This window comes from Pinus tabuliformis, chromosome 1_2 (assembly GCF_031772625.1).
Source record: "Pinus tabuliformis cultivar Carrire ecotype Pingquan chromosome 1_2, CPIR1, whole genome shotgun sequence".
Classification (NCBI taxonomy): Eukaryota; Viridiplantae; Streptophyta; class Pinopsida; order Pinales; family Pinaceae; genus Pinus; species Pinus tabuliformis.
Window position 1 is genome coordinate 308,138,861 of NC_142298.1, and position 144,179 is coordinate 308,283,039.

The 144,179-nt window shown below is 38.9% G+C and overlaps 2 protein-coding genes across 2 annotated transcripts; both read right to left on the reverse strand.

Annotated features, from left to right (window-relative positions):
- Nucleotides 1-18,402: 18,402 nt before the first annotated feature.
- Nucleotides 18,403-99,042, reverse strand: LOC149205575 (mitotic-spindle organizing protein 1). The gene is made up of 2 exons (XM_089393499.1): nucleotides 98,710-99,042; nucleotides 18,403-18,826 (listed from the first exon to the last, which is right to left on the reverse strand). The coding sequence occupies exon 1, from the start codon at nucleotides 98,918-98,920 to the stop codon at nucleotides 98,711-98,713; it is 210 nt and encodes a 69-aa protein (XP_089249625.1). The 5' UTR covers nucleotides 98,921-99,042; the 3' UTR covers nucleotides 18,403-18,826; nucleotide 98,710.
- Nucleotides 99,043-136,882: 37,840 nt separating this feature from the next.
- Nucleotides 136,883-139,171, reverse strand: LOC149205576 (heat shock cognate 70 kDa protein-like). The gene has a single exon (XM_089395122.1). The coding sequence runs from the start codon at nucleotides 138,972-138,974 to the stop codon at nucleotides 137,040-137,042; it is 1,935 nt and encodes a 644-aa protein (XP_089251248.1). The 5' UTR covers nucleotides 138,975-139,171; the 3' UTR covers nucleotides 136,883-137,039.
- Between the last annotated feature and the right edge of the window lie 5,008 nt (nucleotides 139,172-144,179).

The window sequence follows — 144,179 nt, forward strand, 5'->3', positions numbered from 1 at the left end:
AAGTTGGGACAATTAATTCATAAGTTACAAGGTCACCAAATTCACAAGATTGCGAGAAGATCTATTGTTAAGATCGCGAGTTTTAGACGTGTTGAACACCTAATCTTTCGGATTATGAATCCTATGTAAATAGTAAAATAAGAAAAGTTGGAAGGCGAAGAAACATTGGGAGATGAAACCCAATAGTCTCCCTCTCCTTATATATAGCCATATTCTATCTTAATGAAATGATAATAATTCATTTGTAGAGTTACTCCTAGTTTGACATGATATCAGAGCCAGCACCATTTTTAACATTTTATGCTCTGTAACACCTGCGTTCTTTGTCATTATTCTTTGTGATTCTCTATCTCAAACTATACGTTGTATCATCTCTTCACAATCGATTTCCTTGGGTCCTCCTTGCTCGCTCTCCCTCTAAATGTTGGACAGACCATACCAAAATTCCAAAGTCACACACAGTTGTGTTGGCACTTTGCATATGAATATTGTGACTTAACGTTAGTGGAAACATTGTGTTATGAACGCTAGTGGAAACAAATCGTGATTGTGCACAGGAAGCCGAATTCTAGGATGGATTTGGCCTGCGTACAATGCAGTGTTGTGCGTTGAATTCCATATACAGTGGTGCATTTGACTGTGTTGAATAGTTTTGAAAGTCGTGTTGAAATGACCAAGCAATGGTGTGGTGAGCGTGAATGGTCTCCTGGTCGATAATTGTTCGTTTTCTTTGTTGGAATACCGTTGTGGAAGGTTGTGGTATGTTGCATCGACTTGAAGACCTTTATGAGTTGGTTACACCTCTTGCATTGATTAAAGCCAGATTGTTGTATGCGTTAACAACCCGGAATATTTTGCCAGATTGTTGTATGCGTTAACAACCCGGAATATTTTTCTAAATATGTTGAATGTTTATAGTGGATGCGATGTTGCATATGCGTTGAAAATTCTATGAAGACCGTGGGCATGGTCATTGTTTATTATATGTTGTTTGTATACGTTGAACTCCATAAGGTCGTATGAAGTCCTTGTTTTCGGTGGTTATATGTAATGGTGTAAAGTTTTGAGTCGACGTCTTTTTTGAATGGTGAAAGAATATTGGTTGGCTGTGTTTTAATGGAAGACCATATATAAAATAAAGTTTGAACATTATATATATAAGTTTTAAAAACAAAAAAGAGGTTGTGGTATATTTTATATGAGGAGCATATATATATATTTTTTAAGGCAGAAAGCATGAATTGTTGGTATGCCATATGAATTATATATGTGATGGAGGTATATCAATGAAATTTTGAACTACTGAATTTTATTATAAAATTATCAATTTTTTGTTACAGTGATTGTAATTATTTTGAGGCCACAATAGACTATATGATGCATTCACTAATATCCATTGTAAGAGTAGTTCTCATTAGTAAAGAGAACTACCATGAGTGGTTCCGGAAAATAAAACACACCCTCATTTTCAATGAGTTGTAAAGGAGAAAGAGATAATGTGCTTGAAAAACCCACTTCAGATAAGGAACTTGCCATTTGGGAAAGCAAGAACAGCAAGGCCTATGCCTTGATTGCAGCATCAGTAAATGAAGAGGTGAGTCGTCATATTTCCTCATTTTCAAAAGTTTTTGAAGCTTTAAGGAAGTTAAAGGAACTTGAGGTTGTACAATTGATGATTAAGTTGTTCAGTCTTGAGTTGAAAAATGATGACCCTCTTGCCTTAGGATCATAAGTAAGATCAATTATGCATGACATAAAATGCACTCATGTTGAAATAGATATTCCTTTCATAGCTTATGTCAAGGCACTATATCCCACTTATTCAAATTATTTTGAATCATTGCAAGCAAGTGGAAAACTTAAGGAAATTACCTTTGACTCCCTTAAGAACAAGTTTGTTGAAAGAGAGAAGGCTTTTGGGAAGAAGACAACTCAATCTTCTGAAGAAGTTGTGTTCCTTGTACAGAAAGAGAATAATCATGCACAAAATTCTTCTAGAGAAAGAGGTGGTCGAACAGGAAGAGGAAGGAAGAATTTTAGAGGCAGGGGGGCAGACATTTCCAAGGAGAAAGGTCTGATATTCATTGCATACGATGCAATAGAGATGGACAATATGCTTCCACATGTAAGTTGCCTTGGGACAAAATTGAGTAGGAAAGAAATGAAGCAAAGGATAAAAGACCTAGTAAAGGGAAAGGAAAAGCACTTGGCTCCGCTCATTATGTTGTGGCACATTGCAACATTGGAGTCACTAAAGACTTATTCAATGTTTCACTTGCTTCATGGAAAGATGCTTGGTTGGTTGATTCAGGGGCAACTTGCCAGATGACTTTCAAAAAAGATTTCTTCGAAGAATTCGCTAACAATGTTGATGGAGCAGTATACTTTGCAGAGAAGTCAAAATTCTAGCCATCACGGCTTGGCACCATCAGGATCAAACTGTCGTCTTCCAAACTTTCTTCTACATGATGTTCTATACCTCCCGGGGTTGAGGAGAAACTTGTTGTCTTTGGTCCACATCTGTCAGCATAGGCAGTCCATTCACATATTTAATGGAAAAGTTAAGGCCAGAAAAGCATCAAATCACTCACTTGTCATGAGTGGGATATAAGAAGAAATATTTTTGAAGCTACAAGGGACCTTTGCTCGTGCATAGAACTTTTCAACAGTGCTCACTATGATGAAGGTGCATTTCCATCCAGTCTTTTATGGCATGCTAGATTTGGACACTTGAACTATGACAGCCTCCATTTGTTGAAGAAAAATGGTGTTACTGGTTTGCCTACAATTCCTAGGAAACTTAAGCAATGTGATGCTTATATCTTAGGAAAACACAACAAACAGTCTTTTCATGATTCTCATTTCAGAGCACATAGAAAACTTGAACTCATTCATTCTGATTTATGTGGCCCAATGCATGTTCCTTTTGCAAATGGTAATAAATATATCATGACATTTATTGATGACTACACCAGCATGTGTTGGGTTTATTTATTGAAGAACAAATATGATGCTTTTGAAACATTCAAGAACTCTCATGCATGGATTGAAAATGATGCACAATCTCATATTGGATATATTCACACTGATAATGGAAAAGAATATACATCAAATGAATTTGAAAACTATCTTCGCTAGCAAAGGATCAAACATCAAACAACCATGCCCTATAATCCCCAACAGAACAAAGTGGATGAAAGAATGAACAAGACAATCTTAAATATAGACGTTCCATGATGTTTTTCAAGAATGATAAACTGATGTTTTGGGTTGATGTAGTTCTATGTGTTGTGTATATAAAGAATAGGTGTCTATCTCATGCTATCAAAAACTAGACTCCTTATGAAATGTAGTATGGCCACATTCCTTCGGTGATGAATCTTAGGGTTTTTGGTTCCACATGTTATGCCTTGATACCAAAGGAATAGAAAAACAACTCGGTGCAAGGAGTTGCAAATGTATCTTCTTGGGGTATTCAAATACCTCCAAAACATATAGTTTTTACGATGAAGTGAATAAAAAGTTTGTAATATCTAGAGATGTGATATTTCTTGAATCTTCCAAGACTGACAATGTCGTTAAGCAGCAGCTTGATCGCCTGGATAAATTCAGACATGAAAAGTCTTTTGAAGAGTTTGATATTGAGATTCCACATATTTAAGGTGGGATTCCTATACTGGATCAATCTGTGGAATCTTCTTTTGAAGCACTCTCTCCCCTACATCAAGCTCCATCCACTGATGACACTTTGAGTGATGTGATTGACAGAATTGGAAGACTAAATCTTGATTCAACCCTATCTCAATCAACTGATTAGTTTGGGCCATCTCAGAAAGGTCCTTTGGAATCGCTAACAAAAACACTTGAAAGTGTTCATCCCGATGAGGTTAGAAAGATAGGAACAAGAAGCTCAACCAGACAAAATGGAAGTGATGTAGACGATTCTGATTCACCTATTGATATGGATGTTTCGTATGTTTGTGAACTGAATTTGTCTATAGATTTCGAACCAACTTCCTTCAAAGAAGTCGCTTCTCATGATGAATGGCAAGAAACGATGTAAAAAGAATATTAAGGTTTGGTAAAGAATGGCACCTGGAAGCTGGTTGATCCTCCATTAGGAACAAAAGCAATAAGTTGCAAGTGGGTCTTCAAGGACAAGTATAAAGCAGATGACTCACTTGACAAGCATAAAGCAAGGCTTGTGGCAAAAGGTTTTGCACAAAAAGAAGGGATCGATTATGAGGGAACTTTTACCCCCACAGCAAAATGGGCTACCATCTGGACACTTTTTGCCTTGGTAGCTCAGAACAGTTGGAAAGTCCATCAAATGGATGTAAAATATGCTTTCTTGAATGGAGATTTGAAAGAGAATGCTTTTGTGTCCCAACCAAAAGGATTTGTTGTGAAGGGTCAAGAACACAAAGTATGCAAGATTGTCAAATCCTTGTACAACCTCAAGCAAGCACCGCAAGCCTGGTATGAGAATTTAACTGAGCATCTTCTGAAACTCAAATTTCAAACATTATGATCTTGATGATGCAAATTTGTTTGTCAAGAAAATTGGCAACACAATTGTATATCTTGTTGTGTATGTAGATGATCTTCTAATGACATTATAACGTTGATGATGCAACTTTGTTTGTTAAGAAAGTTGGCAAAACAGTTGCATATCTTGTGGTGTATATAGATGATTTGCTGATGACAGGGAACAATGAGAGCTACATTGCATCCATAAAGAAATAATTGAGTAAAGGTTTTGAAATGACAGATTTGAGCTATGTTCACTTCTATCTTGGTATTGAAGTAAGTCCACATCTGAAGTGTATATTCCTCTCTCAGGAGAAGTGCATTGGAGATCTATTTAACATGTTTGGCATGGCTGAGAGCAATCCTTTAACTGCTTCAATGGAACAGAACTTAAAGCTCACATCCATTGAAGGAAAAGAATTTGAAGATGCAATGAAGTATAGACAACTCGTATGAAATCTCAACTACCAGACTACAACCAGACCAGACATTTCATTTGTTGTTGGAATCCTCTCCATGTTTATGCAAAAGTCTTGTGAGGGTCTGCTGCAAAAAGAGTTTTAAAGTATTGGAAGGGAACTCAAGACTTTGGACTCGAGTATACACAAATGGATGACTTCAGCTTGATTGGATATTTTGATTCAAATTTCAATGGAGATAAAGAAACTGGAGTATCTATTTTGGGTTATGTTATGAGTCTTGGATCAGGAGTTGTCTCCTAGAGGTCACGCAAACAATCAGTTCTAGTAGATTCCACAACTGAGGCAGAATATGTGGCAGCAGTTGAAGCAACAAAGAAAATTGTGTGGATCAAGAAAATTCTTTAAGATTTGCAGGAGAAACAAGTACATTCAACTCTTCTTTTGATTGATAACACTTTTGCAATAAAGTTGTCCAAGAACCCAAAGTTCCATGATTGAGGGAAGCATATCAATATAAAATACCATCTTATTCGACATCATGTTGAGGCCAAAACAATCCACCTACGGCATTGTTCCACAAATGAACAAATGGCGGAGATCTTCACCAAAGCGCTTGGAAAGGAAAAGTTTGAAAGATTCAGAATGATGCTTGGGCTCACCAACATCCCTTCATGTTAAGGGGGGGAATGTTGAGTACCTAATCTTTGGGACTAGGAATCCTATGTAAATATTGTAAATAGCAAAATAAGAGAAGTTGGAAGACGAAGAGACATTGGGAGATGAAACCCAATAATCTCCCTCTCCTTATATATAGTCATATTATATCTTAATGAAATGTTCGTTGAATTACTCTTGGCTTAATAGGAGGCACGTAGTTTCACTCAGGTAATTCAATTTAATGATCAGTAGCTTTCCAATTTTTCACAATAAATTTTCAAATCGTATTAATCAATTGTAATTGGTTGTATTACTCGATTATGTCTAGGAGATTGATATTTCAATGTTGATATGTTGAATTTATAGAATCAAAGATGGCTTGTGATAAGGTTTTCATTTTTATTTTTTCAATGAACACTTAACAATTTGCATGGATTCTATCCACATTTTTGTGTTATTGAATGTATATCAACAAATATTATACTCAAGATAATTTAGCTTTGACAAGCTTGAAAAGGTACTTCACAAATCACATTGTGCTTACCCATTAGCTAGAAATAGTCACCTGTATGTGTACGGAATAGGCATACAATGTCTGCAAGAAAGAATTTTGAAAATTATTTATCCATTTATAGATTGTGTTTAGATATTTTTAATGAATTTTTTAATAAACTGAATAAAAATAAATTCATAATTTTAAAAAAAAATCAAGTCCATCCTACTATTCAACCTACTTAAAACAATCAGACCAAAATTCTGATGAATTTTTGTGGCAGGGATAAACCCTTTAAGAATCATAAATCTTATATATCGATTTTTATCAACGATTGTGTGGGAGTCATTAGATATTATGTTATGAGTTTAAAGGACTGGCGCTTTAGTTTATTGGGTTTTATTTTTCAAGTTTGGCTCATTGTATTATGAATAACTCATGTAGAGACGGAAAATACACGGAGGAATTTTGTATGGAATTATCTGAGATTTTATCCAATAAAAATTGGATGGACAACTAATTTCAATCTCTGAAACTCAAATAAGGTAATGGATAGAACATTATCATCCATTGCATAGACATACTTTGAAAATTAAGCAATGATAATCTACATGGAACACTAGGCATTCAGAATGCCATTCTTATTAAGTTTAAAAGCTTTTAACGCTGAAAGCAAACTGTTTCACCGGAAGCTTATCTTGGCAATTAGGCCATCTGAAAAACTTGTCCAAGCTTTTTTTAAGCAGAAATACTTTCTTTGGTGCGTTCTTTGAAGATGGTTGCTTGTAGTTACAAAATTTGAGTTCTATAATCAAATTGAAATGGCCTTGTAGAGGAACCAAGCATAGTGGATAAAAGATAATAGCGTTGAATAAACAGATGCATGAGTTGAAATCCACGAAAGAAAGTATGCTGGATGAAATGGTAGAAAGAGTGGTCCATCACTTGCTCTTTTAATGTGTGAAAGCAGTTATAGCGGAGCTTAACGAATAGCAAACCTAGCATTGGCATCACTTCCTTGGCCTTCATGTTACTAATCATCACCATCTCTATGTTGCTTCTCAACTATTAGACTTCGGCTCCTCTATACTATGGGCATGACAGGCATGGTTTAAACTTACTATGACATTTCTCTTTATGGTACTTGCAGGCTTTAAACAGGTATGAGATTGAATGAAACTTTTAGTGCTAGTTACAATGCTAGTTAATGAAAGCTTAATGCATTCAATCAATAGTGACCACATTTGTTATGTAACTGGGGCATGATCTCGAAAAGGTGCCCAAGGGCTTATTTGAGCCCGGACTTCTTTTAAAAAAATCATCATTCAGTGCTTTAATAACAAATATATGTTGGTGTTGCTTTTTCTTTTCTTTTTTTTAAATCATCATTCAGTGTTTTAATAATAAATAAATATATGTTGTTTTGTTTTTGTTTTTGTTTTTTTTGTTTTGTTTCTTTTTGTTTCAGTGACATCATAGTTATCCACTCCATTTGATATCAGACCCAACGATTCTCGGTCACATCCACTGTTGCATCGCTCAGGTTCCTGTCACCATTCTTCCGTTGGGTTCCATTGTCCAATTCACCACCTAGCCACCATTGTTCCTTTCGCACCACTCCCTTCTACCCAATACACCAACCACTATCGTTGTCTGAAACGCCCCGCTGATGTCATTCGTTCACATTGATCGTTGTCAAACCCTACGACACCTATCCACTGTGGCACTCGATTCGGCTTACTTGTGATCGCCCGACATGAGGCCGCAAGAAGTCGTCCCAGACACACCGATTCCACTGATTCGCTGCCCTGCCACCATTTCGCTTCACTGCTCATGGTTCACTTAAACTCGTTCTCATCCATTGATTTCCCCCGCGCCATTCGCCCACCAATTTCCCCGTGTCTTCCGTTGCTTATGTTAATTCCCTCGGTCCGCTTTCTATTTATATTGAGGCCTATATAAACATCATATTATCTAATTTACATTATATTATATAATCAATTATATAATAAAGTTAATTAATTATATAATTTTTTTAATTGTATAATTAATTAATATTTAAATTAATTATATAGTTAATTAATATAATTTAATTATATAGCCCATATATAATATTATATTATAAACACACACACACACACACACATATATATATATATATATCGGGTCAAGTTAAGAAAAAGAGTTAAGTTGGATAAATATACACCACCACATACCCATTCAATGTTATCGTCTAGGACAATCGCTGACTTTAGTAAAAAAATGATAGACTTTAAGAATAAGGTTATAGGTATTCTAATGAAATCAAGGAGCTCCAGGACTCAACAAAGAGTATAGAGAGTCATCTCGAACAGAACCATAACGAATCTAAAATGGATCATGCAATCATTTGAAGTAAAGTGGATGTAAATCATAATCAAACAATGGTAATGTTGACCTGTATTTGTGACAAGTTGAAGATTATACCCAATCAAATACCCCAAAATAATGAAGCTGCTCAACATCCAGACTCTTTAGATACATCAAACTCATCAGACTCACATTCGAACCCTGAGTCTCCAAAGGCATCTTCCATGCCTAATCAAAAAAATAGTAACACGAAATTTCAAAATAAGCAACTCTGAAATCAATACTCAAATATGTCATTCTCAAATCAATACCCTTTCTTTGCTCTGCGATAGCTACATATCAATGAAGAGCAAAACTTGAGCTCTCCAAGTTTGACAGTAACGGGAAATGCGGTGTTGCATGGTTCAACAAAACAAAAGAGTATTTCAAGATTTACAGTGTTGACAAAGGTGACGAAAAGATCAAGAATGCATCCATGCAAATGGAAGGTGAAGCATATAATTGGTATATGTGGTGGAAAAAAACAACACTTTCTATTAGTTTGAGGAAATTCAAAAATGTGTTCTTTAAAAGGTTCCAATGTGTCAAAGAAGAAGAATTCTTCTCAGCACTCATTAGACTGCAACAAAAAAGAGATATGGACGAATACACTCGAAAATGGGAAACTTTAACTACATGAGTACTTGGGTTATTAGAAACTCGTCTCATTCAATCATACACCACGGGGCTTAAACCCCATCTCCACATTGAGCTTGAGCTTCATGACATCACCTCTATAGAAGTAGCAAGACAAAAGGCAAAAGTTGTTGCAAAGATGCAGTGGCCAAAAGTTGAAATAGTATATTTGAGACGAATATTTCCCCAAGTTGTGAACATGGATAACACAAAATATGTTCCACCATATCTTCGTGAAGGAGAAAAGACTAACTTGGAAATGCAAAGAATGAAAGAGGGCAAGGGCAAACATTGTGGTGAAAAATGAGACCCTAAAAATAGATATGTTAAAGGAAACGAAACAAGAACTTGTACAAGTGTCAAGCAACTAATGATTCAAACAGTGAAGAATCAAACGTAGAAGAAATCGAAGATTATCCAGAAATTTCTCCAAATCCAGATAACGAGAATATTCTGCAAGTGTCATTATCAACCATGACAGGTATATCGCAGTCCCATATATTAAAATTAAAAGGACATATCAAGAAGAGCAACGATATGGTTCTGATCAATACCAATAGCACCCACAACTTTTTGAACTCACCTATGGGGAAAAGACTCAACATTTTTACATTTCCCATGCCCAACATGAAGGTTATGGTAGCTGACGGTAAGAAAATTGAAAAAGTAGGGAAATGTCATAAAGTCAAATTACAAATTCAAGACTATAATCTAGAATCTCCGTTATACATTGTACCATTTGGAGGAGTGGATGTGGTCCTAGCTATCCAATGGCTTCAAACCCTAGGTACTTACTCTGCCAACCATCAAAAGCAATTTATAAAATTTAAATGGAAAGGGAAGAAATACAAGTTATATGGGTTTCAACCCCCTAAGAATCAAATTGTATCATCATCCCAGATGATGAAAATGATTCGGAAGGGAGCACCAACTTATTTACTACACTGTCATCACTTAGAAATGTTAACTTCAAATCTGGTCAACGAAGAAGCACCAGAAATCCAAGAGCTAAATTCAAAAGCACGAAAATATTTTTCAAGATCTTCCAATGAAGTTAACTCATAAAAAAAGAAATCGAGCATACAATCAGGATCAAATCCCATCAACATCAAACTGTATCGATATCCACATCATCAAAGAAACCGAAATTGAAGATTAGTCTAGGATCTTTTAAAATGTGACATTATCACAAAAAGTAGAAGTTTGTATGTTGCTCCAATTGTATTAGTTTGAAAGAAAGATGGATCATTCAGATTATGCGTCGATTATCGAAGACTTGACAAAATAACAATTAAAAACAAGTTTTCAATCCCTTTTATCAATGAAATGTTGGATGAACTACATGGAGCCAAATACTTCTCAAAATTGGATTTACCGTCCAGGTATTACCAAATCAAGATAAGGTTGGAAGACATAGAAAAAAATGTGTTCCAAACACATGAAGGTCATTACGAGTTTAAAGTAATGTATTTTGGTTTAACCAATGCACTGGCAACATTCCAAGCTACTATGAACGAGCTATTCCGTCCATATCTAAGGAAGTTTGTGTTAGTGTTCTTTGATAACATTCTAATTTATAGTAAAACATGGAAGGGGCACCTACAACATTTGGAGCAAATTCTTACTGTAATCAATTTTATGCCAAGAAGTCCAAATGCACTTTTGGGAAAAAAGTAGAGTATCTCAAACGTATAATATCCAAGGAAGGAGTAATAAAATCAAAGCTATAAGGGGATGGCCCAAACCAATTAATATCTCCAAGCTAAGAGGATTCTTAGGATTGACCGGGTATTATCAAAGATTTATAAAAAACTATGCCCATATAACCGCACCCCTAACAAACATTCTAAAGAAGAACTCATTTTGATGGAATGATAAATCAAAAAAGTGTTTTGAAGACTTGAAGGAAGTTATGTCTAATGCCCATGTATTAGCAACTCCAGACTTCTCAAAACCATTTGTAATTGAGTGTGATGCTTTAGGTTTTGGCATAGGAGCAGTGCTAATGCAGGATGGACACCCAATTGCGTTTGAGAGCAGGAAGTTCAATAAGCAAGAATGTCTCAAGTCTACATACAACAAGGAAATGTTTGTTATTATGCACGCATTAGCCAAATGGGGACAATATCTCTTGGGAAGTTAGTTCTTAATACGAACAGATCATAATAGTCTTTAACATCTCCTCCAGCAGAAAACGTTATCTACAGAACAACAAAAATGAATAGAAAAAATTTCTATCTTCGACATGGATATATTACATAAGAAAGAGAAAGATGACATAGTAGTTGATGCTCTGTCTAGGAAAGACGAAGAACCATCATTACTTGCAGTTTAAGTTGTTCGTGAATGGCTTAATGAGATTCGAAGTGAATATGCAAAAGATCCAGAAACAAGTGCTATAATCAATAACCTTCCTCAGAATTCAAAGTTTGAATGGAAAAATGATATTCTATAGTACAAGGGAAGAATTTATCTGAGTTCAAATTCTAAATTTAAAGCCAAGATTCTCAAAGAGTCACATGATTCACTGTCAGTCAACATGTAGGATTCTTTAAAACCTACTATAATGCATGTCATCCATTATTTTGGAAGGGTATGAATAATGATATTCAAAAATATGTAGCAGAATGTGATCAATGTCAGCGAAATAAAAGTGAGAACATTATGACCCCAGAGCTGCTCCACCCTCTAAATATCCCAAACCAAAAATGGGAAGAAATATCAATGGATTTTATTGAAGGATTCTATGTCAGACGGGAAAGATAAATTTTTTTGTAGTAGTAGACAAACTAACAAAGTATGCACACTTCCTAGGAATGAAGAAATCAGATTCAGCAAAAGAGATCTTCGAGATATTTTGCAAGAATGTTTACAAATTACGTGGATTTCCTAAAGTCATTATTAGTGATAGAGATCCCATGTTTAAAGAGAATTTTTGGAAGGAGCTTTTCAAACGTATTGGAACACACCTTAACATGAGTTCTGCATATCATCCTTAAGCAAATGGTCAGACAGAAACTGTCAATAAGTGCTTAGAAGCTTACCTTCGTTTTTATGCAGCAGACAAACAAAATAAGTGGGTTAAGTGATTACATCTCACTGAATGGTCGTAGAATTCAACTTATCACACTTCCGTAAAGATGACCCCATTTCAAGCTCTGTACGGATATGAACCTCCCAAATGGAAGCATTTGGCCATTTCCGATACAAAACTTCCAGTAATTAGGGAGCAATTAGAAGAAACCCAAAAATAAATTCAAACATTTAAAGAAAATCTAAGTATTGCAAGAAATCGCATGAAGCAACAGGCTGACCAATACAAAACAAAGAGAATTTGAAGTTGGAGAATGGGTATTTGTTAAACTTCAGCCTTACAAGCAATTATCCCTAAAACAAAAAGGAAAAAACAAATGGCACCAAAGTTTTATGGACCATATCACAATAACAAAAAAATCAGCCAAGTAGCATATAGCGTAACCCTTCCAGACAATAGTCGAGTTCACAATGTTTTCCATGTATCTTGTCTTAAAAAGGCATTGGGCAGACACCAATCAGCGCAGACAACGCTTCTGATATTAGATGATGAAGGCAAGTTCATCTTAGAACCAAAGGTATTGTTACCACCAGGAAAAGGAAGTTGTGATCTCGAGTAATTAAATAATACCTTCAAGTGGAAGAATCTACCAGATGAAGAAGTTTCTTGGGAGTCAGAGGTTTTTAACCAAAACACATGTCGTTACGTATGCTTTGGGGACAAAGCATCTTTTCAAGAAGGAGACAATGTTATGTAATTGATTAATTATGTAATTGGGGCACAATCAAAGATCATGCTTTTTCTCGAAAAGGTGCCCAAAGGCTTATTTAAGCCAGGGCCTTTCTTGTAAAAAATCATCATTCAGTTCTTTAATAATAAAAATCATCATTCAATTCGTTAAATATAAATATATGTATTTTTTGAGTGAGATTATAGTTACCCACTCCAACATCCAAATGTTATATTAACAGTATCAAGTAAAGGGTGTTGTGGGAACCAGCAAAAGCATCCAAGTGGAGCACTGCATGCACACATATGAAGAATTATCTAAGTGGAACATTGCATGCATGCATGCAGAGGCATCTCCATTCACAAATAGATTGAATGGGTGCCACACTGAGGACACTATTGTAGACAGTTCAAAAGCATTGATTGCAATCAAACGCCTTGACTACATTGGAACATTAGGAGCTACCTGATCTTGGTAGATATGTGACACATTGGGAACTATTAAAGTCTATCAGGAACATCAAAAAGGGAGCAACCAGAGCCTTCGAGAAATGTCAAAAGAAGTTACAGGTGAGGTTGGGCATTGAGAAATGTCAAAAGAAGTTACAAGGGAGGTTGGGCAATTATTAATTTAGATATGGTATAGATTTAAATTCCTTTTTAAAAAACTAATGGAAAATATATATAGATGAATAGAAAATTTTATCCCATCCAGTGTTACATACTGACAATCAAATCTAAAATATTTTTCAAAATTCTGGAAAAAAATAAAATATTTAAATTAAAAAATATTTTCCAAAGTACTTATGAAAACATCACAAAAAACCTAACCGACTACTATACTAACATGGCGAGTAGTAAAAAGGACTTACCAACCATCTAGCACTTGTCAACTATAATTCCTATAGATCTGTAGTATCTACACAGTACCATCTAGCAACCCTTCGATAAGGGCATCACTCTTCTTGAGGGACATTTGCAATGTTGTTGTTTCTCATTTCCAGAAGACCTACAGTCAAAATGAGGAGATATGTGTGGAGGACCTTATATGGGGTGTGGATCTTTATCCCACCATGTTTGATGTTGATGCAAACTCGGAATTGTTCAAAGTTGTCTCTGAGGCTGAGCTCCTGGAGGTGTTAAAATATTTTAAGGGCGACAAGACTCCGGGCCCGGATGGGTGGACAGTGAAACTATTTACACACTTCTTTGATCTCTTTAAACACGACCTCCTTGACATGGTGGAGTAGAGGTCCAAGGGTGTTATCCACCCGCATATAAATTCCACATATATTGCTCTCATTCCGAAGCAGTGCCCATCAAATTCTTTCTCTGATTACCGACCCATATCGCTTTGTAACCTTATCTATAAGGTCATATCAAAAACTATCGCAAATAGGATGAAGAGTACCTTGTCGCGTTTCATTACACCAAAACAATTTGGTTTTCTACAAAACAGAGAAATCCGTGATGTTGTTGCAATAGTGCAAGAGTGCTTGCATTCGATCCATGCAAAGAAATTAAATGTTGCCATCATGAAGATGGATTTACAGAAGGCATACAACTGCCTGGACTGGGGATACCTTACACTGGTTCTTCAAAGGATTGGATTACAGTCCAGATGTGTGGAGTGGATAATGGCATGCGTTACAAACGTAAATTATGTTGTTATCATCAATGGATATCCATCGAATTTCTTTAGGGCCGGTTGGGGCCTCCAACAGGGATGCTCACTTTCCCCACTCTTATATCTTGGCAATGGATGGGTTGAGTTTGCATATAAAAAAAACGGTGTTGCATGGACAGTTTCAGGGTCTGCGCATGGGAAATGACATTAAAATCTCTCATAGCTTTTTCGTTGATAATGTTCTTATAATGGAGATGCTTAACCCTTTTTCTTGGTTGACTCTTTCTCATATTTTTTCAAAATTTGTTAATGCTAATGGATTACATATGAATCTTCAGAAGTCCATTGTATATCACGGCATTTGTGATATGGAGGTAATTGCATATATTAAAAGTCTTTTTGGGGTGGATGTGGCACTGATGATGAGTGGTATGAAATATCTTAGCTACAATATCAACCATGTAGCTATAAGGTTGTGGATTGGACGTGGCTTGTGGACCGATTCTATAAAAGAATTTCAAGATGGGAATTCAGATGTCTATCATTGGGAGGTCGCATCATATTGACACAAGCAGTGCTCACGCAATTGGGGGTATATTGGGCTCATATGTTTCATATCCCACTTTCTATTATTTAGAGTCTTAATAGAATTATGGCCAAATTCATCAGGGCGGGTAACAGTAGACAAAACAAATTTCATTTGGCCAAGATGTCTCAAGATGGGGGGTTGGGGGATTATGAATCTTTGACGCTTTGGATGGGCATTATTGTTGAAATCTTTATGGAGGGGGATTTTTGGTGATGGAACCTAGGGGAAGATCATTATAAATAAGTACCAAAACGAGCACGATTTTTTGTTTTGGTATCTCAAAGGGTGTATTGGGATCTCTTCGAGCTCGGCCATCTGGCTTAGCTTCCAAAAAATAGATAAACTTTTCTTATAGTATCTTGCATGGTCTATGGGCTCGGGACACAGGATTCTCATTGGTGTTGATTGCATTCTAGGTGTTGGGTTGGAATGCTACGTTCCTGAGGATTTTTATACGATGCATAAATGGTCGGGGTATATTTTTTTGGAGCCAAGTTATGTCCACTTGGCGGGGTCCATGTCCTACTTGGAAACGCGCAGAGGCGCTAGGTTTGGTTGGGCAAATGGCGAGGGAATGGGATTGGATCTGTGCTGGCATGAAATTACTAGGAATCTGTCGTGAAGGGAATAGTGATCAGATTGTCTGGACGGGCAAGATGAAGGCGGGGAGCATCATGGTAGTTGATACATATAACACACTCTGCGGAAGGGAGGTCCAGTTTAGGGGAAAATGTGACTTTTATAAATTCTGGAAAACTAAAATTCCCATCAAAATCATCCTTTTTTTCTGGCTGGTATGCAAAAACAAAAACCTCACATGGGAAAATCTTCAAAAGAGGCAATGGCATGGACCGAGTATCTGTGTGATTTGTAGGCATGTGGAGGAGAACAATGATCATATGTTTCTTAAATGCCCCAACACGGTTCAGGTATGGAATAAATTGGCTACTTCTATTGGCTTTCCTTATATTCGTTTTGACAACATCACGGTTTGTATGCAATGGTGGAGCACACAGAAAACCTCATGGAGGATCATCCCCCCAATCTTTTTTTGGTCGATATGGAAGTGGCGGAACAAGAATATACTTGAAAACTCTAATGACAGTTTTATGCTGGTTTTTGAACGCGCTGTCTCTTGTTACTCTATTGTTTTCTCCCTGGATACTAGGCATAAAAAGGAACTTCACAAGCTGTCAGGCCCTCAGATGGAGTATCCAACAGGTTTCTTCAATGGGGCGGCTCAAATAAACAAATGTGGATGTGGATTTTGGATAGCTTTTACAAAAGAACAGGAATTTTGGGTACACTGGAATGCGGCAGCGGCACGAATACAAGGGCTGAAGCGATGGCCCTCTGGGGCCTTTTATGGTTTACACACTTCCTCAACATCCCTGACATCCACATATTTGGGGACTCAAAGATTATTATTGAACATGTCAAAGGATGCGCAAAAAACAAACAGCAAATGTTCCTCGGATGGCTCTGGAAAATCGACAATCTTTGGTCCCTTTTCAGAAATTCATCGACCATGCAAATTGGAAGGGAATACAATCAACAAGCAGATTGACTATTGAAGCGGGGTCTACAGGAGCACTTGAATGGTATGGACATTGAAATCAAACTAGGAGATACTACACTGGACGCTAGGGTGTTTCCATTTCCTGGGTAACTATGGTTGCATTTTTTTGTATACTGTGTGTTTTCTCCTTTTTTGAAAATCTGCCTGGTTCATTTTCCCATGTTGTGAATAGATGATAAAATTGTGTGGGGATCTATGGATTATTAAGTATATATCCTCAATGATGTACTGGAGGATGATCTTCTATTTTTTGTTCGAATTGACTATAGTTTACCCCTGTATTATATAGCTACAACTGGATATTGGGCCATATTATGACAATATGATGTATATATTACTGTCTGGACTTCTAGATGGGAAGCGGTATGCTTGCCCAGAAATGATATATGATGTATATGACATGGATCGGTGAAGTCAAAGTATGTAATTTGATATCATATGGTAATATATTACGCTTTTCTCGTACTGAAAAAAAAAAAAACATCACTTTTCTCGAGGCATTAGCGGGCAAAGTAAATGTTTGTAAATAACTTAAAGTGAGGTTTCACAAGAACAAACCAAAGAAAGTCATTTTCACCCCTGAAGACCACTAAATGAATTACAAATGGTTGTGTCTGCATCAACCAATAGAACAACGGAAATTAACCAGATCTGACCACCTAAAAGAGAAAGAAATGGCTATGTGTGCATCAACCAATAGAACAACGGAAATTAACCAGATCTGCAAGCAACCTAACAAATATCTTCAAGTGAAACGGGTCCATTTTAGCTGCTACTCTTTTGTCAGGTATTACAGTAATCTTCAAGTAACATGGGCCAATTTTAGCTGCTACTTTTTGTCTGTTATTACAGTAATGATAATCCATACAACACCACTGTCAACATCATTTCGCCTTCAGCTTTCACCTTGAAAGCACAGATGTATAACTGCTAAATTTCCCAGCAATTTTCGAGATAGGATAATAACGCACATTTTAGCAAATCAATACTAACCACAAATTCTTATTATTACAAAATTCCGGGCGCATGGCTGACAACACTCAGAGAGGGCAGGGAAGGAAATACTGTAATCACTAGTTTAAAAACACCCTCTGAACAATTATAATATTTAAAATTTACAAAAGTCTGTTGCTGAAAAATATTCGAAAGAAATTAATCAACGCTCACAATCATTTGGGTTGTTCCCTACTTCGTTAAACAAACTAATTCCACAAAACTCCTTGAAAACACTTCAATTTTCCAGCCAACCTTACCTTTCCAGAGGTATTTCATTCAGATTTCTTTGGATCTCGGAATTCCCATTTATGGACAGAAAGGGGCATCCTCAAGGATTGTTTCGAGTCCACATTTGATTCCAAACCACAAGAAGAACCAATTAGAAGAAATATTGTCCATTTGAAGGAAGACTTTCACTCTGTTTTGTTTGATCGGGACATCTTCATTGTTCTTGAACCTTTTCCCTTCAACAAGGATGTTTGTTAACAAACAATACGATACCAATGACCCCCAACCCCCCAAAAAGGAAAGAAATAAATAAATAATCCTTTTATACATCTGACTTGGCAAAAGTCCCCTACACCTACCCCTACCCACCCCAGCTTTTATAGGTTCCAAATATTCTGAAACCCAATGAATTTGATATATCATCTATCCCTTTCAATTTAAAAATTCTTTTGGTGATAATCGATTCTTAAATTTAATGCACCAAAACTCAAATCTGAATCAAGCATAACTGCATCTTAAATATGGATTTCAATTTCCCATAAACTGGACGTAATTTGATTAACCTACGTTTACATATGAATTCAGAGCAGGTAAATACAACTTACAAAATGAGTATCATTGCATTTAGAGCGTCATCATAAATGAATGGCATTAGTTTAGAATTTGTATTGGTAAAAAATAGTGAACTTAATAAGAACAGGAAACTGATGATTTTCCCAGTGAAATTTTACAAAAAACGTACTATTTTTTTGGTTCTCCTAGACATGATGTAAATAATCCCCTTGCTGAATGCTTTAAATACATCCAACAGCATGCCCAAAAACAGCCATGAATGCCAACCTTACTAAGTATATAACAAATCCACCATCTGTTGCTATAAGCAGAGCGATCAGGTATGTTCTCCACAAGCTAGGCTCCCTGTTACAAAAGCAGAGAAAAAACCATTAGATGAAAAAACTGTTGATCACCAATTCTGAACCCCATTAAACATATCAAAACCAACACAACAAAGTCAAAGGAGCCATTCAACCTCTTTAGTAACAATATTGAATTTAGTCAAATAGAAAAAGGTATTCCAAGAACAAACAGCATGTACATCTAAGGAACCTTAAGAGTAAGCACATAAATCATTTAGACATTGCTATTGTTAAGCTAAAGCCAAGTTATGGTGGTAGTAACATTAATGGACAAATAGCGAAAATATCCATAGTAATATGGCTTGTGCAATTTTAAGGACAGATACTGTGTACAATGTATATTCTATGTTCACATGCAACTTTGTACAAAGTATCACAGGGGCAGACTTTCAACTAGGGGTCCTCTAAATGAAAGAAAATGAAATCAGGTGCTTAACATTACATTACAAAACAAGTAGGTAAAAGCCACCCAAAAGGCTTTTTCCATATTCCATTATATGGCAGTACTCCATCACATTTCATCTAGTAAGCGGGCCTTCTCCTCAATCTCAGAGTAAACTCTGCACTTTCAGAGACAATGCAGGACCATGTGCTGTAGGCATATCACATAAAAATGATCGTTTACAAATATTAAAATATAATACCATAAAGACCTAAGACTAGAACATTCTTACAATTTTATGAGCTTACATAGTTCATGTGCATAGAGTATAATGCATGCTAAGATGGTGTGGTTAGGCATACATCATGCCCTCCCCCTCAGAAAGTTTTGTCCCCACAGCCAAAAGACAAAAATAATAGGGGCACATGAAATAACTGAAAAGATTATTTTTTTTACAAATTTAAGTTCGAAATATTCAATATCTGCACAAAGTTCCTCACAGCTCTCAGTCTCACGTCAACAAAGCTTAAAGCATCTGGCTCACACACAGATATTTACAGTTTATGGCCCAACAGTGGATCTCCTTGCTCCAAGCTAAAGCGAAGTTATGGTGGTAGTAGCATTAATGGACAAATAGCGAAAATATACATAGTAATATGGTTTGTGCAATTTTAAGGACAGATACTGTGTACAATGTATATTCTATGTTCACATGCAACTTTGTACAAAGTATCACAGGGGCAGACTTTCAACTAGGGGTCCTCTAAATGAAAGAAAATGAAATCAGGTGCTTAACATTACATTACAAAACAAGTAGGTAAAAGCCACCCAAAAGGCTTTTTCCATTTTCCATTATATGGCAGTACTCCATCACATTTCATCTAGTAAGCAGGCCTTCTCCTCAATCTCAGAGTAAACTCTTCACTTTCAGAGACAATGCAGGACCATTTGCTGTGGGCATATCACATAAAAATGATCGTTTATAAATATTAAAATATAGTACCATAAAGACCTAAGACTAGAACATTATTACAATTTTATGAGCTTACATAGTTCATGTGCATAGAGTATAATGCATGCTAAGATGGTGTGGTTAGGCATACATCATGCCCTCCCCCTCAGAAAGTTGTGTCCCCACAGCCAAAAGACAAAAATAATAGGGGCACAATCTCATCATGTCGATGAAATAACTGAAAAGATTAATTTTTTTACAAATTTAAGTTCGAAATATTCAATATCTGCACAAAGTTCCTCACAGCTCTCAGTCTCACGTCAACAAAGCTTAAAGCATTTGGCTCACACACAGATATTTACAGTTTATGGCACAACAGTAGATCTCCTTGCTCCAAAAGACACCCATTCGACCTAGACAGATCACCATATAAAGGCAGCACCTCCTCCTCCACTGGGACATTTGGTCTCTCTCACACAAGACAAGTTCTGGGCAAGCAAGTGAAGGACAAGAAGGACAAAGTAGGACGAAGAAGGAGGCAGAAATCTCTCTTTTCTCTCTCTCTTGCAACTCAACCGGTAGATTACTCATACAAAGTAAAACAGCTTTCATAGTCAACCTATTGAGCACGACAACCTCTCTAACAAAGAATCATGTACAACATATGTATAAGTACACCGATCAAATATGACCATGTTAAAGACTATCTCAATGAGCTATTAATGATGGGGCTACATATCTGAGGGTGGTTATGCTCAGCTCTTGTTCTCCAATTATCAATTCTGACTCAAACAGAAAACCTTGATATAGGAGTAATAATGGCTCCAACAACAGAATACAATTCAACAACACATGCTTGAATCCCCGTGTGATGATGTGGTGAGGGTCACACGATAGTACACCTCAACCGTGCTTGCACGACACAACACCCATCTGCATCAAACATTTTAACATCATCTGCATACTTGATATCATTGTACCTAGATTTTCATGAACATTTCTAAAGCTCCCCCTAATGAAAAACACTTACTTTCATTTCTAGCATTTCTCTAAGTACTCAAACTCGTGTTTCCTCGAAGGTTTGGTAAAGGAACCAATGACTTGCTAAGATGGGATGAAATACTTTAATTGAATCTAGCCTTCCTCATGATACTGCCTCAAATAGTGAACATGCACTTCAATATGTCTACTCCACTGATGAAGAACTACAATATGTATACCACCTTTGTTTACCACTAATGAAGAACTAAAATACGTATTATGCATACCAACTTGGTTATCACTGAAAAGAAAAGTACGCATTTTTCGCACTAAACCAATCCCATTAAGCAATAACCATAGTCAAACTCTTTCACATGTTGCAGTCAGTGTGCCTTTGTATTTGGCTCTATTGAAGATAAAGCAATTATGTTACTTCTGAGTACTCCATCTCAGAATACATGAACCAACACAAAACATAAAAGTTAAAACCAGATGTGGACTTCTATCATTCACACATCCATCACAGTTAAAATCTATGGAACTGACTAAATCCATATTATCACTGTGCTCGGAGAATTCAAGTCCTCAACTAAGTGTTCCTTTCACAGATCTCAAAATTCCTTTAGAACTCTCTAGTCATTTTCTTTCGGGCTGACATGCAACTAGAATCATGTACTATGACAACTCCATAAGAAAATATCAGGTCTAATAATGATTAAGTAGATCAAACTTCCTATTATTTTTCTATAAAAGGTTGTGCACACAACATTCCCCAAGTCATCCATGGTCAGCTTCACTCCAAGATACATTACGATGTCATGGCGATTATAAATTTCCATTCTAAATCTCTTGATTAAGTCATTAACATACCTTGACTAAGATAAGAAAGTTCCTTCCAACTTATACGAAACTTCTACTAAGATAAAAATGCAACACGCCAACGCCTATCATCTCAAAACAGGCCAAGCTCTTTCATCTTTGCTTTGTAACGACCCATCTTGAATTACGGGCAGAATAGGAGTATTAGCATGCATATGATAGCTACATATGCATGCATCCCATGCACTGCACTAGCGTATCTACTAACTGATTATGAAAAATTTCCAAGTATAGGATAAATGAATTAATTATTGAAAGTACTAAAAAGGAACTATAACATATATATTATGCAATTTAAAAAGGAACGTAATATAAGCAAATTACAACTGTAATTCCGTAAGCAAATTAATCAAGGCATCAAAATTAATGAAGGCGGCAAATTAATTCAAACATTCAAGTTAAGGTCCCAAAGCCACCCAAAGGACCATATCGAGCATTCCAAGAAAAACTTAACAAAAAAAGCCATCCCTTCCCTATGAGTGTGATCATCCCTGTCAAAAGGAGGCATTAAATAATTAGTTTATTTATATAAAATTTTATGAGCCAAAGTGCGGCCACTGCCTAGGAGTTTATTATCATACAGAGGCAGTGGGAGTTTTTGTCAGGAGGAAGGAACCTCTCCGATAAAGAGAGGGCAAACAAATGAAGAGGGGGTTCAAAGAAGGGACGCAGAAGAGAAGGAGAGTCACGAGAGATTCTGGAGAGACTATTCTGAGGGACAAGACTGGGGCTTGATTTGTATCGAAAATTGGGAAACTTGAGTTGTTCTTGGAGTTTTGGGCACAGGGACTAGTGGACTTCGATACCGAAATCCTCTATATTTGAGAACTGGAGAGGTTGATCCCAGATAGGCAGGGAGGAATTGGTCGGTTTGGTAACAAAAGCACTCTAAGTAATGATAGCCAGGGATCAACATCAGACGAGAGAACCAGGTATGTACTAGTATTTATTTGGTAAATTCTATGTAAAATTTGCTTCTATGTTCGAAATGACATTCTAGGACGGTGGACCAGTACATGCGTTGATATTAGTTTCATTATACCTATCAAAATCAAGTCATTGAGATACAAGATGACTATTACTAATTAGCAAACCTAATTAGAGTCTACATCACATCTTTTGTTTCTAGATTCTCTAAAATGTTCATTGCCCTTTGCTCAACAAGTTTTATGTGTTTGCTTCGAACTGTACAAAGGGTTCATTTCAATGTTCCATGAAACTATGTGATTGTTCATTAAACACTTCATCAATCCACCCATTCAAAAAGGCACTTTTGGTATCCATCCAATGAACAATCCATCTATAATATGATGTCACAATTAACATTGTTTTTATGGTTTCCATCTTCACTATGAGTGCAAAAGTTTCCTCAAAGCTGCTGGCATAGCCTTTGGCTACCAACCCTACTTTACATTTATCAACAATAAGATCAAAATTGTTGTATTTAATCTTGAAAAAACATCTACAGTCAATTTCCTTTTTATCAACTAACAATTTCACCAAACTCCAAGTTCAAAAGCCGCTTCATAAAATCAATCTCTAATTGCATAGCACTGTCTCACTCACCTTTCTCAAGTGACCCTTCACAGGTCTGTTCTTCACTAGTGCTAAGAACTGCAATCATACCAACATTAAATACAAAGGTTTTGCATGCATACAACATTATATGGTTTTGCATGCTTTCTAACTGTTTTTGTCTTCTATCGCTCATGCCATCAAAATTATCAAGTTCTGCAACAAAATCTTCAAGTCTCTTCAACAACAACTCAAGCATCTTTTGTATTGTCATAGACTATTTAGTCTCTGATTATGATTTAGTCTAATCAAGATCTTCAATAGGATATATGTAAATTCTATCATGCACATTAACAAACTTCCAGCTTTTTTATGTTGTGCAAACTTCATCAAACAACACAATATGATTCCTTAAAATATTTTATCCTCAACTGATATGCCTTCAATTGTTCATCATTCCTCAACAACAAGCACTTGCACCCTCCATCAAACAACTTTGAGTTGCACCACTCCTTTCTTATGTGCACAAAAACACAATTTCGATTATGTGCAAATGTTTCACTGACAATTTACACCCACTATATACTTCATCAAGTGTAACATTTAGTTGAACTCCCAATAATCAAATTTACTGCACAGTTATGGGCTTCTACCCAAAATATCCATTCAACATTTTTGAACTACATCTTGCATCACACCATATCTTCAATAACACGATACATGTATCGTACAACTCCATTTCTGCTTTGGTGTATAGGAGATTGTGAATTACCTCTTCATACCATGCTCTTTGCAAAACAACTCAAAATAATTGAATCAATGCTTGTCACCACTGTTAGATACCTATGTCTCTGAATCTCCTACCATGTTTCTCCACAAGAACCTTCCACTCAAATATCTCTAAAGTTTAGATTTCATATCAAGGATGTAAATCCAAATTTTCTTATTGGACCGGAACCAACCATTCTGAACTATTTCAACTCTAATAGGACAAGATGTAACCCAGCTAATTCAGGTCGATTCCAATCTGGATCAACCTTCATCCAGCCTTCATCTCACCCTAATCCCGCTAGTTCTTATAGGTTCTTCAACCTAAGTTTTTCAGTCAACTCGGGTGCCAGATTGACCTAGGACCGATTCCAATCCTGGTTATGATTATGATAAATTTGTAAATTATAACTTGCCTCCCATAGACAATCTAATCAAAGGTCCACACAAGATGTATGTACAATATTCGATACTTCCTTCACACACTATGGATTTACTCTAGGGAAATCATTGCATGTTTGCTTGCAAGTTGCCAATGATACAAGCTTCACAAATTTCTGCAGGCCTCTATGTTTATAGTAACCCACACAACATGTTTAACGTATGCAACAATGACAAACTATAGAAGTCCCATGACGATATCTTAAATGTTGAAGTCTAGAATCAATTGTTGTTGTAGAGATGGACACTATGCAAAAACCTTAGCATTTAATCCTAAGTTGCACGAAACGGGGAAACGGGTACGAGTTTCCGAAACGGGAAGCGATACGAAACGCTACCTCCCCAAATTTTGGAAACGGGGAAACGCGAATATATATATATATATATATATATATATATATATATATATATATATATATATATGTGTATATGTGTTCAATCATAAAGCATAAATGATCCATTATAATCTATTACACTTAAACATTAAGATTTAATTTACATCACATTTACTCATGAATGATCACATAATGAAAATAAAAATATCGGAATATCCAAAAGCAACCTTTATTAGATATCCAAATCTCAAAATCAGCCTTTATTTATATTAATATATGAGGTTGCAAGTACAATAAAGACTATAAGGCTGCAAGAGAGAGATCCAAATCAAGATTTTCTGCATCCACATCCCATTCTTTAGAAGGACCACTATTGTATTGGGAGTCTCCTCCTACATAGTCGAACGACCTTAGTGCTCTTGATTAAATACACGTTTCATACCCTAGTGCCCTACATGATCTTGATTATTGGGAGTTTCCCCTGCATAGAGGGCTTGGTTCTCTTGATTAAATACAAGTTCCATACCCTAGTACATGATAAAATCCAATGGAAACATTGCAATCCCTCCAATCCTGAAATCCTGAAAAACAAATAAGTCTGCTGGATCTTGAGTGAGATCTAAAATTCTACTTTCTCCATATGATATCCAATGAGGGCGAAACCACTCTCAAACATCCTGAGTCATTTCAAGGTAATGTAAAAAATTTAAGTAAAAGGATGAAAATGAAAAATAAAGGAGAATATCACTTTTACTTTAAGAATTTAACATTACCATGAACTGCATATCCCTCAAACTTCCTGATGAACTGCATATCAACACTAGGGCAAAAATTCACTTTTATAACTTTAGACACACATCTAGAAGCAACAAGAAGTCACTAACATACCCTAAAAGTAAATTAAAAAACAAATTAAAAAAAAAACACAAGTTAATGAGGAAACGTGGGTCGTACGGCCCTGAAACACGTTTCCGGCCGTACTAGCCACGTTTCCGTTTTGGGAAACGTGGCAGTACGGCCGGAAACGCGTTTCACGGCCGTACCAAACGCGTTTCCGCGTTTCGTACCCGTTTCCGTACGGAAACGGACCTCTATACCACGTTTCCTGCAACATAGATTTAATCAATACAAACCATCCTCCTCATAGCCTCTTGCTATGATAGTATATCCCTTCAAAATGTTTTTGATGAGACACATACCTCTCTCAAATTCGGCTTTCAAAATTCAACTTGTCCATATAGTTCACTCAGAGAAAGTCGTTCTTCTATCCAAGTATGTATTGAATATCTCTGATATTGTGTAATAGTGCATCCACACACCTTCACAATCTCCAAGGTTCTATGATCTACAAACTTGATGTTTTCCATACTAGAAGATTTAAATTTGCCAACTAGTCTCGCCTACGAGTCATATGTCTAGTCACATCAGAGTTAATGTATCAAACACCTCTAACAACCTTGACCACAACAACTGAAGTAACCAATGTGCCTATCTCTATATTTATCAAATTTCTTTATTAAATTAGATCAATGCTTCTAATGGTTGTGTTTGCACTTGAAACAATCACACACATATTGTCGTTCTTGATTATAGTAGTAACAAATGCCTTTCTTCATCCAAAATCTCTATACACTCTACAAAATCCCTTTACTAGAAATTTCCTTGTCATGTTTCCCACCTTCTTTGTTCTTCTTCGTTGTCCTCGAAATAAGCACTTGAACAAAACTTTTGTTGTTTAACTTATTCACGAGTTGCTCTACCTGAAGTAACATCCTTCCAAGCTCATCAAGTGAAACATTCTTCTTTGTAACATTCAAACCGGTAAGAAAAGGTTGAAGGGTTTTTCTCAAACAATTGAGAGTCAAAGCTACCAAGTCTTTAGGATTTATAGTGTCTCGAACAATCACAAGTTGGCCACACAAACTCGATATGTTGGTCACATAATCAACAACATGCACATGTATAGTACTCTTGTGTTATTTGAGGCCTCATATATTTTACGGCATGGTCCAAATCTCATGTGAATTCTTCAAAGTTTTGATTTGATGTATGATATGATTAGCCATAGTGGAATTAATAATTATTGCACATCTTCAATAGCATCGGTGGGTGTAATGTCCCCAATTTTTGGATTGCCTTGTGAGGAGATTAGGAGGGATCTCCAAAGCTCATGTCAGCCAAGTCATGGGAGTAGAATTATATTATTGGTGGGCCCGGAGGGTTTGGAGGAGTTTTATGGGGACCAAGTGGGATCGCTCGCCATGTTTCATCATTAGGATCAGTGTTGCACAGTTCTCTCTTGGTTTTGTTGCATTTCAGCGATTCCCGTAAAACGGGGTTATTAACAGGCATATTTTAATTATTTACACTTAAGGTGTTATTTAAGGTTGATTACTTGGAGAAACACCTTAGTGTAGTAGCTCATTGGAATCAAGGTGAAAAGATCTACAAGGCAGAAAAATAAAAACAGGCTTTTGATGGCCGGTGTGACCATGGAGGCGGATTAAGCATTTTCTGGGGTTAAAAGCGACTTTAATTAGTTAATAAAAGTCACTTTACTAAACAAAGAAAATAAAAGTGTTTTTAATATTTAATAGGAGGGAAAAGGTAAATGAGTTATAAAAGAGAAATGAGGGCGTCTCTCCTCATTCATTCATTTTGTGTTTGTGAAAAAAGAGCTCTTGGAGAGAGTTTTGGAGGAGAAGCTTAGGGTTTGGAAACGCTAGCTGCCATAACTAGTTTCAGTGTTGAAACTATACACTCTAACTGATTCAAAAAGTGAAATCGCACATATTTCACTGTTGGGATTCAAAGGAGAAAAATACTTGCGAGAGATTTGAGCTAGAAGATGTATTATCAATTGAATCTCTTATTTATTTTACTTCATTTATCTTTTCAGGTAGGAGACAAACTTGTGGGGGCCAAATATCCAAGCTCGGATCGGAAGTTAAGTCACTACTGAAAAGAGAGGGCGTATTCCTCTCATTCTGCCATTCAAACCACCCGAGATAGAGATTGAGTTGGAAGAATAAAACACTGGGACGAGTACAAGCCATCAGTAGCACGAGTTCCCCTCATTTGGAAGAACGACTTACTCTTTCCTTTGCTGGGTCGACGTCTTTAGTCATGGGGCCAAGTTCTCACTGTTTTAGCTGAGCCAAGTTTCCTTCTGAAGCTTGGGACGAGTTCTCCTTTAACTCTGCTGAACGTGACCATTATTGAGGATCGTGGGACTGTTTTCTATGGGGGTGTCACCAATTAACAAAGTCCTTCTATTGTTAGGCTCGATTTGGAAGGAGATATGACTAGTTCCTTGTTGGGTTGAATGCAGAATAGTGAGAGAAGTATTTCTGAGTGTGATAAGTTGATAACAGCCATTGATCCCACCTTTTCAGGGTTGTATGGAGCTTAAAAGAGCTGTATGCTTATGCCACAAAGGATAGACGCTGGAGCCTGCTTGCTGGAGTATACATAGTGATTCAAACTCATTAAAAGGGGACTGTCCACCTTTATTTTTGTTCCATATTTCATTGCTATGCTGAGATATGCCTTTCTGGAGCGTTTACCAGGTTCAGATCTGATTTATTTATGCTTTGTAATCTTTGCCTACATAACAATGTACTATTGAACTCAATAATTTAGTATTTCTGGGTTGTTCTCATGAATGTATGGTGGCAAATCTTTTATTATATGATGTACAGCAGTGGTGTAATCCTTGTGGGGTGTTTATAATAAAAATATATTGCTATCTAAAATTTAAATTCATCTATCTAGCTCTGCGTTAAACTACTTGAGTATTTTGAAGAAAAATTGCACCTACAGCCAACATTAAACAAACTATTTGACAAAAAGCTTCACTGAAACTCCAGTATAAATTCAGAAATTTATTGAAGAATTTAAGGAATTTCTAGGAGAGGATTTTACAGTGGTATCAGAGCATGTTCTTGGACAGTTGTTGGATTTAAAGAGCCAATTATAACAAGGGAAAAATGCTTCCAAGACAAGAAGAACTATTTGTCAAAAAAAATGAAGATTATGGGTGTCATCAAAGGCAACAAATAAAAAAAGGAATAGTATATCCAAAGATGAAATGGTAGCTAAGGACCAGGTAGCAAGGGTTGAAGGGAGCCCAAAGAAAAATAATAGTTCAAATAAGGACAAGAGAAAAGTATTAACTCATACAGAAGAGTCAGTCCCTGTAGTTGAAGGTGAAAACCATGACCAAACCTCCCAGGACGAATTGGTAAAAGTCATACCCTTTGAAGATAAGGCTAGCAGAGATTCATCCCAATAGGTTGGTACAAGGGTTTCGGATGAAGGAGACTCAAAACTGGCTACAAAATGATTGTCATCACTTAGTGAGATTGTTGAGTTAGATGATGAATACAAAGAAAATCATGAGGCTATGGCAGTTGATGATGATCCCCAAGAGGTGTGCAAAGATAATGACATACAAGTTGTCAGCAATGCGAACCCAGGCCCATCAGTGGACGAAGTAAATGTTGCTCATAAGCCTACTCATAACCATAACTTGGAAAACCAATTGAAGATGAGCACAGACAAGATTAGGGCAGCCACTAGGCATTATGATGATACACAAGCATTGGTGGCAGATTATTATTGGAGAAGCACAGTGACACGCAACGGTTTGGCAAATGAGCCTTCACTTGAAGATTTTCAGAATCTCAGTAAGGCATTGGTAGAGATGAAATCCAACTACCTACACCTCCTTTCAGATAGAGATCACCTACTCGTGCTTGTTGAGATATATCATGATGCGCTAGTAGGGAAAAAGGAGGAAGTTGACAGGCTTACACATGAGCTTGAGACTACCCAAGAGTCCTTGAAGAGCATCCAGTTGGCCATTCAAGAATCAGCTATGAAGTTGAGCTATGTGCGTTCTTGATCCTCCATAGCAGATAGTTAGTTAACTATGGCAACCATCACACAAGAGGATGTTAGGGGCACTCATGATTTGGTAGAGGTGCCTCCTGTGATAGTTGAGCACAAGGAGTACCCAGATGAACTGACACTTATAAAGAAGTATGTACCGAGGGTTTCTAATTACGCACCCATGGAATGTGGAGACAAATATATTTTAGACAAGGATACATCCATCTAGGATCCAGGTTCAGTTGACACAAGTGGAGTGGATACTAGAAGCCCAACTTAGCATTGGGATCCAGGTGGGGCTTTCCATCATATACCAAAGGTCCAAGATGCCTAAGAACATTGGTGGGATGGTTAACCCAGTGATTGAGTGAACACAGTGTTTAGGGGAGTTCCAGTCAGCACTAGTGGCTAGTCGGTTTATGAGCAAACTCTGCAATACGTCCTGGCACATCGTCTATGTGCGGGGTTGTGGGCAGGAGTTACTCAGATGGGAGGGCATTGGTATGCCACCAAGTAGGGCAATGTAGGGAGACGATGCACTTCCATTGATGCATCGGGCACAAGAGCCACTAAGGATCGGCACAGTAGTGACATTCCCATTAGCATGTGAGGAGCTATGCCACTCAACTCTACTAGGACAGATGAGGAGATATGACTCACATCATGGTTGGTTCACTAACAGAGTGGCAGATACATTAGCACATGTGGAATACCAGACGATAAAGGGTGGTACGATAGTAAGCAGTGGCATCCAGTGGTGCACAAAGATATACCAGGAAGAAAAATGTTATGCAGAGGAGTGCAGGGATACGTGGTTGTATACAATAGTGTATGATGTTGCACAACAGGATTTTGGAGCGTGGCCTCCGCAGAGATCCCTTAGCAGGGACGTCGGGTATATTGTTGAGTTTAGATTACCTAAGATCAATGAGGGCATGGGTGAGCATCTCTTGATCATACTCCTAGGGAATCACACACCTATCTCTCCTCTATATTGCTTACAGTCACAGAGGATAGGTTGTTGTCCCTTAATGCTCTCGTCACGAGTAGTGGGACGCAGGAGGTTCACTTGAGACAGTTGGATGGGACACAATGCATCAGGAGAGAGACTTAACAGCTATGCCGTATGGTCAAGACGCGAGTTGGCAAAGGTAGACTTGGGGATGGCCCGATCTACTACAAAGATAGCATAGGTTTCGCCCTTGAGCTCACACTTAGGGAAGTGCATGACACACTTTGGGTAGGACATTCCAAGGCGGTCTACAAGCATGAGATATAGCAAATGGTAAACCTCTCTTACAAGAGGTTATCTATATACTGGGCAGTATTGGGATGCGTCAGCAAATTTATCTATGCGATCTGGCAGGAGCAAGGCAACTTAGCAGGCACCAAGTTGATTATTGATACATGGTGTATCTCTATTGAGTGCATGCAGGAATCAGAGGGGAGGCACAAATGGGTTCCAACAACTATCAGTATTACGAAGCTACAGACAGTAAAAAAGGGAAGTTGTGAACTTTCGATTGGGCTGTGGATTCCAGAGTTTCCCTTAATTGATAGATCACTCCACCTCTCAATGAGCAGGGTTATAACATTGAGTGATCTAGTTGATTTTGTGGTCGACACATGGAGGATCGTTGAGGCCTTCACCATGTGGTGATGTGGATTTTCCCTGTTGTTGCTCAAGATTGAGTCTAGTTATAGACTGATAGACTCTGACCTCACTGAGATGCCTTGGCAGGAGGTGCTTCATGGTTGTGGATTTGGACCTTACAGATATTTTGGTGTGAGGCTCTAGATGAGGAGGATTCATTATGAGCACAATGGGCAGTTAGTCAGGACCAAAGTGGTACAGCGTCAGCCTGACAGTCTCATTTTGAGATTAGCATGGGATCCTAGGATTACAGGGCTTGGCAATCCATCTATCATTATGGATGAGCTAGTTTTTACAGGGGGAGATCACTCAGATCTTCCATTGGACTTCAGTTCCATGGAGAGTGTTTCACTCCTCAGTGATTCATTGACATTTTGGAGTGCCTCACTAGTATGGCAGGGTGATCAACAGGAGGAGGCCATGGTTAGTTCACGTGGAGGAGGACCCTTCTCAGTAGGAGTTGGGTTGTACCTTCATGAATTCATTATTGAGGTAAATGAGATTGGTATTCCAATACAGCGACTTCTTAAGGAGATAACAAGGATTTTTCCTTTTCAAGGTGCTCTACTTATTGACACTATGCAAAGCAAATGAGTAGAGCGAGGAATGCTTTACAATGACCAAGATGATTTGAGATCCTGGTATTAGTTTGACTCAATTTGTGGAGCAACAGCATGCAATGACATTGCTTGAGGACAAGCAATTTTGGGGAAGGGAGACTATAATGTCCCCAATTTTTGGAATCTGGATTGCCTTGTGAGGAGATTAGGAGGGATCTCCAAAGCTCATGTCAGCCACGTCATGGGAGCAAGATTATATTATTGGTGGACGCAAAGGTTTTAAAAGAGTTTTATAGGGACCAAGTGGGATCGCTTGCCATGTTTCATCATCAGGATCAATTCCGCACAGTTCACTCTTGGCTCCATTGCATTCCGGCAATTCCTGTAAAACGGGGTTATTAACAGGGATATTTTAATTATTTACACTTAAGGTCTATTTGGGGTTGATTACTTGGAGAAACACCTTAGTGTAATAGCTCGTTGGATCAAGGCGAAGAGATCTACAAGGCAAAAAAATAAAAATGGGCTTTGGATGGCCGGTGTGACCATGGAGGTGGATTAAGCATTTTCTGAGGTCAAAAGTGACTTTAATTAATTAATAAAAGTCACTCTATTAAATAAAAAAGGAAAAGTGTTTTTAATATTTACTTGGGGGGAAAAAATAAATGATCTATAAAAAGGGAAATGAGGGGGTCTCTCCTCATTCATTCATTTTGTGTTTGTGAGAAAAGAGCTCTTGAGAGAGATTTTGAAGAGAAGCTTAGACTTTGGAAACTCTAGCAACCATAGTTGGTTTCAGTGTTGAAACTATACACTCTAACTGGTTCAAGGAGTGAAATCAACTCATATTTCACTGTTAGGATTCAAAGGAGAAAAAGACTTGCAAAAGATTTGAGCTGGAAGAGGTATTATCAGTTGAATCTCTTATTTATTTTACTTCATTTATCTTTTTAGGTTGGAAACAAACATGTGGGAGCCAAATATCCAAGCCCAGATCAGAAGTTAAGTCACTGCTGAAAAGAGAGGGTGTATTCCTCTTATTCTGCCATTTGAACCACCTGAGATAGAGACTGGGTTGGAAGAATAAAACATAGGGACGAGTACAACCCATCAGTAGCACGAGTTTCCGTCATTTGGAAGAACGAGCTACTCTTTCCTTTGCTGGGTCGAAGTCTTTAGTCATGGGGCCTAGTTCTCAACGTTTAAGCTGAGCCAAGTTTCCTTCTGAAGCTTGGGACGAGTTCTCCTTTAACTCTGCTGAACGTGACCATTATTGAGGGCCGTGGGACAGTTTTCTACGCTGGTGTGGCTGAATACCAAAGTCCTTCAATTGCTGGGCTCGATTTGGAAGGAGATATGACTAGTTCCTTGTTGGGTTGAACACAAAATAGTGAGGGAAGTATTTCTGCATGTGATAACAGTCATTGATCCCACCTTTTCAGAGCCGTATGGAGCTTAAAAGAGCTGTATGCTTCTGCCAACAAAGGATAGATGCTGGAGGCTGCTTGCTGGAGTATACACAGTGCTGGGCTCGATTTGGAAGGAGATATGACTAGTTCCTTGTTGGGTTGAACACAAAATAGTGAGGGAAGTATTTCTGCATGTGATAACAGTCATTGATCCCACCTTTTCAGAGCCGTATGGAGCTTAAAAGAGCTGTATGCTTCTGCCAACAAAGGATAGATGCTGGAGGCTGCTTGCTGGAGTATACACAGTGATTCAAACTCATTAAAAGGGGACTGTCCAACCTTATTTTTGTTCCAGATTTCATTGCTTTGCTGAGATTTGCTTTCTGGAGTGTCTACCAGGTTCAGATCTGATTTATTTATGCTCTGTAATCTTTGCCTACATGACAATGTACTAGTGAACTCAATGATTTAGTATTTCTGGTTTGTTTTCATGAATAGTGCCAAATCTTTTATTATATGATGTCCAGCAGTGGTGTAATCCTTGTGGGGTGTTTATAAAAAAAATATATTGCTATCTGAACTCATCCATCTAGCTCTGTGTTAAACTACTTGAGAATTTTGAAGAAAAATTGCACCTACACCCAACATTAAACAAACTGTTTGACGAAAAGCTTCACTGAAACTCCAGTACAAATTCAGAAATTTATTGAAGAATTTAAGGATTTTCTGAGAGAGGATTTTACATGGGGACAATTATCTTGCCTTCTAGAAGCTTCAACAATATCTGCTTCGAAGAACATTCTAAATGTGAAATTTTCAAATAGAATAAATCTTACTACTTGACGAGTAAAGGAATGCTCAATGAAGTCAAAGTCATTCTTCCCCTTGCTCAAAAAATCTCCACACAAGAATGATCTTCATAACACTTCGAAATACCAACCATTCTAGAAATCGTCTTATTAAATGTCAAAGATCATAGTGCCCTACACTAATTACAATAGAGATAAATGAGCAATTATCAGCTACAACTCTTCATGGTACAACACAACTTGAATACCACACTTCACTTCTCAGATCTCCTAAATCAGAACAACCTCGACTCTAATATCATGTAGGAAACAATCCAACGAGTATCAAAAATAAAGGATCAATGTAACTTGGCTCCAATAGCATGTCAAAAACAAGTAAAACTAGGCAACCTTCTCTAATACCATGTTCCAAAGGGGGGTACAACAATCTAACTAGTTGAGAAGACTCTTCGGAATGGTATTTTTTTTCTTTTTCTTTTTTTTGTAGTCTAGGTTGAGCCTAGGCCGAGGCCTGCCCATCAATTGGATGGATGAAAGAACAACCCACTGGTGGGATGCTATCACTGGGATTGTGCAAAGCTCAGTCAAGCTTCGACGCCCCTTGGAATATAGTTTGATTCCCCCATAAGTGTCTTCCATCCTCAACCCCTCCCCATGAAGTTTGAACCTAAGACCTGGTGGGGACTAAACCCCACTCAAATCAACTTGTTTACACCTCATGGGTTTTGGAATGGACCCAAAAAAAAATCTACTATTGTTTCAACTTGACAACCAACAATGCTATGACGATCCACAAATAGCTAGCCTTAGATGCCTCCCATCCATGCTCTGACCAGTGTTTTATCCCTACCAATAATTTGCATTTTAGCATTTGCTCATGTTTTTTTCCTTTCTTTCTGCTACATCAACTTCTTTGGGAAAAATTTCCAGGACCCTACTCAAGAATGAGGAAAACAGGGAACCAACACTGGGGACAAAAAGCAATCAACCCTAAGAAGAGATGTGGATATATGGGGAAGATGGAGGGTGCTTTCATTTAATGCTTAAGGGAATTCTAGTAGGGATCACAGGTTGAATTGGATGATAAAACTATTTTTGTTTGTACACTTGTTCCCATGTTTCATGTTGGTGGTTATCACTTGCCCCTAGTCTAGTGTAACCTTCCTTGAGGCCTTTCTTTCACTATCTAGGAGGGGCACAAATAGGAGGTGTAGAAATTCCACGAAATTATGCATCTGCTTAATGAATAATTCTGAAAACTAGTTTCTACTCACAAGATACATAATTCCTCTACTAATTTTGCAGCAGAATAGAACAGAATTAAATCACAGTCACACAATAGCAAAACACAATATTTTTCTAGGGAACCCAATTGGGAAAACCCTCTGCTTGGTTGAGAATTGTATTGATAGAAAATGACCAACAGATCTCTTACAATACAACTTTGTTTCACTGAAAAGCAATCTGGTTTTCTCTACTTGTACTAAGCTTGAAACACCTGCAAGACCCTTGATCTGCTTCCCTCAATCTATGTGCATAGGCTGCTCCTATTTAACTAGGAAATACGTCCTAATTTCTAGCACAATTTCCAAGGGAAAAATAGCATCCACCAATCTGTGCACAAGGTCCTCTTGCACACTCTTCCTCTCACAAGCTCACGTACACACAAGCATGTGCTCCCTATTGCTTTGTCTCACCAACTCGTGCTCACAAAACAATGAATACAATTATGCCTTTCGATCTCCTTATAAACACTTTGAATTAGTTAATTTTGGCAAGTTCTATTTTTGGAACTCAAACTAGTGATTGATGAGTTAACTAAATCATGCAACACGTCCTGCCTCACATTAGAAGTTGAGACTCACTCATTTGTCTTTTCCCAAAACTAACTTGCACTAGAAAACAACAATCTGAGCCTTCTATATTCAAGCATAAGTCAAACTGCTTCATGAACTGTCCTAACTTATAGGATCTCGTTGTACCTTTTAGGAATTCTTCCTAAATTTTAGGAACTCGTCCTAACATTTAGGAACTTGTGCATGCTAGGGAAAACTGCTTCTTGGTCTCCTTGACTAAGGCACAAGTCAAAGAAAGACCTTTCTCGCTACTATTTTCAACACTCCCTCTTAGCGAGGAAGGTGCTTCTGGAAGAACCTTGTCCACCTGGATCTTTCTCCAATACTACCACATTCTTCGTTGTTGTAGTTGCTCCCTCTGAATTAGAAGACTTCCTTGCTTTCTTCTGCGGAACTTGATTTGAAGACCTATTTTTTCCCACCATGTTTTGTGAGTCCACTTCAGTGATAAGTGTCATGTACTCTGTGTACCTGTGGTTGCTTCCTCTGGTTGGAAGTGATAGTAGACGATTCAACTCTCTTCTAATCTCCCTTAACCAAATCCTTTGCCCACTTGGCTCGAACTTTCCCTATACTGGGAGTCTCTGATTGAGTGGATGCCTCCACTTGCCCTAGCCTATGCTCCTTATCATCCTATTGGTCAACCCAACTTCCAGCTACCTTAGATTGAAACTGAGATACTAACTGAGGTTCCATCTTGAAAGCTCTATCCTGCTCTTGCTCAACCACCACTTCTCTACTCTGAGAACCCCATGCCTTACTGCTCAAAGTTGCATTTGTGTCTACCTACAACTTGTAGAGATTCTTCGTCCTCGCAACTATCTACTTCTTACATCCAGAAGCCAAGTGTTGAAGGTATGCCTTACCTCTGATGAAGATGATATCATATCCCTTGTCCTCAAGGGTAGCTACTGAAACAAGATTTTGCCTCAATCCTGGAACATAGAGAACATCTCTAAGATGACGAGGGATTACCTGACTCCCTCTGAAAACCGACAGTACCAACTCCTCTAGTTGCATATTGACCATCATCTCCTAGCTCAATCTAAAACCGCATATCCTTTTCCTTTAGGTGGCTGAAACTCTTCTTATTCCCGGTCATGTGGAAGGATGCTCCTGAATCAATATACCATATACTGCTATTTGTTGAGCTTTCCATGCAAGAAATCAATGAGAAATCTTTCTCGAACTGGGCAAAAAATGCATCTACCTCCATTGATGCAGCTATATGATCCTCACTGGACTCCTTCCGCTTAGGACACTTAGAAGCATAGTGTCCAAACTCATGGCAATGGAAGCACTTGATATTGCTTAGATCCTTCTTCTTGCCCTTTTGATTGGACTCAACGTCTCCTTGGCCCTTCTTGCCCTTGGCCTTACCTGCAAGAGCAAAATTCTCCTCATCCTTGGTCTTGACTAATCTCCCTTCTATGGTTCCTCTTCGGATCTCTTCCTATATGCAGTCAGTCCAAAACCTTTCCCAATTGGGAAATTTGTCTCTCCCACTAACAACATCCTGGAACCCTTTCCAAGACTTGTGAAGTCCAAGTAAGGCAAGACTCACAAGGTCATGATCAAATACAACTTCACCCACACCACCTAGTTCATCTCAAACCTGAGTGAACCTAGTAAGATATGTGATAATGGGCTCACCTTGTTTCATCTGGATACTCCTTAGCTTCTCCTTAAGAGCAAACTTCCAGGTATCACTAGTACTTTGATATAATTTTAAGATGGCTTGATACATCTCATAAGTTGTCTTGTTCTCATGAATATGAGGAACTATATGATCTTTGACCCCTTCTAAAATAATCCTCTTCACCTTGATTTCATTCTTATTATGCTGGGCCAATTGTTGGGCATCTTGTGGTGGTGGGATAGCTTTCTTCATGAATTCTCCCACACCATTATCCTCCAACACTATCATAATCCTTCCTTTCCAAGAGATGAAGTTTGATGCTCCCTGTAAATAGTGATCTGCTCTCAACCCTCGGTATGCCATTCTACCTACTTAGAGAGCTCTTCAACACCTGCCCACTAACAGCCTTATAATCCTTCACAAGAAGTTGTGCTTAGGTCTCAAATAATTCAGCGTCTCCTATCAGTCTTGTAGTACTTCACAAGGACTAAACTTAGGGCTAAATAAACACCTTCTAGCAACCCTCCACCTATACTTAAGATGCCAACCAAATTGTGCCAAACCTGGACTTCTGTAATGTCCCAAACTAGAAAATACAATGAATATCAAAACATGCACTAAATTGCAGTCGAGAATTTTCACAAATTTACACAAATAGAAATAGGTCAGAGAGCGATAGAATAGCAGCCATAAAACTGAGCCATTTTATTGATTTAAAGCTGGAACTGGATACAATGGAATGAATAGATAGAACCTGGGCTTGCTACTGCAAGTATGCAATACCCAAGTGAGAAACAAAGTGAAATCTCCAACTAAAATGGCTCCATCTATCCAAACACACAGCCCAGAAATTGTTGTTGTTGTTGTTGTTGGAGGCAAACTATGAAATGAACCCTCAAAACTACTCCAAAATTTCTGAAAAATTAGAGAGAGGCTCCTCACACCCCAACCAATGAACCCCATAAATATTTTGACTTAATTCCAGCGGACCCGAAATGCCCAAAATAGTGTGAAAATCTCAACTAAACCAGCGATTCGTCTTGCTATAAGAATGAGAATTTCAGACCCGAATATCGCCCGGAAAATTCTAAAATTTTAACCACAGACTCCTCTCATAAAACCCAAAAAATTCTCAAGTTGAATCCACTAGTCACTGAAACCCCAAAATCAGCATGTGGCCCTTTACAGTCTACTAGTGAGCTACAAAAATCGAACTACTGCAAGAATGCACAATTTCCCCAAAGGGAAACTCCTCCAAATCCCAACAAAATTCCTTCCTCAAACTACCGGCCAAAATCAGCTCCAATACTCGGCAAAACACTATTGCTCAACCCTTGCACAAAGAATAACCAGTAAACCCCAGCACAGCTCCAAAAAGAGAAATTGCAGCCCACAAATAATGTTGATCTTTGCCCTGCAAATCCTCTACAAAATCACCAGCATCAATAGGGAAAATCACCTGCAAAATAGTCGAAACTCCAACCCACAATAGTTGATCCCCCAATGAGCAACTCGAACTGCCAGTACGCCCAAGGAGTGGCAAACTTAGTGAATACTTGCAATAAAGCTCTGTGGAAATCCTGAATTCCATTCCCCATATTGCCTCACTAGGGAGACCCTCGAAGTTCTCCCAAATGAAGGTGGAATTTCCGCTTGGAAATTCCACCCTCATTTGGGAGAGGCTAAACAACACTAGTTGACTTGGCTAAGCAGCTCAAGCAAACTCTCTAATTCTGAAATGACATGCGAAATAGAGTAATCAAAATGAGGCTCTAGCCTTCTTTTTATTGTTGCCTTCCCTTCCTCATACCATGGGTCAATTTCTCTCACACTATGCTTTGATACCATGCTTTGATTATTCTCATGATTCGATTTCCATTTTGGTAACCTCCACAACTTCACTTTAATTTTTCTTTTCTCCTAAGCTTGGCCTTCTTTTCTCTCCAAAAATTATATTGAGCCCTCATAAACCCATTTTCCTAAGTTTATTTGCCAAAAATATTTATTATTCGCCAAAATTGCTAAATTGAGAATTTCCCTTAACAAAATTATTAATTGGGGCCATGACAATCCTCCCTACCAAAAAGTGTTTGTCCTCAAGCAATGTCTAAACAAGTGCCCTCTTTGATTGTTGATCACCATTGTAACCACGAATAATACCAAGGTCCCAAATGTGCCACTGAATCATCCTCAATCTCAGCACTGTCCTGACATGAAGGAATCCCTCAATACCAGGATCCCAAGCCATCCTAATCAACGTGAAGCACACCTTGCTCCATTTGTTGTCCAACCAGATACAGGTACCAGAAGCCCTCCACATATTATCAATAAGTAGAGCATAATGATAATGTAGGACTTTGTCCAACTCCCCATGAAGCTTCCCTATTGAATAGTCCACCTCATGCACTCCAAGAGTAAACTCTTGAAGACACAACACAATCCCTGTGGGGATGAAGTCTCTCCCACATGAACTTCCCCTAGTATCCTCCTGCTAACCAACCTACCATGATGAGGAAGTCTCCCATGCTATCAGTGAGTCGCTAAAGCCCCACGGAAGATCTGAGTGATCTCCCTCTATAGTAGCCAGCTCATCCATAAAGGTCATTGAGTTGTCAAGTACTATGATGCCAAGGTACCATACCCATCGTAGAAAGAAATTGTCCTACTGACCCTGCAACACTCTGGTTATGACTGACTGCCTACTACGCTCGTACCAGAACCTCTTCTCCTGTAACTCTCGGCCATAATATATGTGATGATCGAGGCTAAGCTCAACCTGCCAAGGTGACTCAGCAACACTCGCACCTATCACTCCATGGCTAGCCCCAATCCTAAACAATCACTTGCCTCGCCATATGATGAAGACCTCGATGATCCCCCATGTGTCAACCTGATAATGAATCGGATCACCTATTATCCTGACTATACTCACTAAGTAATGGAGTGTCCTACCAGTCAACTGGATCTGTAGATCCCATAACCATATTGGAAGTCCACAACTCCCAATCCTCATCGCCTATTGTTGTGACATGTTGCTAGTTGTTGGGACCCCTCTGTGCCTCGTCTTTGACCCCTGTATGTATCCAATGGATGGGCACCCAAAATCAAAAAATTGTCCCGCATATGACGCTGCTCTGCTCCTACCAAACCACAAACGAAATTTGTTATCCCAGCTCCTAATGATGTACCCAGATACTACCTGGAGCCTAGGCATCCTTCGGCTAATGAGGACTATCATCCCTGTACCTCATGCTCGCACAACACCTCGGGTTGTCCTGCTGAAAATGCACCCTGTAGCTCACTCACGGTCACCTCCCTAAGTGTGAACTCAGGGGTGGAGCACACGCTACCTCTGCAGCAAACCATGTACTCCCCAAGCCTGTACCTGTCAGCTCATGCCCTGAACAAATGCCACCATTGAGAAGTCTCTCTTTGGATACTTTGTGTCCCAACTAACTGTCTCAAGTGAGCCTCTCGCGTCCTGCTGCTAACAATGAAGGCATCGAGGGACAACATTTAACTCCATTGCGCCTGTAAACAATGTGGCAGTGAGACAGGCGCACAAGTCCCCCTAGATATCATCCAATGATGCTCATCAATGTCCCCATCAATCCTGAGTGAGCTACACCCAAGGGTATGCCTGTCATCCCTATTAGGCAATCTCTCTAGAGGTAACGCTCCAAAATCTCATGAGCTAGCGTCATACACCACTGCATGTGACCAAGTATCCTTGCGCTACTCTGCATACAAACATGCACCTTTGCTCCCCTTGGCACACAATTGCACCCAATTGCACACCTCTGTGCACTGCTGGACACCACTACCAGCTCCCATATGATCCTAAATCAATCGGTATCCATCCTATGACAAAGTGGTTGTCACTCCATGTGAAACCTCAAGGTGGTGTGAATAGCTCCTATTCCACAGTGCAAGATCGCACAACATGACACTCCTCCATACACCTTTGAGCTCCTCTGCAGAACACTTAACTTTGTGCACCACCAGACACCTACACCAACTGCCGCACCACCCTGCCTCATCGGCCATCCCACATGCATCAATGCGTCCACCACTCTGTTAATGAATCCACCATGATGTGGGCTACACCTCCTCCTCTACCCTAGTAGATCCGAGTGACCTAGCTCCTCACATGCTAACAGGAATGGTACTATTATGCCTAGCCTCTGTAGCTCCTACGTCCAATACATCAGTGGAAGAACATCATCCCCATATACTGCCCTGTCTAGTGGCATGCAAATGCTATCCCATCTGAATAACTCATGTCATGTTGGCCACCCTGCAACCCCATGCATGAACGATGTGCCAAGACATCTCCCAAAGTCTGCATACTCCTCCATCAAACCAACTCGCCACTAACCCTGACCAGAACTCCAATGGAAGCATGAAGAAATGTGAGTACTTGGTCACTGGGTCAATCACCCTGTCAACGCCATAGTCATCATTCACACCTGTTAACTGATTAAAAACACCACCTACATCCCAATGCCAACCAGGGTCTCCAGTGTCCACTCCACTCGTGTCAACCGAACCTGGATCCCAAATGGGCGTATCCTCATATGAAATATATTTGTATCTACATCTCGCGGGTGTATAATCAGAAACCTCTGAAACATACCTCTCTACAAGTGCTAGTTCATCTAGGTGCTCCTCATGCTCCACTATCACAGGAGGCTCCTCTATCAAATCATGAGTGTCCCTCACATCCTCTTGTGTGATGGTTGCCATAGAAAATGTACATAATTCAACTCCATACAAAGTTGTTCAACCTACAACTCAAATTCTTTAAGGGCCATCTGAGCGCTCTTCATGGAATCCTGGGAAATCTCAAGCTCATAAGTAAGCTTGTCAATTTCCTTCTCTTTCCCTACTAGCACATCATGATATATCTTAGCAAGCATGAGTAGATGATCTTTGTCTAAAAGGAGGTGTAGATAGTTAGATTTCATCTCTACCAATGCCTTTCTGAGGGTCAGAAAATCTACAAGTGAAGGCTCTCCTCCTAGACTGTCATGTGCCACTGCACTTCTCCAACAATAATCTTTCACCAATACCAGTGTATCATCATAATGCCTTGTGGCTGCCTTAATCCTGTCTGCGTTCATCTTCAATTGGTCTTCCAAGTTATAGGCATGAGTAGGCTTGTGAGCAACATTTACCTCATCAATTGATGGGACTAGGTTTGCACCGTCGACAACCTGTGTGCTATCATCTTTGCACACCTATTGGGAATCATCATCAACTATCGTGGCCTCATGATTTTCTTTGTACTCGTGATCTAACTCAACAATCTCGTCAAATGATGACCAACATTCTGTAGCAATTTATGACTCTCCTTTATCCCAAACTCTTGTTCCAACCCATTAAGATGAGTCCTTGATAGCTTCATTTTCAAAGGGTGTGACTTTTTCCAATTCATCCTAGAAGGTTTGGTCCTTAGCTACCTTTTCATCTTTGGATCTGCGATTCATTTTTTATTTGTTGCCATTGATGACACCCATCCTTCCATGTGCTCTATCATCTTTGCAAAAGTTTTGCCATAATTTTCAAACTTTTGGGCAAGGAGTTTTTCTTGATTTGGAAGCATTTTTCCCTTGTTATAATTTGTCCTTCAAACCCAACAGTTGTCCAAGAACATGCTCTAATACCACTATAATGTTCCAAACTAGAAAATACAATGAATATCAAAACATGCACTAAATTGCAGCCAATAATTTTCACACATGCAGGCACAAATTTACACAAATAAAAATAGGTCAGAGAGCCATAGAATAACAACCATAAAACTGAGCCATTTTATTGATTTTAAAGTTGGAACTGAATACAATGGAGTGAATAGATAGAACCTGGGCTTGCTACTACAAGCATGCAATACCCAAGTGAGAAACTAAGTGAAATCTCCAACTGAAATGGCTCAATCTATCCAAACACACTGCCCAAAAATTGTTGTTGTTGTTGTTGCTGCTACTGGAGGCAAACTGTGAAATGAACCCTCAAAACTACTCCAAAATTTCTAAAAAATTAGAGAGGCTCCTCACACCCCAACCAATAAAACCCATAAATATTTTGAGCTAATTCTAGCTGACCCAAATGCCCAAAAGAGTGAAAATCTCAGTTAAACCAACAATTCGTCATACTATAAGAATGAGGATTCTAGGCTCGAATATCGCCCAAAGTATTCTAAAATTTTAACCATGGACTCCTCTCATAAAACCCAAAAAAAAGATCAAGTTGAATCCACCAGTCAATAAAACCCCAAAATCAGCGTGTAGCCCTTCACAGTGTGCGAGTGAGCTAAAAAAATCGAACTGTTGCAAGAATGCACAATTTCCCCAAGGGGAAACTCCTCAAAATCCCAGCAAAATTCCTCTCTCAAACTACCGGTCAAAATCAACTCCAATACCCGACAAAACACCACTGCTCAACCCCTACGTAGAGAATAACCAATAAACCCCAGCACAGCCCCAAAAAGAAAAATTGCGGCCCACAAATAATGTTGATCTTTGCCATGCAAATCCTCTACAAAATCACTGGCATCAATAAGGAAAATCACCTGCAAAATAATCAAAACTCCAACCCACAATAGTTGATCCCCCAATGAGCAACTCGAACTGCCTCTGCGCCCAAGGAGTGGCAAACTGAGTGAATACCTGCAATAAAGCTCTATGGAAATCCTGAATTGGACTCCCCAAATTACCTCACTAGGGAGACACTTGAAGTTCTCCGAAATGAGGGTGGAATTTCCGCTTGGAAATTCCTTGTGCTAAACAACACTGGTTGACTTGGCTAAGTAGCTCAAGCAAACTCTCCAATTTTGAAATGAAATGCCAAATAGAATAATCAAAATGAGGCTCTAGCCTTCTTTTTATTGTTGCTTTCCCTTCCTCATACCATGGGTCGATTTCTCTCACACTATGCTTTGATACCATGGTTTGATTCTTCCCATGGTTCGATTTCCATTTTGGTAACCTCCACAACTTCACTTTAATTTTTATTTTCTCCTAAGTTTGGCCTTCTTTTCTCTCCAAAAATTATATTGAGCCCTCATAACCCATTTTCCTAAGTTTATTTGCCAAAAATATTTATTATTCGCCAAAATTGCAAAATTGAGAATTTCCCTTAACAAAATTATTAATTGGGGACATGACAACTTCATCCACTTAACACAACATCAACTTGAGAACATCATTCTACATACCTTAGATAGCAGACTTCTACTTCTCTAGGACTCAGCATGTGCACTTATGTCTGTAGTTTCAGCCCTCTGTTTAGGGCTTGTTGACTGTCCATGTCACCCCTCCAAACATGGTCCAAAACACCTCAGAATTTGTGTTATTCCTTCCCACAGCTCCTCCTTTTCTGCGTTGTTACTTGGCCACTTTTAAATTGTTGTTCCAACACTTTTGTGACCACAAACCAACCCTAAACTTAGCTAGTTCTAGCAAGTTCTATTTTTGGAACTCAAACTAGTGATTGATGAGTTAACTAACTCATGCAACACGTTCTTCCTCAAATTAGAAGTTGAGACTCACTCATTTGCCTTTTCCCAAAAATAACTTGCACTAGAAGACAACAAATTGAGCCTTCTATATCCACGCAAACTGCTTCATGAATTGTCCTAACTTATAAGAACTCACCCTAATTTTTAGGAATCCGTCCTAAATTTTAGGAACTCGTCCTAACTTTTAGGAACTCGTGCATGCTAAGGAAAACTGCTTCTTGGTCCCTTTAACTAGGGCACAAGTCAAAGAAGGATATTTCTCACTACTAATTTCAACAGGAGGCTTTGATTGATGTTGTGTCAATGGCAATCCATACTAAACACCCTCCATCTTCCCCATATATCCACATCACATCTTCGGGTTGATTACTTTTTGTCCCCATTGTTGGTTCCTTGTTTTCCTCATTCTTGAGTAGGAAGAAAGAACTACCCATTGGCAGAATTCTATCACTAGGATTGTGCGAAGCTCGATCAAGCTTAGATGCCCCTTGGAATAGTTTAATTCCCCCAAAAGTGGCTTCCATCCTCAACCCTCCCCATGAAGTTTGAACCTAATACCTGGTGGGGACGAAACCCCACTCAAACCCACTGTTTACACTTCATGGGTTTTGATTAGCCACCCAAAAAAAATTCTCCTATTGTTTCAGCCTGGAAACCAATAGTCCTATGACAATAAACAAATAGTTAGCCTTAGATGCCTCCCATCCATGCTTCGACCAATGTTGTATCCCTGCCAATCATTTGCATTTTAGCGTATGCAAATGTTTTTTCCTTTCTTTCTGCTACATCAAGTTCTTTGGGAAAAACTTCCAGGCCCCTATCAAGAATGAGGAAAACAGGGAACCAACATTGGGGGCAGAAAGCAATGAACCCGAAGATGGGATGTTGATATATGGGGAGGATGGAGGGTGCTAAGTATGGATTGCCACCAACACACAACATCAAACAAAGCCTCCTATTTGTGCCCCTACTAGATAGTGAAAGAGAGGCCTCAAGGAAGGTTACACTGGACTAGGGGCAGGTCATAACCACCAAGGTGAAGCATGTGAACAAATGTACAATCAAAAAGAAGTCTATCATCCAATTCAACCTGTGATCCCTACTAGCATGCCCTTAAACATTAAATGAAAGCACTTGAATACAAAATTGTTTATGAACCTCATAATAGATAACCCACCTTCATCAAATGAGCAACCTAGATGAAAAAAAGCACTGATCGGAGTGTGTATCATGATAGGGCTGCTAGTCGGAAAGCTGAAACAATAGGAGAAATTTGTTCTCCTAGGGGTTACACACATGGATGGGTAACAGTGACTTTGTTCCTCCAGCTGACAAATAAATAGGATCATACCAATATGACGTGTAAATTTATAGAACCACCATGGTAATTAGTCTTATAGCCAAATGTTTCAGCCTCATGTTGGACAAAAAGATAGGTAAATGGAAAAAACAAAAAAAAGTGAGAATAGAATCACAAGCTAGCTTTGGGCTAAATTTTTGACAACAGATCAACTAGTAACCTTGAGAGTTGTAATAGCTAATAGATAGTGCTCAAGGAGAACAAAACTTTCTATATTTTGGACTTTAGAATCCTTTGGTAAAGCAACTCTAGGAATTATGTGGGAGTCAATGTACAAAGCAAGTATACCTTCAAAATGGAGAAGCTACATACAAACTCCATGAAAAAGCTTTGGGTGAATTAGTTTTCCCTATATAGTATAAATAAAAGAAAATGGTACAATAAGGAGCAAAATAGGGACTTGTGAAAAAGCCTTGGGCGGGTTGGCTTTCCCTATAAATAAAAGAAAATGGTATATAATAAGGAGCAATATTGGGGTAAAGCCAGGCTACCCTTTGTCCTTTATATTGTTTCGATTTTTAGTGACGAACTAGAAAGATGGATCAGATTGAAATGAGGTGGCACATATTGTTAAAATTGGCAACTAGGGCCAAACTCCATGTGGGTCATCTTATTTATGGCAACTGATATTTTTCTTGGATCCCTCTCATTGAGAGGTGTAAGATTGATCTAAAGATCATCCGATTCCGATAAGTATTCATGGAGTTATGAATTTATTTGTGTTATAAGACAATTCGTCAAGGTCGGCCAACAACCAAATAAACCCCACATGTGCTCAACGTTTTAGTACAAAAGGAGATGACTTGAGAGTCATTTCACACACACACTTCTATCTTGATTTCTCTCCACTTGTCTTGGTTTTTAGTGGAAGAGAAATCTAGGAGTGGAAGCCCTAGACATTGGAAGAAAAGAGGCTGCCCTAGCCGCAGTCAAGAAGAAGGAATACGCTGCCCTAATCTAGAGGATGCAATCATGAAAGAGAAGCCCTAACGCTATCTAGAAGGAAGCCTACAACCCTATGCGCTGGTCCCTACCCTAATGCAGTCAAGGAGGACGTTACCATGCCCTAGCCACAGCATTAGGAGGCTGCTCTAGACAGCGTGGGAGGGCTATATGGACAGCATATTGAGCAGGAGTCTTAGCCGTTGTATGGAGGGCATTTCAGGGAGTTCAAAGTGTTGGAGAAGGGGTCGAGTTCCCTTGTTATCAAGCCGCAGCAAACAGAGGAAGGCCGAAGTTGTTGATGAGGGATAGATTGTCCAAAAAATGACGTATAGGGTCGCCTCCTCTCTTACAAGGGCAGCTGCAATAAAGGAGGGCAATTCTAGGCAAATTGCAGGGTTGTTGGAAGTACCCTAACCAGTCCAAGATTGCTGCAGTCAAGGACGGTCCTAGAACTGTGAGCTGAAGGAAGTATTAAGGGCTGCCATATGCCCAGAACAGCAGTGTTTTGGGCATGACTATTAGGTACAGCAGTTACAGGACAGCTAGGCAATGGTACATACATATTTAAAGCAGTGTAAGTATGTTGGGACAGCAACAATGTTGAGTTGCTATACTGGGATAACAAGTCGTGATGGGACAGCAGTACTAGCAGCATGAAATTGTGCCACAATGTTCAATGGGACAGCAAGGGACATAGTGCTGCTAACATGCATGGGACAGCAAGGTGATATAGTGATGCTAACATGCATGGGACAGCAAGGTGACATGATGCTGCTAAGACACATGGACAGCAGCAAGGCATGCTAAGACACATGGACAGCAACAAGGTATGCTAAGACATATGGGACAGCTGCAAGGTATGGCAAGGCAAAGTGGGACAGCAGTTGTGACATGGCAGAAGGCACATGGTACAGCAGCAAGCATGGACAGCATGGACAATATGGATAGCAGTGGTAAGCATTAAGTGCAGCAGTCATGAGGTCCAGCGTTATGATGATGGGTGCAGCATGGTACAGCACGGTGAGGTGCAGCATGTACAGACGAGGTGCAGCACAATGATAGGTGAAGGAGTCACCTTGAAGAATCAGTTGAAAAAACATGTCTTCAACTGATCTCATGTATCATCTTCTTAGAGATGATCTACGCTCTTATCTAGATAAGTCAAAGTGTTGACTTCTGTTGTAAATGTACTCTCTCTCTCTCTCTTTCTCTCTCTCTGCTGAACTATGAAGAACATATAAGAAGAATTGATCCTCTCTCTCTCTCTCTGCTGAACTATGGAAGAACATATAAGAAGAATTGATCAATGGTTTCCTCACATTGGGGTTTGTCCCTGGCTAGCGCCACATCTTGTGTCCTCTTGTCTTGGCTTGTCTCCTGCGATTTATGTTTATGTTCTATCTGCAATTTACTATAATGCTGATGTGATTGCTAATCTGGAAAAGATATTGAACTAACTGTGAAAATTGAAATAAATTGCTCTAAGCATAGAACATACCTAAAATTAACATGGTATCAAAGTTGAGGTGAAGACAAAGCCCAAGCAAGAGTGAAAGAGCAATCACCGAAGACTGTTGGGAAAGGACAAAAGGATCAATGGATTCCTCATCCCTCTTCAAATTCGCCAAGGGTGAAGTCGAAGCAGAGAATATTATCAGAATGGCATAACGGAAGCTTCTGATGGCCCACCTAAAGATCACTTCAATAGGAAGTCTGGATCTAAGGGTGGAAAGAAAGACAAATGACTTGTTTGTAATAAGTTTGGCCATTATGCAAAGGAGTGCTTGAATGGCAAGGACACATCTCTTGATGAAGATAACAATCATTCCAAGGACATCTTCAATGATCAGAGGAATGACAAGTAATGCAAGTCATCAAAGAAACGGCTGACTCTTCAAAGAAAGCAAGGAACCCCAAGTATGAAGAATCAAATGTCGTTTCTGATAAGATAAAGAAGTGTTATCTTGTATTGGCCCTCTCCTTCAGATTCTGTGGGAATCTGGCTTATTGATGGTAGTGCTTCAAGGCACTTCATTGGATAGAAGCGTGAACTCTCTAATTTAGTAGAGATGGAAACAATCATGGGATTATACTTGGAGTCGATGCCACCTATCCCGGAAAGGGTGTAGAGAATATTACCCCTCAATTGAATGAGGGTAACTCGATTCATTTACGAGAATCTCTTTACGTACCTGATCGCAAGAAGAACCTGGTGTCCATTTTGGCAATGGAAGTCAAAGGTTTCAGGGTGGCATTCATTGATGGAAAGGTACATGTTTGAAAATGAAATTTTCAAAGATGCTTTTACTCATGGATTCAGGCTTGGCAATTTGTATCAAGTTGCAGGAGGTCCATTAGGGACCATGTCAGTTGTCACATCTCATTTATAGCACCGAAGGTCTACTTATGATGGCACCCTACCCGATGTAAGTCAAATGATGACAGGGATGCCTGAATCCAAGAAGAGCATGAAGGTACATGCCCGAGATGCACCGAAGGAAAATCTTACAAGGGGACCATTCCTCTCATGTAGTAGGTCCACAGGTTTGGAACAACCTGAGGAGTTGGATCAGGAATCTCATGTATACAGGTGGAAGAAAGCCCTCTATGTCTTGAAGAAAAACACCCCAGGCGTAGTATGAGAGGATTGATAGCTGTCTAATGAAGCTGAGATTCACAAGGAGTGAAACCAATCCAAACCATTGCTCGTAGGTTGTGGATGATAGACCTCTCATACCGACACCTTCTGAGGACGACCTATTTCTGACAGGTGCAAACCCTCTCATTTGCAGAAGTAAGAGGGAGTTGGATTTTGGATGTGGAATGATAAATTGCAAGCCCGTGATTACCCCAATGGAGCTTAACTTTCAGAAGTTATGTGGAAGTGATGTCGGACCAGATTTAGGAAATGCCTCTGAGTTTCATAAACTGATTCGCATTGATGATCTTGGTGAACTTCCGTCCAGATATATGTTTTGCAATTAGCATGTTGAGCTCATACTTGGTTGAGCCTCACTGGATTGGTGCCAAGAATCTTCTGAGATATCTTCAGGGCACAATCTCTCATGAATTGAGATACACTGTCAGAAATGTGAAGCTACATGATTATTTCGAACGTTGACTGGGCAGGCAATGTGGAAGATCGCAAAAGCACTTCTAAGTGCTGGTTCTCTTTGGGTTTTGCTTCGATATCCAAGATAAGCAGGAAGCAGAAGACGATTGCTTTGAGCACCGCTGTAACCGAATACATAGCTACGAGCATGATCTCGTGTGAAGCTACGTGGTTGTGGAAGGTCTTCAGCGCGTTGTTTGTACACATGATAAATACCACTAGGGAGGGATTCGATTGTTGAGGAATCTCGTATTCTATGATTGCTCCAGCAGATAGACATCGGATACTACCTTATTAGGGATATCGTATGTCAATGAGCGAGGAGGCTCCATCGCATTGAGACTGATGTATAGGTCGTAGACATTCTGTCAAAGCCTAGGGGAAAGGTCAAATTTGTGACTTCCCGAATGACTTGGGAGTCATTGAGAGACCCTCTTATGAGGGACCTGCATGTTGCATGCATTGAGCTTTGGGAGCTTTGGGGGCTTGGGTTACTAAATGGAGCAACACGCAACGATAGAGCGACTCACCCTCCCCTAATGGTACAATGTGTACAGGGTGAATGGCTCAGCCTTCCCCTACGATACCCCGAGGCGACTTAGGCACAGGATGAATGCTTCTCCTATTGAGGCATCCTACCATGAAGTCTAGGACTCATGGGAAGTACCTCTCATCTGGCCAATGAGTAGGGAAATGGGGTTAGGGACCATAGTAGTACTATCAATGGACACATCGTTGTATCTATCGTACTCCCTATGCTAGGATGACCTCCATTGATCTGGGATCAATATGAGTGGTTTGAGACACTCTCTTGTGATATTGATCTGGGATCAACAAACTGACTTCGGGTCAGTAGAGAATGGTATGAGACATTCTCGATCAATTCTTCTTCTTCATGGTTCAATAGAGCAAAGTAGAGCAGAGTAGTGCAAGGCAATGATGGCAAAGATAGTACAGTCGGACAAATGGATCAGCAGATGGAGTTCTCCCTAGTTGAGAGGGAATGTTAAAATTGGCAACTAGGGCCAAACTCCATGTGGGTCATCTTATTTATGGCAAATGATATTTTTCTTAGATCCCTCTCATCGAGAGGTGTAGGATTGATCTAAAGATCATCCGATTCCGATAAGTATTCATGGAATTATGAATTTATTTGTGTTATAAGACAATTCGTCAAGGTCGGCCAACAACCAAATAAATCCCACATGTGCTCAACATTTTAGTATAAAAGGAGATGACTTGAGAGTCATTTCACACACACTTCTATCTTGATTTCTCTCCACTTGTTTTGGGTTTTAGTGGAAGAGAAATCTAGGAGTGGAAGCCCTAGACATTGGAAGAAAAGAGGTTGCCCTAGCCGGAGTCAAGAAGAAGGAATACGCTGCCCGAATCTAGATTCTAGAGGACACAGTCATGAAAGAGAAGCCCTAACGCTATTTATAAGGAAGCTTACAACCCTATGCGCTGGTCCCTACCCTACCACAATCAAGGAGGATGTTACCATGCCCTAGCCGCAGCATTAGGAGGTTGCCCTAGACAGCGTGGGAGGGCTGTATGGACAGCGTATTGAGTAGGAGTCTTAGCCGTTGTATGGAGGGCATTTCAGGGGTTCAAAGTGCTGGAGAAGGGGCCGAGTTCCCTTGTTATCAAGCCGCAGCAAACATAGGAAGGCTGAAGTTGTTGATGAGGGATAGACTTCCTAGAAAATGCCGTATAGGGTCTCCTCCTCTCTTACAAGGGCAGCCACAATAAACGAAGGCAATTCTGGGCAAATTGAAGGGTTGTTGGAAGTACCCTAACTAGTTCAAGATTGCTGCAGTCAAGGACCCTAGAACTGTGAGCTGAAGGAAGTATTAAGGCTGCCATATGCCCAAAACAGCAGTGTTTTGGGCATGACTGTTAGGTACAGCAGTTACAGGACAGCTAGGCAATGGTATATACATATTTAGAGCAGCGTAAGTATGTTGGGACAGCAGCAATGTTGAGTTGCTATACTAGGATAACAAGCCATGATGGGACAGCAGTACTAGCAGCATGAAATTGTGCCACAATGTTCAATGGGACAGCAAGGTGATATAGTGCTGCTAACATGCATGGGACAGCAAGGTGACATGATGCTGCTAAGACATGGGACAGCAAGGTGACATGATGCTGCTAAGATGGGACAGCAAGGTGATATAGTGATGCTAACATGCATGGGACAGCAAGGTGACATGCTGCTGCTAAGACACATGGACAGCAACAAGGTATGCTAAGGCATATGGGACAATTGCAAGGTATGGCAAGGCAAAGTGAGACAGCAGCTTTGACATGGCAAAAGGCACATGGTACAGCAGCAAGCATGGTACAACAGCAAGCATGGACAGCATGGATAGCAGTGGTAAGCATTATGTGCAGCAGTCATGAGGTCCAGCGTTATGATGATGGGTGCAGCATGGTGTAGCACGGTGAGGTGCAGCATGATGACGAGATGCAGCACAATGATAGGTGAAGGAATCACTTTGAAGAATCAGTTGAAACAGGCATGTCTTCAACTAATCTCATGTATCAACTTCTTAGAGATGATCTATGCTCTTATCTAGATAAGTCAAAGTGTTGAATTTTGTTGTAAATGTACTCTCTCTCTCTCTCTCTGTCTCTCTCCTGAACTATTGAGGAACATATAAGAAGAATTGATCAAGGGTTTCCCCACATTGGGGTTTGTCCCTGGCTAGCGCCACATCTTGTGTCCTCTTGTCTTGGCTTGTCTTCTATGATTTCTGTTTATGTTCTATCTGCAATTTAATTTAATGCTGATGTGATTGCTAATTTGGAAAAGATATTGCGCTAACTGTGAAAATTGAAATAAATTGCTCCAAGCATAGAACATACCTAAAATTAACACATATCAAGTGTAATGACTCACTTATAGTAAATTAAAATTTATGAATTTAAATAAAATTAATTAAATTAAAAAGTAAATAAATTGAAATTAAATCATTAAAATAAATAAATAAATTTTATTTCAAATTAATATATTCAAATAAAATCAAATCAGATTTTCTTTATAAAATTCAACATGTATCATAATTTTGACACGATGATGAAGGATATCGGTAAATGGCAACTTATAACAAGGAAGGGATGGTTGGAGGCAAGGGGGGAAAGGAGGAGAAAAGTTTATACACGTAGAGTTTGTTTATCATCGGGAACAGTTGGGCCTTACTTGTTCTGAGGTTTCTGGGCACAGGGGAACAGTGGGCTTCAACTGAGAAGTTTACTGGACTGAGCGTATCATAATTTTGACACGATGATGAAGGATATCGGTAAATGGCAACTTATAACAAGGAAGGGATGGTTGGAGGCAAGGGGGGAAAGGAGGAGAAAAGTTTATACACGTAGAGTTTGTTTATCATCGGGAACGGTTGGGCCTTACTTGTTCTGAGGTTTTTGGGCACAGGGGAACAGTGGGCTTCAACTGAGAAGTTTACTGGACTGAGTAGCGAGGTTCTGCTCAGTTTGGTTGGGTGGTTTCGGTCTTTTGGTAACTGAAGCAGGAGTAGTTTGAGGCATCATCGACCACAGGATTACACGTAAGTACTTTCATTGGTTCTGTCAATTAAATTTATAAAAATCAGCAATTTTTATCACAGCATCATGATGTTTAATTTTATAAGCCTTCACTGTCTCTGCAATGGTTGTAATATTCTGTTATTTCATATTTTGTTCATAGGGAATAGTTGTCTGAATTATTCACAGTTCTTACATCAAGCATGATATGCAATGTTGTGACTTTAAAGTTTAAACTTTGCAGAGGATGGGGCTTTGGTTGCTAGAGACCAAATCTACAAAAGCATTTTGAAGGCACTCAGGGATGCAGGGGAATATCAGTCAAAGATAACAGTAATTCGTACAAGAGATATATTTTTTAGGGGCATAAAATAGAAGAATCCTCCTCTTTTAAGTGCTTGGTCTTAGAAATATTTTCAAATTAAAGAGAGAATGCACATACTGAATAAAGAATCATACATGGAAAATAAACCCTTTATTCTCTCTACTAAAAAGATGCATTTATGGGTTTGGAAAACGAGGCAGTTTATATTCAGAACTTTGATACAGCTAATGATTTTATACAGAAGCCAAGTTGGGGCCAGGACTCTCTCAAGAAGGTGGAAAGAAAATTGAATCTATCTGAGAGCATTTCTAATAGAGCAATTAGAATGAATTTGCAAAAACACCCAAGCTGATCCTTTTGGCAGAAATAGGTATTCTTGCTTAAGATGCAAAATCACTTGGTCACTCTACTACAAACATGTGAAAAATTCAACACAGGAAACAAAAGCATCTCCTATATCAGAGACTATGATGGAAACAAAAGTGAACTCCCAGTATAGTACAAGTCCAGTTTGGCTCAAAAAAGAGGGAACTGATATGAAGAACTTACCAGAAGAAACAAAAGCTCATAAAATAAAATTATTATGATGTCTGTGAGTGATTATAGTAAGAGAATGGGACTCTAAACTAATAACGAATAACAATATCAATGAATGACTACCTAGAGCATCTCCAAAGGCTAAAAAAATTAAAATTAAAAATTAAAAACATAATAGGTGGTAAACCCAAACAAGTAAAACCTAGATCATAAAGTAGAGACAAAAACTCTATCACAAGAAACAGCAATGTAGAAAAATAAATCACCTAAATCATGAAGGGTGATACACTAGCCTACATCAGAATCAGAGGATAGGCTGACATCTCTATCAAAAATCTTCAAAGCACCAATGCTAAGCTTAATAATATCCTGTAAAGAGTGACCTAGCTCTAGAGGACCCAACTATGCTATCATGAGGCCATGTCAATAACTGCTTCTTGTGACTCTCGAAGATCCATGGTGAATAGGTCTCTCGCTGAATAAAGAAAAATGGTTATGCGCAATTGTCCACAAGATCTAAGCCGGGGAAAAAGAATGGTAGTTCTCCCTCTATATTGGGAGCAAGGAGCAAAAATCCAAGGTGGTCTCTTGGTCTTTCATGCATAGGAAAACTACCTTGTAGATCTACAATTAGTTTAGTCTATGACTGCAATGTCTATCAAGTGCTTGATACCCCAATGGCTAAAGATAGAATGGGAAAAAGGGGTGATCAATTGACCTAGGGGATCCATGCAAGGTTTGTCATCTAAACATAATCGTTAAAATACATGGGATCAAACACCTTTAGTTTGGATAGTAAAAGAAGGTAGAAAGGGATCCCCAAAATCTCTCCATGTAGACAGTGAAATTCCCCCATGTCTCATAGAAGAGGGTGTCTGAGAATGAAATGTTCCTCCATCTCCATCACCTAAAGCAAACAAAATCAGCAAATCTTGTCTTCCCAAGGATAATGTTCTTCAGCGTTGACTCATAACAAATATGAGCACACCTTTCGCTAGCCAAAGGGGGACCTTAAGGACATGTGACCTATTCCTTCACAGGAGGTACCATACATTTTTTTTTATGGACAACACCACTATAAGATTGGAAGGGGCTGTAAGTCCCAGAGTGTAGGCCATGTGGATTATTGTATATGTGGTGTCCTAGGCCATTTTGATGGTTGACCATACTTTTACCCTTTAGTCCCCACTCTCAATCCCTTTCCTAGTAGAGGATTGGAGGCCTTAAGATGCATCTACTGGGATACATGGTTTATGGGAGTCACTTGTTCGCTATGTAGCGATGATCACACTATGTGTTGAACATGTGTTATCATTGATGTCAAAGGAAGCTCAAAAAGTACTTACTGTAGAGTGAGTCTTTTGTAGGACACCATGAAGAATATGTAGGCAATACAACCCAACATCATGACACACATGGAAAAGAGATGGATGATAAGCATGAGTTGCAAGGATGCATGGGCGATATTGAGATTCTCAAAAATAGATTGGAACAGAAGTCAGAGGTTTTTAGCAAGAAGGCTACAAGTGTGTCACATGTTTTACAAATTGCTGTTGAAAATCATAGCGAGAAAAGGTTCGTCGATTTGTGCCTTAATTCAAGGAACCTCAACGAGTTTCTCCTTAGCACTCGAGTTCCCTATAAGATAGGACAAATTCCAATAATTTAGGATTTGTTCCTAAAAGTTAGGACGAGTTATGAGGCAGTTAACTAATAGGCTGAAGTGGAAGGCTCAGTTTAGTGTTTTCTAGTGTGAGTTAGCAGTGGAAGCTAACATGCGTGAGTTCTAAGTCTAAATTTGGACAGATCAAGTTACATGAGTCAGTTAGACTCACTTAACTCAATCACCAGTTCGACTTTCCAGAAATAACAACTTGCTAATTTTAGCATTTTGAATTGCCTATAAAAGGAGGAACGAAGGCACAGATTTGATCATTGTCTTGTGAGCACGAGTTGGTGAGACAAGACAATAGAGCTAACGAGTTTGTGAGAAGTTTGGACAGGTTTATGTGTGGAGCTTGTGAGAGAAAGGTGTGCCAAGAGAAGCCTGTGCACATTATTGAAGAGAGTAATTTCCTTGGGAATTGCGCAAGAATTTAGGAGCAGCATATGCACAAGGAATTAGGAGGAAATCAAGGAGAAAATCAGGGGTCTTGCAAGGAGTGTTTCAGCTTAGTACATGCAGAGGGAATTAGATTGAATTCTTTATTGAAATAAGTTGTATTTGTAAGAGATCTATTGCTTAGATTTCTTCAATAAAATTCTCAAAAAAGCAAAGGGTTTTCCCAATTGGGTTTTGTTGAGAAATCTAGGGCATAAATAGTTAAAAGATTTCTCTACTTGATAATTGCTGTAATATACTTTTACTTCTTAGCTTATAGTCTTTTCTTCGTTATGTTATTATTGTGTTCTCTTCATCAAGACAATTACCAATATGCACAATAAAAGACAAGTAACACAGTATGTAGGCTTGTTAGCCAAGGCCAAAACCTCTCACCTCTTGCGAGGAAAACCCGATCCAAATTCTTCTTCTAGATCTTCAATTGATGAGTACCAAGACCATGACCTTGTCACTAACCTTGATGCTCTGCCTTTTCCCTTTCTCGACTTTTCTTCTTGATCTCGAGCTGCTCTCCTCGGCTTCTTATACTTCACACTGCTTCTTCTCGACTTCTCCTAGAGAAACTCAGTCTCTATAATCTCACTGGCTTCCTCTGTAGAATCCTTGTCTCTAGATCTCTATCTTGGTTACCCAAAACAAATATCCCAGAAGAATCCTTCCTTCGCTGACCCCAGAAGAAAATTCTCCTTTGCTGACCCAAAAGAAACCTCCTTCGTTGTTCCAAAAGAAAACTCTCCTTCACTGCCCCAGAAGAAACCTTCTCCACTGCCCCAGAAGAAACCCTCTTCGCGCTTCTACTACAAAACTCTACTTCGCACTTCTCCTTGATCGAATGTTTGTCAAGTTATTTTTCCTCTATGTGAGGCCGAGTGTGGCTATATATACACTCCATCACATGTCCTTTAGGCCGACATGATCACAAGTAGTTAGGCTGACTTCTTCTAGCATGTTCTTCCATTGTTGTAGGCCGACTTGAAGAGGATAAGTGACAAGGTCTCAGAGGATACTTTACATAGACAAGATTGACCTTTCACAAAGTGTAACTGTTGACCACTACGTGTCAATGACCCATAGCAATACACCCCCTTTTCCGCAAAAGGGATAGCACCTGATCGATGTGTTCCTGCCATCCAGCGATCATCGTCAACCTGAGGATCATGTTATAATATAAACCCATTCTGCATGTGTATAATGTAAATAATCTCAGCAAATATGTGTCGTGTATGTAATCACCTAGGTAAACCTACTTTTCTAGTGACGATCTACATTCCGAGAGGTTTTTTGTCTCACCGATCCATTCTCGGATGGTCGGCAGAGTTTTCCTTCAGCCTTACCCCAAAGCCGGAGTGGATTTTGTCACTGGGATCTTAGGAGAGTCCTAGTGTTCTAGGTCGAGTCTTTGTAAAAGTGATTTGGGAATAATCCTAAATATTTGGTTAGGTTATTTTATTACAAATTGTTTTATCTGTTAGACTATATTTGTGTCACAGAACTGGGTAGTCTGTGAGGGTCTTTTGCGAATGGGTTTTCCCCCTTGAGATGTAAAAAATGTGAAAATGATGATGTAAAGTGTCTTAAGGGTTGGAAAAATAATTTATCCCCTCATAGGTTAATTAATTAAATATTCTGGCCAAAAATTAATTAAAATCCTAAGCCAGAAATTTAATTAATTATAGGTCCTAGGTAAATTTAACTTTTCCAAAGGCAAAATTAGTGGGTCCTTAAAATTCAAATTTTAAAAGGTCCCAGGACTGAGATAAATTAATCATTTTGCTAAATTTTAAGCCTTTGGTCCATGGAGTTTAAGTCAAAGTCAAACTTTTGAGGAAATTAACTCAAAAGTTTTACTTTTGAATTAATTAAAATGCATTTAATTGAAAAATTCGAATTTTCTCAAGAATTTAAAATTTCGACGGATGAGATTAAAAGAAATTTTAATCCTCATCAACGGTCGAGATTGCTTTGACGAGGATCACTCAAACTAGCTGTTGGAAGATTTATCTTTAAATAGGAGGTCATTTGTCAGTCAGTTCATCCGATCTCTGGATCGTGTACTAAGTTCTCAAGCTCTCTTGTATACTTTTTGAATTAATGCAAAAGGCTTTGGGGTTTCAACGTGCTGTAGTGTTCCTCTTCATGGATTTATGGTAACATTGTTTTAATTTTTGCTTAATATTATGTGAAAACTATCAATCAATAGCTCTCTTAGAATAATATGAATACAGGTATCTTATTCCGTTTGTTGGATCTAGGGTAATATTTTTAATTTTTATTGAAGTAGCAGGTATCTCTATTTCTTCAGAATTTTATTGTTGTTTTATTTCTCTACTTGATTTGATGGTTGATCTAGTGTTTGCAGAAGATCTCTCAAGTTCTCATTGAGCGTTTGGGGATAGTTCTAGGTTGGACCAACCAACTCTCAACACATATTTTCTAACGCAGGGTTACCCCTGCTTTACCCACAGTATGCATATAAACCTATGCATAAACCATTTTCTGCCCAGGAATTTATATGACCTTCCAGTCAAAGGTTCATTATAAATAACAATGGGTTAAGGCCCCCTTAATTAGAATTCATGTGGAATGATTTATTTATTAACCACATAGTTTAGCCCTTCCAATCCTTTCTATCAGTGCTTTAATCCATTATAATTCTCCTATAAGAGAATACACATAAAAACATGCATAACATACATTTTTCTGCCTTTTCTCGGCCTTTGCACATTTCCCAAGAATTGCCTTTATCGCAATCGCTCATCGCAATTTACCATGGTCATACCACATATATGCTCTTATCACCCCTCCGACTCCGATATGCGACTATCGGAAGCACTTAAATAATGCTTAAGCTTTAAAAGACTCGGGCACAACACTTTAACAGAATACGAAGGAAATACACGAAATCCCACTCCGAAACACATAAGCGGATCTCAAAATCTATACACCCGCATTCATATTTATTGTCGGGTCCGCCCTCCATATTAAACCTTCCGCTCCTCTACTCCTCCTCTGATCTCTGATTGTCAATCAACAACTTGCACGACAATCCTCCACCGTTGATCTAACATACTTGATCTGACGGCTGTCAGAGATTTCAGGTGGACAACGAACATAGGGATTAACCGCCCGATAAAGCGGTTTCCTCTCTCCACCCTTGTGCTACGTGTCCTCCGCTGAATGGAATCGGGTGACTAGTCCTTTTTACCACTTATGGTTTTGAGGTTGCTCGAAATACCACTTCCTGTTGCGAAACCACTTCTTCGTTGGTTATCTTCCGTGCTCTTCCACCATGCGATGACCGTTGATCTATGAGGTCCAACAGTTGTTGTGCATTGACACTTTACTCCTCCGTTATTCTGTTTTCTTATGATTTTACGCTATTTCTTCAGCGTTTCTGTGGTTCCAGGTTTCTTCAAGGTTCTAATCCCTTGGCTGTTTCACTGCGCACTTCCTCTTGAACTTTGGCTTTGATCTTTCTAATGGATTCAACGATCCATTATGATCCTCCTCTTCATGTATTTCTTTGTGTAATCGCCGAACTTCACCTGCAACTCTCTGTTACACAAAATATGCTAATTCATTCATTCATCATTCAATATTCAATAACACACTTATATAAATTGGAATGTGAATCTTTGTGCATATATATATCAACAAACAATTACATAATGAGACTCTCTATCTCTCCTTGGCCTGATCTTCTAATTAATGGCCTCTGTTACATCATCTACCCCTAGGCTTACAAACACCTCTATTTATCTAATTATTTAACTCTCTCTCTGTCTCTACCCTTTGTCTATGCCTTTTAGGCTTACATTTATACAAAAAGGGATTCTAAAACCAATTCCTGGTTTAGATCCATAAGCTTCTCAACAAAATCCTAAAATCTCTTTCTCATCCCTAAGGATTCTCTCAAATCCACAAAATCATGAACTAACTCCTAATCTGGATTTTACAATCAATTCTCAAATCCCTCAGTTCTCTCAGCTATCATAAATCTTTCATATTCTCCTACATTCGAGAACATTTACAATTATGCCTCACAATATTCAATTAATTCCTATTCTCATTAAAATCACTCAAAACATTAAATAATTACATTAATTCAATACTTAGGAAACCAACTTCCTTGAAACACAAGACCCCCTATGTCTACTAAAATACAATGATAATGTTGAGCTGAATGCTCTTGCATCATACTCCCCAAGTAAGAAAATTTATGACCTCCTAGTCATAAGTTTGGATAATTGATTCCTCCTGGATCCTAGACTTTATTTTGTAATATGTCTTTGCTTGTCCATTGTTCTATTACTGTTGTTGTCTACTGCTGTTCTCCAGGTCTCCATACCTTGTGCTACAATGCTCCACTTGCCCTGCTTTCATAGTCTGCTGCTGTCTTCCTCTTGTTGTTACTCCTCTCTTTCCTTGTTGTTGTCTTCTTCTAAGACACTTTCATCATTAACCTTCTTATCAATTCAATTTCTCTGTCCAATATATCCTCAGTTTGCTCACTGTTTCCATCTCTTGATTGATGACCTCTCTTTTTTTCCTGTTCTTCACTTATCCTGATCACCTCCTTTTCATCCTTACCTTCTTCTTTACTGTTATTTTGCACCTTTTTAGCTGTTGCTATATTGTCTTTCAGAACAATTTCCTGCTTCTGTTTTTTGCACCTGTCAACTTCTTCTTGATTATTATTTATGACAACTTCTTTGTCATCCTTCTTCAGCAATTTATCCTGAACATTTATCCTCTGCTCTTCTAACTTCCTCCTTTGAAAGTCTAATTCCCTATATAACTCAATGATTTTACTTGGAGTGAACTTTGGAAATTTTACACAATCTCCTATTTCTTCATTTGTGATTGACCCATCATCACATGGTCCTTTTTCCTCTGCTAAATCTTTCTTAACATCCTTCAGTAGATGTTCTTCCTCTTCTTCTTTCATTTGGCTATCCTCCTATGCCAAATATGTTCCAGTTTCTGCAACAAAACCTTCAATTATAAGACAATCATCATAATCAAAAATAAAAGGCTTCTGTACCTCTTCCTCCTTTGGCAACACTGCAGTATGCTGCTCTGATCTCTCTTCTGTCAGCATATCAGTATGCTGATTCAAACTCAAAGAACTCTTGAGACTGTCAGCTAGTCTCTCCTTCTCATCTTTGTTTCAATGATGTCTTTCAACACTTGTCCACTGTAGCGAACTGATTCTTTTCCAATCTCCTTGTCATATTCTGCTTCAAAACTTTCATCTTCTGGAAGGTATTCTTTCATGTTTTTGACAGCTTTAAAAGACTGCCTATCTTCTTCCAAACCTGCAATCATACACAAATCATTAATTTTAAAAATACAAGACCTTCTGGTCTCACTTGATGCTTCAGTCATCAAGTCTTCTGGCTGCTTTGAATCATTCATATGATCCAACTCCTCTGGCTCTTCATCACTTTCAAAAAGTAATGGTCCACATTTTGGTTCACATATCGAAACTTCAACATCTTCTTCAGCATCTCCCTTTTGCTGTAGCTCAACTCTTTCGAGCTTCTCTGTCTTCAATTTGGCATCTATAATCTATTCAAGTTCCCTTAGCTCCTTTATTAACTGCATATTCACCTGCTGATTCCTCTTCTCTTGTAGCCTCTGCCACTTCACTTTCTTTCTCATGACATAACCATATTTCTGGTCCATCTCATTTCTCTGCAACATTTCCATTAATACTTCAAGCTGAACTGCTATCTCAGCCTTCTCCCTCTCATATTCTTCTTTACTTAACTGTCTTGTATGCCATTTGCCTTGGCATCTCCTTTCTTCTATCCTTGGCTGTGGTTTCTTTCAGAACCTCTGTTATGACTGTCACTAGTCATCATCCTCTTTATCTCTATGAGTTCCTCACTCACTCACTATGAGCTGCACTAAAGCCTCTACAACAGCAAGTCTGCCTTGTTGCCACTTACCTCACCAAGCTCTCCTCTGTACTTGGTCTTTTGGCAAGCAATTGGTTCTCTATCTCTAGAACCTCCTTTGAGCAATTCTCTTTGCTCCTTCTAGGCTTCAACTCATCTGTACTTTCCAAGAACACAACTGTCCTCTTTATCCAATCTCTGTTGGAATTCCTCAAGGTTCTGCCACATTTCTGCTTTCACTTAGAAACTCTTACCAACTTCCTTTATCTCTTAGCAATTCTACCCACATCCGTTGTGGAATTGCCTTCAAGATCTCTGTCTGATCTTGTCCTCCCATTCACTTGCACTTTTGAATGGACTGTCCTTTCCACTAGCCTTCAACTGTATCTTCAAACTCTGTTACTTCAAGAGCTTACAAAGTCCTTCTTACAGTTTAACTACTGTAATCCTACTCTAAATATCATTCATTCAATATCTGCTAATCATTAGACAAATTTGCATACCTTCACCTACCTTCAGGATCTCACCATTTTTGCAAATCTTTTTCAACAGATTTTCATGCTTCCAATGCACAAATTCTCAATATTCAGCCATTGTCAATCAGATTTAGAGTCTGATTCTTTCTTCCAATCTTCTGGCTTTATCTTGGCAAAGCTTAGCTATCGGCAACAATTTCTCCTTTGCTGAGTTTTTTTCCCACTCAGAAATCCTTAACAGTTTCCTTCATTACTGCTTCTTAAGGCTTGATCTTCTTTTGTTGAGATACTTCATTAGCTACAACTATCAATCTTCAATCTATTTCTTTATCCAGCAAAACTCAAATCAGAGTTAAATAAAACAATATCTGCATGGTTTCTCCACCCACTCTTCACATCCGAGTGAATCTCCATTCTTCAAAACATCGTTGTAGATTCTTTATGTTTCTGCAGTCTCTTCTTAATTCTTACTCACCTGCCTCTAAGAACTTAATTGTTCTTCTCCAATTTCAATTTCAAACATTTCACAATTCCAATTATACAGATTCATTGGCCATAAATCATTTGCTCTACTTTTCTCAAAATCTGAACATTCTATCAAAATGCAGAAATATCAAGATTAGTATTCCTCTTACCAATCTCTCAGCTTTACTCTGGTCGCTTAACTATCAAATTAGAATCTGATCTCCCTTGCCTGCATACACCTTTCCAAATATTTCTGCTCTAAATTCTTCCAAAAAAACTTGCACACATAATTTCTTTGTTCTGCTTTGATACCAAATGACGCAGGGCTATCCCTGCTTTACCCACAGTATGCATATAGACCTATGCATAAACTATTTTTTGCCCAGGAATTTATATGACCTTCCGGTCAAAAGTTCATTATAAATAACAATGGGTTAAGGCCCCCTTAATTAGAATTCATGTGGAATGATTTATTTATTAACCACATAGTCTAACCCTTCCAATCCTTTCTATCGGCGCTTTAATCCATTATAATTCTCCTATAAGAGAATACACGTAAAAACATGCATAACATACCTTTTTCCGCCTTTCCTCAGCCTTTGCACATTTCCCAAGAATTGCCTTTATCGCAATCGCTCATCGCAGTTTACCATGGTCATACCACATATATGCTCTTATCACCCCTCCAACTCTGATATGCGACTATCGGAAGCGTTTAAATAACGCTTAAGCCTTAAAAGACTCGGGCACAACACTTTAACAGAATACAAAGGAAATACACGAAATCCGCTCCGAAACACATAAGCGGATCTCAAAATCTATACACCCGCATTCATATTTATCGTCGGGTCCACCCTCCATATTAAACCTTCTACTGCGCTACTCCTCCTCCGATCTCCGATCGCCGATCAACAACTTGCACGACAATCCTCCACCGTTGATCTAACATACTTGATCCGACAGTTGTCAAAGATTTCAGGTGGACAACAAACACGGGGATTAACCGCCTGATAAAGCGGTTTCCTCTCTCCACCCTTGTGCTACGTGTCCTCCGCTGAATGGAATCGGGTGACTAGTCCTTTTTACCACTTATGGTTTTGAGGCCACCCAAAATACCACTTCCTGTTGCGAAACCACTTCTTCGTTGGTTATCTTCCACGCTCTTCCACCATGCAATGACCGTTGATCTATGAGGTCCAACGGTTGTTGTGCATTGACACTTTACTCCTCCGCTATTCTGTTTGCTTATGATTTTATGCTATTTCTTCAGCGTTTCTGTGGTTTCGGGTTTCTTCAAGGTTCTGATCCCTTGGCTGTTTCACTGCGCACTTCCTCCTGAGCTTTGGCTTTGATCTTTCTAATGGATTCAACGATCCATTATGATCCTCCTCTTCATGTATTTCTCTGTGTAATCGCCGAACTTCACCTGCAACTCTCTGTTACATAGAATATGCTAATTCATTCATTCATCATTCAATATTCAATAACACACTTATACAAATTGGAATTTGAATCTCTGTGCATATATATATCAACAAACAATTACATAATGAGACTCTTTGTCTCTCCTTGGCCTGATCTTCTAATTAATGGCCTCTATTACATCATCTGCCCGTAGGCTTACAAACACCTCTATCTATCTAATTATTTAACTCTCTCTCTCTGTCTCTACCCTCTGTCTATGCCTTTTAGGCTTACATTTATACAAAAAGGGATTCTAAAACCAATTCCTGGTTTAGATCCATAAGCTTCTCAACAAAATCCTAAAATCTCTTTCTCATCCCTAAGGATTCTCTCAAATCCACAAAATCATGAACTAACTCCTAATCTGGATTTTACAATCAATTCTCAAATCCCTCAGTTCTCTCAGCTATCCTAAATCTCTCATATTCTCCTACATTCGAGAACATTTACAATTATGCCTCACAGTATTCAATTAATTCCTATTCTCATTAAAATCACTCAAAACATTAAATAATCACATTAATTCAATACTTAGGAAACCAACTTCCTTGAAACACAAGACCCACTATGCCTACTAAAATACAATGATAATGTTGAGACGAATGCTCCTGCATCATTTTCTAAAGAGCCTACTTCATATAAACCTCGGGATTTATCTAACGATTTTTTTCTGCAGGGTGTTTTTGGGCTAGTACCTCTCTAAAATTTCAAAAACTTTTAAATATTTTGTGGAAATTTGATAGATCTGGCTATTAAGAGCCTTAAATTATCAGATCTAAAAGCGGAGTTGGACTCACACTCCTCAGATCTTATAGGTATGTAAATTACTTGTATAGATCTGTATTTTATTTGTATAGATCTGCTATTTACTCGTGTAAATCTGAAATTTTTATAACATAATTTTGAATTTTAACACTTGGGTTTTTTGGATTTTCTCTATTTTTGTACATATTGGGTATTGAGTTTTTCTCTTTTCACTTGTGCAGGAATAGATCTAAGAAATCAGCCAAGTAAATCTTTAGATCTGACCTATATCTAGGCCCTGGAGGGCAAGATCTGGGCTCAAAGATTGTTTGCAGAAATAGATCTGAGAAATCAGCCAAGCAAATCTCCAGATCTGAGCTAGATCTAGACCCTGGAAGGCAAGATCTGGGCTCAAAGATTGTTTGCAGGAATAGATCTGAGAAATCAACCAAGTAAATCTTCAGATCTGAGAATTTTCAAGTAGATCTAGGGGTTTTGACACAAATCTATGCCCTGGAGGGCAATATCTTATTCCAAATCTTTTTACAAGGCTAGCCATTAAAGATTTTGCAATAAATTTAAAGATCTGAAACAAAAAAAAAAAAAAAAAAAAAAATCAGAACAAGAGTTTCAAGTTTTGAGGCTCCTAAGCCCAGATCTGCCTTCTCCTAGCCCAACGCTAGTTCTATTGGGCCTAGTGCTAGCTCTCATTGGCCCTAGATTCCCTTGCTCCATTTCTGATTTTCTGAAGCTAATCATTGGTGGGTTTTTGTAGAAAATTGGGTAAAAACTTGTGTTTCAGATATTGAAATTTTTTAGACAACTTGGGCAATTGATCTTCAAGGCCTAGGGCCTAAGGGTTTGATCTTTAAACCATCTTTTTCCTCACTGTTTGCTACAGCAGTCATATACATTTCTAATAGTGGTGAAAAACACATCTAAGTGGTTTAAAATTAACTAAAAAATTGCCAAATACATTAATAAGTCATTTATGCTTGATGTGTATCAAGAATTTGGCCTAGATCTACGTTTTGGGTCATTGTTATCTCTCAATAATTCTATTTCTGAAGTCTGCAATATAACAGTGGAAAAATTTCATGTGGATTAGCCTAAAATCAGTTCCTAAGTTGTCTAATACATTAAAGAATTAAATTACTGAGTTGGGCATTCATCATTAGGTTTATTTCATGTTTTAATTGTTGGATGTAATAAGTATATCAGATCTTATATAATTCCAGAAATCACATCATAACAGGTGAATTTTTTTTTATAGTTCATGTGGACAAGTTTGGAAAAATTTCGGTAAATTTTTGGCATAAAGATATCATTGATAGCTTACTATTTTCATTGTCATATTGCTGCTGTCATAAAGTTTTTCTTACTACTGTCCTAAAAATTAATTTCTGAAAATTAAGTACTCTATCATGGAATTGTGATAAAATGCATATCCTTTGTTTCATAAACTGAGTAAATTCTTTTAGCATCTGTTGACATTGATATCGAATTGCAAAGTTGTTTTTTTCTCTTTGAGCTAAATTGTATCAAGAAGATTTGAAATAAGCTGATGTTTTAACTATAGTATCTTCAAGAGTTTATTTTCTAAGTCTTCATCTAAAAAAAGGCAAGCATTTCATTTGGGTAATTGAGGGCTTTTGTGGCATAAGTGTTTTCCCATTCTCGAGTCTAACTTCATCTCATCTTCCGGTGCATTTGCATATAAGTTAACTTTGCATAGATAGAATTTATTTCCAAGCATAAGCTTGGTCGATAAACAGATAGATTTCCATCTATATTTCCTTGAGAAGTCTGTTTTAATAGTACTTAAAACGGTGAACTTGCAGTCATCAAAGCCACAGTTCTCTGCAGCGCCGGAGGCACCAAGTATGTTAGAATTTCAGGAGAGGTATCGTTAATCACACCTTAGTGTGTTTCTCCTGATCTTCTCTCTGCCAATTACTATGAAATCAGGCTCAACACAGAAAGGATTGAAGGGTTCACATTTAAATAGGCATTTAACTAAAATTAACCAAGATTCTTGCATCTCACATTAGTTTTAGGATCTGCATTTCATATAAAATAATCATTCATCTAAGCAGCAGTTGCTAATTGATTACTTGGTCTTAATTTCCCTAGCAAGATTGTTGGCTCCATAAGGCACTGGTATCAATCGTTTAAAATCTAATCAAATCCTATAAGTCCTGCTAAAACGTAATCAAGTACTTGATTGCTTCACTGTGTCTCCCGAACTGGTTGGTTCCCAACTAGTTCTTATTCATTCCACTTTTCCATAGGGTCTACCCCCCTTAGCCTATTGTAGGGAGACAGCTTAAACAGAGAGATTGGGAATCAGGGTGATAGCCCCCGATCTAAGCCGTTGTCGCAGTGCCTAAACATTTTGTGCGACAACAGTAACATGACTTCATTACATGACAATGACTATCATTTTATGACTAGATGACAAATAATTCCTAAAGACTCTCACTGTGAGTCTTGACTCAAATAAAACCTCTTGCTCATGAAACCCATTCCGCTGCAAAATAAGTAGAGAAATTATGTGTCAATATGAAAGGAAACTAGTTTTCAGATTTTCCATATTAGCAGTTGCAGAATTCGTGGATATTCTACATGGTATCAAAGCTCCTGGAATAGAATTAAGATCAACACATCACAAGAGCGAGCATCTTAGGAGAAGACATCTCTGATTTGGCCGCAGGCTCAAGAGGACTATCCAAAGTGAAGGAGAGATCAGTTTAGGAGTCTTTTCTTGTGACAAGGATTAGGCCGAGTTGGGTAGGGAGGCTGGCCGAGTATTGGAGGAGCAATCTGGGCAGAACTGTGCACGTTTTTGTTAGAATTTTTTCTCTGTGAACAGGCCATTGTATTTTCTACGTATATTGTAGGGAAGGTTGAGCCCTACTTGTTATAGACATATTTGGGCACTGCAACCCCAATCACATACGTCGATAAACCAAGGGCTCTCAAACCCCTAAAAGTGTTGTTTCACACCCTAAAAGATCAAGGTCAACTGATTACATCATTTCCCAGAAGTTCTCCCTGAAAAACTACTCAGAACTAGTCAAAACTGGACCATACAAACTGCTCCATGCTGAGGGTGCAATGCATCTCACCTATTACACACAAGGGGTGCGATGCATACTGAAAATTCCTTCTGTAGAGTGCGATGAACGAGAGTAGACAAATGGCAGAGGCATTTTGCTAATCTTCTAGAAACTGCTCATATGACACTTGCCTCTCTGAATTCGCCCAAGGATGAGTAAGAGATCATGAAATCTCCAAGTGGAACCAGGAACTATCAGTGAAATGACACTAATCAAAAACCCAAAAGCTGACTCACCCCTCTGCAAATATCTATAAATGGATCCCTCATCCCAGAGATCCAAACGCTGGAATTTTGTAATTTGCAAGGAAGTGTTGTTGGTTTCTCTTTGAGACATTGTATTGTTGGGTGATCTTGCTTTTCATGAGGTGAAGAAGGCTTTCATGCTGGGAGGATGATGCTGAATCAGACAGGTTGTAATCCTCTCTTCTACTTCTACTATCAATAAAGTTATTTGAGTTTTCCTCCATATACTTGTGTACTTGTAAATCTTGTATTTGTGAATGCAATTGTATGGTTAATGTACTTCTGATTCTGCATTGTTTATGGTATTATAGATCTCTATGCTTTGATGGTATTTTGCTGCTTTGCCTCTATAGGTGTTCTTTGAAGCGGGACAAGTGAGAAAGGAGTGGCGAGCTCTATCAAAGGAGAGAGGAAACAAGCAAGGAGCCAAGCGAAGGATTGAGGTTGGTGCTCTCTGCTTCTCTCTTATCTATCATCCATAAAGGAAAACACAAGTTACTTTGAATTGTTTGTTTCTAAGATAGCTACCCGTCTTAGTGGGACTAGCAGATCAAATAGACACTAGTTTTCCCGGAAACAAAATGGCAACTCCACTGGGGAACGAATAGTTTGTTTGTTTGTTACTGTTGTTTGCTTTATAAACTACAGACGGAGCTTGAAGTTAAGCCAGTTAGCCTTCGAACTGCACTTGCATAGATCAACGCTGCTTCAGTTAATCTCCAGGTTGGTTTATAAATTGAACATCTGACTTGCAAACATCCAAAGTGCCCTAGTGGTAGCTCAATAACCTCATAAGATCATACCCCTATACTTTGTATTTATTGTCTATCATAGCTTGACTGAGATAACTGAACTTAGCTGCAAATTTTGAGCAAAAACCAAGCTCAGTTTCGTTCTCTGGACCATCACACTGTCTCTCATTAGCAGTCTGGATGCATCGCACCTCCCATGTGCTGCAGGTGAGATGCATCCCTGTTTCCCTTAAGGACAGGTGCGATGATTGAATGAGACTGTTTCCCTCTCTGGAATTTGGTTTTTTCTTCATTGTTTTCAGCTCTATTCAGTAGTTTTGCAGCCTATGATCAGTATATCATTGTTGAAACCTTCTTCCTTTACATTATTCAGCCTCCATTGATAAGGAATTGTGATGTTTTTTATGTATTTTTCATCATTTACAGTCCTTTGCAAATAGTAGCTTAATTGAACTATCGTCTTTTGATTCAAAAGTGTCGCAACTGTCACTGTGAGTCGAAAAGAAGAGTGTCGTAAAGTCTTCCTCTTCTAAATAGTCAATTGTACTTTTGCCATTGTATTTGGTTTGAATTGTCAATATTTGAAGTGTCGAAAGCAATCTCCCATTCGAAATTGAAAGTGTCGTCCTAGTCTTCCTTTCGTTTTGAAAAGAAATTGCTAAAGTGTCGCTTTGAAGAAAAGTAGTTCAGGTCTATACTTAGTTTTCTTTTTGGCATTCTCACATTAAGGAAACGGAAAAACAAATACATGCATGTGCATTTGCATTTAGACTGCATGCGAAAACTGATTTAGGAAAAGTGCATTTAGTGTGTGCTCTCTGCTTTCTGTTGAAAGAATTGTACTCTTCTTTCCTTAGTAGCTAGGATTTTCATTGCTAAAAGAAAACAAACGACTATTTATCATTTTAGATTGCATATTTAGGAATTTTACATCTACATCACGCCGTGAACCTTGAAAGGCAAACTTCTTAAGAAAGATCAACTATAAAATAAACCTCAATGAACATAAAAACACTTTGGAACCTAACGCACAACATCTAGAAGTCTAGGCTAGAGACGTATTCCGACGTCGTAAAGCCTGGTAACTATCGTTTTCATCGTAGGTTGGGTGATTCCTGCTCTTTGATATGACAAGTGCTAGTACGGACTTGTGCTCCCCGTACCGTCGAGTATATATTGGGAGACCACAATAGGCTGATATCCTTTATCCTTATGAAGCCGTGTCTGCCGCCCTATCAATCGCAATGCACTGAACACAGCATTCGGGAATATTGACTATCGTACATAAAATCCTTGGTAATTTCTTTTTAATTTACCACCAAGGTGTATATTGCAGTTTTGCGATTGGTTTGGTAATCCCTCTGTTTAGATTTCCAAAGAAGTCACTTTTGTTCCTTTTCGACTCCTTAAAAGAAAAGGTCCATCTGAGCACTTGTCACTTCAAGCTCATTAAAAATCGAAGGCGACTAGAGTCACCTTTATCTTTTTCTCGACTCTTAAAAATTGAAAAAGCAACTTGTGTCAAAGCGTCATAAAATTCATTTAATTCGGAATAACATCCATGTTCCCTCGTTGATCTTAGGTTGAGGTAATGGAATCCACCAATCAAGGATTTCCCCTTGGGGGGGATCCTAGTCCTTTCTCTTATTGGGAAGATATTGGTGCTCCATACATGGCTACATTGTCCCTTCCAGGAATCACAATTGGCCTGCTGGTATGGCTATTCTCAACCTTTGTTGTTCAAAACACCGTAATTCCTCAGCAATCGAATCAGCAACCAAACGATACTGGAGTTGCTCCCTCACCTTCTACTCCGTTTGTTTCTCCCTCTCCTTCATTTTCGCTTGGTGATGATACTAAAAACCAAGTAACTGAAAAGAAGAAGAAAGGGAAGAAGAAGAAGAAGAAGAAAAGCCAGTCAAGCAAGGGGTCAACCATGCATCATCCGGCGAAAATCCGCACACCGCACCTTCCAAACCCAAATCTCCATGCATAATTTGCAAAGGAAACCACTTTCATCGAGATTGTCCTTGCATCCCGCGGATCTTGAGAAACTGGTCTCCCCGCTTGCACCATCCGGTGTCATCAACCTCTGTCGATCATGTTGAGAGTACACCATCAACTAGTGGAAGTGAAGTCAATGGACAAAAAGGAAGATCTAGATTTCCTTGTAGATTGTGTGAAGGCGATCATGCCCTCCACCGTTGTCCTTTTCTAGATGAAGCTAAAAGTGTCTTGGATAACCGTCCTGCTTCACCACAGCGACTTCCGCCTGGATACAAGAAATTCTTGCCAAGTCCATCGCTAGTTGAAAATCCGACTGACATACCCTTGTTGTCGATCGAAACGGCTATCATTGAAGATAAACCCTCTGAGTCCACACCAGACCAAAGTCAACAGGTCGAGACGGCAGTCGACCCAATCTTGCCTTCAGAGGGGCCACCTTCAGATGATAGGGTCTCCAAAGAGAATGAGAACGACACCGTTCAAATTCTTTTTGTTAGCACAGAGTCTAATGAACATGGGGGCAATCTACCCGTTCCTTTACCACAGGAGGGAAGTTCCCCATTTCGAGAGATTCATCTGGCCCTTTATTCGATCCCTCCTCCAAGCAATCTCGTCATTTCCTTTGATTGGAATCTACTAGCGGGACCCCGCCTTCCATGTAATGTACCATTTAGAATCATAGTACAAGTTTACAGAATGATCATGTCTGACACTATCATAGATGAAGGGGCTTCTGTGAGTATCATTTCCTCAACTGCTTGGAAAGCGCTTGGTTCGACATCGCTTCTACCTGAGAATCGAAATTTGTCAAGCTTCAACAAAGGAACCAGTCGACCGTTAGGGATCCTTCCAAATTTGCCTATAACTTTGCGAAGGAAAACCGTTCGCTTGAACGTGATGGTAGTCCAAATGCCACTAGATTATAATCTACTCCTTGAGCGTGACTACATTTACAACATGGGAGCTATTGTTTCCTCACTCTTTCGGGTGATGTGTTTCCCATATGAAGGCAGAATGGTACAGCTTGTTGACCAGCTTTCATTTCCCGGTTCGAACACGGCTACGAGTCAAACACCATCCCTAAATGGTCTCTTTGCTCAAAGAATGTCTCTTCAACCTCCAGTTCATCCACCTAATTACCATGAGTGATTCGGTGAATGTGATGAAACTTAGGGGGGCATGCACCCTAGTCTGCTTCGGCAGGCAAACCCAGATGAAAAAACAAGATTTCCTTGTAGGTTATATGACTAGTCTGAAACGCCATTTCCGTGTAGGATATGGGATCAGTGTGGAACAGGATCTCCTCGCACGTCATGTGATTGGAAGCTCACACCATTCACCTTTGTCTATTTTGATGGACAAAGCCAAGGAAATGTTTTGTCTGCTCCACGGACAAAATAATCCTGCTTAAATGCAGGAACTTCCATAAGGGAACTGGAAATTCTAGTTTTCTCAACACCAGGGGGCATGCAAACCTTTTTTTATGCAAGTGAAAAGCGACCAGCGTAACTCTAACCTCGTAGTATTTCACTGACTTCAACTGCTTAGGTTAGGTGATTGGTCTAATCCACCATTCACCTTTGTCGGCAGCCCTGGCAAAGCAAAGGAAACGTTTTTCCTAAACTATCCTACCTAACCTCATTAGTTCATTAACCCCTAGTGTAGTTAGTTCTGTAGTTGGTCGTTTCTAACCTGCATACGAAAGGCAATGAGCAAAGTTTCACATGGGGCAAGCTCACTAAAAAATGAACCTACTAAATAAAGACATCTTTAAAAGACGACTGGCACGAGCAATGTTACCGCAGGGTTGAATCTCATTAAAAAATAAACCCGCCACAAGCAATGTTACTGCAGGGCTAAAGCCCGTTAAAAAATAAACCCGCCACTGAGCATAGTTTCCAAAGATTCGAGCTCATTAAAAAATGAATCCACCCTCGGTAAATAACCTTTGTGATTGCATTGCAATCAGCCTCTTGAGCCTTGGTCGTGTTCTTACCGTCACCTCTACTCTTTTAGCCGATCATACGCTTCCACTTGATTGTTTACCCTTTTGAGGAACAACTGCGACGAGTGATTCTATTAGCCACCTTCGTTACACTGCCGTGTTTTGAAAAAGTTCCAAACTTACCTGAAACTAGTTGCTACCCGGATACATCACTCGTTCCACAAAAACGAGTCTCTTTTAAGCTCTTTTTAGACTCGTAAAATATGAAAAGATTGCCGAGCCACAGGACTTTCCAGCTCGTTAAAGTAAAGGGAAGTGTCATCCCTCCTCTATATTTTAATCTCTTTGGACCTGAGGGATCATTACACAAAAAGATCGAGCGCGTGTCTTGTTCGGCTCGCTAAAACTATCGAAAAGTCATCCCTTTCGTATTATTTTATACTTTATACCACGAAAAGGACTACTGGAGTTTCCTTTCCGTCTCTTTTCAAACTCTCTAAATATGAAAAGGACCAAGTTGTCTTTGTCGTTAAACTCGTTAAAACAATAGCGACAAACTTGTCCAACCGAACAAGAGCGAGTTTCACTGTCGCTAAGCTCGCTAAAACATAGCGACAAGTTTGCTCGAAGGGCAAATTATAGAACAAGCATATGTTATCCTCCTCAAGCTTGACAAAAATAAAGAGGTATTGGTCAACAATGACTGGGGAAAAAGGGAAGAAAACTTGAAGAACTTCATTGGTAGCAGGTCGCTCTTGAACATGGCACTTTCACTCCATCACCATGATTGAGTCGGGTTGGGTTTTTCCGTTCACCATCACCATTGGTCCTCCGTACCATCCATGGGGTTAACGCTACCGATCCATCACAGTGTCGCCGATATGTTCAAGAGAAGTCGCTCAGATAATTCACCAACCCAGCTAACGCCTCATCCACTGCAATACCTTCACTCTCCATTTTTCATGACCTCCATTCCTAAACCTTGTATCATCAGATCGTTTTCACCTCCAGAAAATCATTTGCTTCGTTTCGTGTCGTAGATGTGGGATTTGTTAAAGCCCTCCTACGACGGATCACTTCTTGTCGACATCAACTCATTATCCAAGAAGTTGACTTAAAAACAACCCTTTCAGTACTTTGAAGCTTGCATGCCTCAATGGCAAGTTTCTCACTTTCGGCGACAGGTTTACATCAATGGTCTTCGACCGAAAAATTTTGCGTGGTGTTCGACATCAGGTCCTATATTCACACCACGTGAATTGTACTGTAGTACCTTGAGGGTCATTATCATTATCAGTGATTCCTCTCGCGCCTGTTAACAGCTTACATCATTGGCTGGTAATCAGGCGATGTCTTTCCATGTTCGACTTCAGGACATCTTTTCACATGGATCGACTTATACATCGGGTGAAGATTGAACGAGTTTGAAGACCCCGGATCTAGTTTCATCCATCCGGGTTGCGATATATTCAGGAAAATAAAGACATCAAATGTACTCCATAGCTGCACAGATGATCATCCAAGCTAAGGGATGATGGCTCTACAAGAATCATCGGTCTACCACACAGAGGGTTGTCTGTCCTATGTACATGGGAATGCCCGCCTCAGCTAGATCATGAAAATAATATGAAGATAATGTATTGTATTATATTTTATACATGTCACCTTCCAGTTCAAAAAACCTTGAATCCTCATGATAAAGCATTTCACCCGACATCAGAAGATTTACGACCTCATGCATTAGGGGGCAATTGTTATAGACATATTTGGGCACTGCAACCCCAATCACATATGTCGATAAACCAAGGGATCTCAAACCCCTAAAAGTGTTGTTTCACACCCTAAAAGACCAAGGTCAACTGATTACACCATTTCCCAAAAGTTCTCCCTGAAATACTACTCAGGACTGATCAAAACTGGACCATACAGACTGCTCCATGCTGAGGGTGCGATGCATCTCACTTGTTACACACGAGGGGTGCAATGCATACTGAAAAGTCCTTCTGTAGGGTGCGATGAGTGAGAGTAGACAAATGGCAAAGGCAGTTTACTAGGTGGAAACCCAGAGAATCTTCTAGAAACTGCGCATATGACACTTGCCTCTCTGAATTCGCCCAGGGATGAGTAATAAATCATGAAATTTCCAAGTGGAACCAAGAACTATCAGTGAAATGACACTAATCAAAAACCCAGAAGCTGACTCACCCCTCTGCAAATATCTATAAATGGATCCCTCATCCATGAGATCCAAAGGTTGGAATTTTGTAATTTGCAAGGAAGTGCTGTTGGTTTCTCTTTGAGACATTGTATTGTTGGGTGATCTTGCTTTTCATGAGGTGAAGAGGGCTTTCATGCTGGGAGGATGATGCTGGATCAGCCAGCGGGGTTGTAATCCTCTCTTCTACTTCTACTATCAATAAAGTTATTTGAGTTTTCCTCCATATACTTGTGTACTTGTAAATCTTGTATTTGTGAATGCAATTGTATGGTTAATGTACTTCTGATTCTATATTGTTTATGGTATTATAGATCTCGATTCTTTGATGGTATTTTGCTGCTTTGCCTCTATAGGTGTTCTTTGAAGCGGGACAAGTGAGAAAGGAGTGGCGAGCTCTATCAAAGGAGAGAGGAAACAAGCAAGGAGCCAAGCGAAGGATTGAGGTTGGTGCTCTCTGCTTCTCTCTTATCTATCATCCATAAAGGAAAACACAAGTTACTTTAAATTGTTTGTTTCTAAGATAGCTACCCGTCTTAATGGGACTAGCAGATCAAATACACACTTGTTTTCCCGGAAACACTACTAGGAGTTTATTTCTGGTTATTGAACAGCAGACAAGGCCGATTTGCTAGACATATAACACAAGAGTCTTAGCCTAAAGGAAGGGAAATAGTGCAAGTTCTGTGGCACTTTTGGACCAGCTTTGAAGGGCTTATGTGGACAGTGAGCAAGCCCTAACCAGAGGGTCGAAACTTCAGATATAGGTGCATAGGCCGAGTTGATTTGGGGATAGAAGTGATCGTCCAGACCAAAGGTATGTTTGTGCTCTTCCAAGTTGTGTGTTGATGTAAGGTTGATTGTCCAGGTTTGGAATAGAGTTGGTGGCATCCTAAGTCACATGACATGTCCTTAGGGGCCCCGTGTCCCATATTTTGCATGTCAAACACGACACAACCCATAAAATGTGTCCTAAAATCAGGCCATGTGTTTGGGCCATGTCAGACATGTTCTCTAACATGTCCTGATTTTAGGACACATGTTCCACAAAAATCCCAAAGTAAAAAGCATAATATCTTAACTTTTTTCATTTTTTCTATCAAATTCGTAAGGCGTTAGCTAACACGGATCTTAATGAGGCAGGCACTTTTGATGATGAGTCTCTTGAGGAATCATTCTCCACACCAACAAATGCAGCAAGAGATCTTGGATTGGGCATAGAGGAGGAGGATGGAGCAGAGTCAAATGGCAGTGGTAGTGATGGTGATTATGACATGGAGGAGGACCTAGACTATTGATAGAGTCATGACTAGTGAGTCATGACCAATGCCACTGACGAGCTATGATATTCCTACCTATTTTGTATCTACTCTATTTTGTATTTTCCAGTGGCATTCCCTCGGTATCTATGTAATACATTTTGATTTTGATGACTTAATGAAAAATCTGCAATTTATGGTTTTAATATCTAAGTTCTACTTCTAAATTTCTAGTTTCTTATGTGCTTGAACAATTGTTAATAACATGAACAATGAACATTGAATTGTGAACATCATTGATGTAGTAAATTAATAAACTAACTAGTACTAAAATTGTAAATTGTAAATACTAAATTAGTAAATTACTGAGTAGATATCATCATGATTCATATCTATAGATGTTCTAATTTCTAAAAAATATGGATTAGGCACTATATTGCAATCTTATATATATATATATATATAAAGTATCCCTATTGTCCTATTTCTGAGGCCGTGTCTCGTGATGAATACTCATATTTATGTGTTCTCCGTGTCTCATGTCTCGTGTCATGTGACTTAGGTGGCATCTTAAGTACATGTGTAGGACTATTAGTAGGTGCCAACTGTGGCCAAAGAGAAGGTCTTGTGAAGGACAACAAGAGTACTAGCAATGGCAGATATATCGAAGCCCAAGAATTTGCAGAGTTTGAAGGACTAAAGGAGTAGTGAAGTGGGCAACCTCCAAGCCCTAAGTACAGCGTCTTGTGAAGGACTACAAGGTTGTTAGTGGGCAGGTGTTGGAGAGCTCTCTAGGGTAAGTAGGATGGCGTACCAACGGTTGAGAGCAGATCATTTTTTAGAGGGAGCATCGAACTTCGTTCCATGGAAAGGGAGGATCGCGATAGTGCTGGAAGATTATGGGGTGGGAGAATTCATCAAGCAGGCAATAGCGACACCTCAAGATCCCAAGCTATTGGCTTAGCATAATAAGAATGATATCAAGGCAAGGAGGATTATTCTAGAAGAGATCAGAGATCATATAGTGCCTCATATCCATGAGAAGAAGACCGCTTTTGAGACATACGATACCATCCTACAATTATATCAAAGTACTAGTGATACCAGGAAGCTTGCTCTTAAAGAGAAGCCAAGGAGTATCTGAACGAGCAAGGATGAGCCCATCGTCACATATTTGTCAAGGTTCACTCAGGTACAAGATGAACTGGTTGGTGTGGGCGTGATCGTATATGATCATAACCTTGTGAGTTTTGCCTTGCTTGGACTTCACAAGTCTTGGAAAGGTTCTAGGATGTTGTTAGTGGGAGAGAGAACTTTCCAAATTGGGAAAGGTTTTGGATTGACTGCATGCAAGAAGAGATCTGAAGAGGAACCATAGAAGGGAGATCAGTTATGATAGTGGACGAGGAGAACCTTTGCCCTGGCAAGCAAGGCCAAGGGCAAGAAGGACCAAGGAGAGGCTAAGTCCAGTCAGAAGGGAAATAAGAAGGATCTAAGCAAGATCAAGTGCTTCCGTTGCCATGAGTTTGGGCACTATGCTTCTAAGTGTCCTAATCGGAAGAAGGAATAGTCCAATAAGGATCATGTAGTTGCATTAGCAAAGGTAGATGCATTTTCTACCCAGTTCGAGAAAGATTTCTCATTGATTGCTTGCATGGCAAGCTCAACAAATAGCAGTATATGGTATATTGATTCAAGGGCATCCTTCCACATGACCAGGAACAAGAAGAGTTTCAGCCACCTGAAGGAGAAGGACATGCAGTTTTAGATTGAGCTAGGAGATGATGGTCAATATGCAGCTAGAGGAGTTGGTACTGTCAATTTTCAGAGGGAGTCAGGTAATCCTCTTCATCTCAGAGATGTTCTCTATGTTCCAGGATTGAGGCAAAATCTTGTTTCGGTAGCCATCCTTGAGGACAAGGGATATGATATCATCTTCAGCAAAGGTAAGGCATACCTCCAACACTTAGCTTCTAGATGTAAGAAGCAGATAGGTGTGAGGGTGAAGAATCTCTACAAGTTGTAGGTAGAGACAGGTGCAGCCTTGAGCAACAAGGCAAGGAGTGCTCAAAGTAGAGAAGTGGTGTTTGAAAAAGAGTGGAATAGAGCTCTCAAGATGGAGCCTCAGCCAATGTCTCAATGTCAATCTAAGATAGTTGGAAGTTGGGTTGACCAGCAAGATGATGAGGACTCAGGGGCATAACCCAGGCCAAGTGGAGGCAGTGACTCAGTCAAAGACTTCCATTATAGGGAGAGTTCGAGCCAAGTGGGAAGAGGATTTAGTTAAGGGATATCAGAAGAGAGTTGAGTCCCCCAGCATCAAGAAGAAGCCACATAGGTACACAGGGTAGAAGGCACTTATTACTTAAGTGGTGGACTCGCAAAGCATGGTGCAAAAGAACAAGCCTTCAAAGCAGGTTCCACAGAAGAAAGCAAGGAAGTCTTCTGGTGCAGAGGAGCAGCTGCAACAACAGAGAACTTGGTAATATTGGAGACAAATCCAGGTGGACGAGGTTCTTCCAGGGACACCTTCCTCGCTAAGAGGGAGTGTTGAAAATCATAGTAAGAAAGGGTTTTTTGATTTGTGCCTTAATTCAAGGAGCCTCAACGATTTTCTCCTTAGCATACTCGAGTTCCCTATAAGCAGGGCGTATTCCTATAATTTAGGATTCATTCCTAAACGTTAAGATGAGCCATGAGGCAGTTAACTAATGGGCTGAAGTCAAAGGCTCAGTTTAGTGTTTTCTAGTGCAAGTTAGCTATGGAAGCCAACATGCATGAGTTCCAAGTATAAATTTGGGCAGATCAAGCTACATGAGTCAGTTAGACTCACTTAACTCACCCAATCACCAGTTCGACTTTCCAGAAATAACAACTTGCTAATTTTAGACTTTCAAATTGCCTTTAAAAGAAGAAACAAAGGCACAAATTTGATCATTGTCTTGTGAGCACGAGTTGGTGAGACATGACAATAGAGCTCACAAGTTTGTGAGAAGGTTGCACAGGTTTATGTGTGGAGCTTGTGAGAGAAAGGTGTGCGAAGAAAAGCTTTTGCACATTACTGGAGAGAGGAATTTCCTTGGGAATTGCACAAGAATTTAGGAGCAGCCTATGCGCAATGAATTAGGAGGAAATCGAGGAGCAAATCAAGGGTCTTGCAAGGAGTGTTTAAGCTTAGTACAAGCAGAGGGAATTAGAGTGCATTCTTTATTGAATCAAGTTGTATTTGTAAGAGATCTATTGCTCAAATTTTCTTCAATAAAATTCTCAAGCAAACTGAGGGTTTTCCCAGTTGGGTTCCCTAGAAAAATATTGTGTTTTGCTACTATGTGACTGTGATATATTTCTATTCCTATTCCACTGCAAAATAAGTAAAGAAATTATGTGTCTATATGAAAAGAAACTATTTTTCAGATTGTTCAAACTTCATATTAGCAGTTGTAGAATTTTGTGGATCTTCTACATGGTATCAGAGCTCTTGAAATAGAATTATGATCAGCACATCAGAAGAGTGAACATATTAGGAGAAGACATTTTTGATTTGGCCGCAGGCTAAAGAGGACTATCTGAAGTGAAGAAGAGAACAGTTTAGGAGTCCTTTCTTGTGACAAGGATTAGGCCAAGTTGGGCAACGAGGTTGGCCGAGTATTGGAGGAGAAATCTGGGCAAAATTTTTCACGTTTTTGTTGGAAGTTTTTCTCTATGAACAGACCCTTGTATTTTCTATGTCTATTGCAGGGAACGTCGAGCCCTACGAGGAGTTGATTTCTGGTTATTGAACAACAAACAAGGGAAGGTCGAGTTGCTAGACATATAGTACAAAAGTCTTGGCCTAAAGGAAGTGAAAAACGCAGGTTCTATGGGATTTTTTGTAATGTTTCAAACTTAAATAAACAACGATATGCAAAACAAAATTGATTTGCGACACGGGAAATAAAAACAATCAGCAAATGCTTATTAAAACTCCAGAAGTGAGAACTAGTTGATCCATTTTATTAATGAAATGGAGTAAGTACAATAATATGGAGAAATGCACCTGGGCTTGCCTCAAGGGCAAGGTTGACAGGACCCAAGTGATAAAACAATAATCTCGAAGCTAGAAATGACTACTCCTCTAATGCTCTGCGTTGTCCCTAGAAACTACATTGCTAACTAGAAAGGAACTGCAAGAAACCCGTCTCTAGTGCTCAGAAAATGTTGAAACTTTATATCTAGGATCCTTGTCAAAGACCCAAAAAAACTCAGAAAGGGTGTGGGCTGAATCCAACCCCCTAAATTTAGCCTCCAATATGCCCTATGCAATCCCCAATAATTCTGCATTGTCTGTTGCAAAGATACGGTTGAAAACCCCACCTCCGGTGCTCAGAAAATTATGAAACTTTATATCTGGGATCCTTGTCGAAAACCCAAAAATGGTTTGGCTAGATTTTGAACTTTCAAAATCAACCTCCAATATGCCCCACGCCCTCCAAGCTGCTCCAGAAAACGGCCTGCAAGAGATGGCCACAAATTCCTCCTCCAAGCTCTAAAAAGGGAAGCAAACACCACTCCAAATATCTCCTCCAACCTCCACGGCAAAGCTCAACCTCAAGGATGGAGGCTTTACCCACCAAGTGAGCTCCCAACACTACCTCTACACTGGCCCAGGTAGTGCGAAAATCACACTGCTAAGCAACTCGAGCGATCAAAGAGAAATCGATATTACCAAAAAGATGATTGAAATGAGGAGAGTTGCCTTCCTAATATAGATTTTGTGGAGTAATTTTCCCTCCAATTTTACCTCCATTGTGGGCCCTCACTTAACCACCTTCATGCAAACCGAACTAGGGAGTGCGTATTTCCCTAGTGTGGGTGGTCCCCATGTGTAATTTAATCACAACAAAATAACTTCTCTTAAGTCTAATCTCCTAATAAAAATCGAATGGGCCCTACTATCTCCAAAATTGGCCCCCAAAATGCAATAATTAGTCTTGTTCCAAATTAATTTAGGAAGGGACATGACAGTTTTGGACCAGGATTGAAGGGCTGACATGGACAGTCAGCAAGCCCTAACCAAAGGGTCAAAACTTCAGATACGGGTGCATAGGCAGGGTTGATTTGGTGACAGAAGTGATCGTCCACACCACAGGTATGTTTGTGCTCTTCCAAGTTGTGTGTTGATGTAAGTTTGATTGTAGGTTTGGGACAAAGTAGGTCGCATCTTAAGTACATGTGGAGGATTGTTAGTAGGTGCCTGAGGTCTTGTGAAGGTCAACAAGGGTACTAGAGGTGGCAGATATATTGAAGCCCAAAAATTTGCAGACTTTGAAGGACTAAAGGAGCAGTGAAGTGGGTAGCCTCTAAGGCCTAAGTACAGCCTCTTGTGAAGGACTACAAGGTTGTTAGTGGGCAGGTGTTGGAGAGCTCTCTAGGGTAAGCAAGATGGCGTACCAAGGGTTGAGAGCAGATCACTGTTTAGAGGGAGCAACAAACTTTGTTCCATGGAATAGGAGGATCACGAAAGTGCCGGAAGATAATGGGGTGGGAGAATTCATTAAGCAAGTGATAACAGCACCTCAAGATCCCCAACAATTGGCCCAACATAATAAGAATGATATCAAGGCAAGGAGGATTAATCTAGAAGGGGTCAGATCATATAGTGCCTCATATCCATGAGAAGAAGAAAGCTTTTGAGATGTATGAAACCATCTTAAAACTATATCAGAGTACCAGTGATACCAAGAAGCTTGCTCTTAAAGAGAAGCTGAGGAGTATCCGGATGAGCAAGGATGAGCCCATCGTCACATATTTGTCAAGGTTCACTTAGGTCCGAGATGAACAAGGTGGTGTGGGTGTGGTTGTATGTCATCGTGACCTTGTGAGTTTTTCCTTCATTGGACTTCACAAGTCTTGGAAAGGATTCTAGGATGATTTTAGAGGGAGAGAGAACTTTCCAAATTGGCAAAGGTTTTGGACTAACTGCATACAGGAAGAGATCTGAAGAGGAACCTGTTGTCACTTCAAATCGCCCTCGCAGCACAAGTGCTACAAGGAAGATAAAAACTTCCTAGAGACAACCTCTTGGTTGATTGTAGACCAGTAGTGCCTAGGACATCTTAAAGAGAGGAGTGCATGTAAGATTATGAGTGAGGTTTCTTGTGCACTCCAATTGTCATGTAATAAAAATAAGAAGGGCTTGGTTCAATAGGCCTTCGTTAAGGTAGACTCAAGCTAATAGATGGATCTAAATGCGGGGGTATATTGGGGCAATCTCAAAGAGAAATGGCTTCCTCTAGTGGTCGACACACAACAATGAGACATCTCAATACTGAAGTTGTAGTAATGGTGGAGAGGAAGAGAGGAAGGAGGGAAATAGATGCTTAGGGTTCTGGCCAGCAGAATCCTCGACAACAATGTTCTGGCAAAAATATGGAAGAGGAAGGAGGTGGAGTGATAGAAACAGCAGAGTACTTATTTAGGTTTCATGCATATAACATGGGTACCTCTATCACCAAACAGTGTGAGAAAGGTTGTGCTCATACAGGTATTACAGGCTAATCTAATAACACAAATAAATCTGTAGTTACTACAGGTACTGTAGGCTATTGAACAACACAAGTAACTCTGTAATACATACGGGCATTGTTCTCTATTTAGCAGCCAGGATAAATCCATGAATCAAGGAGAAACCAACAATCTCATTACACTATTTCAGAGAAGGAAAAACAACTTATGAAATGAGGTTACAGAAGGGAAAACATACTGCGCATCAATCATGCTTAGAATCACCAGAGAGTTTCATTCATCCATTATGAGTCCAACATACTAGTCCTTAACATCCAGCACAACATCAATCAAGTCCCTCATGAATAAGCAAATAGAACCAAAATGGCATCTCAGAATTCAGACCGCTCGGGTGAGAAATTCTGGAACCAGTCAACCCTTGTTAAAATGTTGCATCTCCCTTTTTATAAGAAGAGGAGGAGCTGGAATTACAGTTTACAAAATTTCTGAGCCAAAACTCCAGCTGTCTGCTAGAATAGCTGTCTCGACCCACGTAAGGCGTTGTTGCCCAAAACTATTACAATTGGGATTCGATCCCTTCTTGGAAATAAATTGAAATTAATGAACAGAGAAAGAAACTGGAAAGAGGAAGGAGTAGGTGTCCCTCTGCTATCCCTGTGAAGGTCTTTGGTTAAGCCACATCTCAGGCGTGATGCGCTCCCCCTGTTGCTTGATCGTTTTCTGTCAATTCTGCCTTTACTACGTGAACGACTGATTCTGTGGAGTAGGGAGTGGGTCGACTACAAGTGCCTACCTCGGCGATCCTTTGTTGTGTAGAGGAGTGAGGCTCCATGCCGAGTCATTAAGTTTTCGTGAGCCTCCCATACTGGTTTAATGTTGCCCATACTCTATTTAATATCACAGCTGCCGACCCATCCGCCTTAAGATCTCTGCACAATCCTTTCGGCGCTCTGATACACCTGGGGTTGCGTTTACGATGTAACAAGCAGTCCTTTGGATGTGGGCCTCTATCAATGAAATATCATGAAACAGGCGCGCTCTAATTTCCCCTTGGGCCCCCCTTTGCTTCAGCCCCTTTCTGCTTATTCATATCACCTGACCGTGGGCTGTGACCGAGTGCTTAGCCCTCGGGGGCTAAGGCTCTCAACTACTGTCCGGGGGGACCCTTTCCTTTGTAACATGGAATGCCTTTGATAATTCTTTATACCGCATCGTCTGATATCCCAGATGTGAAATCCTTATAAAATATAACCTATGAAACATCACATCCGGGGACCCTTTTCCTTATCGCAATCGCAGCCGGGGAGGAGTATCGACGAGGGAAAGAATCTTACACTTTGTGCGACCACCGATCGCTGATCTGCAAGGTGACGTCATCACTGCCACGTGTCACCCAGTGAGTGGTGACATGTGTCACCCGGAAATGGCCTCATAAGACCCTTGAAAACGCCAAAACTAAGTGACACGTGTCCACCAGTGCTGCCACATCAATGTCCTTACTACCACGTCAGTAATGACGTCAGCTGCCATGTCAGCTCTGAGGACCAATCATATGCCACGTGGCCCCTTGGAGGAGAGAGAAAATGGCCTGCCCAGCCCCGTTTTCATAGGCATTTCCTTTGTAAATTAATTTAGGCCTCCCCCGGCACTTTAACACTGAGGGCCCGAATTATCGGCAATTCGTGTTATCGGCGTGTTTCACCCCCCGCAATTCCTTAAGAATGGCCCATCGCAGGACTATGAGACTACAATACTGCAGGATCACGGTACTGCAGAACTGCAGGGTCGCCAATATGCGAGATGCAGGATATATTGTGCCCAGGGCCCCTGACCTCCAATATGCGATTTGCCTTTGTATTTGGTCCTTTGGTGTTTTCTCTTTGTTTTCCAACTTTCTCAAGGGTAGCTTCAACATGCTCTAACTTTTGCTCCAGGAGTCCATTTTTGGACTTCCATATACCGTTGGAAAGCTCTTTCCGAGCACTAGGCAATGGAGAGGGTCTGATTTATCTCTGAGAGCTTTTGTGGCGTTGGAAATGGCTTCAAACTTCACTGTTTTTGTGCACTCTAGGCAACTAATAACCTTCTAAAATAGTGAGTGACAACATTGGCTCCAATTGGGGACAGTGCCTTGCTGGCAAGGTGCTGAAAACATTTAGACTAGTATCCTTCACCATTGGACATGCAGTCAGAAATATATGAACTTTGCAACCAAAAAATCTCCATGGGGCTTTCCTCATCCATCTACAATGTAGAAAAATAAATCCTACCAACTAGAAAGTAAATACTCCGCTAGTGAGCTTATTTATATACATTCCTACTTATGCACAAGGCTCAATTCACGTGAGTTCAACCCTCCAATGGATCCAGGACAACATTAGAGTACTAGGCCTTATTCCTTCACACTGCTGAAAAATAAAGATAAAAACAAGCATGCATCATGAAAAGTCTTGAAATAAAGAACCTGATACATGTTGTTGATACAACCTCTGTCACTGGCTTAAGAATAGGCACGTGTACTCAGCTAGAGGGTCATGAAATTCACAAGGAAATCTTGCAGCTGCCTCTTTTTCACGAGCAATCTGCTGACTAGTATCCTCTTGGCCAGGGCAGCCACAAACACTACTTAACTCTTTTCCTTCTTCATATATGGGCCAGGAAGGGGAGGGTGATTTCTCTTCTTTGAAGACTTCGGGCTTAAAGCAATTTGGATCTAAAAGTCCCTTCCCCTTGTCCGCTGACCTGGGAGGCTCTTCGGAGGAAGTGCCTTCGTTTTGGTTGTGTCCCATTGATGTCTTTCTAGATGAACAAAGAGCATTTCTCTTGTGCAACTGAGCAATTATGAAATCGAAGAATTGCTTGCAGCAATCATCCATCTCATCATTTAGCGTTACATCAAGTTCATCCTCCTCTTCTTCATCTTCGTTAGAGAAAGAGGAACATTGTCGTCGAACGTTTATATTTTCTAACTCTAGTTTTATTAGTGTATATAAGGAGTTCTTTATTGAGCTTTCCATCTCTTCCATTTTCTCTTCCATTTCATGACAAATGTAGCCGCCAGAGTGTTTACAATTAATATTCAGACAATGGAGTCACCAGGGTGTTTATAATGAAATTGACTGTGGAGTCGCCAAGGGAGATAGAAAGCCTCCTAGAGACAGCCTCTGGGTTGATTGTAGACCAGTGCCTAGGACATCTTAAAGAGAGGAGTGCATGTAAGATTATGAGTGGGGTTTCTTGTGCACTCCAATTGTCACATAATAAAAATAAGAGGGGCTTGGTTCAATAGGCCTTCTTTAAGGTAGACTCAAGCTAATAGATGAATCGAAATGCGAGGGGTATATTGGGGCAATCTCAAAGAGAAATGGCTTCCTCTAGTGGCCAACGCACAACAATGAGGCAACTCAATACTGAAGTTGTAGTAATGGTGAAGAGGAAGAGAGGAAGGAGGGAAATAGATGCTTAGGGTTGTGGCCAGCAGAATCCTCGGTAACAATGTTCCAGCAAAAATATGGAAGAGGAAGGAGGTGGAGTGATAGAAACAGCGGAGTACTTATTGAGGTTTCCTGCCTATAACATGGGTACCTCTATCACCAAACAGTGTGAGAAAGGTTGTGCTCATACAGGTACTGCAAGCTAATCTAATAACACAAGTAAATCTATAGTTACTACAGGTATTGTAGGCTATTGAACAACACCAGTAAATTTGTAATACACACAGGCACTGTTCTCTATTTAGCAGCCAGGGTAAATCCATGAATCAAGGAGAAACCAACAATCTCATTACATTATTTCAGAGAAGGAAAAACAGCTTATGAAATGAGGTTACAAAAGGGAAAACATACTGCGAATTGATCATGCTTGGAATCACCAGAGAGTTTCATTCATCCAATATGAGTCTGACATACCAGTCCTTAACATCCAGCACAACATCAGTCAAGTCCCTCGTGAATAAGCAAATAGAACCAAAATGGCATCTCAGAATTCAAACCACTCAGGTGAGAAATTCCAGAACTAGCCAACCCTTGTTAAAGTGTTGCTTCTCCCTTTTTATAAGAAGAGGAGGAGTTGGAATTACAGTTTACAAAATATCTGAGCCAAAGCTCCAACTCTCTACTAGACTAGTTGTCTCGGCCCATGTAAGGCATTGTTGCCCAAAACGATTACAATTGGGATTCGATCCCTTGGAAATAAACAGAAATTAATGAAAAGAGAAAGAAAATGGAAAGAGGAAGGAGTAGGTGTCCCTCTGCTATCCCTGTGAAGGTCTTTGGTCAAGCCACATCTCAGTCGTGATGCGCTCCCCCTGTTGCTCAGCTATTTTCCGTCAATTCTGCCTTTACTGCATGAACGATTGATTATGTGGAGTAGGGAGTGGGTCAACTGCAAGTGCCTGCCTCGATGGTCCTTTGTTGTGTAGAGGAGTGAGGCTCCATGCCGAGTCATTAAGTTTTCGTGAGCCTCCCATACTGGTTTAATGTTGCCCATACTATATTTAATATCACAGCTGTCGACCCATCCGCCTTAAGAGCTCTGCACAATCCTTTCGGTGCTCTGATACACTTGGGGTTGTGTTTACAACGTAACAAGCAGTCCTTTGGATGTGGGCCTCTATCGTTGAAATATCATGAAACAGGCGCGCTCTGATTTCCCCTTGGGCCCCCCTTTGCTTCAACCCCTTTCTGCTTATTCATATCACCTGACCGTGGGTTGTGACCAAGCGCTTAGCCCTCGGGGGCTAAGGCTCTCAACTGCTGTTCGGGAGGACCCTTTCCTTTGTAACATGGAACGCCTTTGATAATTCTTTGTACCGCATCAGCCAATATCCTGGACGTGAAATCCTTATAAAATATAACCTATGAAACATCGCATCCGGGGACCCTTTTCCTTATTGCAATGGCAGTCAGGGGAGGAGTATCAGTAGGGGAAATAATCTTACACTTTGTGTGACCGTCGATCGCCGATCTACGGGGTGACGTCATCACTGACATGTGTCACTCGGTGAGTGGTGACACATGTCACCCAGAAATGGCCCCATAAGACCCCTGAAAACGCCAAAACTGAGTGACACGTGTCCACCCGTACTACCACGTCAGCGTCTATGCTACCACATCAGCTGCCATGTCAGCTCTGAGGACCAACCATATGCCACCACGTGGCCCCCTGGAGGAGAGAGAAAATGGCCTACCCGACCCTGTTTTCGCAGGCATTTCCTTTGTAAACTGATTTAGGCCTCCCCCAGCACTTTAACACTGAGGACCCGAATTATCAGCAATTTGCGCTATCGGCGTGTTTCAACCCCCGTAATTCCTTAAGAATGGTCCATCGCGAGACTACAATATTGCAGGGTCGCCTATATGCGGAATGCAGGAGCGCGAGGTCGACGATATGCGGGATAAGGGATCACAGGATTGAGGGATTGCGGGAATGCAATACTTTGGGATCGCGGTACTGCAAGACTGCGGGATCGTCGATATGTGGGATGCAAACCCTGTGGGATGCGGGATGTGGGGCTTGCAGGATGCGAGATGCGGGGCCTGCAAGATGCGGGATTCAAGGCTTGCGGGATGAGGGATGCAAGGCTTGCGAGATGCGGGATTGCGGGATATATTGTGCCCGGGACCCCTGACCTCCGATATACGATTTGCCTTTGTATTTGATCCTTTGGTGTTTTCTCTTTGTTTTCAAGCTTTCCCAGGGGTAACTTCAACATGCTCTAACTTCTGCTCCAGGAGTCCATTTTTGGACTTCCATATACCATTGGAAAGCTCTTTCCGAGCACTAGGCAATGGAGAGGGTCTAATTTATCTCTGAGAGCCTTTGTGGCGTTGGAAATGGCTTCAAACTTCACTTCTTTTCTGCACTCTGGGCAACTGATAACCTTATAAAGCAATGAGTGCCAGCAGAAGCAGAACCATAAAAGGGAGATCAGTTATGACAGTGGACGAGGAGAACCTTTCCCTAGCAGGCAAGGCCAAGGGAAAGAAGGGCCAAGGAGAGGTTGAGTCTAGTCAGAAGGGCAAGAAGAAGGATCTAAGCAAGATCAAGTGCTTCCATTGCCATGAGTTTGGGCACTATGCTTCTAAGTGTCCTAATCAGAAGAAGGAGTAGTCCAATAAGGATCATGCAGCTGCATCAGCAAAGGTAGATGCATTTCCTGCCCAGTTCGAGAAAGATTTCTCATTGATTGCTTGCATGGCAAGCTCAGTAGATGGTATATTGATTCAGGAGCATCCTTCCACATGACCAAGAACAAGAAGAGTTTCAACCACCTAAAGGAAAAGGACATGCAGGTTCACTTTGAGCTAGGAGATGATGTTCAGTATGTAGCTAGAGGAGTTGGTATTATTAGCTTTCAGAGGGAGTTAGGTAATCCTCTTCATCTCGGCAATGTTCTCTATGTTCTAGGATTGAGGAAGAATCTTGTTTTAGTAGCTACCCTTGAGGACAAGGGATATGATATCATATTCAGCAAAGGTAAGACGTACCTCCAACACTTAGCTTCTAGATGTAAGAAGCAGATAGGTGCGAGGGTGAAGAATCTCTACAAGTTGCAGGTAGTTACAGTTGCAGCTTTGAGCAGCAACGCAGGAGTGCTCAGAGTAGAGAAGTGGTGGTTGAGAGAGAGCAGGATAAAGCTCTCAAGATGGAGCCTCAGCTAGTATCTCAGTTTCAATCTAAGCTAGTTGGCAGGTGGGGTGACAAGCAAGATGATGAGGAGCATAGCCCAAGTGAAGTGGATGCATTCACTTAGTCAGAGACTTCCAGTATAGGGAGAGTTTGAGCCAAGTGGGCAGAGGATTTGGTTAAGGGAGATCAGAAGAGAGTTGAGTCTCCCAGCATCAAGAAGCAGCAATAGAGGTACACAGGGCACATGGCACTTATGACTAAAATGGAGGACTTGCAATCCAGTATAGGGAGAGTTTGAGCCAAGTGGGAAGAGAATTTGGTTAAGGGAGATCAGAAGAGAGTTGAGTCTCCCAGCATCAAGAAGCAGCGATAGAGGTACACAGGGCACATGGCACTTATGACTAAAATGGTGGACTTGCAGAGCATGGTGGGAAAGAACAGGTCTTCAAAGAAGGTTCCGCAAAAGAAAGCAGGGAAGTCTTCTGGTGCAGAGGGACGCAAAAGAAAGCAAGGAAGTCTTCTGGTGCAGAGGGAGTAGCTGTAGCAGCGGAGAACTTGGTAGTGTTGGGTACAGATCCAGGTGGATGAGCCTCAACGAGTTTCTCCTTAGCATACTCAAGTTCCCTATAAGTTAGGACAAATTCCTATAATCTAGGATTCATTCCTAAAAGTTAGGATGAGTTATGAGGCAGTTAACTAATAGGTTGAAATCGAAGGCTCAGTTTAGTGTTTTCTAGTGCGAGTTAGTTGTGGAAGCCAACATGTGTGAGTTCCCAGTCTAAATTTGGGCAGATCGAATTACATGAGTCAACCAGACTCACTTAACTCACTCAATCACCAATCTGACTTTCCAAAAATAACAACTTGCTAATTTTAGCCTTTCGCATTGTCTTTAAAAGGAGGAACGAAGGCACAGATTTGATCATTGTCTTGTGAGCACGAGTTGGTGAGACAAGACAATCGAGCTCACGGGTTTGTGGGAATGCACAGGTTTATGTGTGGAGTTTGTGAGAGAAAAGTGTGCCAAGACAAGCTTGTGCACATTATTGGAGAGAGGAATTTCCTTGGGAATTGTGCAAGAATTTAGAAGTAGCCTATGCGCAAGGAATTAGGAGGAAATCAAGGAGCAAAACAAGGGTCTTGCAAGGAGTGTTTCAACTTAGTACAAGCAAAGGGAATCAAATTGTATTCTCTATTGAAACAAGTATTTGTAAGAGATCTATTGCTCAAATTTCTTCAATAAAATTCTCAAGCAGAGGACTCTCCCAGTTGGATTCCTTAGAAAAATATCGTTTTTTGCTACTGTGTGACTGTAATTTATTTTTGTTCCTATTCCACTACAAAATAAATAGAGAAATTATGTGTCTATATGAAAATAAACTAGTTTTCACATTGCTCATATTAGCAATTGCATAATTTCGTGGATCTTCTACAATTGCAATGCAAGAAGTTACACATCTGGCAGAATATTTTGAGTCTCTAAAGAAAAATGCTAGAATTCTTGATGATCTCACAAAACAGAAGGATGTTGAGATTGGTATGCTACATTAGATGCATTACCATCCTTCATGATGCTTTCAATAATGCCACAGCAAAACTTGAGAATATGGAGATTAAGGATGTAAAAAAATCACATTTTGAAGGGCATGTAATGGTAGTAACCAGTGGCACTAGGTTGGCATCAAACATTTCTCAACCTTTGCAATCCACTGATCATGTTGATTTTACAGATATATACAATTTCACTACTGAGATAGTAGAAGGAGGGCACTCAATGAGAATGAATCCGAGGAGCAAGAAAATGTATATAAAAAATAGGTTGCTTTGTCGGATTGGAACACCAACAATCCTGTTCAATTGTCGAATTGTTGGGAACACTCACAAAGCAAAAAAATGGTCTCCACTTTTGTAAATATCCATTAGTCTCCATGGTTGTCAAGATGCAGAGAATAGTGGCGACACAATGCTTGTTTCTCTCAATCCTTCTAGTCTTAGCAATTGTTCCCTCTCATCAATGCACTATTCAAGGTGATTTAAGGCCTGATCTAGCGCACTACTCAAGGTGATCATAAGCGCACTTCAAATCTAGGGCATGATCTGCTGGATCAAACCCAGGGCATGTTGTATCTGTAATTTTCTCAGTTGAGCCATAATCACAAGACGAGAGCCCGAGTAAGTTCATATTTAATGAAGAAATGTTGATTGGGCAAAATTTGTTTGTGTCACTTATGATTGAGATTGGTTGCATAATTTTGCTTCCGCTAATTGTCTTAAGAACCTAGTTCTACATTTATTCAGTATATTTGCAATACGCTAGATTAATAAATTATCAAGTGCTAGGTTCAGATAAATTTAACATGGTATCAGAGCCCAGAACTTTAAAGATCAATCTTTAAATCACGCAGGAAGCCAGGTTCGTACATGGATCACCAGAGCTAGGTTCGACTATGAACATATTAGGCATAAAATTTTATTTGCAAGTCAATAAGGTCGTGAGACACACAACATAACTAAATATGGCACTGAAGAAAGACAACCAAAAAAAAAATTTACACTTGTACAGAAACTGGGCAAAAGTTTCACAAATTAAATAAAAAGGGGGAGATAGTTGGTGGTGGCCAACAGTCACGATTTGTCAAAACCAACCCCCACACAGGCATTCAAGCTGGCACAACTTGCACTCGAGAGGCAAACAAGGCAGACAATGGAACAAATTGCAAGCACAACTACCAATTCACCCAACTAGTTTCCAAAGAGAAGTTGAAACTAAGTGACTAGTCTGCATGCACAGATCCGAGCAGAGCAAAGCAAGCAAGGAGAAAGCTTGGGCTTAGAGGTATCAGGGTTGGCAGGGTCCAAGCTACGACAACTACACGAACGTGGGGGGCTAGAATAGTTGATGGCACAAGTGGAGAGGCCCATCGACGCAAGGGCAGCAAGTAGCTAGCTTGCAACCTGCAACCAAGCATGAGGGTCTTCGCCAAGGAACCACAGGAGCTCGGCGAGTCGACCAAAGAACAAAAGCAACTATGAAGAGCACAATTTAGGCACAAGTCGGGTAAGACGGTTAGTTGATAAGCCATAGTCTTTGGTTAACGCATGCAAAAGACACTCAGCCACAGGAACACCACACCAGCAGGTAGACAAAGTAAGGATGGTTGAGTCAAGATTTGCATAGGAGGTTCAAGCTATCTAAGTGTGTCACTGCACATCAGGGGCAGCAAGTATATGAGATTTCTTTTATTTTGATAATTGCTTGTGATGTAATTTTTACTTTTCTTGATTTACTTCTTTCCTTTATTATAATTAGTGTTCTCTATCATCAAACAGCTACCAAAACATTAAGAACAATGAGACAATAGGACACAAGATGTAGGCGATCAACTAGGGCCAAAACCTCTCCAACTTGAGAGGAAAACCCACCAGAATTCTCTCTTCTTATAGACCTTCAATTGACAAATTCCAAGACCTTTGACCCTTGACCAAGACCCTCCAAGACCAAGTCAAACCTTGCTTCTAGCAACTTCTGCAAATCTGACTTCCAACAGCTTCTTTTGCAATTTCGACCTCCCCAACAGATTCTTCTGCAACTTCAACCTGCCCAGCAAATTCTTCTGCAACTTCGACCTACCCAACAGATTCTTCTGCAACTTTGACCTGCCCAGCAGATTCTTCTACAAAAACCCTAACCCTTGCACGTGTGAGAAATGTTGGTGTATTCTTGCTCCTTTCTTCTTTGCTTGGGTGGATTCTCTCTCCTAGAGAATTCGGCTTCCAAATAGCTTTGCTTGATGACCTAACTTCACTTCTGCAACTCAACTTCTTCTATTGCAATAGGAGCCCTAATTTCTTTGCACGTGTGGAGAGTATTAGCCCATAAACAATCCCAAAAACTCGACTTTTTCTTCCTCCTTCGTCCTCTTCTTCTTTGCACTCCTTTTCTTCCTTGTGATTGAACTTGAGTGTGTGAAGTGTGTTCTCCAAGTGAGGTCAAGGTCTCCTTTATATAGGCTTCTCATTGGGTCGAATTGCTCTTATTAGGCCGACTTGTCCATGAGTGTAGGCCGACTTGATCATGTGAATAGGCCAACTTGAATATTGCATCATGACGAGGTCTTGGAGGGTCTTTTGACTCAAATAAAATTTCTTTTACAATATGTAACATGCCCAAATGGGTCTTTAATACATGACAATGACTTTCTTGACTTATAGACTCAATGACAAGCCCTAGAAGCTCACAATGGGAGCTTGACCTATAAAATAAATTTCCTTGAGCATGAAACCCATGCCTCAAGAACAATAATAATAAATTTATTTTTCTCATTACATCAAATACATAAAATCATGATTACGTATGTCATTATGAAGACCAAACCTAGTTACATATTTCAACAAGTTACAATGTAGTAGTAGTCGAGACAAATACAACAGACAAAACAACGAATCCAAACCTAGCCAGAACAATCACCAGGAAGCCGCAGGTAGCAGTGAGAGTCTCGAGTATTTAGTAAACAAGTATTCGAGAAGCAAGCCAGAGGTGTGGTTAGGGTCCACAAAATTTGATAAAACAAAATAGCAATACTAGTGTGATTGGTGACGGCCAGCCCTCAGAGGGAGACCGTACCAATCAGGGTGCAACAATAAAACCTTTTCAATTGATTTTCTGATTTGGGGAGGTAATAATCGGTCTGAGGGTAGGTTGGAGGCACCTATAGCTTCAATCCATGGAAGGAGAGAATAATGTTGATTCTCATGAAGAGCAATCTATGGGAGTTTGCAAAAACTCAAGTTACACCTCCTACAGATGCTACAGCATTGGCTGCCCATAATTTGAAGGATGTGAAAGCCAGACATATCATCATAGATGCGGTGAAGGATTATGTGATCTCTCACATATTAAGAAAGAAGAGTGCCAATGAGATGTGGACCACTCTGATGAGTTTATACCAGAGTGATAACCAGAATCGGAAAATGGTGTTGAAGGAAAAGTTAAGGAACACCAAGATGAATAGATCAGACACAATGGCATCATATCTCACTAGGATTCAACAAGTTCAAAATGAGCTTGGCACTGTTGGGGTTGCCATGTATGAGAAGCTTGTAAGGATAGCCTTGCGCAAGTTTACAAAACAATGGGATACCTTTGTGATAGGTGTTCTAGCACAAGAGAAACTACCTGATTGGATCAGACTATGGGATGACATCACTAAGAGGATATCTGAGAGGAGTCATTATCTAGCATAAAGTGTAAGAGTGGGGATGAGGAGAACCTTGCTCTTTCTAGTCTAGCAACGAGGAGCAAAGGTAAAGGTTCGAGAAGCAAGAATGAGGAGTGAACCTCACAACCAACAAAGAAGAAGAATTTGACTAAGGTCAAGTGTTTTGCCTATCATAAGACGAGACACTATGCTTCACAATGCCTAGAGAGGAAGAAGGGCAGAAAGGGTATGCAATGAATTGTAGTTGGGTCGGCATAAGCTCAGGAAGAGTTCTATAGGAAGTTTGAAACTAAATTGTCACTTGTTTCCTACCTTTCCTCGAGCACCTTACCATGGGTGTATGGCTACTAAACAATGGCGCTACGACATATGACAAGGGCACAAGAGTTGTTTGACAGCCTAACTGAGTGGGACTCTAAACTACATGTGGAGTTTGGTGTTGATACCAAACATGTAGTGAAAGGGTTAGAAAAGTGAGATTCCAACTCAAGTTAGGAGGCACGTTGGAAGTGAAGGATGTGCTACGAGTGCTATAACTCATGTGAAGTTTGCTCTCAGTATCTATGACAGAGAAGAATGAGTTATGTGTAGCGTTCCAGGACAAACAAGCATTAATCATATCCATGGGATCTAACTCTGATGAGGGCCACATCATTGGACTTAGAGAGAGCAACCTGTATGGGCTAAAGGGCAAACCTATTTGAGTAATGGCAAGAAGCACAACAACGACAGAGAACAAGGAATGGGAAGCTTTGAAGGTTGAGCAATGCCAAGAGATTCAACCTTCAAGTTGAGGTAGGGAGGAGCAGCTAGTAGATCCTTCCAAGTCTATCAAGAAGGTCTCTTGGTATAAGATGGCCTTACAAAGATGCTTAGGAACTGGAGGCTTTTAGGAACTAGTCCAAGGGGAGCAAGACTTCAGCTATGTTTCCACACTAGGTGGTAAGGAGGCTTCCAGTTTTGAGGGAGCAACCATGGCAACGGATGCAGTTCCAAGGGGCATAAGTACCTCCCTTGCTAAGAGGGAGTGTTGATTTGTAGTTCAGATAGGTGCTTTTGCACCGGCCTAAGTGTCTAGGCATGCAAAAGTCACCCAAAGTCTCCTTAGGATACTTGCTCAAGTGTGAGCAAGTTGCTAATGTGAGTTAGCCTAAGTTCTAACTTAAAAGAACACATAATTAATTATGTTGGCTAATTGAGCTAAAGACACTTAAGAGAAGTGAAGTAAATTACTTTAGTGTTTATGTTGGAATCTCAATCATTGATCTCACTTGAGGCAACATCTAATCTCGATTGTCAATCACTTTAGATATTAGGGGTTAGGGATTTAGCTCAATGTAAAGTTATAAAAGCAAGGCTAAGAAGAGGAGAAAGACACACCTTGCAGCAACATAAGACATTGAGAAAGGCATCTCAGTCAGGAGTAGCGAAAGACTTTTATTCTAATGTATTGAGTTCGAGGAAGCACAGAAATGCAGCATTGGAGATCCAGAACAGCCAAGGAGATCAAGAACAGATCTAGAGCCTGATCTGCTGCATCAGATCCAAGGCATGCTGTATCTTTAATTTTCTCAGTTGGGCCATTATCCCATGATGGGAGCTCACATATGTTCAGATTTAATGAATAGCTATTGATTGGGCAGAATCGGTTTGTGTCACTTGTGATTGAGATTGGTTTTATAATTTTGTTCCCGCTAATTGTGTTAAAAACCTAATTGTGCATTTATTCAGTAGATCTGCAATCTGCTATGTTAATATATTGCCGAGTGCTAGGTTCAGATAAATTTAACATTTTTTCATGGGCATCTTTGGTCAACATGTGCAAGCCGCACTATTCAAAATGGGCTATTACAATTGAAGCATATATGTCTCACGACTGATATAGAGGCTATCTTTTGGTTGAAATGTCGTGATCCGAAGAATCTCTTCTGCCCAATTCGCCCAGAATTGCACCTGACCCCAACAGCATAACATGTGATGGATCTCTTACATATGCGAGCAGCCCCACGAGAGGAGAACATGTCTCCAGGTATTTGGCCCTTGTGAGGAAATAACAACGCTCCTGTTTTACCAATCAATGGAACCCCCGACCTAGGCCCCAATGTTGACAGCCGTTTGTAATCGTAATTATAAGCCATTTTGTTTCGTTATCTGGCTAATGAATCGGGCCTGCAAGTTCTCTAAGATTTGACATGGCTGGATGGTGTGGTAAATATCTTGCAAAGAATTATATTTTATCGTTTAACAATGAATTATAACGCACAAATTGGTCCAGGATAATATCCATTCAGAACAAAAGCCTAGCATTTTGCCTTATTAACGCCTAAAGCAAATGGGCAGAACAAATTGGATTCAATGTAAAGGAAATTGTGTTTGATGGTGAATGGGTGCCTACCTTAAGATTGGTCTTGGTTTTGGTGGAGGGCGGCAGCTTCTCTCCGGAGTTCTTTGACAACAGCAGCGAGAGCCTCAGGATTAACGCCGTGTTCGCAAAGGGCGATGAGAACAGAGAGGGTGTGACGGTCGAGACCCGTCTGCAGAAAATTTGAAATCGAAAACGCCAAATCCAACGACTCCCTCGCGTTTTGTGCCGCTGTTCTATCCATCTCTTGCCAATTTTCCCAGAAGCTCAAACTCGATCGCACAGTATGTGACTTTATATGGCTACTGTCACGCCACAACGATCAATTTGCCAAAGGGAATGAACTGTTTTGGAGAAGAGAATGCAATAAAGCTCCACCAATAATCCTACTTGGGCCCACGAAACCACAGTGGCAGCCATTTGTAAAACGTCAATGTTAGCGTCACAAATCGCTCCATTTGTGGTTACCGCCCCTGGATGCGTTAATTACGAGGTTTTAGATTGTTGAAGAAATTATATGTAAAATAGTTGTAGTTTATTTTAACTTTTATTAGGTTAAAGTTAATTTATGAGACACATTGCTTTTTTATTTGGTTGATGTATTCTGTTTTTTTTCTCTTCACAAATGCTTCCAGGGTGTCTTTCGGCATATTTTTTTAGTTGAATTTGTTCAGAATTTCATAAGGATTTGTTGTAACCACAAGTTTGAATAGTGTATTTTTTATGATTTGAGTGCGTGTCTTTCTGCATATTTTTTAGTTGAATTTGTTCAGAATTTCATAAGGATTTGTTGTAACCACAAGTTTGAATAGTGTATTTTTTATGATTTGAGTGCGTGTCTTTCGGCATATTTTTTTAGTTGAATTTGTTCAGAATTTCATAAGGATTTGTTGTAACCACAAGTTTGAATAGTGTATTTTTTATGATTTGAGTGTTTTAGAAGTTTTTAAGGGTGTTCAATCTATATATGTAGTCAAACACATTTTGATATGATATCTAATTGGTGTATGAGACCCCCTTCTTTGTGGAACAAGGGACCCACCTCCATGCAGCGATTTGACTATTAAACTCTACGAAGACATACATATTCTACCCCCTCTGATTTTGAACCTATTACCTCTTACGAGGAAACACATGCTCTTAAACACTGCTTGATAAGAGAGGCACTCTCCAACCCAATGTGGAAGAGATGTTGTAATATTTTATTATATTATGTTATCTAAACATTTTTATTAGGTCAAATTACATTAAATAATAATAATAATAATAATAAATAGTAATAATTATTATTATAACTGGCCTAGATCCATCTTAACTCTGGATCTATCAAAAGACCAGAGAGGTCAAATTTCTTCAGATTCAATTCCAGGGTGTTGAAACCATATATGTAGTCAAGAACACATTTTAAACAACCTTATATATTAAGGAATTTAGACTTCTGTGATCCATAACATTGTTTAGATAATCTTCGGCGAAATCACATAATTAATCTTTTGTCGACGCGTTTCGAACCAACAAGTGTGGTTCATCGTCAGGACAAGTTGAAGAACTGATCTGGCTTAGCTTGATTAAATAGAGTGTGCAGAGACTCCAACGGCTCTATTGCAACGGCTAATTTTAACCAGAGGATCAAAGTCAAACCCCTGATTTTATTATTAATATAAGTTAATTGAATAAATCTATTGTTTTTAAATATAATGGTCAATACATCTTCATATTTATTAAATAACCTATATTTAAAATTATTTAAAACCAAGTAAATGGTATTAAATTACTATTATCCTTAGAATTTAGTTACAATAGGTAACTGCGTATTTATTTAATAATAATTGTTTAAATCAAAGGGTCCAATGTTTCATTAGATATTAATAAATTAGGGTAAACTAAATAATGGTAAACTACATAAATCATAACAATATTTATTATTATTCCTAAATATAATAAATAGTATTAAGTCACTATTATTCTTATAGTTACAATAGGTAACTATGTAATTATTTAATAATAATTATTAAAATTAATGGACCAAAGGTAAAATAAATCATTTTTATTAATTATTTAAATGTGAAGGCCCATTCGAAATTAAATTAATAAGTTCATATAATAATTTAAGTTTATTAGATAATCTATATTCACTTATTAATTTATAATTATAATATTGTAAATATCATAATTCAAGTGCATGTTAATAAAAGTCTATCCATTAACTCAATATCATCTATTTCCAATCATAACCTCTTATAATGAATATAGTAATTCATATCCATTAATCAATCTCTAACATTATTATTAAATTCAACTATGTTATTACATATAAGGTTTAAAAAAGGGGGGTCTTTATTAATTCAATATAATGAAATCAGTTAAAGGAAATAACAAGGGTTGAAGAATTAAAATTTTTATTAATGCAAAGAATCTAATCTAATATTAATTAACCCCTGGGATAAGGATAATAACAAAATCAGCCTGAAATAACAAATTACTAACTCTTGTACTCCATGACAAACCCGTCAAAAACAGAGTACGAGGAGAGGGAAGACAGAAACCCTAAGACCTAACAAAAGGGGGATGAGGAGGCTAGGAAGATAAGGCTGGGACCCAGCAACTGCTAATCTTCCAGCCATCATCCCTATTAAGATGCTCAAGTCATTGCCAAAGTTGCACAGTTTCACCATCGTAAATTTAGAGAGGCCCTGGAGATTGAGAAAAGGCCGAACAATCTTAATAGGGATGATGGCTGGAAGATTAGCAGTTGCTGGGTCCCAGCCTTATCTTCCTAGCCTCCTCATTCCCCTTTTGTTAGGTCTTAGGGTTTCTGTCTTCCCTCTCCTCGTACTCTGTTTTTGACGGGTTTGTCATGGAGTGCAAGAGTTAGTAATTTGTTATTTCAGGCTGATTTTGTTATTATCCTTATCCCAGGGGTTAATTAATATTAGATTAGATTCTTTGCATTAAAAAAAAATAAATAAATAAATAAATAAATTTTAATTCTTCAACCCCTTGTTATTTCCTTTAACTGATTTCATTATATTGAATTAATAAAGACCCCCCTTTTTAAACCTTATAAGTAATAACATAGTTAATGTTAGATATTGATTAATGGATATGAATTACTATATTCATTATAAGAGGTTATGATTGGAAATATATGATATTGAGTTAATGGATAGACTATTATTAACATGCACTTGAATTATGGTATTTACAATATTATAATTATAAATTAATAAGTGAATATAGATTATCTAATAAACTTAAATTATTATATGAACTTATTAATTTAATTTCGAATGGGCCTTTACATTTAAATAATTAATAAAAATGATTTATTTTACCTTTGGTCCATTAATTTTAATAATTATTATTAAATAATTACATAGTTACCTATTGTAACTATAAGAATAATAGTGACTTAATACTATTTATTATATTTAGGAATAATAATAAATATTGTTATAATTTATGTAGTTTACCATTATTTAGTTTACCCTAATTTATTAATATCTAATGAAACATTGGACCCTTTGATTTAAACAATTATTATTAAATAAATACGCAGTTACCTATTGTAACTAAATTCTAAGGATAATAGTAATTTTAATACCATTTACTTGGTTTTAAATAATTTTAAATATAGGTTATTTAATAAATATGAAGATGTATTGACCATTATATTTAAAAACAATAGATTTATTCAATTAACTTATATTAATAATAAAATCAGGGGTTTGACTTTGATCCTCTGGTTAAAATTAGCCGTTGCAATAGAGCCGTTGGAGTCTCTGCACACTCTATTTAATCAAGCTAAGCCAGATCAGTTCTTCAACTTGTCCTGACGATGAACCACACTTGTTGGTTCGAAACGCGTCGACAAAAGATTAATTATGTGATTTCGCCGAAGATTATCTAAACAACCTTATATATGTTACTCAACCCTAAATTTTACTCCAAAACATATAATAGTTAGACAATGATACAAATGTTTTAGATTTTTGGACATGTCTTTTGGTTAAATTTATTTTGTATTTGATTGGAATATGTTAAAATCATAAATTTGAATTTATGATATATATAATTTGAGTATTTTAGGGATTTTTGAGGGAGTTTAATTCATTTATATATTCAAAAACAAATTTTAAATAATGAAAAATCGCAATTTCATCAAAAATTATATTAGTGAATTTTGATTAGAAAAATTAAACTACACCATTCAAAATTATGAATTTTTAAAATTTTTCTATAATATATGAATAGGCGGAGCTATGCGCCATATGGCTTCTGGCAACTACGGTTTCCCTAGTCGCTACAATTTTGCATGTCTAGGGTAAACAAGTCGTGTCTATATTCACAGATCTAGCAAATAATTGTGTCTTGTTGGCTAACTTGTTGACAGCGGGAGACCGTCGTTGTCTCATCTCAACGAATTAAGATCCCACTGAAGCAACCACAATTGATTCAGAGGTATGGTTGCTCTAGTTTGTTTTTAAGCAGGTGTGATCTCTAGTTTGAAATCGTTGCATTGGAAGGGGTTGTTCCCTCACCTATAATTGAAGTCGTGGCCTTTCAGGCCCTCGTAGCTTTACTGTCGAAAAACCCAGATCTAAGGTGCATGCAAAATTTGTGAAGAAAGAGGAGACTATTCCCATGGTGGCCCTTCTCATGGGGTTTCAAAGAACTTCCTTGGCATGTTCAAAACAAACTTTAGTGGGGAAGTTCACAGGAATGTGGCCTTCCCCAAGATCTATGGAGCTATGGTTGGAGAAAACCGGGGAGTCATTTATGAAAAGTAATATCGGAATGGATGCTTGTGGAAATGGGTTTTTTGCCTTCTTGTTTGAATTTAAGGAAGATAAAGATGTAATTTTTCGAAATGGGACTTACTTTTTTGGGGCCAGAGGTATGTATTTGAACAAGTGGCCACTAGACTTTCATCCAAATGAAGTTATCCCAAATGAAGTTTTTGTTTGGGTCAATCTCCCTAGGCTCCCGCTTTCATGTTGGAGTGATGATTGTCTGCAAGAAACCGGAAATGGGTTGGGGAAATATCGGTATATTGTTCAAACCCAAAGGATTCTAGTGCTTGTGAAAAAATCTACGTTGAAGTACATTTGAAGAAAGGTTTGCCCTCAAAAATAAATCTCATGTAGGGAGAATGGTCCCATTATCAAACTCTTGATTACGAGCAATTACCTTTCAAATGCAGATTTTCCATGAACATGGCCATTTTTCAAGGGATTGCAAGCAGTTTCAATCCAGTAAAGGGGCGGATACAATATCAAGTCAAGGAGAGCAATGGAAAACTCAAAAGAAAAATGTAGGAACAAAGGAAATATGACAACATTTAAATCCCAATCCAGAGAGGGAAAAAATGTGGCTTCAACCTCAAAAAACCCTTTTGAGGTCTTGCAAACTCAAGAAGAAAATGACAAGGCACACGAAGAAATCATATAAGAAGTACCATAGAACAATAAGTGAAAAGACGTTTTGGAGGAGGAAGAAGTAACTCCAAAAGCAGAGGAGGAAATTCATGAAAAAGAACCTGTAGAAGAAACAAATTCATTGGCAAAGGAGCAACCCTATACAGGGCTTAGATCAACAATCAAAACTCTCTAGTTTTAGAATACGTTGACAACTTTGTAAGGAATACGGGGCAGAAAATGGGAAGCACGCCTACAATACCAAAGGAATCAGAGATAGGCCTCGGGAAAGTATTGATTAGATAGGAAAAAAAGAAAATGAATTAGGGAGACGAAAAAACCAACCAAGAAATGGGAAGTTCCAAAAGAAGACAGAGGAGATACTCTAAGAAGGAAGTCAAAGAGGCAGAAATAGAATTAAATAAAAAAAATTGGAAGTCAACCTCAAATCAACAAGGTCTTCCAATCAATACATCGTAATCCTCTCTAGTTAATGAACCATACTAATGATGGAATGTAAATGCATTTATATCATGGAAGTATTCTGGAAAACCTATGGGTAGAACGAAACTGAAATTTATGTATCATGGGGTAATTGCTTGAGAGATTGGATTGAGCCTTCATGCTCAATCACAATCTAGCAAGGAATATTGGTAATCTCAAGAAAGATGGGTTATATCCGAGCTTTATTTTTTAATAAAATTCTCATAACCATTTATTTGAAAAAAATTACTATATCAAGAAAGAATATATATATATATATAGAAATATTTTAATGCGAATATTCAATAATATGAGATTTTAGAACATTCTTGAACCGCGGGGTCTTCCAAGTGTCGAGAGGGTTCAAATATTTTTTCACTTTAAAAGAGGTTTTCACCTCAATAGATTTGATCCCTCTCAGTGCTTTGTAGATGTAGAGTTAAGATGGATCTAGACTAGTTTAATTATTAATTTTTTATTTTCATTATATTTTTATTTTTATTTTTATGTAATTTTACCTAGTCAAGTCTCCCTTTATTATTTACCTCTCATGACAGCTCCACGCGCCTGAAGTCAATGTTTGTTCAAACACCACCCACTGCATATTTATTCTTTGCATCATGCTCAAAGTCTAGAGTTTTCCTCTTCCTTTTTTGGCTTCCTCGCTCAACAACTGGCCTCATTCACTTTCCTGCTCTATTCTAGCAATCATTGACACCCATGTGCCTCTTACACATCCCACAAATCCCAATTACACCACCATGAGGCGTGAATGAGGGAGAGTCGGTCGTGTTGGCCGTGGAAGGGGAAGAGGTCGCTTAGCCACTACCCCTGTTGTTGATGAACACTGTGCTTTGTATGACAACGTCATTCCAGATCACATTCAATGCCAGGTCAACGAATTAGAAGTTGAGGAGGTCTGCCAAGGGTGGAATGCACATTGGGCATTCCATAATATCATTTCCCATTGTCTCCTCACTTATGAACGAAAAAGGTCTAAGGCCACTAGTTGGATTGTTGAACTCTCTACTAGCAACAACCACATCAGCCCCTCCTTCCACCGCCTCTCCCGCGACCAGGGAATTTCTTTCCCTCCTCTTCCTCCCTTGGCCCTTCGACCTCTAGTCCATATATGAATCCAATTGTAGGATTCATAATTGCTCTGAAATAATACAAATATGGTGCATAGTTACAAAGGTTGTACAATAAGTTTTTGGCTAATACATGAATACTCTATGGATTCTTAATGAATGTGAGATTTAGCCACTACGTAGTCGTGTTGATGTTTTGGGTAGCATCGAGAGTATTCTCACATGCGAGGTAAGTGGGCTAAGTGATGAGAATTTGCACCCATATACCCATGGTAGTTTAATGACCCATGGTATTATACCCTTTGGAAAAATATAAGTACAAGGGTGGGTGATTCATTCTTGTGGTTGGCAGCCACAACATGGGTGGAGGAGAAGGTCGAGTGGTCCTCAAACCTATGGGGTAAAGAGGGCATGTGGAAGGTGGTTAGCAAGAGCATAGATATGTCCACCGACATGACACATTGAGAGAGAAATTCTCTCAAGTAAAAAAGAGATTTGCATGAGTAATATTTCAGGTTTGTTGTGAGTGAGATACTTAGTTGTGTCGAGTCTAAGGAAAAAGCACAAAACAACAAAAGAAATCCAAATCAACTAGATGCAAGATAGATCTAGGGCTTGATCTGATAGATCAGGAGTATGTTTCTTGTGAGTGAGATACTAGGAGTATGTTTGTTGTGAGTGAGATACTCAATTGTTCCGAGTTTTGGGAAAGAGCACAGAGTTGCAAATGAGATCTAGATCAACCAAATCAAGGATGGATATAGGACTTTGATCCATTGGATCGAGAGTATTTTTGTTGTGAGTGAGATACTCAAGTTGTGTTGAGTTTGAGGAAAGAGCACAAAGCAAAGAAGGACATCTAGATCAGCTAGATTAAGGATGGGTCTAGGGCTTGATCCGTTGGATCAAGAATATGCTTGTGTTGTTGTACATGTAATTCCTTTGAGGGACATTATCTTAGTGATGGAACACGAGTAGGTTCTAAGAAGAATTTAATGAAGAATTATTAATTGGGAAAAACTTGTGTGTAATATGTTACTATGGGTGATCTAATTATTGGTTTTATAACTTCTATCATGCAAAATTTGTTTTGGTTAGGCACATTAGTGTGTTTTAATTAATTAGTTAATTTGAGACTATCATCATATTTGGTGTGTGTCTCTGCGTGTGTGAGCTAAGCCTACTGCCCAAAAATTGTAGCATGGTATCAAAGCATAGTCTCTAAGAAGATCAAGTTGTATCTAAGACTTGCATGGGTAACAACTCTAAGAGGGAGCTATATGGACTATTGCAAGTAGCAATAGTGTTTTGAAGGCTTGTGCTAAGAGAGTTCACTAAGTATGGTAGACTACTTGTATGGGCCAAGAAACCAAGATCAAGATGGTCTGAGGGTTGAGATAGTCATTGGAGATCCAAGTGAGAAACTTGGAGTGAAGGTCAAGCAAAGACCATGAGGGTTGAGATGGCTTGCGACCTGGAGTAAGAGGGAGTCAGGATTCAGAGGGAGTGAGCCTGCTCAGGAGGGAGTCAGTATTCAAAGGGATTCAACAAGGTTAGAGAGAGTCAACAACTTAGAGGAAGACAACCTTCAAGTTTTAGGAAGTCATGGTACAAGATAGCCATGTAGGTGGGAGAGAGTAGTCTTCCGAGAGTCATGGTATGAGATGGCCATGTAGATGGGAGACAATAGTCTTCCAAGATTGTGTCATGGAACAAGATGGCCATGCAAGAGCTCAAGAGCATTAGGCTTCTAGGATCAAGATGTCTTTGAAGAAGGGTCCCTATTACACAACAAGAATTATTTCCATGCCATATGGAGCAGTTGTGGTAATGGATGAAGGGTGGAAATATGTTCTAGGTTCAAAGGTAAAGCCACTTCCAGGTGGTGTTGTGATAATACATCCCTTTCCAAGAGGGAAATTTGATGTTTTGGGTAGCATCGAGAGTATTCTCATGCATCAGGGACAATTGGGCTAAGTGATAGGAATTTGCACCCATAGGCCATGGAATTATGATGACCTATGGTATAGACCCATGGTATTACATCCTTTGGAAAAGTATAAGTGTAAGGGTGAGTGATTCATTCTTAAGGTTGATAGCCACAATGTAGGTGGAGGAGAAATTTCAGTAGGCCTTACACTTGTGGAGGGCTAAGAAGCCATGTGGAAGGTGGTTAGCAAGAGCATAGAGATGTGCAAGGACGTGAGACATTGAGAGAGAGATTCTCTCAAGTAAGCAAGAGATATGCATGAGTAGTATTGTAGGTTTGTTGTGAGTGAAATACTTATTTGTGTTGAGTCCAAGGAAAGGGCATGAAGTAGTAAAGGAGGTCCAGATTAGCTAAATTGAGGACAAATCTAGGGTTTGATTTGCTAGATCAAGAGTATGTTTGTTGTGAGTGAGATACTCAGTTGTGTTGAGTGGAAGGAAAGAGCATGAAACTACAAAGGAGATCAAAATCAACTAAATTAAGGATGAATCTAGGGCTTGATCCAGTGGATCAAGGGTATGTTTGTTGTGAGTGAGATACTCAGTTGTGTCGAGTCCAGGGAAAGAGCACAAAGAAATGAAGGAGATCCATATTATTCAGATCAAGGATGGATCTAGGACTTCATTGGATTAGGAGTATTTTTGTTGTGAGATAATTAGTTGTGTTGAGTTCGAGGAAAGAGCATCGAGTTGCAAAGGAGATCCAAATCAACCAAATCGAGGATGGATCTAGGGATTGATCCGTTGGATTAGAAGTATGTTTGTTGTGTTGTTATATATGTAATTTCCTTGAGGGCCATTTTCCCAGTAAGGTATCCCGAGTAGGTTCTGAGAAGTATTTAATAAAAAACTATCGATTGGGCAAAACTTATGTGTAATATGTTATTGTGCATGATCTAATTGTTGATTTTATAAGTTCTGCTATGCAAAATTTGTTTATGGCTAGGCACAACATCATGTTTTAGTTAATTAGTTAATTTGAGACTGTTACCAAACCTAGTGTGTGTGTGCACTAAGTCCAATGCCAAAAACTCTAACAAGTCGCAAACTCTAGGTAGAAAATTAATAGCGTGGGAATCATTAATTAAGTATGAGCCTAAAAAGGTAGGTGGAAATTTATGGAAAACCTCTATCCCATCCTCCTTGATACCTAAATCGAAGTTTGCTTGTATTGGATTTTAAATCAACAATAAAAACATACATTTGAAGATAAATCAAATTCAACAAGATCAAAGAATAACTATACAAAAACCTACTCCAATAAATTAGGTATTTGGATAAGCAAATTTGAACAAAGAATAGTTATACAAATACTTCAATAAATTAGTATTTGGATAAACAAATATATTTTTTTCATATTAAATTGGCACAAGTGTATTTACCCGTTCTAACTTTTAAATGACATAAAATGTAGTAAGTATGTAGTATTTTCTTCCTTATAACTTCTCTTAAAAATAATAATGACACTTCATGTATACTCCCTTATCGTTTAAAGTTCAATTTCCATTATAGTTCTTAATGCTTCTTGTAATTAAGGAACATTTATTAACAATGGTAATAATTTACCGAGAATTGTAACCTCAAAATGAGAACTGTAGCCCAAAAACCCTATTTTTGCACAAAAAACTTAAAAATACATGATGAGCCCCAATTTTTGGTAACAATTTGGGCTCATTTGGCCTACTTACCTTGCTCAACCCTTCATTTTTTATCACTTATGCATCATTTCATAGTATATTCGTGTTATTTGTAGGAAGAAGGGCAGTCATTATGCCTATGTGGCTAATACATGATGATTTCAGGTTTTTTGACATTAAATGGAGCAAAGACCACGCAGATGGAGACAAGGAGACAGCCAAGGTGGCATTGCGGGTTTATAGGGAGGTTGTCCACAGCCTTGAATGACCTTCCTCGTGATCTCCACCCCAACTCCGAGCTCCAACAGCTATCACCACCGAGCTAGAAGGCAGCCAACGGATTCTACAGGAACAGCCGTTTACTTTTAGTTGGACAACCAAGCCCCACTAATTGAGGAGGCCAGCTTGGCCCTCATCATGTATAAATATTGAGGTTGTAGCCTTTGATAAAGACTCTTGAACCTTTGTTGTAGATTTTTAATCACGAGCTGTAGCTCTGTTTTTGCTCTTTGTAAGCCAATTTTGGCATGTTGTTAGACTCATGATTATGATCTTTTAATAAAAGGCAGGCAGATTTGGACTCAATTCTGAGTTCTTAGAGGAGCTATAGCTCTCAAGTTAGGGCCCAACCTGAGAGCAATAGACCTCCTTTTCTTTGTATTGTTACTTGTCTTTCCTTTCAACATTTCGTTTCTTTACTTTGACATGCATTTGGAACACACAGTCTGCTGATTTGAATTTCTTGAAGTGATTAAGTAGGTTAGTCTTAGGGGTAAGATGCTTTCAGCAGTTTAGATTAGAATAGGAGGATTAGAATTCATCAGAGTTCCAAGAAAAGGTTGATCGTACACTCACTTCCACCTCTGTTTAGAGATTGGGAGTGTAGACTGTGCCAACCACCAAAAAACGCAGTTTTACATGTTCATGCATGCTTTAAAGTCATATTTCCATTGGTAGAAGTATCCATGCAGTTAGATCTTGAGCAATAACCCCTTGTTTCAGCTCCATGCACGATTTCTCTCTTAACTTACATCGATGTTCTTTGATTTTTAATAAAACAGATAGAATAGGATGATGAATTCTCGGTTTTGTGCAAGACAGAGGTGATTTGTTTCATTTACACTGCGCAGCACCACTTCAACACTTCCTTATCCTCCTCAGTCGTCCCTAAGCCATCTCCTTACCTCGCAGCTAGATCCTTTGCCCACCAACTCTTCTATTATCCACGTTGCATCATCTCTTCGGCCTTCCATTGCCTCTACCCTTCTATCGACCAACCAGCTTTATACACTCTCTCCCCATCTCATCTCTCTGTCCCTGAGCCATCTCAAGCTCCCCTTTCATCTTACCTATCCACCCATATAGCTCCTTCACTCCTCCATCACCCAAAACTCTGACTGCAGAACATCCTGTAGAAGTTAGCAGACTTCCTGTAGAAATCCCGAGCTTCCTGTAGGATCCCCTGCAGACATCCTGTAGAAGCCTGCAAACACAGTTGCCAAGCACCTGAACGTTGTGAACTTCTGTGGAATGATGTTAGGGATCCCCTGGAACCTCTCAGAGTCCTCCTGACCTTTCCCAAGCCTTCCTCCCCTTTAACTACCCCTGCACAGTCAAGACCCAGTAAGAAGCACAGTCATAATAACTCCAACCATTTGAGCAAAAATACAAAAACGTGTTCTCTTCAATGGAAGTAGTTTAAATTCATGCATCTCATCTCACTAGAAGTAATGGCATCATTGTTAGGAGTTGCATTCCCATCATTGCATTGTAAGGATTAAGCTGGTCAGATTAGGGTTTACTAGGGTTTCCATGTTTGGTTGGCTTTCAGTTCATTCTTGCAAAGTAGGTTAATTTCCTTTGAGATAGCCTTCGTTCATCATTTAGAAAGCTTCTTCTGAGAACATATAGAAGTTGGCTTGAGCCCTAGCGGACTTGTGCCAGCTGACCAAGTGACAGCTGCGACAAGAGCTAGTACTTGTGCATACAGCACCGTCGCTTCCAAGTTTGTTACGAACTACCGGGTTGATAAAATTAGAGAAGGAAGCTCCAGGAGTTGTAGCATTATTGCTACAATACTGGAGCCCACCAATACACATCGAAATCGAAAAGTGGTGATGTTGCATCACCCTTTTTTTAGAGGTAAAATTCCAACATTTTTCAATCATGACATTAAAAACCAAATATAATGGAAAACCTTAAAATTCCAATAATTTTCAACTATTGCATTAAAGATCAAATAACATGACTCCAAAAAACCTTAAAATTTTGACATTTTTCAACTATGGAATTAAAACCAAATATCATGAGTACTTTAACCATGACATTATAAACCAAATATCATGATTAGGAAACTCTTAAGAATCAACACCTAAATCAAAGAATAATTCTACCAAAGGTAATTTTTTTAAAGGCTAAAAGTATAACTCTTTTGAGTTCTTAGCTTAAGACAACTTGATCCATTTTCAATGGTGTACCAAAATTGCAATATTTTTTTACTATGGTTTATAAAATCATCATCTGTCATGAAAAATATTCCTCCACTATATATGTATATATATATATATATATATATATATAGCAATGCAATTTTATTATTATTATTATTATTATTTTAAAGAACAAATTAAATAACTAAAAATATATTTTTTCCAAACCAATTTTAAAATAATAATAATAATTTGAATATAATATACCCGGATGCAGGTGACAACCTAGTCATTTAAAATGATTAGATTGATGGGCAGCGAGAAGATGGGCCACATGACCCTCTGCTTTCCCTCCCATGCCAGTCTGATACGAATTCATGGCGGCCTACAAGCTTCATTAAATGGGTACTTTGGCTGAGATTTACCCATCATGCGCACATCAATGGATTCCACTCGCCATAATGTTGTTCTTCCCCCCCTGCTCCATTGCATTTGTCCGCCTCAGGCTGCTGAACCTGGAGTCGTTGCTGGTTGGTAAGTTGTGTAGACCTTGGTAATGGGCATCACTTCTCCCAAACTAGGCTCTGCAATTTGACATCAACCCAACCTTCCCTTGCTCATCCTCTGTTCAATTCTTCAGCCAACTCCCCCACTGATAGCTCGGCTTTGCATTCTGCCATGGCATGCATTCATCACCGAATGCGAAGTCGAAAAGGGGGATGTCGTGGTGGTAGTGTCTGCCCTCTTGCGACGCCTAGCCCTGAATCCGCCTCCACCTCCCCTTCCCCTGACATTCCCAACCCATATGGCTCCTTCTCTGGCAGGTATCCTGATACCTGCAGTGGTCGTGGACGCGCACAACTTCAAGGCGCTAGCCGAAAAGATGTTGCTGTCCACACCGCAAATTTTCCTCTCCCCCCTCACCCTGCTCCCCACTTGACCCAATTTCGCTTCCGCAACACCCTGAATAGACCTGTCATTACAGCCACTATCACCATCGTTTTCTCTGAAGAAAATGATCCGCAGGATGCTCCGTCGGGAACACTGGAGCGCAGCAACGGGATGCTCACAGGCTTAGGAGTGACCGTGATTTAGGCAAGCAACCGATGGACGAGGAGATGGTCATCCTGCATGGCAAGGCATTGGGTGGCGGTCAGCATGTAGCGGAAGGAAAATCTGGAGACATGCAAACACCTGGTGGCAGAATGGTTGACACATCAGGGCCGCATGCAGCTACTGGCAGCTCTGGTGGCGTTCAACCTGCTCGTGGACCTCAAACCAGCGTGTCGGAGGAGGAGGATGATTGGTATAAGTATGTGTTCCTCATCGAAGAGGAGCCCGCCCCGAACGACCTCAAGTGATGACACTTGGCAGCCAGGTATCACCCTTATGCCAACTGGGTATTTCTTCTGCTGACTGGCTCTTTTCTGAAATGGTTGAACTGATTAAACTTTCCTGGGTTTTTTGCCATGTTTTGATATTTCCTGTTTTTAAGACTGATAACCCATATGTGGGTATTTTTGCCTTCGTGGATTGGTTTCCCCATCGATGGGGCAGTCAAGTTATTTTTTGACAGATGATGTTCAGTACTGCTGAGGCCTGTGCCTCAATCTAAACATATTTTGTTTCATATTAATAGAATAGATTTACCTAAAAAAAAAAATTGAATATGAATTTAGACAAAATAATAATAGTAATAATCTGAATTTAAAAATATATATTTAAAAAAATAATAATTAAAAAATTATATAAATTAATAATATAACAAATAAAACCTAAAAATATTATTATATTCTTTAAAAAAAGTACATATTAATTATAAAAAAAATACAACAATTTAAATAAATAAATTTAAAAAATATATTAAAAAATAAGAATGAAAAAAAAATTATAAGAAAATTGAAAACAAATTAAACATATATATAACCAACAAAAGAATAAAACTTGAAATTTGAACAAATATATTAAAAATTAAAAAAGGAAAAAAACATATTTAATTAAAAAAATGTATTACCGATTTGCAATAGTAGAGGATGAGTTTTGCGGTAAAAGGAAGTGTTGACTAGACCCACAAGCTACAAGCAGGTAACTGGCAACCAAAAAGGTGGTTTTTTACAATTTTTCCTATTTTAGCAGGGTTACAACTGAAATCTCCTACAAAAGACCATAACTTCTAGTGGTCCCAACACAAAATCCATGGATGTCATTTTGGGCAGTGCTTTGAGCTGGAAATGGTCAGAACGCAGGAAACAAGTGGTAAATCAAAATACCAGCTAAATATGATGCCATACCTTTGCGTGGATGAAGAGGAACAAGTGGGCTTTGAACTGGAAATTAACAATACCTTCTAGTTTTGGAGTGAGCCCTCTTTCCATCTCTCAAACTTGGCAATTTCTCAAGAAGCACTAGTCGAACCTAGGGTGAATGTGGGGGTTGATATTGAGGTAAGCATAGGAGCGAAGAAAAGGTAGGAGGCTTGGGAGACAAATGGAGGGATGGGGCTTTTGTTTCAATTGTGGAATTATGGAATGGAGGAACTAGTCAAGGTCATGCTTGGGATTTATGGATTGGATCCATATTTTGGTAGATATGATCTAGGTTTAATCGAAACCCCATAACCCTCTTATTTTTTAACTACTTTCATCTGTTATTAGCCCTAAAAATGAAAATCCCCGCTCTCACCAACACATTGGTTCATCAGAGGGTCTTGTGGCCAGCGAGGGCCTCTTTTATATAGGAGAAGTCCCTCTCTCTTGCCCTCTATTCTTGACCCATTCACACAAGGAGAATAACTTTTTGAAGTATTTATTGGTGGAAGAGGCCAAGTAAAACCAAAGGGTGCCATCCCCTGAAGGTAGGGCATATGAGCCAAAGATTGCCAATGCCTCAAATGGTCTAGGAAGTTAATCTTCTGGTAAGGAGAAAGGGTGTGATCAAAAGAAATCTCGGTGTGTAAAAAGGGAAAAGAAAGTGAAGGTATATATGGAGTTAGGGCTAGATGTACCAATGTAGAGGGCACAAGAATTGGATGAAAAAACCCTAGTAGGGTGTGTCTGAGGTAGGAAGTTCAATCTATCCCCACTGAAAGATTGGTTGGCTAGAGATATAATGGTGATAATGAAGAATCCCTGGGGAGTGGCACAACTAACCAAGGGTTGGATCCACCTGAAATTCCAGGACCAAGAAGATGCAAAAATGGTCTCCCAAAAGGTATGGAAAATTGACTCCTCTTTGGTGATATTCAAATTTTGGACACCACTTTTTAATGCTAAATAGGAGATACTATATTTAGTACCTTTATGGGTTAGACTGTCAGACCTCCCTCTGAATTATTGGGAAGAAACGATATTCGAAGATTTTGGGAACAAATTGGGAAAATACCTAGAGCACGACCACTCATACTTGGAGATTAATGGTTATCGTACGAACTCTAGTTCTTATGGATATTAGGGAGGGTCTATCGGTTGAAGTAACCTTGGGAGTTGGGGAAAAAATTACCATAGAACTAGATTATGAAGGCACCCCTTTTAGGTGTTGTAGATGCCACCAATATGTCCATTTGTACAAATAATGTGACCTTGTGATGTGTGGTTTGGCTCAGGTTTTCCCTTCTAACATGTTGGTCAATTGCCATAGAGAAAAGGAGCTGAGCCAATCCCAGGAGCAAAGAGGACATAAATATTTTAGGGCATGTCGTTTTGGATGGAAATTACCCGACTATGGTTCTAGGGGAAATTCAAGCATAAAGAAATGGAGGGAGCCATGCAACCAAGTGTAGCTTCAGGTACAGTCCCTAAACATCTCCCTTATTCTCCTATTCCTACACTCAATAATTTTAAATTATGTTGAACCCTTTTGTTGGATGTAACCCTGATTCCTTTAGGAATTCTATGGCTCCCATTTCCCGGGACCTTTCCTAATCCCCCACCTTAGGTCAAAAAAGTTGTGTGCTCATGCCCCCAGTTATGAGTGATTTTTCCTCTCTGACCACCTCACCATCCAAGGATTCATCCAATATGAGTGAAGTGAGATTTATGGCTTACAACCTTCACTCTCAGACTACAAATGCCAAAATTGAAAACTTTGTTCTTGGGTTGGGCTCACAATGTCTAAATCCTCTGGAAGGCTATGATTGGGGTGGAAAATCTCATTTATCGAAGATCAGGAATAAGCCATAGAATATTTAGCTATTGGAAAACAAAAATCCATTCAAGGGGCTCTTAGAGTGATGAAAGCCCCAAGTTGGTTACTGAGGGTTAGCATGTCCCACCAAAAACATGTGTTGAGAAGATTGGTGGAGATAAACAACCCAAAAATTATGTTCTTACAAGAAACACTTGGGGAAGGGATCTTTGTAATCAAATTCATTGAAGCTTTGTTGAAGGGATGGACACTTCTAGGAATTGATGCAAATGGTAGATCCAGGGGGTTAGTGGTTGGATGGAAATGCAGGATATTTGTGTTATAAACTCATGGAGCATTCCCTTTGGTATTAGGATTGGATTTTTCTCTAAAGAGTTGGGATCCTACTTAACCCTATTAAACATGTATGGAACCTCCTAAATCATAAAGGAAATTTGGGACAAACTATTGGGTAGCTTTTTGATGAGAAGAGGAGATTTTGTCCTTGGAGAAGACCTAAATTTTTCGTTGGGGTTTTTCGAATCATGGGATCCTAGGGAAACCCCACACCCTCTGACTGGTTACTTCTCTAATAAGCTTGATCAGGATGTTCTAGTGGATGTGGAGCCGGTAAGTATTTCTCCCACCTGGAGAAACAAGTGGACTACAGACAATATAGTGGAAAAATGTATTGATCGTTTTATGCTCATGGAATATCTTGTTAATTAGTTTACACTTATAAAACAATGGATTGCAGTGGAGGGCATATAAAATCACTCTCCATTTTTTTTGGAAATAAAAGGTGCTTCACAGAAATATGCTAGCCCTTTTAAGATGAATTTGGACTAGTTGAAGGAGGATGAATTTCTTGCCCTTATTCAACAACATTGGAAAGATTTTGACCCTTGACTTGGTTGCTCAACTACCTCTCAATTTGAGACCAATTCGAAATTTATTAAACACAAGAGAAATTTCTGGGCTAAAATGAAAAAAAATGAGAGATACAAGAGTTGTTTGACATTGTAAACATGATTCAGAATATGGCTAATTTGGAAGGCAATGGTTTTGCATATCAAGAGTCTCGTGAAGAGATTATTAGGCTGGAAAAGCGAGGGAAAGATCTCTTAGATTCTAGAGAGGTTGAGTGGAGACAAAGGAGTAGAGCCATCTAGCTGCAGAATGGAGACAAAAATACTAATATTTTTCAAGCTTATTCTAAGGCAAGAGATTTGTACAACACTATCTGGAAGTTCCAAGATAATGAGGGCAAAGAGGTAGAGCACTTTGAAGGCTTAGTTGATATGGGTTGAAGACACTTAATTTTTTTATAAAGAGCTCTAGAAGAAGCTATTACAAATGAAGTAATCCAAATGACTCAGTTATTTCCTAGGTTTGTTGAGGAAGAGGATAATGAAGCTTTAATGAAAGAAGTATCATAGGAAGAGCTAAAGAAGGTCTTGCATAACTTCTAAAAAGATAAAATCCTTGGTCCTAATGGATGGGCTATTGAATTTTTCTTGGAGTTTTTTGACATGGTGGGGAAGTATCTGCTACAAGTTATTAAAGAATCTATAAAGGTAGTTAAGATGCTCCTTGCTTTCAACACCACTTTCATAGCCCTCATTCCCAAGGTGGACTCCCCAACCTCCTTTAAATACTTCCGTCCTATATCATTTTGTAATGGCATGTATAAGGTGATTGCAAAAGTGATTGCATGTTGCCTTAAGCCCATTCTATCAAACACCATCTATATGGAATAATTTGGCTTCCTAGAAGGGAGACAAATCCATGAAGCGATTAGGGTGGCACAAGAAGGCCTACATAGTATAAAAAATTGAATTTGAAAGGGGTTGGGATTAAAATCAATCTCTCTAAGGATTATGATAGAGTAAGTTGGATCGTTATCAGACTTCTTCTTACTCACGTGGGTTTCAACCCGACCTTTATTTCTTGGATTATGTGTTGTATATAGGTTGTCTCTTTTGATGTTTTAATAAATGGATCTGCATCTCCTTCCTTTCATGCCAAAATAAGGCATCATCAAGGTTGTCCCCTCTCCCCCTTATTCTTCCTTCTTGTGGCTGAAGGACTGAGCAAATTACTAGCAGAGGCAAAGAGGCGAGGGGATTTTCATGCTATTCTAATATCCATAGCGTTGAATTTAACTCACCTCCTATTCATGGATATCATTCTCATCTTGTGCAATGACTCTTAAAGAAAGGTGGAAAAGTTATTTGATATTCTGACACTATTAAGTAAGGCCAATGTATGTTAATCAACCACATAAAATCTCAAATTTCTATTCATAATTTGGATGAAGAGGACTCTCGTCGACTGGTTTCTATCCTCTCTTTGGATGTCAGGCCATTTGATGATGGTTTAAAGTACTTAGGTTTTCACCTTAAGCCAAACATTTATAGAAATTCAAACTAGGTATGGTTGTTGCAAAAGGTGGAAAATAGACTGAAGTGTTGGAGCTTCAAATGGATTTCAAGAGCAAGTAGACTAGTTCTCATTAAGTCAGTTTTGGAAGCCATTCCAGTACATTGGATGTCGCTTGCATGGATACCTAAGGGTATTCTAGAAAAATTAGAAGAATTTGTAGCAATTTTTTATGGTCTAGTAGGAAGGGGAAATAGATTTTGCCATGGATTAAATGGGATAAGATAGAGATGCCCAAGTCTCTAGGCAGATGGAGCCTAAAAACATATTTTTATTCTCAAAAGCATTAACAATGAAAAATGGTTGGAGACTTATCTCTATGCAAAGCCTCTAGACATTTTTAGTCATCCAAAAATATATTGCCCTTGCCTTGCTAGAAGATCGGATAAGGAGAATTGACAAACCTCGTTCAAACATATATGTTATCTAGTGGGTTGTACTAAATTCCTTTAATATTATTATCAATGGGCTAGCCTGGAAGGTCGAAAAAGGTAACAGAGCAAGGATTGGACTTGATCCTTGGCTTGGGAGTAGCCAAAATCATATCTCGCCTCAACCTCTCATTGATACTCTTTGTGATAGCAGTCTCTCCAAACTTGCTCACATAGGAAATTCGACTAGAACCACTATTTGGAGACAAGGATAGATGACGACAGACGATTTGGGCTTAGAGGAAATCTTTCAAGAGTTACCCTGGAATGACTATGTAAATGCTCTTTATATAGGTCATATTAGACTGAGTGACAAGGAAGACGAACTTATATGGAGCCTTTCCCATTTTGGTGTTTATACTCCCAAACTTAGCTACATATCTCTACTTGCCGACTGAGTCCCAAAAGTGGTTGTGGAAGAAACTTTGGAAATCCAAATGCCCGACTAAGTCAAGGTTCCTGATGTGGTGCTTGATTGAGAAAAGGATTCCAGCCTAGGATGTGCTCCAATGAAGGTTTGTGATTGGGCCTGGATGTTGCCTTTTGTGCAAAAATAGTGAGGAATCAATCATCCATGTATTCCTAGAATGCCCCTTCAACAAAAGAGCTTGGGCTATATGTCAAGAGGTAGTGGGTCAACTTGAATAGTGGGCTAGGGCAGATATGGAAGACTCTTGGAGGAGGTGGCTCCAAAGTCCCTCCTCTCGCCCATATAAATCTCTCCCTTTGATTATTTATTGGGGGGTTTGACTAGCTAGAAACAAAGCTATTTTTCAGGACATTTCATCTTCTCCCAAACATATTGTTATAGAAGCCCTTGTAATTCTTAGTCATTTCCATAAGGAGAAAGGTTCAACTCCTACAAGAATTATTTGTGAGGAATCCCTTGATCAATCTTACCCATGGGCATATTTTTATAGAGCATCATGTGATGAGGCTCAAAAAAACAAGGACAATTTTGTTCTTTACCTATCTTATTCACATTTTTATCATGTTAAAATGAGACTTCGTCCAAGGAAAAACAACTAGGCATAACTTATTCCTTACATAAATCTACTACTCTATGCTAAAGAAAAGGGTGTTTCTCACTTACAGATTTATGGGGACTCTAGGTTGATAATAAATTGGCTAAATGGAACACAAATATGCAAAAATATACTTTTGGCTCCTCTTGCTGATGATACTATAAGAATAAAAAACAACTTCACTTGCACCTCCTTTTCTCATATTTACAGGGGACACAACCAAATTGCAAACCAACTATCAAAGGATGTCATAACATTGGAAAATATATATGGTAGATTCTTGAACAACGTAATGACAATAGAAATGAGTATTATTATTAGCCTTTTAGGGACCCCCTGGAAAGGCAAGAATGAACTATGTTTACTTTCAATCTTTTCTGATTTTCTAGTTTTATTTTTGAGCATCATCATAGACACTATTATATAGAGGATGCAAGTCAGTTGTTCAATAGGTCCCATTGTACACCGATATATAGATCTGAACGGTTCCTCCAATAGTCAAAGGCTTTTTTTTTTTTTTAAATAAAGCTTTACAAGCTTATTGAACATACATCTAAGTCAACTTGAATATACCCCATGTGTATCTACAAAATGTAATTTTGGATAGTTTTCATAATAGATGAAAATTATAGTTTTTAATCTGAGGAAAAAAAAATCAATTTTTTAAAATTGAATATATATAAAGAAAGAAAAACATGTGTTATATGTATTATGTTGCGAGGAATGGATGATGCCCGATGGGCGGTGTGGCCAGTTGCGTGACCAACCTTGAGGGCAAAGGGGAGATAACGATATTACCCCTCCCCCAACACAATGCATATAACAATATAACACTTTTTTTTCTTTATTTATTTTTTTCTTTATTTATTTTTTGAATTATTTTTTAATATTTATAATTTTTCCTTTTTCTTATAGTTTTCTCATACATATAACAATATAACACTTCTTTTTCCTTACAATATAACGCTTTTTTTTCCTTTATTTATTTTTTGAATTATTTTTTTTAATATTTATAATTTTTCCTTTTTCTTATAGTTTTCTCATACATATATATGAGTTTTTAAATTTTATTTTTATTTTATATTTCTTTAAAAATATATCATTATTATTTTCTTTAATTATTTATTTTATTTTTTAAAATGTATATATATATATTTTCATATTCTCTTTTTATGATTATTTTTTATTTTGAATGGTTTTTCATAGTATTTTTTGTATGCGTGTGTATATATATATATATGTATATGTGTTTTAATTTTGTATTTTAATATATTTTTTCCCTTCATTTTTTTATTAGCGTTTTCAATATTTTTTAGATGAGAAAGAGTAATTATTTTTAATGTATTTTTCCCATTTAAAAAAATATTTACAAATTTTTTTCTCAAAATTTTAAATGTAATTTATTTAAAAAATAAACAACTAAACAAAATTTATGTAACGTCACTTTTAGATTCATAGTCAACTTTATATTCATATTTATATTTATATTTTTGACAGTATTAATGGTTAAGGTTTTAATGTCAATTAAATGATAATTTTCACCTTAAAAATAAAACAAGGGCTACATAGTAGCTAGTACCTGCTGCTTAGCTTAAACATAGTTTAATTAAACTAAAAAATAACAAGTATACTATGCAACATTGTTGCTTGGTACCTTCCTCCTATGCAAAAATAATCGATAACAATTATTGAATGTTTGAACAAATTCATAAATCTAATAATGAAATATGTTTGAATACTATGAAGGAAAATAGCATAAATGATTAATAGACTAGATAACCTTGCAGCAAAATAGAGATAGGTACATAGATAAATTTGGATGAAACATTAGCTCCAACATGATCGTTTGTTATAAAAGTTAATAGTTTATTGAAATGTGCTTGTGCACATTTTATTCCATCTTTAGCTTATGAGACCAAATAAGGAGGATAAATTACAATGTCTAGTATCTTTATATTAAATAATGTATATATACGATATAAATACAATATTTTTTTTTAAAGCTAATTATTGTAACAAACTATTTATTTGACATTAAATTTAAACACATCCTAATTCAACAACAAATAGATAATCCATGGTAGAATTTATATGTCGAAAAAATCAAATTAATATGAAGTATCCCATGATGTCTTAATCTCGTGACAAAGAATTCATATGTAATAAAATATCTAATATAAAAATTACAATGTCTAGTGTATTAAAATAAAAAATTTACTTACACAGGGCTTAAGTGTGAGTGCAATATATATATATATATATATATATATATATATATATATATATATATATATATATAGTTAAAGTTATGATTAAAATTGTGAAGACAAAAAAGAACATCTTATTTATTATATTGTTGACTTAAATTGTATTTTTCATTTTGCATTATGATTTAAAATTGAATTGTGAAATTATATAATATAGGTAAGGTTTATTGAGTAAAAGAGGACACTTGGCAATGGAGTTGTTTTCAGTGTGACTTTTTGGAATTTTTGGTGCTGGAATCCGATGAAAATTTTGAGGTGAAATCTTGATTTGTGTTATTTAAACTGGTTTTTTACTATATATATGGATTTAGCACCCTGGAAAACCCCTAGGGCACTTTGATTGTGCAACGGTTACCCATCAAGCTTATGATTTCAATAAATTTTTGTCAGATTTTAGAGAAAACATACCGGAAAAACTCACTGGAAAAGCTTCCAAAAAGTCTCACTAAAGACAATTCACTTGGGAATTAATTTCAAACCACATAAAATTAGTCATCCACTAATAAAAAGTTAGAAATTCATTTTTTTTTTTAAAAGGCGTAGTCTATTTTATAAGCAAAATGGCCTTTCTCACGACATTTTTTCTGGTTAATTTTATTCAAAATCCAGTGGAGATTTTTAAAAACTTGAGTTTACGTTGTTTAATATGTAGAATTCTAGTGCCCAAGAGGTTTTCTAGGGTGTTGAATCCATTGATGCATTTTAAACAACAAAAAATCATATTCTTTCTTGAAATTGTTTTATGAGGTGAAAAAGTTTATTTCGTCATTAGACTATGCCTTCAAAAAATAATTTTGAATTTCTAAAAAATTAAGTTTAATATTTAATTTTACCAAAACTTTAATAAACTTTAGAAATAATTTTTAAAATTTTGTAAATTAGTTAAAAGTCAAAGCATTTTGACCCAAACTAATTACAATATGCTCCCTTTTAGCATATATAATAAAGATAAATATTTTATCACAAAAATAAAAACAACTAATAAAATATTGTATTATTGGATGTCATTATCAAAAATTAAGAAATCAAATTAAATAATATTGTTTATATTAACATATATACACTTTAATATATATATATATATATATATATATATATATATATATATATATATAAGTCATCTTAATGGAGAAAAACTATAATTTATGAAAATGGAAATAATAGAAATAGGAAAAAAATATAAATAAAAAAAGAAATAAAACTAAAAACAAAAAATTAGTAACTAACAAAAATGGAAGTTACTAAAGAGCCCATAATAAGACCTATCACCTTACAAATAAATAAATTTAAATAATAATAATAAATAACAAAAAATGAATTCTCAATGTTAAACTATGGATAAATTTTTTGGTCAAAGACAAACTAATACACAGCCGAAGCAAAACTGAATATGTAACACCATGCCTGGGACGACTATAATAAAGGTTAGACAAATTTGAAAAACACTTTAAAAACAAGCATTAAAAAATAAAGAAATAACCAAAAGCTCTTAGCTCAAGTAGTTTGGTGAACAATTTGTTTCCCCAGTTGCTTGGGTTCAAGTCTTCGAAGACATGTTGTAATTAGCTCGTTAGTGACATTTATGAAATAGTTGTATCTAGTGTAATAATGGCAGTAAATCTCATTGAACTTATTGATTCTGCATAAATTCTCATTTTGGTTTTAAAAAAGGAAAAACCTAGGGGTGTTAGGAGGGGGAGGGATGCTCTATGGCTCAGGGGAAGTTAAAGTTGCAGAGTATTCATGGGGCTTAGAATGCATGACAAACAACCAAGCTGAAACTTATGCTCTCTACTAGGGGATTCAGTTAGCCAAAGAAAAGTAGGTAGCTTCTCTCATTGTTTTTGAAGACTCCCTCTTTATTCAACATTCAGTGAAGGGATCATCTCCAAGGGAAAGAATATTAGAAAGTATTATGAAAATAATTAGGAAAAAAATGGAAGGGTTCTCTTCAATAACATATTTCCATGTTCTCTATGATCTCAATAAAGATGCAAACTTATGTGCTAATGAAGGGTGTAAATTAAGATTGAGAGATTTAAAAATCAATGGTTGAATCAAGTCCTCTCCTATTCCTTAGAGCTAAATGGATTGGCATTGCATAGTTATGAAGGATTGCATTATCAATCAATTATAGTATGACATGTAAATTTTGTTTTTTGGTGGGTCAGTTTTGTAAGGTATATACCTACAAAACCCCATTTTTTGTTGTCCAGTTTAGAGTCCCTCCAGAAAATTTTGTAGTTTTGTTAGATAAGAGGGTTCACGAGAGAGAGAGAGAGAGAGAGATTTGAATCGATGAGTTTTATTAGTTTTTGTAGTCATGGTATTTGGTTTTTAATGTCAGGGTCAAAAAATGTTTGAAATTTAACCCTAAAAAAGGGGGTGATACTACATGACTACTTTTGCGTTTCAATGTGTTTTTTCATGTATTTCAGAATCATGATATCTGGTCTTCAATGACATGGTTGAAAATCTCTATTTTAACCCTAAAAAAAGAAAAAGAAAAAGAAAAAGAAGAAGAAGAGGAAGTTAATGTTGCATCATCAATTTTGCATTTCAGAGTGGTTTTTCATGACTTTTATAATTATGATATTTGGTTTTCAATGTCATGGTTAAAAAATACTAAAATTGTAACCATGAAATAAAAAAAATAGTGATGTTACAACACCACTTTTCAAAATCAACATGAAAATCATTATTTGATGCGACCTCCAAAAAATGAGAACTTGGTAAAATTCATGTTAAGTTGATAACATTGGTTATTTTGCAAAAGTGCAAGGATAAGAGGTTGTGAGGAGATATCCAATTGTGAAATTTGCCATCTATAATCAATCCATGGTTAATTATTTGATTATTTAAAATTTATAATTGTTTTCTTCATAATTTAATTAAATAAAATTACAAAATTTTAAATTTAACAATACAAAATATTTATTTAATATATTATTGATTTTATAAATATTAATAATTATTACATTTATTGCATCCATTTCATAAGGAGTTTTTTGTTTTGTTTTTGTTTTCGAGACATGGAGCACTGCCATGAAGCCCTAGCCTGCGCTTCGGTGCCTTTGCGCCCTTGATCCCTCTGCTCTGCGGCCCATGGCTTTGGGCCCTCTACCCTTTTGTGTTGTTCTTGCGTTCCCCTCTTGAATTCCTGTGTCTCTATGCGCTCGTCTACTGCTGGGCGGGGCTTGTGTCTCTGTGTGCTCGTCTACTGTTGGGCGGGCCTCGTAAGCTGGGCTCGCCCCCATGGAGGTCCCGGGCTCGCCCCAGGCAAGCCCCCCCTGCCTTCTTCTGCCGAAGCCTTCTCTCGGCTCTTGGTCGATTTGCCGCAGAAGAAAAAGAGTGAAGCGGCCAAGTTTGTCAAGAGGCTTGAAGACATTCCTAAAATTTCCCTGCCGCCAGAGACTCCGATTCAAGTTGCCCTCTCCTTGGCTGAGCGGGCTCTTGTTGGCCAGTTCATCGGTCTATGGTCTTCTCCTGAGACCAATGAGACCTAGGTCAACAAGAACTGGGCTCCTCTGATCAAGAGCAGCGTCACCTCTTACTTCTTAGGACGAGGGTTCTTCCTCTTCAAATTCACCTCAAAGGACGACAAGGACATAATCTTTCAGAATGGCCCCTATTTCATGGGCCCCCAGGGCCTGTATCTCAACAAATGGACGCCGGATTTTGACCCTGCAATCGATGTTCCCACGGCTGTCCCTGTGTGTGTCAGACTCCCTAACCTTCCAATGCATTGTTGGAACTGGGGCTTGTTGAAGCACATCAGAAACGCCCTTGGGAAATTCATAGATCGGGCAAACAACAAAGATCAATATGACTGTGCTCGTATCTGCGTAGAAGTAGATCTAGAGGTGGGTCTCCCGGAAGCCATCAAAATCAAAGTAGGAAACTGGACTCATTTGCAGAAGCTATATTACGAGCAGTTGCCTTTCAAATGCGAAAGTGCCATGTCTACGGTCACTTCACTAAAGGATGCCCAACCAATGTGGAACCAGACAAGGGTAAAGAAGAAGGCTGGAACCAAGTCAAGCGCACAAGGAAAACCCAAAAGAAAGTTGGTCCAAACAGAAGAGGTCCCCTCCAAGCCCCTCCTCAGCAACCCCCTTCCAAAATGGATCAAGAAAATAAATTCGCCCCTCTAAGCTCGCAAATAGAGGAACCACAAGATCTAGACAACCAAAAATCAACCCCACCCTCTAAAGGTACCCCTTCTTCTCCCAAGGGGCAAGCCTTGCTGAGAGTTCCAAAGGAAATATTGTCGAAGTAGAGGAAGATGAGCATGAATCAGATGGCTCGAAGGAAGAAGGGGAAATAGGAGAATCCCAAGCTTTGATAAGGAGATCCACAAGAGGCCGCAAAACAAATCGGGAAAAAAGAGAGCAGGAAACTTTCAAAGATAAGCTCCAAGGCAGCCAACCAACCCTTGAGAAGTTGTTAGCATCAAAAACAAAGATGGCGAGAAACCAGCCCCAAGGCTCCAAGGGAGCCAACCAGAAATACAAATGATGAAGATAGTCTCCTGGAACTGTAGAGGTATGGGGAGCAGAATCAAAGAAGAAGCCATCAGAAGTTTAATAAGAACAGAAGCTCCTGACATACTCCTCATCCAGGAGACCAAGCTGGAAGACTCTGTCTTCCTTCAGGCTAGTAAGAAACTCTGGAACAAATGTGAGGCGAAAGCAATCTCTGCCCGTGGGGCTTCCGGTGGGTTGGGCACTCTTTGGAATGCTAGCAAATTCTCAATCATTTCTAAGACCCTCAACACTCACTGGCTGCTCTTAAAACTGCAGCATCTAGACTCAAAAGAGATTATTAGTCTCTTCAACATGTACATCCCTGTGAACGCTGGGGAAAAAAGGCCTGCTGGGAATCCATAAGAAACCAAGCAGTTCTCGTTAATCTAGAGAATACCATCATTGCAGGAGATCTAAACCTCACTCTCTTATCAGCAGACAAGAGAGGAGGTAGCATTGTTCGAGATCCGGCAAGGGAATGGGCAGAGGACCTTATGCAGGACTGGGATCTGCTAGACATCAAGCTAATCTCTGGTAAGTATACTTGGTCTAATAAAAGAATTGGTCCTGGCCACATTGCTGCTAGATTCGACAGATTCTTACTTCAAAATTCTTTTCTTCTGCTTGGATTAGAGGCTAGAGTTCATATTCTCCCATGCAACACTTCTGATCATAAACCCATCAAGCTGGAATTGGTGTTTCAGCTTGACCTCGGACCAATTCCCTTCGGATTTAGCCTGCTCTGGGCTAAGGAATTAGATTTCATGCAATTAGTTAAGGGCATCGATATAGCTGGTCAAAGGCTCACCCTTTTTCGTTTGGGAGGAGAAGCTCAGAAGAGTGAAAAGGGCTTTGAAAAGCTGGACCAAATCTTTGCCCAATCCAACCAATGAAAGGAAAAAACTCCAATGCACTCTGGAAAATCATCATCTCCATGCTGAAACAGCTGACATAACAAAAGAGATTCTAGACAAAGAAGCCCAGCTCCAACAAAACTATCACAAGGCTTGTCTAGCTGAGGAAGAGTACTGGAGACTTAAGTCTCGTAGCCTTTGGCTCAAAGCAGGTGACAAGAACTCTTCCTTCTTCCACAAACAAGCTCAGGCAAGGAAATGTTCCAACTCCATTTTCGAAATCAAAGATGGCCCCATCATTCACAAAGACAACGCAAGCATCAAAAATGCTGCCTCCCTTCACTTTAAAAACCTGTATAGTGAAGATATAAATCTGGATCAAAACTTTGACATGATGGACATGGTCCCCTCCCTGATTACTAATGAAATGAATCACCTTCTTGAAGCTAAAGTCATCAAGAACGAAGTCAAGGATTCCCTCTTTTCCATGGACCCAAACAAAGCCCCTGGGCCGGATGGCTTTTCAGCTAGATTTCTCCAATCTTGCTGGTCGATTGTGGAAAAAGGTCTACACAAAATGGTTATTAAGTCCCAAGCTTGCCATAAAATTGGAGGCAACACGAACTCTGCATTTCTTGCTCTCCTATCCAAAGAGAAAGGAGCCAACACCTTCAACAGGTTTCGCCCGATTTCGCTATGTAATATTGGCTACAAATTGATTACCAAAGTCATTGCTAATAGACTCAAGCTCATCCTCCCCAAAATTATTCCGGAAAGCCAAGGAGGGTTCATTCAAGGTAGACAGATAGTGGACAATTTTATTCTGGTCCAAGAGGCAATTCACTCAAGCCTGAGTCACAATGAAAAAGGTATGGTTGTCAAACTTGATTTAACAAATGCTTCTGATAGAGTTAAGCGTAGTTTTCTACTGAAAGTCTTACATAAGCTTGGATTTGGTGAGAAATTTATAAATTGGATCCGGGCCTGCATTTTGGAGCCTTGGATTGCTCCATGAGTAAATGGCAGAGCTACTGACTTCTTCAAAGCCACGAGAGGGCTCAGGCAGGGGTGCCCTCTCTCACCCCTTCTATTTGTTCTTCAAGCCTCTGTCCTCAGTTTTTATTTAGACAAAAAAATGATGGATCAGGAAATTGTTGGGTTTTGTATAACAGGAGGTGTTAAAAACATAAATCATGCCCTCTTTGTCGATGACAACTTGTTATTGGGAGCTGCCTCTGTGCTTATAGCCTCCAGATTTAAAGGAGTTCTGGACGAATTTTGTTTGGTTTCGAGAAGCAGACTAAACAATGGCAAATGCCATATCTATTGCTGGAACACCACTTCCAACTTGCTTAATTCCATTTCTAGAACCTTTCGTTTCATAGCCTCCTCAAACTGGACTTCCTTCAAGTACTTAGGCCTACCTGTATTTCTTAAAAGAGCCTTCAACAGAGATTGGCTCCCTCAATTGGAGAAATTCAAGAACAAGTTGCTTGCCTGGGGCTTTTCCTGGCTTAACATTGCTGGTAAATCTGTTCTCATAAAATTAGTCCTTAACAGTCTTCCCTTATTTTAGTTTTCTGTCCTTCTCTCTCCCACTGGCATCCTTAGAAAAATGGAGGAGATCATTCGAATTTTTTTTGGAAGGGGGGCAAGCAAAATGAGAATAAGATTCCGTTAGTCAACTAGGAATCCATCTCCAAACCACTCTTGGAAGGAGGCTTGAACTTCAAAAATCTTGGATATCATAATATTGCAATGGGAGCCAAGCTCATCTGGAGAATTATTGCACCTAACCCTGGCTGGGCACAATTAGCTCTTTGGAAAAAATACTTCAAAGGCCAGCGCTCCTGCTGTCTAGATCACCCTCTACCGCTCCCTAATTCACCCTTTCTGAAGCTCTACAACAAAGCCTGTCCGCTTATTAACGCTCATGCCTACTGGATTCCCGGCAATGGAAAAAGGATCAACCTTTGGATAGACAGAATTATGAACAATGAGCCGCTGGGAGACTGTCGCTCTCTCCAAGCGATGCACAGATGGATGAACGATGTTGGATTGCATTCCCTGTGGGACATTTCAGTTTGGCAGGACTCACGCTGGGCTGGCTGGAACCTTGAAACGCCCCCAGATTTGTCTATGGAACGAGAGGTCCTGCTCTCCAAGCTTCATGGATTGGCTCCAACGTGGATGCGAAGCAGGGATTCAAGAGGTTGGGGTGTGCAGGCTGGTGGTTATTCCGTTGCTCAAGGATACGCCAAGCTGTGTGAGCGCCCCCATGCGGCCACGAATCCAGAGCCATGGAAAGGGATATGGCATTATCCCTCCTTACCAAAAATCGACTTCTTCAACTGGCTGTTATGCCACTCCAAAATTTTGACAGACGATAATCTTCAGAAGCGAGGTTTCCACGGCCCTTCAAGGTGCAGACTTTGCAAGGTAAACCAGGAAAGCGTTTCTCATCTAATGCTTGAATGTTCCTTCACTTTGCAGATTTGGATCGAGCTGCTGGAACCTTTGAGTTCCAGCTTCGCCTTGCCTTCCTTCATTCCTGATTTTTTTGATAAATGGCTGCAAAGGTATCCTAGTCCTCCTCCAAAAAACAAAATTATCAGAGCTGCTTGGTCTTTTCTCCCTAAAATTATCTGTTGGCAAGTTTGGCTTAAGCGAAACAAAAGGATTTTCAAAAACTGCGAATATGATGCCAAGCTAGTGGTAGTTAAAATTAAATGCCAGTTAAAAGAGTGCCTGAGAGACCATAAAGATGACTTAAGTCTCAGCTAGCAAGATATAAATTGGGGTTCCTCTCTCGATCTTCAGTTCCAAAAAATTGCAAAGAGTATCTCCCTCCCAAAAGTATGGCAAATAAGGGCTACAGTAGAAGAGTTCAAGGGATGGATTGCAAACCATCAGAGACACTTTATATTTTTTGATGGGGCTGCAAAGGGAAATCCTGGAAGATCTGTGGCTGGAGGAGTCATTTTGAATCTAGCTGGCTTTAGGATCCACAGTTTCGCCTGGGGTTTGGGCATCGCTTCCAGTATTCAAGTTGAGGCTTTGGCTCTTTTCCAAGGACTCAAGGTTCTGAAAGTGCTGAACATCAGGGAGGCTAATGTTATTGGAGACTCTCAGGTTATCATTAACACTATGGTGACTCATTCTAAGCCAATGGACCTAAGGCTAGCAACGCTGATTCACAGAATTTGAATTTCTATCACGTGTTGAGAGCCAATAATAAGGAGGCGAACATCGAAGCTAACAAAGCAATTCTTCTTATGGCTGGAGCCTTGCTCAGAGGCGAATAGGAAATATGGGAACCAATTCCTTAATTTAGAAAGCTGTCATGTTTTATTGGCTACTGTTAAATCAGTTTGTTTGTATCCACAATCTTGGGAAAATCTCAGAAATTGACCGCTTAGTAGCAGCGAAAAAGAGATGTGAGCTAAACATAAATGTCACAGTCTTGCAAGGTTGTACGATGCTTCTGGAATTAGAATCACCTTTTGTAACATGCTCTTTGGCATTAAGGCCAAGTTTCTAATATATCCACTACCCGTTTCTGTAAAAAGAAAAAATTATTACATTTAATTATATATAATATAAAAATAAAACCTAACATTAATGTCTATTATATTTTTATATTTATTTTTATGTTAATTATGTTAGAGTTTCGATAAAGAAGCCTTGCAACTCATAAGTTTATGTAACATCCTTATCTATGTGTTGTAAGTCAGATCTTCTAACTATCGCTAGAAGCTTGCATTGCTCCTATAAATCAAGTTGACATGCAAGGTTTTTCCTCAAGCAATGCAGTGTTTTCTGCGTTCTTTAATTTTCTTCATCTCTTGCGTACAAGGTTTTTAGATCGTGTAGTTTGATTTGTGGATTTTTTTGCACTCTTACATTGTATCAGAGCTTGACTACAAGATCCTTCTCATTTTTTTTAGAGATCTATTGTAAGTTCGTTGAATTAGTTCTAACATAGGGAGAAGTTACATTTTTTTAGGGTTCTTTGGGATCTAGTTTTGGCTAAAGATCTAATTTGATTTGGACTTCCCATACTTAATGTCTTTCTCAGAGCTATTATTGGATATGTTTTGGGTTTTCCGGTTAGCAGAGGATGCAAGTAAGTGAGGATTCAACACATAAAGCCACAATGTCTTTCTAGGTCTGTTTATGGGCTGGCCACCTGTGGGACGCAACAACATGCCCACTTGATTTTTTTGTCTAACGCGAGTTTTGATACTTGTCATATGTGGCGTGTTAAACATCATTTTAGAGATCATTAGGTTGGACACCGAGAAGGTAGTCGATTATTTGAATGCATCAACTAATAACATAATGTTTAGAGGCTCGATGATTTCTTCTAGGTGGAATTCAATTGCCTCTAACTTTGATTTGCAACAACAACTCAACTATAGTTGAAGAAGAATGGTGGTCTCATGGTATCTAAACTTAACATGTATGGTGGGAGTTTTTTTTAGGGTTTCTTTTCCAAGGGTCAAACAATTGATTTTAGCGCTAAATTGACCTGATATCAATATGAAATCTCTTGGATCACCATATATCTCAGTTCTTTTGCTGTTGGAAGATTTTTAATGATTTTTCCGGCGTCGAATTTGAGCTCGTGGGATTATATTATTTGAGAATTTTAATAGATGAGTTTTGTCTCGTTCGTTGGTTGAGTGTTGTTCTCATCCACATTCATCCTCATGGCTTGACACTAGGTCATGGATTGAAGACTCGCTACAAATCGCTCATTTCTCAGGAGAATTGGTAAAAGTTTACCAGGTTTTTTCATTTTTGTTTTTGGCCAAATTATTTTTTAATTAAGAAAGGAGAAAGGCAATTTTAAGTGCAAAGTTGTTTTTTGGGCAAAAGTTTATTCAAAAAATATTTTTTTTACTAGCGTAAAAGTGATTTGTTTTTTGGAGCTAAATATTTGGGCAAAAAAAAATTTGAACGAGTTTTTCTATAGGGATAGTATCAAATTGTAGTTTTTGTAAAAAAAGGGGGTTTTGATATTGTGGTGGAGTCAAGGAAAATATATCTCCTTACTTCACATAATTATCATACCTAGAAAAGGAAAATGCAATAGTTGTTACAATCCAAGGGGCTATGGAAAATGTTAAGTGAAAACCAATGAGTTTTTACAAAAGAAGTTGAAAGCTTTTGTTATTGGAATAAGCAAGATGAAACCATGGGGTTGATTTGGCTACATGTTTTAGAAAACCTACTATTTAATCTTGAATAATGTACCACTCGAAAACAAAGCGAGGATAAATTTTGAGGGGGTTAAAAGTTTCAAATTGTTGCAAACAACCTAAATTAGATCAATTGGATATAATCTACAATTCATATCTCATTGTGAGGGAGAGGATTTTTAGAGAACCAAAAAGCGTCACATGCCTTGATTGGAAGATATGCGATCTACCAAGTAGATATACTTTGGTTTTCCATCCTAGGAGATGAGGTTTGTCAAGGTGAAGAAGTATTTAAGCACCACAAATGACCAGGAGTCAATTCACCCAAGAAAAACAAAAGTCATCATTGTATCATGAGGTTAATGTTTATCCAAGGTTAAATGGTTATCTTATGTTGCAAATAAATGAGCTTTGATTTTCTAAACAAGATTAAAGGCTCACAACTCATTGAGAGAGCGGGGTCTAGTCAAAGATCAACAAAACAAAGGGTATTGTGAATGACTGATCTCAGCCTTGCCAAATTAAATTGAAGATCATCATCACATTGCAGGGGATAACCCCATTGGAGGTTAAAAAATTGAGAGATGTTGCAAACAAATAAGATTTCATTTTCTCTTTTATATCAACAATTAGCACTACACTGCAAAAAGTAAGCCTGTTGGACCATACCAAAGATAAAAATGTCGTGAAAAACATATACTTCATTAAGATCTCATATCCACACTCCAAAAACCATTATGGGGAATCTCTCCTTCATTGCTAAAAGTGGTAGTGCCAAAAAGAGGGAAGAATATCCCTAAGGAGGATCTAGGACCTCTATGTCATCAATGATCCAACTAGGGCCCAAACATTCAATGTCTCCCACCAATTAGAAGTTTCCAAAAGTTATGCTATGAAAATCGAAAAACATAAATGCTCACATTGCTTTTCCATTTAAGTAGTAATAATGCTTAATTAAAGATGATATGTAGTGGGGTTTGGTCAATTAAAATCTAAAAGGACTGCCCTCCCTCCTTTATTTTGCATGCAAATTCTTATGTGAGAAGATATCAAGTGTAATTAGTAAGCTTAATGTTGAAAAATGCAATAAGAAATTCTCAATTTGATTTTGCATAGTCAAATTGAGAAAATTCGAATTTCCACATCAACAGACAACTTGGATGCAGTTAACTTGTGTGACATGGCTCTTGTCACTAAGTTAGCTCAACAAATTCAAGTTAGAGGGCTTGGAGTTTAGTTAAGCATGTGTGATTGCTAAATTTTAGTAATTCAGTTGAGTTATATCCAATTGAGTTTAGTTAACCTAGTTCTAATAGTTGGAGGAATTAGTGGAAGGTTAGTTGTGCAGTGGGACAATAGTCTAACTGAGTGATCATCCAGTTAATTGATCAATCAAGCTAAAATAACTAGTGCATGCAAAGAATTCGAGTTCCGAGTTGTGGTGGACATTCCAAGGTAGTGTAACAAGCAACTGTAAACTAGTTTGAGTGTATAGGTGTTGCATGCAGGCAGATGATCAAACATTTGGAATTGCGTAATCAATTGGAGAAAAAATCCTTAAAAATAGGGGCTAATTCTCTAGCTATTTCACAAGGGAATAGGTGTTCAAGCATAGGCATAAATTGACTAGTTTTAGATCAGATCTTCTCGTTGAGCATAAAGATAGGTTATTCACTTGTAGGTTGAGGTCATAATGAGCTAGCAATTGTAATACCTCTCTACTCATCTAATTAATGCAAAGAAGCTTGAGGGGTTTTTCCCTATTGGTTTCCCCTAGAAAAAATATTTTGCATGTGTGTTATTTCTTATTGCATGTATGAGATTGTTGTTCTAGATTGTGAATTAAATTCCACAAATTAGTAGAGTATAATTGTGTCTCTTGATTTAGATTAACATTTCTTGAGTAGTTGTCTTTTCAGCCCTTCTAGAAGCCATAAAATTGATATTTAGGGATGGAGTCTGGCTCTAGAGCATTGATTATGAACACATCCCCTTCCGATGTAGGAAGTGCCACGAGCATGGACACCTCTTCAGGGATTGTACACAAAACAAAATACCTCAAAACATTGAGTAGGGAAATAAGAAAAAGGATGGCGAGGGATTCACTAGAGTAAACACAAGGAATAAAAACAACAGGAAAACTAACACAAAGAAGGAACAACAACAAGCAGCTAACTGAACCAATTTGAGGCCCTGAATAATTCACAATAACAACCACTATCGAACAACCCAATAGAGGAGGAGGGTAGAGATGATAAGAAAAGCGCAGCAAACCAGAGGCAAGAGGATAACCATTTGGATCACAACAACAAGGAATGTGAGAACTCACAGGAAGACATAGAAATGGAACAAGTACTGGTGGACGCAACCCCGGAGAAGAGTGTAATAGAAGAAGCACTGGAAGGATTCAACCTCTTATCAATAGCAGAGGGATGGAAGAAAAATGGACTGGCAACAATCCTAGAAGACAAACTTCAGAAAATAGAAGGAGCCTTTCTCCTTCAAGAAGAACTAAAGCAAAGTTCAGGTCAACCATCATTTGAAATTAGTGCAACTAAAGGCATTCTGGTAAACATAACGGTTGGAAAATACAACCCAAAAGGCCCAAGTCGCAAAAGGGGAAGGAAAACCACTGGCCAACTTTTTCAAGAACTTGGTGCTAGACTCATCAACCAAGGAAAGGTAAAGGCCCTAGCCCTAACTCCCATTCTTTATCAATGAAGCACATCTCTTGCAATATCAAAGAATTTAATGGTCTAGAAAAGAAAAGAATCTTGAAAAATAGACTCCTTGTTGATAAACCAGATATCCTTCTTATTCAAGAAACCAAACTTGAGTTAGCTCACCTCACTCTCTTGCAAAATTATTACTTCAAGCATTACAGTTACACAACCATTTCTGCCATAGGATCAACAAGAGGAATAATGACCATGTGGAAAAGCTTGTTGTATGATCTCACCTCCTCCGTTGCCACAAAACACTCCATAACCATTGTCTTGAAAATCATTGGCACCAATGAGAGCATCTGTGTTACCAATATCTATGCCCCCCATAAAGTGGTGGAATGAATCAAGATGCTTCAGAGTATATCCAATCTTGTGGATTCCATCCAACTGCCTTTTAAAATCATCACAGGGGACTTCAACATGGTAATTAATCTCAGGGGAAAAAAGGAGGCATAAGAAAACTTGATAAGGACTCTGAAGCCTTTCAATCCACCATAGAAGTCCTCAATATAATTGATATCCCAAGGAATGATGGCACCTTCACTTGGAATAAAAGAAGAGTGGGAGAAAGACAAATAGCTTCTAGGCTTGATCGATTCCTCCTCTGAGAAGAAATCTACCTCACCTCCTGTGAAACGGAAGCAAGAATTCTCCCACAATTTGGATATGACCATTAGTCGATATCCCTGAAGCTTCTCTCCCCTAGCCCGAAAAATAGGCCATTTGGATTCAAATCCTTTTGGTTGGAGCACCCAAATTTCTTAAGAAAAATGAAACAATGGTGGAACAATCTGATGCCAACAACTGGAAATAAGATATACAAATTTCGACAAAAATTGAAACACATCAAAGAGGAAATAAAAAATGGAACATGAAAACTTTTGGCAACATCTTCACTGACAAAAAGAACCTAGAGCTTAAAATGTAAATCCTCTAGCAACAAATTATCAATGAGGGTATCACAGAATAAAGGAAAAAGGAAGAGCTCACTCTCCAACAAAATTGGGAGGAAAGGGCTTCATAAGAAGAGAACTCTAGCAACAAAAATCCCGAATAAACTGGCTAAAGTGTGGGGAAAGAAATTCTTCTTTCTTCCATAAATCAATAATCCAACACAAAGACACGAAAGAACACTGGCCCTAAGTCTAATAAAATTTTTATATAAGATTTATAAGTTTACATTATGTATTTCAAAAAAAATTCAAAAATACAATTTGAACAATGAAACATTACACATTATATTTTATATTTTTTATTTTTTTGACCAAATACTTTTAAAACCATATTTAAAATAAATTTATGCTAATTATAATTTCACTTATACTTCAATCACTCAAGGTTTCGCGCAAAGTTTAAATACTCCAAATGTTCTCTTGTCTAGCCATAGAGAAAATGACACTTAGGATACAACTACTGTTCATTCATTACTTTAAGTGTACGTTGATTCCTTCTACCAAGGTGCCGCTTAGCTGTAAAATTTATGATGTGTTGGTCCCACGCAATCTCACTACCTTTAAGCCTAGAGCATTCTTTAGAATCTTAATCCCTTTTTCATTCAATGCCTTCCAAGATAAGGAAATTTTTATTATACCAAAACAAATGGAAAATTATACATATGGAAGTAGTAAGCATTAAACTTCTTTCGACTGCATATTCAGAACAGACTACTTTATTTGACTGGTAATTATAGCCAGCCCGCACGATCTCTAGAGGGCCATCTCTAATCTACTTCTTCGATCTTAGGTCCGGCGCCGGAACCGGGAGCGGAGGAGCCCATATGTTCATTGCCTGCACGCGATCCTGATCCGCCCTGGTACATCTTTGCGATGATGGGATCGCAAATGCTTTGGAGCTCCTTCAGCTTGTCTTCCAACTCCTCCACCTCCGCCAGCTGATTGCGGTCCAGCCACTCCAACGCCCCGTTGATGGCCTTGTCGATATTCTCCTTGTCCGCCGGATTCAGCTTATCCCCGGACACCGAGACAGTATTCCTGATACTGTACGCGTAATTCTCCAGCGAATTCTTTGCCTCCACTTTCTTCTTCACCTCTTCGTCTTCCTCCTTGTATTTCTCGGCGTCGTGAACCATCCTGTCGATCTCCTCTTTGCTCAGCCGCCCCTTGTCGTTGGTGATGGTGATCTTGTTCTTCACACCTGCCGTTTTGTCCTCCGCCGACACGTTCAGGATGCCGTTGGCGTCGATGTCGAAGCAGACGTTGATCTGCGGAACACCCCTTGGGGCGGGAGGGATGCCGCTCAGCTCGAACTTGCCTAGCAGATTGTTGTCTTTTGTCCGGGCACGCTCCCCCTCGTACACTTGGATCAACACTCCAGGCTGGTTATCCGCATAGGTGGAGAATATCTGCTCTTTCTTCGTCGGGATGGTCGTGTTTCTCGGAATCAGCACCGTCATAACGCCTCCCGCGGTTTCGAGGCCGAGGCTGAGCGGTGTGACGTCAAGCAGCAGCAAGTCCTGAACCTTCTGGTTGCCTTCTCCAGTGAGAATGGCAGCCTGCACCGCGGCTCCGTAGGCCACGGCTTCATCGGGATTTATGCTCTTGCACAGCTCCTTCCCATTGAACAAGTCTTGCAACAACTGCTGCACTTTGGGTATGCGCGTCGAGCCTCCCACCAGAACGACTTCCCCGATGTCACTTTTGTCCATCTTGGCGTCTCGCAGACATTTCTCAACTGGCTCCATGCATTTCCTGAACAAGTCCATGCACAGCTCCTCAAACCTAGCGCGTGTTATGGTCGCGTAGAAGTCGATTCCCTCGTACAGGGAGTCGACCTCTACCGTGGTCTGGGCGGTGGAGGAGAGAGTTCTCTTGGCTCTCTCGCTCGCCGTCCTCAGCCTCCGGAGCGCTCTTGCGTTCGAACTAATATCCTTCTTGTGCTTACGCTTGAACTCCTGCACGAAATGATTCACCAATCTGTTGTCGAAGTCCTCGCCCCCGAGATGCGTGTCTCCCGCTGTGGCCTTTACTTCGAAGAGGCCTTCCTCGATTGTCAGCAGAGAAACGTCGAAAGTCCCGCCGCCGAGGTCGAAAATCAATATATTCTTCTCTTTCCCGCTTCCCTTCTTGTCCAGCCCATAGGCAATGGCAGCCGCGGTGGGTTCGTTGATGATTCTCAACACATTAAGTCCCGCGATAAATCCAGCATCCTTGGTAGCCTGCCTCTGCGAGTCATTGAAATAGGCAGGAACAGTAATTACGGCGTTCTTCACCGCCTGTCCCAAATACGCCTCCGCAATCTCCTTCATCTTGGTGAGCACCATCGAAGAAATCTCCTCCGGCGCAAACTGCTTTCTCTCTCCCTTGTAATTAACCTCGATCATGGGCTTATCACCGGGCCCCGAAACCACCTTGAAAGGCCAGTGTTTCATGTCCGCCTGCACCGGCGGATCGCTGAATCTCCTGCCGATCAATCTTTTGGCATCGAATACAGTGTTGGTCGGATTCATGGCCGCCTGGTTCTTGGCAGCGTCACCAATGAGCCTCTCCGTGTCCGTAAACGCGACATAGGATGGAGTGGTTCGATTCCCTTGGTCGTTAGCAATTATCTCCACCCGATCCTGCTGCCACACTCCCACGCAGCTGTATGTGGTGCCCAGATCGATTCCGATGGCCTTGCCTTCCGTCTTCCCAGCCATGTCTTAACAACGAATTCACAGCTATATACAACAATAAAAACTCTCAAACAAAGTCTCACAAGCCGTCGCTATTTCAGAGCTTGAACTATACTGTAGAATCAATGATCTCAGCTTTCACGATTGGATTGGAACAAAGAGGGTGATACTTATACATGGCATGAGGGAAAGGGAAGATTCAAGAGACTGAGCGGGCAAACGTAGAAATTTCTAGCGAGTCGAATCCAACTGTAGTTGGCAATAAGAAGCGGGCCCCAAAAGGGGCTTCTGGTTCGTTCCAGTTGTCCCGAGAGAAATCTGGAACGCCCGTTTTCCAGAGGTTTAAGTTATTTAATTGGTTCGTAGGTATAATTTCGAAGCGGGCCCCAAATGGGGCTTCTGGTTCGTTCCTGTTGTCCCGAGAGAAATCTGGAACGCCTGTTTTCCAGAGGTTTAAGTTATTTAATTGCCTCGTAAGTATAATTTCATAGGTATCTTTTTACAGTGATTGCAGATGAATTGTCGTGGGTTTGGTATATATGATTTATAACATGCATAGCTATTTAATGCTATATAAGGTTGTATTATATAAATTAAATGGTTAAGTAATGCGATAAGTATCAACAACCTTATATAAATTATATAAATTAAATGATAATAAGTATCAATTCAATTGAGGATATATATCAAAACATTTGCATTTACATTTTTAATAAGAATTTTTTTAATAGTATTTTATAGATTTAATATTATTTTTTTTTTTATAAAATTGAAATTATAAAAATAAATTAAGTTATAATTTTATTTTATATTATTATTAGTATTAAAAAATTTAATATATATATGAAAATTTTCTGCAAATTTTTATTTTTATTTTATTTTATTTTTCAGTTAAATAACTATATATAATTTTGTTTAGGAACTTCAAAGATTTTAAACTAAATTTTGTTACAATAATATTAACTTAAATCTATCTTAATTGTAAATGCATCAAGTCCAAAGAGAGATCAAATCTCAAAGATATTCACAACTAAAAGATTTGATCTCCCCACTTGGTAGATCTACAATTAAGATAGATCTAAGTTGGTTTGATTATAATTATATATCTTCTTTTAATTATATTTTATTTTTCTTTTATTATATATATATATAATTTAACCTTATCAAAATGTTTAACAAGATAGGACATGTCGTTTCAATGTCTATTCTATAATGGGCTATGGAGCCCATAATGAGTTATCCATAATGCATGTTCCAAAAATTATAATTCATTTCATTCTTATATATATCTATATATTGCTAAGTGGTGTGAGTCATGATATGATTGCATGCTTAACCTTTAGCTTGAGAAACTTTGATCCAATGACATTTAAGATGTCAAATCCCCTATGATCACACCCAACCTGGGCCATGCCAGCCTTTAACATGTATGGATTTTTTTCCATGAGCTTTCAAACCATTGACCTTAACATCATGAAGTACCTTAACATTACACCCCATCACCTTCTATTTTAGCTCCGGTTGGCATATTTTATATATATTTAAATTTAATTTAATTTTATAATATTTTTTTAATTAAATTTAAAAATAAGGACATAACTATTTTTGAGATAAATCTTAACCCTTTATTCTAATTATTATTAAAAATATTGAGTAAAGATTAAATTCTTATCATCGACTTATGAATTATTGATAATTAAATTAAAATTTTAAAAACCCTATACCAAATAACCACACTTATCAAAATAATTATAAGACAAATCTAAAATGTCTTTTACCTTAAAAAAACGTTTATTATACTCATTCCTAAAATGAAGTTATCTCTTTTGACACAATAATAAGTAAAGATAATATCCTTCATTATGTTGTAAAACTTATTTATTGGTGAACTAATGGAATTCCCAATATTGGAGTATGTGATTTTTTTGGTTAGATATAGTAATCTATGCGATTTATTAGCTTAGATTTGGTGATGATGATGATGATGATATATATATATATATATATATATATATATATATATATATATATATATATATATATAAGTGGAAACTATACCAAAAGGGCTCCATTCACCTATTGCAATAACGACGCTAAATATGTAGCCTAGAGTTTAACATGGTTGGGCACAGGGCCTATAAACACTAATCATACTGATTCACAAATGGATGTGGAGCTGATTGATTACTCAAAGGATCCCTATAAGGGTCTCTAAATTTGGTTAAACCCTTCTAGGTTTCCACATCAAATAACTCTGACATCCCTATCTTGTTAGAAATCCTCCCCAAAGTCAACAACTACCCCTCTCAAGGCCTCATGCGCTCCTCTGATCTCCTCCGCTTTCCCCCTCCTCGACCCCCATTCCCTCCCCTAGTCACTTTCCTCACTCGCAGATTCCCCTTTCTCCCTCACCAATCGTCAGCTTTTCTCACTAAATCTTCCCCGCTTTCTATCAAGGAATGCCCTTCTCCTTCTCCTAAAATTTATAGCGATTTTGATGTTGTAACATCCCTCGTCCTGGTAAAATCCCTCTACCTATCTACTCCTTGTTTCCGTTGCGATATCTATAACATCCCTGGTGAAAATTGCATGTAAAGATATATATAAGGCCATGGTGATGGGACACATATTCCAAGTTGAATGGTGGGAGGAAAATCTTAGTGGGTGTTGATTCGGTTTATTATGGCTAAGGGAATTGGAAAAGGCAATTGCTAAGGTTTTGGAAGGGCATGAGGCATTAATTGACATTTATTTATGAAAATAATGGAAATTAGGAGAAAAAGGAGGTGAAAGGTCACAGGTTGCATGTGAGGAGGAAAATGAAGAAAATAGAGGCCTCATTCATAAAAAGGTTTCTAAGGATTAGTTGGTAGGCTTTTGACAGGTTTTAATGGAGCTCTCTTCTATTCTCTCTCTCTCATACTCTTGGATACTTAGAGTTTTCTTGGAGCACTCTTAGCGGGTGTGGCATACTTGGATTCTTGGAGCAAGAAGGCAAAAGAAGAGCAGGAAAGCGCAAGAGGGCATCAAGATCAACAACTACTCTAGATTTTTTTTCCAGGTATCGAGTTACATGTATGATTTCTTCACTAGTTTTGGCATGCATGGCATATGCATGTGGATCTTTGGTCATGATTTGTTATTGGCATGAAGGATTGCCTCGATCGATGGTGGATTACCTAGCCTTGTCATTTCCTGGTTAGCCATGATGATTGTGGGTTTCATTGCTTGTTTTTTGTTGGTTCTCATGTTTCCTTAGCTTGGGTTAAGTTACTCATCCTGTAGCCTTGGTTGGACAAATGCTCTAGAGCCCTGTATCAGCTTGGGTTGAGTTACTAGTCCCGTAGCCTTGGTTGGAAAAACGCTCTGCAGCCCTGGATGGCTGGGATAAAGACCGATCTGATGATGGTTTTGTGAAGTCCGACTGTGAGGTGGAATCATTGTTTGATGGGTGGAGGCGGATGGCCTATAGAAACCCTAGATGAGTTTTTTATTGATGTGTTCTATGAGATCCCACATTCATGCTTGGAATATGGGACGAGGGTGATTGGCTTAAGAGAGACTTGGTTCAACCAATATATGGTCGGGTGGAATGTGGTAGTCCCATCTCTGGTTGGTTCTTTGCATTCATTAATGAGAAATTCATTCCCTTGATTTTCATGTGCAAATGTGCTGATGTATATATGGATTTTGATGGCTGATATGTTTATGGTATTTATGTTCCTATTATGCTCGTTGTATGTATATGTTGTGACAACAACGATGTATGGATCTCAGCATGTTTTTGCTTCTTTATGAATGGATAACGTATCTATGTCTTAATAAATGATAAGGCAATGAATGACATGAGGAAACAATGGTTCATGATGATTCTCAGATAAGTATGAGATCCCTACACTTAATTTTGTTGTTTACACTTATAGGTTAAATATTGATGATATGTTTGACGAAATGCCTATCATGACTAGTAGGGGATGGTTATGGTCTTGTTTAACTTATTGCTTTTGCATCCTTGTTTCCTTTTATTCTTACAAATTTTAAGTGATCATTCCATTATGGGCAGTGTCCTGGGCGCTGGGTTGAAAAATGTGGCTCAAATCTCAGAATGCTAGCAAAATAGAGTGTTAGCCTAGAGACTAACTCGCTTGGGCAGTGTCTGGGGAGCGTTATAACTTGCCTGGGCAGTGTTTGGGCAACATTATAACTTGCCTTGATAGTGTCCAGGAGCATTACTTTGGCCTAAGTTGGTTAAAACAAGAATAGGACCCAGGGACAAGTTGTCAGAGTGGATGATTTGTTTCCTGAAGGTTCTGTGGATGATGTTGGATGACTGTGTGTGATGTTTCGTTGATTCCACTTCCTTAAGGTCACATAGGAGGTCGAATCCCATTATAGTAGCCTCTCGTCGCACCTTGGTTGGCTAGTTACTTGGGTAGATGTGGGAGGAGGGTGGTATCAGAGCATGGTTGCACCCTCAGGTTGTGTGTTGATAATGCTTTCATGTTGGTTGCATACGTGTTCCTTATGCATGTAGTCCATGTGCTTGTTGCATTTTCATGGTGTTGATCATGGTTGTAGTGATGTCTCCATGTGAAGGTGTTGTCGTGGAGTATGTCTTCATGTGTGAATGGTTGATTATGCAGTTGTTATGCATGTACGGTCTTGGTTATAGTTATGCATGAATAGTAGGGAAAACATGCCTTGTGAAGTCATTATATGAAATTTAGGTCATCATGGTGATATTGGTTGTTATGATGCTAATGTGTTGGTTGGGATAAAACATGAGACACATATCATCATAATGAGGTTGCAGCATTGGACTTTAGGGTAAGAGCAACTCATCAGATAGGTATTGTATGTTTGGCATGCATGTATGTAAGTCAAGGATTATGATATGCATTAGGTTTATGTACATGTCTTTTGATGTTATGGTTACATTCATGATAGATGATAGTTGATTAGTATAGTCATATGCACATGTGTCAGATAGTCATGAATGATAGTAACCCGTGGTTGTATGCATTGTTATTTTTGTTTATGTTAGATAACTCGATGACCATGTTATATGTTGTTGATGAGTATGCTATAGGTTAACTTGTTGTTTTTATATGTTAGTTAACTTGACAATTATGGTTATAACATTAATATCTTGATGTTATATGTATCATGCTAAATTGCATTGGACTATGCAGATGGTTATGGTTATGGTTACGATATTCAGGTATGAGC

Excerpts from the sequence above, each read along its gene's own strand:
- LOC149205575 (XM_089393499.1), bottom strand. The coding sequence starts at position 98,920 with ATGGATAGAACAGCGGCACAAAACGCGAGGGAGTCGTTGGATTTGGCG.
- LOC149205576 (XM_089395122.1), bottom strand. The coding sequence starts at position 138,974 with ATGGCTGGGAAGACGGAAGGCAAGGCCATCGGAATCGATCTGGGCACC.